The sequence below is a fragment of the Stomoxys calcitrans genome, chromosome 5 (genome assembly GCF_963082655.1).
Source record: "Stomoxys calcitrans chromosome 5, idStoCalc2.1, whole genome shotgun sequence".
NCBI classification, from domain to species: Eukaryota; Metazoa; Arthropoda; class Insecta; order Diptera; family Muscidae; genus Stomoxys; species Stomoxys calcitrans.
Window position 1 is genome coordinate 81,350,718 of NC_081556.1, and position 121,896 is coordinate 81,472,613.

At 38.6% G+C, this 121,896-nt stretch overlaps 6 protein-coding genes across 10 annotated transcripts; 3 read left to right on the top strand and 3 right to left on the bottom strand.

The window, feature by feature from the left end:
- Nucleotides 1-1,309: 1,309 nt before the first annotated feature.
- LOC106083733 (small ribosomal subunit protein mS37) lies at nucleotides 1,310-1,899 on the bottom strand. Its single transcript, XM_013246953.2, has 2 exons — nucleotides 1,790-1,899; nucleotides 1,310-1,720 (listed from the first exon to the last, which is right to left on the bottom strand). The coding sequence occupies exon 2, from the start codon at nucleotides 1,717-1,719 to the stop codon at nucleotides 1,357-1,359; it is 363 nt and encodes a 120-aa protein (XP_013102407.2). The 5' UTR covers nucleotide 1,720; nucleotides 1,790-1,899; the 3' UTR covers nucleotides 1,310-1,356.
- Nucleotides 1,900-3,305: 1,406 nt separating this feature from the next.
- On the top strand, nucleotides 3,306-7,546 carry LOC106083727 (neuralized-like protein 2). The gene is made up of 3 exons (XM_013246946.2): nucleotides 3,306-4,107; nucleotides 6,083-6,379; nucleotides 6,444-7,546. Exons 1-3 carry the CDS (start codon nucleotides 3,585-3,587, stop codon nucleotides 6,557-6,559), a joined length of 936 nt encoding a protein of 311 aa, XP_013102400.1. The 5' UTR covers nucleotides 3,306-3,584; the 3' UTR covers nucleotides 6,560-7,546.
- Nucleotides 7,547-13,817: 6,271 nt separating this feature from the next.
- On the bottom strand, nucleotides 13,818-16,880 carry LOC106083752 (uncharacterized). The gene is made up of 2 exons (XM_013246981.2): nucleotides 16,669-16,880; nucleotides 13,818-16,604 (listed from the first exon to the last, which is right to left on the bottom strand). The coding sequence occupies exons 1-2, from the start codon at nucleotides 16,763-16,765 to the stop codon at nucleotides 13,969-13,971; spliced, it is 2,733 nt and encodes a 910-aa protein (XP_013102435.1). The 5' UTR covers nucleotides 16,766-16,880; the 3' UTR covers nucleotides 13,818-13,968.
- A 2,227-nt stretch (nucleotides 16,881-19,107) lies between these two features.
- On the top strand, nucleotides 19,108-22,275 carry LOC106083749 (diacylglycerol kinase epsilon). Of its 2 annotated transcripts, none has more exons than XM_013246978.2 (7): nucleotides 19,108-19,396; nucleotides 19,679-20,350; nucleotides 20,418-20,531; nucleotides 20,595-20,801; nucleotides 21,007-21,172; nucleotides 21,245-21,399; nucleotides 21,455-22,275. In XM_013246978.2, exons 1-7 carry the CDS (start codon nucleotides 19,235-19,237, stop codon nucleotides 21,569-21,571), a joined length of 1,593 nt encoding a protein of 530 aa, XP_013102432.1. In that variant the 5' UTR covers nucleotides 19,108-19,234; the 3' UTR covers nucleotides 21,572-22,275. The 2 variants fall into 2 exon arrangements, with proteins under 2 accessions (XP_013102432.1, XP_059225262.1); XM_059369279.1 differs by lacking the exon at nucleotides 19,108-19,396 and adding an exon at nucleotides 19,421-19,509.
- A 3,094-nt stretch (nucleotides 22,276-25,369) lies between these two features.
- Nucleotides 25,370-27,043, bottom strand: LOC106083751 (nascent polypeptide-associated complex subunit alpha). 2 transcript variants are annotated; one of them, XM_013246979.2, is made up of 2 exons: nucleotides 26,954-27,043; nucleotides 25,370-26,631 (listed from the first exon to the last, which is right to left on the bottom strand). In XM_013246979.2, exon 2 carries the CDS (start codon nucleotides 26,617-26,619, stop codon nucleotides 25,954-25,956), a length of 666 nt encoding a protein of 221 aa, XP_013102433.1. In that variant the 5' UTR covers nucleotides 26,620-26,631; nucleotides 26,954-27,043; the 3' UTR covers nucleotides 25,370-25,953. The 2 variants fall into 2 exon arrangements, with proteins under 2 accessions (XP_013102433.1, XP_013102434.1); XM_013246980.2 differs by lacking the exon at nucleotides 26,954-27,043 and adding an exon at nucleotides 26,748-26,770.
- Nucleotides 27,044-52,825: 25,782 nt separating this feature from the next.
- On the top strand, nucleotides 52,826-119,010 carry LOC106083726 (uncharacterized). 3 transcript variants are annotated; one of them, XM_013246945.2, is made up of 5 exons: nucleotides 52,826-53,046; nucleotides 110,889-111,031; nucleotides 111,568-111,747; nucleotides 111,823-111,982; nucleotides 117,811-119,010. In XM_013246945.2, the coding sequence occupies exons 2-5, from the start codon at nucleotides 110,905-110,907 to the stop codon at nucleotides 118,064-118,066; spliced, it is 723 nt and encodes a 240-aa protein (XP_013102399.2). In that variant the 5' UTR covers nucleotides 52,826-53,046; nucleotides 110,889-110,904; the 3' UTR covers nucleotides 118,067-119,010. The 3 variants fall into 3 exon arrangements, with proteins under 3 accessions (XP_013102399.2, XP_059225310.1, XP_013102398.2); XM_013246944.2 differs by having other exon boundaries at nucleotides 52,828-52,843; nucleotides 52,903-53,046; nucleotides 111,568-111,982; XM_059369327.1 differs by having other exon boundaries at nucleotides 111,568-111,982.
- Nucleotides 119,011-121,896: the final 2,886 nt, after the last annotated feature.

Sequence of the window (121,896 nt, forward strand, 5' to 3'; positions counted from 1 at the left end):
TTTACAGAATTTTTTTATTTTGTGACTGTCTAAAGATGCATTCATGATCAACATTGAATGAGTTACGTTTTGTTCCATCTTTTTTTTGCGTGAACTTCAATAAAAAGTTTCGTCAAAAAATTTGCTGTAGAGAAATGAGATTGTGGGAGAATTTTAATAACAATTCGTTATAGAGAAGTATTCGTTATAGAGAGGTTAAATTAGTTGAAAATGGTTGAAAAAAATTGTCTTCAAGTTTTATTCGTTATAGGGAAGCTCGACTGTAGTTAAGTATACCCCCACCCTGTAGTGTTGGATTTAAAAAGTGTGAGTCCCACAGACGATATAGGGAGATAAAGAAATATAAGCAGTGTGGAGAGTCAGCGCCTATTGGGTTTACTTGACATCACGTACATGATTTCATCACGTATCTGAGAAGACCTCCTAGAGGTACGCCTGCAAGTTTACGAAAATGAAAAAAACCCGCCCCACCACGGAAAGCCTGTGCCCCAACGTACCCAGACAGCAGTCTGCTTCTCATCAAGTGGAGAGCCAGCGCCTATTGGGTATACTTGACCGCACGTACAGGACTTCATCGCGTGTCCACACGTATCTGAGAAACCCTCCCTAGAGATACGTTTGCAAGTTTACCCAGAATGGAACAAATCCGCCTCCACCACGGAAAGCCTGCGCCCCAGCAGACCCAGACAACAGTCTGCTTCTCATCCACGTCAAGACAGCTTTTTCAATAATCATTATGCGAGATTGTGATATGCCCCGCAATATGACGTATCGCACAGTGTGCGGCTATCTAAACAAAAGCCAGCAGCTCCCTCCTCCACCTTCGGCTGAAATTAGTCCCGAGTGTCTGTCGGTTTATATAGGGTCATGATTTACAGCAGCGGTCTAGAATAAAACTTATCATCACTTGTGTGATAAGTGCCCAAAGCAATGCTTGTCAAGATGAATTTTCCTTTCATTTAATATTAATGATCCTGCTTTATATTTGGGCACGTGACCTAAATAACGCGAATTGAATTTTTGATTTTGAAACTCGCATATATTGTCAAATTCCCACGTTGGCTAGGTCATGTTGTTCGAATGAAAAAGCCGCAGCTAAAAACAAATTTGCATATCAGCTTGATGGTATACGCAACAGAGGAAGGCTAAAGCTCCGATGGAAAAACGATCGAAGCGTTTGAAAATCTACTCGAAGTCCGGCTAGTAGAACAAGCCAACAAAGTAAGTAGCTCGCATCCATTGCGTTAATATAGGTATTTGCTGGCAAAGAATTGTATTATTCGTACGATTTAGAAGACGTGCGACGAGCTCCATACCACTTATCTTTTATTCTTCATTATTGACATTGTAACATTATTATGGATTGGGATACCGTCTCATATATTTATTCAACTGTTTGTAATTTAGTTCTTTGCCAGGAGTGATTATGCCTTTATTAATCGTTTCCTTGGCAGCCGTCTTTCGGTCCATGTATACCTTGTAGCATTTCTTAAACTGCGATATTTCCTTATTACACATTTTTTCTGCAAAATCGTTATCCTTCAAGCAGGCGAATAGAACGGTCATTTCTTGAAGACAAGCTACATCGGACCCGGAGTCAGCCTTGCCACTGACTGTATTCTTTAGACGTAAAGGTAAAATTTCCTGAAAAGGCACACTCGCCTCACTTTGAGGTGTGCGAGCCTTTTTAGCCATATACACAGCTGTGGGGATACGCATTCTGCAAAGGAATTTTGGCGTTATTTAAAATTATACTAATTTTGATAGAAGTTTATTTCATAAGAAGTACCTGAACAATTCTAATTATGAAAATTTAGTGAAATGCTGGAAATGAAAATCTCTTGCGGTTTGTTACGAAAGTCTGAGCACAGCTGATAGTGTTTTGGATTAGTTAACAACTCTGTTAAAGAATGTTGCCAGACTATCGGTTAGTCAGTCGTGGTACAACATGAAGGTATTTCTAGTTCACAACACTGCACGGGATAACTATGAACACCACAGAGCAGTGTAAACGGGGTTTACGGGTTGGTACTCCATTCGGCTTTTTATGTGAACAACTCTCAAACTTCATGTAAAAAATCCGGATTTAATGCTCTAACGAACTGATTTCATGAAAGGAAAACAGCAAGGTGGTTTTAAAAAGTTGGTGTCACACGAACAGCACACGCACACAAATTTCTTTGTGTTTGTTGGCAAAACGTCGATCAGCTTGATGGCAAGATGGCAGATTGCACCACGTGATTTGTGGTTGTTATACAATTGATACCACCTTTAATTGTTTCGCAGATGATCGAGCCATTAAATCCGGATTTAAAGAGCAGCGTAAACGGGGTTTTTAAAACGAGCGCTTAAAAAATGAATCCTAGTGTAATATTTATGTAAGATGGAGTTAACAAACAAAAATGATGTTAGCAATAGTTTCAAGTGTTGCCACTATAAGAGCATTTTGCCATTTCTGCTGCGAATTCTATTCTGCTTTCGGAATAGGTGCAGAAATTTTCAATTGTTTCGCGAGCGAAATTTGACAGCACTCCAATAATTTTGTTTCCATAACACAACACGTTTATTTATCTGCACTTATTGTTTTCCTTATTGTATATACTTTTTCTCACATAGATAAAGAAAAACGAACCACTGAAATCAATAAAACAAACAAAAATGATGCCGCCAATAGTTTTAAGTGTTGCCACTATAATAGTTTTATGCCATATTTCTCGCTATAAGCAGAGTATTACTTTTCCGTCTATTTTTAGCCAACGTTTTGCCGACTTTTTTATGTGGAATTTGACAGCATTCCGCCTAAAAATCCGAACAGAATACTCAGCTTATGGTTGTTATTCTATTCTGCTTTCAGAATAGCCGCTAAAAATTTTTAATTGTTTCGCAAGCAGAATTTGACGGCAATCAAATGTTTTTGTTTCCATACCAAATCACATTTGTTTATCTGGACTTTTTGTTTTCTCCTATTTATATATTTTTTCTCAAATATATAAAGAAAAACGAACCACTGAAAACAATAAAATAAACTAAAATGATGCCGCCAATAGTTTCAAGTGTTGCCACTATTATAGTTTTTGCCATTTTCCTCCTTATAAACAGAGTACTACTTTTCCGTCGATTTTCAGCCAACGTTTCGCCGACGTTTTTTTATATGGAGTTTGACAGCATTCCGCTCGAAATACTGAACAGAATATTCAGCTTATGGCGGTGGATTTAATCCACTGAAAGTTGACTTCGACTTTTGCACAAAAAAAGTATCGATTACATCGCATCGATTGGTCACTTGCAGTTTGTGGAAGAGAGGGGAAGACTGCGGAGTGAAGGGGGTGCCGTGTTTTTTCCCTCCCTTTCACTCCGCAGCAGCTTTCCCCTCTCATCCATAAACTCCAAGAAGAAGAAGAATAATCAAAGAAGAAGAAGACCCACTACCGAGCAGTGTCATCCACATTTGTGTACATCATTTAATCCAATGAAAAAAATAAAATGAAAAAAGAGTCTGTTTTTACACGCATAAATTTGATCCATTCGTGTTATTGTTGTTTAATAGATTTTATTTAATTGTTAAGTGTAAACGTTAATTCACAATGAGCGCCCAAGAATCCAATATTAGTACTTCATCTACCAGCGCTGCAACCCAAAATACTGTGGGAAATAGTCCCACATCAAAACGTCAACTGTCCAGATTTCATCCGTATCATGGGGCAAATATCATTCTTTGTGATGATAATACCGTAGCATTCCGTAAAGCAAGTTTTGCTGATGCAGTTACATTTTCCGAGAAGCCACTACAGATGGGTGAAATATTTTTGGTGGAAATTGAGAAAAATGAACGCGGTTGGTCTGGTCACATGCGTCTTGGGTTGACGCAACTGGTTCCCGATGTCTTGGGATCAATGGAAGACGGTTTGCCACAATTCGCATTGCCGGATTTGGCAAATTTGGGTACCTGTTGGATTTATCCAATTTCGAAATTTGAATCGCATACACTAGCACCAAGATCAAGTGTGGGTGATGTTGGTGGAGGTGGGGGAATTGGAGATGGTGGCGGCATGTCAGATACAACAAACGATGGACAACCATCAACAAGTTCAGCGGGTGCCGTTAAAAGTAAGTATACAAAAACAGACCCTTTGGTTTACTGAAATCAGAATCTTTGTAACAAATTTGCCTTAATATCAGTAAAAGAATAATTTTAGAGCTCACCCGTGATTTAAAAATGCAAAATTGTAGGTATCGAGGTTTATTTTTATACCCTCTACCATAGGATGGGGGTATACTCATTTCGTCATTCTGTTTGTAACTCCTCGAAATATTCGTCTAAGACGTCGTCATGACATTTTATGTCGATCTAGCCGTCTATCCGTCCGTCTATCTGTCGAAAGCACGCTAACTTTCGAAGGAGTAAAGTTACGCGCTTGAAATTTTGCGCCCACACTTCTTATTGGTGTAGGTCGGTTGGAATTGTAAATGGGCTATATCGGTCCATGTTTTGATATAGCTGCCGCATAAACCGATCTTGAATTTTGACTTCTTGACCCACTAGAGACCACAATTCTTATCCGATTTGGCTAAAATCTTGAATGAGGTGTTTTATTATTACTTCATCATTATCACTTCAACATCAACAACTGTGTTGAGTATGTTTGAAATCGGTCCGTAACCTTATATAGCTGTCATATAAACCTATCTGGGGTCTTCTTGAGCGGCTAGAGGGCGCATTTCCCACCCGATTTGGCTGAAATTTTGCACGATGGTTTAAGTTATGACTTCGAACAACTGTGCTAATTATGGTTTATATCGGTCCATAACCTGATATCGCCGCCATGTAAACCGATCTTGAATTTTGACTTCTTGAGCAACTATAGGGCGCAATTCTAATCCGATTAGGTTGAAATTTCGCTTGCTTTTTTTGTTATAACCTTTAACAACTGTGCCAAATATGGTTCAAATCGATCCATAACCTAATATAGCTGTCATATAAATCGATCTGGGATCTTGATCTAAAAAGAGATATCGGGAAAAGGATTCGGCAAATGCGATCTATAGTGGAGGGTATATAAGATTCGGCACGGCCGAACTTAGCACGCTTTTATTGGTTAAATATTGATTCACTCGTTAATGCCTTTTGTTTGATAACCATTGTACGTAGGTTGGGAAGTTCAAAATTTTCAAGACCTCGTGCTTCCCCAGTAATTGCCTTAAGGATTAACCGACATAGTGGCATGGGGCGGATTAATATCTGCACCCTCTTTTGAACCTAACCTAACCGACAATTTCACCAGTTGAAAAACAAATGGTATTTGTTCTGTTCTGTTTATTCCAAATATCTGTATTTTTAATTTAGCCTATGTCTCATTTATGTAACGGCGTTATAAAAAAATCTCTGTTATATTTAAATGAGCCAAAGCTTTTTAAATAGGTTTTATTGTCTTCGGCCACTATGTGCCCCCCTAAACTAAGCTCAAGCCTAACTACTAATTATTTTTGGAAATTTTTTGTTTGTTTCTCTTTCGAGACGAGCCCAATGACCTCCGACCTCTGCAAATGGAAAAGGAAAGCCAAAGATAGCAACACACACCAACCACTATGGGACGCGTTTCGTCCTTGGTTAGAAGACTTTTCAACCACATTAGGTGTGATGGCTTCAAGGGCCGTGCGTTGGTATGTTGTATCTATGATACGAAAACGCATCTATGATACAATTACCACATTAACCAAGCTCGACAACCCTGCTTATTAGCTGTACTTTTCCCAATGCGTGCATTTTTGTGTAATGACAGACATTCTGTCTGTGGTAAATTACACTTCTTCCGTACTACACATGATTTTTGTTCATCTGTTGGAAGTTGTATTGATGGCTTCGAACGCTAAGACAATGGCAATAGCTCTCGTTGCTGTTGCTCCCTGTGCCCAGGTTCGAATCCTTGCCGGGCTCTGCCGAATCTTTAATTTTTTCAAGTTTTTTTTGCCTGTTAGGGCGAGATCAATAAATTTTACAATTTTCATGGAATTTTTTTTTGAAAATTATAATTCTTAGGAAATTTCACTGCCTCTGAAATATGTAAACATTTCTTTGTTTTAGGCAGCATTTTAGGCGAATCCATGTATGTACGCACACCAAGAGGCATGATTCCTAAACGTTTGTTAAGACCTTCAGCTGCCGATGGCATATTGCTGACCGATAAAGGATCACGCATTGGCGTTGTATTCATACCAACCGAAAATGACAAAACAAAAGGGGAAATGCACTTCATTATAAATGGTATTGATCAGGGGCCTTGCACCAAGGATATACCATTGGATAAAGCTCCTCCTTTGCATGTGGTCATAGATGTGTATGGTACAACAAAACAAATACGTATCATACAACTGTATGGCAGTAAGTAAAGAACCAACGTTTGGGAAGAATTTATAATAATGTCCCATATTTTTTGTTCTTTCAGTTGTTTCCCTGCAAAATGCTTGCCGTGATGCTATTCTCCTGAATATGAAGCCGCAAAATATTGACAAATTGCCATTGCCAGAACGTCTAAAGAATTTCCTTAAAGGTCAAGACTAGGTCAGTGTATAAATCTTATGTTTATACTAAACAAAGGAAGAAAAATATTAAACTGATAACACAAAACAATAAAGTTACAAAATGCAAAAAATAGGAAATATAAAAACAGCACACCTTAAAAATGGTATAAAACTAAATTAAAAATTTCCTTATTAGTTCTAAAATAAGTTATGAAACTCCTTTTAATAAAAAAAACAAAGACTTTTTCCTCTTCCTACTACCTATGTTATATAATTAATTATCTATAATTCGCACAAACTAAAAACAATTCATCATTTTAAGTTTAATTCTAGAAATTGTAAACTCAACCAACTACAAAATGTATTATTTACTTATGTTTTTTTTTTTTTAAATAATTTCATAATCGCACTTGCAATAAAAACAAGCACATAGGTTAGCACACAGAGATTGCTAAGTGCATGTTCGGCTTGTTTAAAGCAAAAAGAAAACTTCGTTTTAAAGTTAATGGATACGAATTAACATTTGTTGTTGCTAGGCTATAATAAAAAAAGTAGCATGTTAAACAGGTGTTTAATAACGATAACGTTGAATGGACAAATGAACAATTAATTTTGTTTAAAAACCAAATGTTACAACAAACAAGCAACCAATAAAGAGGATGCCACCATTGTTTTGTTATGCATATATACCATTAATCCATATTACTACATGGCCGTTTAAGCATTTAAGGTGGTAATTGTTTGTTTCTCTTTATTTGAAATGAAGGATGTATGTTACCACAAACAATTATTAAATTGTAAAATTTATGAAAACTAAAATGAGAAATTAGAATGATAGGATTTATCTAAAACTAAGTTTGTATGGCCAATTAAGAATTATGTACTGTATAACTTCTTTAGAATCTCCCTTCTTTACTTTTGTTCATTTTGAACTTTTCCTTTACATAATATTTTAATTGAATAATTTTGTACGTATTTGTAAGACTATTAGAATGTACATTCCATTACAATTATAATTTTATATTCTTACTTTTCCGAGAAAACAAAACAACAAAAATATATACACATATTATTAATATACAAAACATGTTCATTTATTATATCTTCGATAAAAGTCCTCTCACATTGGGATGTTTGTATGCAGATGTCATTTTAAATTTACCTTCGACAATGATTTCGCAACAATGTTTTAAGCCGGTTTTTTGAAGGTGTTTGACTTTTATGCCAGCTGCTTGTGATTACATCATTGGTTCAACGCAGAGTGATTTCAATTTGTAGGCCATTGAACTGATTTGAATTGCATTTTAACATTTCCAAGTTAGGGGCACTAACTCCTAGGTCGTTCAACTCAAACTTTTTGTTTATCCAAACAGGTTTCAAAAGAATAAACTCAAAAATACAAATCTACAAACAGATGTTTAAAACGCAGCCGAAAGATCCTTTCGAACATTTTTATAAAAGGTGATAGTAAATATCAGCAGTCATCGCTAGTTAGCATAGGCTGGTATCTATATACGCTTTCGATCAAAATAACTTGGCTCAAATACCGGCTTGTTCAATCCCATGCCAGCTGGTTGTGCCCACCGGATTGACCCGATGGGACTCCTCATCGGCAAGGGCTGCCGCCTCAGTGTACGTGTTCGTCTTTTTTTGTCATGGGAGAGGCACATTCCGGAAAGCCTTCTCCGCACGCTTCTGGTCCGTGCAGGGATTGAAAAGAACCCCGGACCCTGGTTCTGTTCGGTTTGCCAGAACCGCCTCCACCATCGGTCGGTGTGGGTGAGGTGTAACCGGTGCATGGAGTGGGTACATTTCCGATATTGCTTTGGCCTCACTTCACTACGGGAGCATAGTCATACTGGATATGTTGCAAGGTGCTGTGCGAATATAAACATCAGTGGGTAAGAAGCAGACTATGTGACCCCCAGGCCTCTTCTGTGCGCTAATATACGCAACGGCAGCATGTCAGCCTCAATATTGCCAGGCCAGTGTATCATTTTTGCAACTAAGCTGCAATGGTCTCCGTGGCAAGATCGATGAGATTGTGCATTTTATGAGTCGGAAGAGCGATCTAGGAGACAAAGCTGACCAACACCTGCAGCTTGCACAGTTGTCACGGATACAATGTGCTAATGTGTGTGTAAGGATCGCTCAAGGAATGAAGGTGGGGGATTGGCCTTCGTGATACACCATTCCGTGCAATATGGACCCATCACGCCCACGCCTGACGCTAGTGACCCCTACATGGAATGCATGGAAATAGCAGTCAGGTTCGGTACTGGCGAGATAGAGCTATACAACGTGTATGCACCGCCGGTTGGTAGCTGTGTCCCAATTAATGACCATCTTACAACCCTGACATAAGTGGATTACTATCTGGCCATAATCGTCTGGTTCTAGGAGACTTTAATGCGCATCACACTTCATGGCATTCTCCCCTTGGCAACGACCAGCGTGGCAGAGCAGATGGAAAGTTCAGCAGCTCGCCAGACATTTCCATTGCATCCCCTGATCTCCTGAGTGATGTATCGTGGCAAGCCGTCATTTCTTTGGGGTCAGACCACCTCCCCATAATTCTCACCATCGACCGACCACCCGACTTCATAACCTCTGAGCGCCGGACTTTTATCAATCAGAAGAAGGCCGATTGGGCTGGCTTCAGATAGTATACCAATCGACGCTTCAGTGAACTGTCACCCCCCTCCGATGTGCTAGTGGCCGAGAGAAAATTCGGAAAGATCATTAACCCAACAGCCGCTCGCTTTATACCAGCCGGTCGAATACCCTAAGTACGGCACAATTTCCCGGCCTAAGCAGTGGTACTCGCAGATGAGCGTGATGGGACTCGTTCTATGGACCCCACTAACTCGATAATCAGTGAATTAATCTGGAAACGAACAGGATAGTCAACGAACATAAGCGTAATTTGTGGCTGGAACACTTGAAGCAATGTAACTTAGGCACCGGTTTAGGCAAGCTGTGGTCTACCGTTAAGTCACTCTCAAACCCCGGTAGACGGGATGACAGGACCTCAGTCACTTTTGGCGAAGTAACCGTGACTGATCCGAAGAGATGCGCCCGGTTGTTCAACTGTCAATTTATTGTGCATACCGAGAGTGACAGGGCAAGGAGAAGAGCCATTCGCCGTATCCGTGGTCTCCGAGCCGATGGACAGCCATCACAATTTACCGTGGGCAATCCCTTGGCAGCCGGTTGTACGTACCGGATTGACCCGATATAGTTTTTAATCGGCAAGCCGCCTATACCGCCTCATTGTATAATACACTGCTACAACAACAACCGTGGGCGAAGTTACGAATGTCGTCCCTGGCGCCAAATCATCCAAGGCGTTGGGCACGACGAAATCTCTACATTGATGTTGAATAATCTGGATTTACCTGGAGTTGAGTACCTTACTTCTGTTCTCAACCTGTCTTTGAACACTCTTATAGTTCCCGATGTCTGGAAAATGGGCAGAGTGATCCCGCTACTGAAGCCTGGAAAGGACTCGAGTTTCGGGGAGTCGTACAGACCGATTTTCCTTCTCTCACCAGCAGCAAAGACGCTAGAGGCATTACTCCTCTCGAGTCTCGTAGGAGAATTTCCATTCGCCGAGCATCAACATGGATTTCGAAGACTGCATAGCACAACAACAGCTTTGCACAGCACTCTTTTGCCGTGGCTTCGATCAGCCCAGGCCATGTGATAGGACGGTCCTCGTGGCACTGGACCTATCGAAGGCATTCGACACGGTCAGCCATGCCCATTTTTTTTTGAGGACATCGCCAACACGTCCCTCCAGCCAGGCTTGAAACGCTGGGTCGCGAATTATCTGTGTGGTCGCCAGTCATTTGTGGAATTTAGGGATGAGAAGCCGAAGCACCGTAGAGTGAAACAGGGAGTTCCCCAAGGTGGGGTGATATTTGTGGCACTGTTTAACCTCTACCTATCCTCCATTCCACGCCGTCCAGGCGACATAGAGATCGTATCATATGCGGACGATTGTATAATCATGGCATCAGGCCCCCCACCCATTGTTGACTTCCGCGATAGGTTGAACGTCTACCTTAACGAACTTGCCTCATATTTCTCTGCAATCTGAAGATATATACCACCAAATCTTCAGCCACATTGTTCACTACAAATACGCGTGATGTGAATACTGAGCTGACTGTGATGGTCGATGGAGAAATGATTCCGACTATCAAATGTCCCAAAATACTTGGCGTCACATTTGACAGCTCCTATACATTCTCCCCACATCCCACAGCAATCTGCGATAAAGTCAAGGTCCTCAAGTCACTTGCTGGCAGCACTTGGGGTCCAGACAAAGAAACCTTGTTGACCACGTACAAAGCAATTGGTCGTTCTGTTGTAAGTTATGCAGCGTCAGTGTGGTCTCGTCAGCTATGTGACACGCAGTGGAATGATATTCAGATCTGTCAGAATGCTGCCCTCCGAACTGCGACGGGCTGTCTGCTCCGTTGACATGTGGACCACCTCCATCAGGAGACAAAGATCCTACTAGTGCGAAGATATAGGGTGTTATCGTAGAGACCATCCAAATCATCATCTTGTGGATAGATATCCATTGCCCAGAAGCCTTAAGCTACATGATCTAGAGCGTGAGGTTAATCGCCACAAGAGAGAACCTCTACATCAAAGGCATATCAAGCAGGTCTAGACAACATTTATGCAGACACGGTAGCCGTTGCGGTAAATGGCTACCGGGTGAATGTAGTTCTTGCACCAGAAGAAATTGACTTCCCCCAGCAAGCCAGAGTAGTTCCGGCTCAATAATGTTTCGGCAAATTCAGCCGCCTCAACTCCTACAGAGCAAGGTTTGATGCCGACGTGCAAGATGTATGTCCCGATTGTAAACAGGGACCGCACGATACACGTCACCTGTTTAACTGCCCAGCCAGAATCACTCGACTTGGGTCTGTGGACCCACCCCATCTTAGTCGCAGAGTTTCTGGGTCTTGACACTTAACAGAATCAAGCAGACGAAAGATAGAACACAACAAACTGCGACAACAACAACAACATGAACTCAAAAATTTATGTTCTTATCAAGTAACAACCCCGACCAATTAAACTCATCAACAGAGCTAACCGCATTGTTTTCCAAAAAAAACATTAAGTACAAACACATGATTTCCAAACAACAAGGCTTTAGTATTAAGCGGGTTAATCTAGTCCATCGACTACCTTGGCCCAAACAACGATCAATCCCCATCTCCAATGTATCAGCACAATCACGTTGGCCATTAAAAAGAAGCAGAACATCATCTGCCTGTGGGAAGCCTGGTGCCGCCAGGCTTCTCACTATGACTACACTCGATACCGCCGATTGCAGCTATTATGGAGCATTCCACTATCCCCACTCTGAGGACCCCTCCGTTGGTACTCACCTAAGCTTCTCGTGATGATGACGAACACCAAAAATATGGATTTCAGAGTTCCATCCCGGTAAGACTGTAATTTTTGTGCTGCCCCATACTCCACGATCCGGTACGCGATTCCTGTACATATCACCGAAAAGCTCGCTCATAGAGGGATTTGGCCTCTTGTGGCGTCCTTCCATGATCTCACCCATTGAAGTTCGGTAACTTCTCCCCAAAGAGGTATTACCCTGCGGCACGCTGTTCAAACTCGGCTATAAAACTGAGGCCCTTTATCATTGAACTTAAACTTGAATCGGACAGCACTCAGTGATATGAGATAAGTTTGCCCCTCTACTGCCCCATAACTGACTTGTGACGATTAACTTTTTCCCAAGATTATTTGAGGATAGGAGTTGAGGTGGCCACCGTGCTGCAGAGGTTAACATGTGCGTCTAAGACGCCAAACGCCTGGGTTCAATTCCAGGCGTGAACAGCAACAATATTTTCAGCGGTGGTTTTAAAACTTCTCTATCAAGTGATGTCGCTATCCGGCTCGCCGTTCGGACTCGGCATAAAAAAGAAGGCCCTTATCATTGAGATTAAACTTTAATCGGACTGTACTCATTAATATGAGAGAAGAATCCCCTGTTCCTTAATGGAATGTTCATGGGAAATTTATTTAGGATTCGAGTTTGAAGTTTACTAAAACAGCTCTGTCTTTAAGCATTTTGTACCCATTTGGGTTTAATGCGCTTAGGCCTTTCCTACCAACTATTAATATCATAGATTATAATTGGACGCATGATAGCAGTTTATAGTACAGCCTAAGCCCCTAACTTTTCTTGCGGAGCCTTTTCACGAGTATATGACATTAGACCCCTCTTCGCCATTTCCTCAGACCTGCTTTTCCAGTTTTGCCTCTTCACCCCATTCACATCAGTAGAACAAAATAAAAGATGGAAGGAAAACCAGCGCACAAAAAGAAAACGAAGAATAACGAAAGAGTGTCCTCGAACGAAGTGTTTGCCCATAATCCTATATTTTCTACACGCAATTACGGGGCACCACAGACCACTTTCTCCTTTGTTCAGCCTGTCGTCAGAAATCTGATGTTGTCATATCGGTCTGGACTCTTACTAGCAATTCGAGATCAGAGGTACTTCAACTCCAAGATAGGCGACGCCCTATCCAGTGTAAAACTCGGCCACGGGGCTTGTGCTTACCTGAAACACCTCATTTTCTATTCCTGGCTAGGCCGTCGGCAGCGTTGTTCCCCGCCACTCACTGATGGCTCAGAATTGAGCAGAATCTGATAGCCACATGATCCGAAGAAACTCCATGCACAGTCTCGACCTCACATGGCCCGATTTCAGAGCGGCCTGACTGTCCATGTGTATTGTAATAGTTTGATGCATGACAACGTTTCCAGAGACTTCAGTGCCATGAAGATCTTCGCCTCAATGACGGTACATCTGCCTCAAAACCTTTACGATTAGCCAATTCCAAGAAAATCCATGAAGACTTCAGGCCCGTTGCCGGATCCAATGTAGACATATCCAGCCCGTAAACAAGAAAGGACTGCCTAGTACATAATACATCTTGCCGCATTTAGCATGCCACCACCGGTTTCCGAAGAATGGGTATAGATCGAGTAACGCCAGATTCACACCCAATCGCAATAATTTGAAGGTTCATATCTTTAATTTTTCTATGAACCTCCCGTTACTGTGTTTACACTTTCGATTCGAAACCTGGGTGACACTGCCCCATAAAATACCTCAAACAGACCAAAGAATACAAGTAGTGTGTAAATGATTTCCAACCCTGCCAATGTTAGGGGCATATAAAACTGAATTACACTTAAATAAAATATATAAAAATAAAAAAAATGTTTAATAAAGACTTTTCGGATAGGTACATTTCGCATACCGTTTTCTTATTAGAAGGTATGTACATTTTATTTCTCGATATTTACTTAAAGCTGATAAAAAAAAAATAAAATCTATTTGTTATCTATAACAAAATAATAAAATTTAACTTGTTGTTGAATATAAGAATTATTTTAATTCTTCTTTAGTTTGCCCATTTGCTTAGACTTTTGTTTAAGTTTATTTTGTTTAATAGGTTTGCCTTCCAGCAAAGAGGAAGAGTCGTGGTCGATATCTTTTGAGGTCGAATTTTTATTTTGTGAAGCTAAAAAGTGACCATTTGTTGTTTGGTCTTTTTTTAATTTCTTTTTATTCTGTGGTTTCTGTTCTGATGGTTTGCCGCTTTGTTGATTTTTTTCCTTAGGTGTTTCGACAGGTTGTTTTTTTCCAGACTTTTGTTGTTTATTCTTCTCTGCCAATACTTTCTTCTCATTTGGCAGCTTTTGTTTTTCCTGGTGTTGCTGCTTATTCTCCGTCTGATTTTTATTCTTTAATTGTTTTTCTGACGGCTTTTGTTTATCGCCAACAAGAACCTTTTCTACTGATTTTAATTTCCCTTTTTCCGTTGAAATTGCCTCTGTACTGTTGTCTTTGCCTTTACCGTCTTTCTTTTGTTGCTCCTGTACTGGCGATTCGTTCTTCTTTTTCGGCACTTTAACAGGCGGTTCAAATACCTTGGCTATGTATTTAGTTTTGCTTTGCTCCAATTTCTGTTTCTTTGCGGCTAAATCGTAGTCACTTAGTACAGGTTTGCCCGCCCGTTTGCCGGATTTTTTGTTCTTGCCATCCTCATTTTCCTGATCGTCAGCATTTAGAAGTGTGACATTATCCTCGTTTGCCGTAGCAATGCCATCGTCTAGTTGTTTCTCATCTTCTTCTTGTTGCTCCTTGCTTACTGGTATTGTGTTGGAGAACTTCTTAAGCTTGGCAACAAAGAAACCATCCATATTGTGAGTATGTGGATAGTAACGCCTAGTCAAATTTAAAGATGGATGGAAACGATATTGGCGATATTTGGTGAAGCCTTCGACGCCAAAATCGAGGCCAGTGGGTACCAATTTCACATTACGTTTCTTTAGCACGTAATCAATTACCCACTCATTCTCCTCGGGCAACACGGAACATGTTGAATAAACTATATAACCGCCCGATGATGATTTTGCGTCTGTGCAATCAATGGCGGTGAGCAAAAGTTTTCGCTGCAAATTATAGCATCTCTGTACATCTACGGCACACTTGGTAGTTTTGACACTCGGATCTTTTGACACAACACCTGTACCAGTACAGGGAGCATCCAAAAGTATTCTATCGAACCCTGTCATTATTTGTCTAAATTTGGCACCGTCTTCGCAAGAGACTATGGAATTTACAACGCCCAGTCGATGGAAATTTGCCACAACGGCTTTAATGCGATCTTTGTTGGCGTCGTTGGCAAATAATACACCCGTATTTTTCATAACCGCTGCTATATGGGAGCCCTTACCGCCGGGCGCTGAACACATGTCAAGAATTCTTTCATTTTCTTGTGGGGCCAATGCCATTACTGGCAGCATGGACGAGGCTCCTTGAATCATATAATGACCAGCCAGATATTCGGGTGTAGCGCCCAATGGAACCTGTGAGCTATAAATGACCAAACCTACTTTTGTCCACTTCCCTAGGGGATCCAAGTTGACACCTCGATTAATAAGGGCAGCTGCCAAATCCCTTCTCCTCGTTTTTAGGGTGTTTGTCCTAATAGTAAGGGGTCGAGCAACTTCGGAGGCCTCAAGATATTCCATAAGCTCAGACAAAGGAAACATGTCCATTAATTTTCCCATTAAGAAGTCATTGTAGCTATAGTACATGCATAAATCTTTGCGCAGCAAGTCCATGTAATCGCTTCTAGGTCTATCTGGATGGCGGTATTTATTAAAGTCCGATAAAACTAGAGTCACGTCCTTAATACGTTGTTGCACTTCCTGCAATGTTATCTCCTTTTCTTCATCTTCTTCTGGGAATTGAAAAATTTCCTGTTGGTCAACGGACATTTGCATTTCTTCGGCAGCCAACTTGGCTTCCTTAGCTTCACGTTTCTTTAATTTTTTATTGGCTTTTTCGATTGGTAGCAAATCTTCATCATCATCATCCATTTCGTTGTCGTCACTGTCGTCCTCCTCTTCATTATTTTCATTGTCGGAAACATCAAAGTCATCATCCGAATTTTCTTCTTCATCATCGTCAGATAAATCATCCAATTTTCCTAATTTAACGTGTTGCTCGTCCTCAGATTCATCTCCTTCTATGCCTTCATCATCACTTTCTTCTACTTTTTCATCATCATCCTCACTTTCTTCAACTTCATCATCATTATCCCCACTTTCTTCTTCATCATCATCACTGTCCTCAGGATCATCATCGTCCTCATCTTCCTCTTCTTCAACAATTTTTTGTTTTTTATTCCCCTTTGCTTGCTTGGGTTTTAACCATTCCTGATTTTCATCCGTAAAACCTTTAGCACCTTTGCCATTTTTCTTCGAGCCCTTGGGATGGACTGTTTGCTCTTCTTCAGATTCATCGGTCTCTTCCGCATTGTCATTACCATTCAATATTTGCTGCTCCTGCTCCTCTTCTTCACTGTCGCTGTTGTATTCCTTTTGCTTACGGCTTTGGAGTTTCTTTTCCTTTGACAGCTTCTGTTTTTCCTTTATCAGTTTTTTGGTTTTTTCTCTCTTGGCCAATCGCTGTTTCTGACGATGGGACAACGTTTTTTGCTCTTCCTCCATTGGAGCTTTGGGGGAAAACACACAGTTTTACTTAGAAATGTGAGATGAACACAGGCTTAAATCACTTACCAAATGACTTTTTGGGAAAAGTTGGCGCTCCTTGTTTGCGCGCCTTACGTCCGGGCCCCTTTTTAACCTTCTCACTGTATTCAGCTTTGCGACCCATTTCGGTTCAAATGTATTTTAAAAAATTGCTTTAAATAAATTCTAAATTAAATTAAAATTCTAAAAATTAGCGTTCATCAATGAAAGAAATGCACGTGGAGCAAAGAGAAACTCAAAATAGCAACACCACATCAAATGTCAAAAGAAAATGAGATAAGTCGTCTTTGACATAAGTATCTAAATTCACGCATGCCGTTTAGCGTATGGCGAAAAATGAAGTATTTTCTCGACACACTAGATGTAAGATCAATCATTTACACTAGTTCCCATAGTTATTCTCACCTAGAAAAAAAAAATTTTGAAAAAGTGGTTGACAATAATATACAAATATTTGTGAAACAGATAATTACAACCGATTAATCGTGATTTGCGCATTCACTACCAAAATAAAACAAGGCAAATAATTGCAAAAATGCAATTTTGCCCATTCCATTAAGGAACAGAGGAAAACTTCCCACATATTACTGAGTGCTGTCCGATTCAGGTTTAAGCTCAATGATAAAGGGCCTCCTTTTTATAGGCGAGTCCGAACGGCGTGTCGCAGAGCGACACCCCTTTGAGAGAAAGTTTTTACATGGCAAAGTACCTCACAAATGTCGCCAGGGGATAATTACAGCTGAAATGTTTTTCTCTGATGTTCTCGCCAGGATTCGAACCCAGGTGTTCAGCGTCAAAAGCGGACCTGCTAACCTCTGAGCTACGGTGGCCTCCGGTGGCAAATAATTGCACTGTTTTATTTTCATACTATCGAGTGCAAGTCAGATGTACTATATGAAATTTCAGTTCAATGTTGTTGTAGCCACATACTTACATGTGGTGGAAGGAATCCCTGGCAAGCCCTTTCCAAAGGCCCATGGCAATAACAACCTTTATATTATGCTGTACTATACAAGAGAAATCATGATTTTTCAGTTATCATCATCTATTTAAACATAGTATAGATAGCTGTCCAGCACATCTTTGGACTGAAATTCTATCCAGTACATCTGACTTGCACTCACGGATGCCAACTTAGCGCTTTTCGCACAACATTTATTGATTATTAGATCACGCAAAACACGAAAAAATTACACCTAGTGCCAAACGAAAAAAAGGACGAAGTGAACTCCTTTCGCATTTTTAGTTAGTGCATTTTAGAAATTTTAATTTAACTCTGTGTGTTTTGTAATGGTGCACCTTATAGGAGTTTATTCATTCAACAACAGAACATAATTCTTATAAGGCTAAATGCTCCATAAATGTCGCTAGCATTGGTGAGGGGTAAATCACTGCAGACAATTTTTTGTGTGTTCATTCCCGGATTGATCCCACGAGTTCTGATGGATCTACTAACAGCTGATACTTTACGTTTATTTGTGCGTTGTGACTTTCTTGATTTTTGGATTCCTTCAAAAGCAAATATTTTCTTCCAATATTTTTTGGCTAAAGCCTAGTACTGGCTTCATTCGTAGCGAAATTGCATATTAATATATTTCGAAATCCGAGAGACTCTTTTCCTTGCCAGAACACAAACAAAAGTCAAACAACAACACACAACAAAGACAACAGAGTTTTTTGGTGCGAAAAGCACTAAATTTGTGAGCATTTAATTACATTGGCAATTAATTGAAGCGAAATTTGTATTGGCGCAGTGGCATGTCGGCTCTACTTTGCTTATAGAACTCAGTACCACTTCTACGGAATGTGTTCGCATTTTCTACGTTACCATTTTTTACAATACTTTTTTACATCTGTTCGGACGAGAAATCGAAATGAGTACTAGGCTTAACACCATGGCGAAACAATTAAAGGTGGTCTCATTTGTACAACAACCACAAATCATATGGTGCAATCCGCCATCTTGCCATCAAGCTGATTGTTATTTGCCAACACATCCAAACAATTTTGTGTGCGTGTGTGTATACGTGTGCGTGCAAGAGCGGAGAATATGCGAGAAAGAAGATAACAACAAAGAGAATGCAAACAAAAATCTGACAGCTTAATACTGTCAAACCACCTTTTTGAATCCGCCTTGGCTTAACACTATATATCAATTTAAATAAATTTTCTAGAAATTGAACTTAATGTTGTTTTATTCTTTTTCTACAAATTTAACTCTTTTTTACACTTTTCGCTGGTATCTTATTGACCTCTCTGACCGAACTGGAAGGAACTAAAAAAAAGATTACAAAATAGATTACAGCAGTTTCGAAATAACCCACATTATCAAAAGCTTTTCAAAAATTTCTTCTCATATAATTCTTGAGTCGCCACATGTAAACCGGTACAAATGTATCAGCGATTTTTTTTGACAGTCCTTGTGGCTTGTGTCAAACTTTATGAAGATGCCTTGTAGAACAAGAATCAAAACAAGAGAGTTTGTCAGTTGTCAGTTTTTCTATTGATTTTTGAATGATTTCGTGGTATTATGGATTGATAATCCAATAACTAGCCCCTGTCTAGTCCGTTGGCATTTAGAAGTCAGTTCAATATGGAGCTGATATCATTCGATTTAAGTTTGGAGGCTTTAATTGGATCACTGTTCGCTTTGGGAGCACTTTTTGCATTTTGCCGTAGCTTGTTGTTAGAAGATGTAATATGCATTCCTGGCAAAAGTAAACATGGTTGGAAGTCGATTAAGATCCTAGATAGAGTAGGTATCCCGAATAATTCAATGACGTTAGAGGAAAGCAAAAAATTGCAAAACTGGTGTATGCCAGGATCTGAATGGTTACTGCCCTCGCTTACCACTTAGTATGTACATATGTATGTATGTTCTCAAGGCATATCAAAACAACCCCATCCATAGTTTCTAACTGGTTGCATGTGAACCTATTTAGAACAATGGAAGACGAGGGAGTTAGATTAAAAATTATTTCTTATAACTCCTTATGAAATGAACGACGTTTACAATTATGGTTCGTACCTCTTTCAGGCATCTTACTGCAACGTTTGTGAAATATTATTGACTCCTTCTGCTGGAGTCTTCTGTGATTGCTGTGGCATTTGCTCGCATGCCTCACGTCCATGTACACGTAAAGCTGATAAGCTCTTTAAGTGCAAGGAGAAATGGATACATAATGAGAGTGCCATGCGCCATCTGTGGGTAAAAGGCAATCTGCCTTTAAGTGCTGTATGCGATGAATGTGGTGAGGATGTGGAAGATGTAGGATTAAGCGGTTGGCGTTGCGCCTGGTGCCAACGATGTTATCACACTAACTGTTATAAAAAGATTGATGTTCGTGGCGAATGTGATCTAGGGGAATTTAGTGACATGATTTTTCCACCATATACAATTGTGGCCGCCAGGACACGCGAATCAATGCGCCTCCATTTAGCAGGAATTAAACCACCTTGTATTGAAAATTGGGAACCTTTAATTGTGATTGCCAACACCAAATCTGGAAGCAGCACAGGAGCAGATGTTGTGTCGCTATTAAGAGGTTATTTGCATCCATTGCAAGTTATGGAGCTGGGATCCCGCGGGCCTCAAGATGCTATGCAGTGGGCTGCAAAAGCAAGTCCAAGACCTTGCCGCATTCTGGTTGCAGGGGGAGATGGTACAATTGGTTGGGTGCTAAATACCATGTACACGCTGAACATAAAGGTAAGCTTCAACGAAAAACGGAATTTGCGCAATAACCTAGAATCATTTATTTTCCTTTCCAACTTAGCCTATGCCTTCCATAGCCATAATGCCGTTGGGTACTGGCAATGATTTGTCACGAGTTTTGGGGTGGGGAGCAGAACCGCCATCGACTCTTGATCCTCTAGAAATATTAAGAAATGTAAGTATCTCAATTAGACGGCATTATTTTGATCAAAATATTTTAATGGGCCTCATTTTTCAGATTAAGAAAGCCCGATCTATAAATCTGGATCGTTTTTCGTTGCAAATTGAAAAAGTTCACTACCGTCTACCCATACAAAGGCATCCCATGAAAACTATAAATGTTTACAACTACTTTAGCATGGGAGTTGATGCTTTGGTTACTTATAATTTCCACAAAACTCGTGAATCTAGATTTTATGTTCTAAGTAGTCGAATTTTTAATAAGGTAAGTAGATTGAAATGAAATGCTATTGCTCTGGGAGGACAATTGATCAAATTGTGAGAACATTTTTATAAATAAACATTCTCTGTAATATGTTGAGTCAAAAGAAGTTTACATTCGCCATGTATCTGAGAAACTTAACTTCTTTTGAGCAGATATTTGACGTATTAGCTTGATTAACAATATGTAAATAATTCCCTTTCTGCAGTTAATTTACTTTGGTTTTGGCACCCAACAAATAGTTCAACGTGATTGCGAGGGTTTGGAAAAGAAAATCGAATTATATTTGGATAATCGTTTGGTTCGACTACCAGAGCTACAATCTATTGTTTTTCTCAACATTGATTCCTGGGGAGCCGGCTGTAAATTGTGTGGTGGGTACATTGATGGATGGGTTTATCATTGAGAACAAGATAAGTCACTGTGCTTGTTTTACATTTCTTTAGAGTTAAGCAACAATGATGATGAATCTCCAAAATTGGTTAATTCGATCTCAGATGGTGCAATGGAAATCTTTGGAATTGTCTCTTCATTTCACATAGCCCAGTTGCAGTGCGGCATTAGCAAACCCATAAGAATAGGTCAAGCAAAAAACATAAGGGTAAGTTTCTCAATATATTTTATAAAAAATGAAGTACATTATTTTCCATTTCCAGCTTGTTATTAAAACCACTTGTCCAATGCAAGCTGATGGCGAGCCTTGGATGCAAGCGCCAGCTGAGCTACATATTTCATCGCGAGGACAAGTTCGTATGCTGAAAATGGAATCTTGAAACGATGGTGTTGTTTACAAGCATTTGATACATCCACCCATATAAAAAAATAGATCAAATCGCCTTTACTTTCGATTGTGGTCTCTTTTTTTGATACTATTAGTCATTTCTGCGTTGTCACTCTACTCATTTTATATATTATCGTAATTTTTTCTTTAAAAACGTGGTACAGGTTGTGTGTACTTAAATATTTTTATTTATATTATTTCCAGAAATTGTTAGCATTTATTTGTTTTCTATGTGTCTACTCAAAAAAGACTACTGTTATATAATTTATTGAATCTCTTTTATACATTTACAGACAGACCACTCACTTCATAGTATTAATATAAGATTAAAATACTCATTGAATTAACCTTTAAAAAAGGGACGATCCGAAAGTGTTAAAACAAGACTTGAAAGAATTTCATAGTTATTTTGAATCTCTTTGGCTCATCCCATCGATAGTAATCTCAAATGCATGCATCACAAGTCATTTATTTACTCTATCATTAGTTGAAAATATTTAAATGCGAACTTTTTGAATTTGTAGTTAGGAACGATTATTGATGTATAAACAAATATTAAATGTAAAAAAAACATATCTGTGTGTATGCAAGACAAGTATTTTTGTGTTTTCTTTTAGGTAGAGATAAGGCTCAATGTACAATTTGTTATTCGCATTAAAATAAATTACGTATGGCTAGCCGCAAGTTAAACTACAATTAGGTCTTTAAATTTTCAGGTTTTTACCGCTGAATTCTTATCAAATTGTGGGTTTAATTACGCTTTAATTAAGCGCTAACATTGCCTCGAACATACAACATTTCAAAAATACATTAAAAAAGCTTTTCTCATAAATAGTTTTTTCTATATATCAAAGTAGATCAGCTATTACCATACGGGAATAGTCTGTTACAATTCATAAAATAGCCTACATGTCTATGCATCTGAAAATCTGTTGCTGTAGCTGAAGATTTGCGGAAGGTCCAGGAATGATGTTGTTGTTGTGTAGTAGCAGTGTGTGGTACACATAGACCCTGCAGCGGTGGGCAACCCATAATTTATTTGTTTGGCTTTGTTAATAGTCAGACTAGACTATAAATGAACCACAACTTGCAAGGCTAAAACTATTCTGTGGGATGCTAATCCTACCCCCTACAGGTCTTTCTGCGCTTATGCGCAGAACGCACCTAAATAATTTTTTAGTTATTGGTAATGGAATAAAAGGGAGTCCCGGCCAGCGACGACTCTGAGCACTACATAGGCTGGAACTTTGAGCTGCGATCTGTGAGGTGCTCATCGTTGTCATAAGAAGCTCAGATAAGAGCTACCGGGCGTGTCCACAGGTTGCAGATAGTCGATATGATAAGGCGACTAACTAATGGAGAGTATGCTCACCGGTAGGAGCTTGACGAGGTTCGCTACCTCCACATTTAGACATGTGACTACTACAACAACTAAGCGGCGATCTAAGTTACATTGCTCTAAGTGTTCTAGTCAAAAATTCCGCTTATGTTCGTTGACTACCCTGTTAATTTCCATATTCAACTCGCAGTTTCTGTGGTTAGTGGGGTCCGTGCAAAGAATCCCACTCGTCTTCGAGTAACACTGCCTGCGCCAGGAAATTGGGCTGCACTTGGGGTATTAGACCGGGTGGTATAAAGCGATTTGTTGCTGAGTTAATGATGTCTCGGAATTTCCTCTCGGCAAGTAGTACATTTGAGGGGGGTGTCAGTTTACTGAACCGGTGCCTCCTTTTGATTGATAAACGTTCGGCGCTCAGAGGTTATGAGTTGGGTGGTCGGTCCATGGTGAGGTGACAAATGGATCTGGACTTTCAACGGAATCAAGCAGACAAAAGATAGAACACAACACACTGCTACAACAACAACTCCGGCGCGGGATAGCTTTGAGCATCACACAGGCTGGAACATTAAGGTCCGATCTGTGTGGTGTTCATTGGTGTCACGAGAAGCTTAACTGCGAGATAACGGGCGTGCCCACACGTTGCGGATAGTGGAATGCTCTATACGGAGTAGATGCAAATGCAGTAGCGGACAATCAGCGGTGTTGAGCGGAGAGTCTCAGTGAGAGGCCGAGCGGCATCGGCTCTTGCACAAATACTGAGTGCCTATGATGCTCGATATGATAAGTTATTGGCCACCTTGTTGTCGCGGCAAGCGATCCTTTGCACCGGAACGAGCTTGCTCACATACAGGAGCTTGACGAGGATCGCCAAGTCCACATCAACCGTTGGTGGTTGTCCAACGGGAAAGGCACCTTTGGAGTAAGGGATTCGTCTAGAATTCTGTACAGTGCAAACGTCCATCTTTCAGACTGAAATATATGTGATCCTCAGGGCCTTGCTTGTGAACCTGGGTAGAGAGCGGCAGCTTTGTCATACTGCCACAATATACGTGGAAATTCAAGCGGCGCTGATGGGCCTGGCTGCGGGTAATGCGAGGTCGAGGCTTTTCGGAAGCCGGAAGGAGCGTCTCTGCATTTTGGGAGCAGCTACCAGAATGTAATGGCAACTCGGTCACCAAGGTTTGACGTGCAACGAGGTGACTGACGAACTTGTCAGCTTTGGTTGTTAATGGATTCTATGAGTGTTACAGCGAGTGCTGGCTGCTGGCTATTGCGGCCAACGTGCTGATCTGGCCTGAACCGATGCTGCAGGCTAAGGTCCTCGATGACGAGGAAGTCGATTGTCATGGGCTGAAAAAGCACAAGCTTGGGCTGTTGGTGGGAGTCCTAAATGGTTTAAGATGTGTAGCACTCCGGCACGCCGTTCGGACCCACCTATAAACAGCAGGCCCGTTATCATTGAGCTTAAAGCTTGAATTGGACAGCACTCATCGATATGTGAAAAGTTTGCCCCTGTTCCTTAAGAGAACATTTACGGGCAAATTTGCATTTGCATGTTCTCTACAGACAATCGTTCCTATTGTCATTCTAGACCTCTGTAAAGGCCTGGTGTGGCTGGCGAAGTGGAACAGAGTCAATGAGGTTTAATGGAGGCTGCCTATTGCGGCGAATGCGCCTACATGGCCGAGGCTGACGCGGCGGGCTGCTGGGTGGCGAAGTCCCTGTCGCCGAAGTTTTCGGGGACGTGGACGTCGATTGTCCTTGGGCTGTTGGTCGTTGTCAGGTCGCTGACATCGCGAAGGCTTGAGGTTTGTGGAGATAAGGAGGAGTTAAAGACGGTCGGGCATCTGCTGTGCCAATGATCAGTAAGGTGGGAAGAAGGCGTAGGATTATGGGTGAACACCTATTTTCTTCTCTAAGCTATCTACAGACTTTCGATACTATTGGCATTATAGATTTCTTTTAGGGCCTGTGGTGGCTGGCAAAGCGGTACTAAGTCGATAAGGTTCATTAGTTTCAGTGTCGAGTGCGACGGCGTATCTTTCTTTCATCTCTATTTCATGTGCTTCAAAGTACTTTACCTCTACTTTCGTTTCACTCTCTCTTATTACGTCTCTTTCTAGGACTAACACAATGGATCAAGGGTCTCTGAGTGAAGCGTCTGGCTACTATGGTTGCCATGCGAGTGTCCTTTAGCATTAACTTGCCTACATACTGAAATTGTCAACTTCTACTTGATGTTTGCCTCGGATATTTTGTTATTGTTAAAGCAACATGCCGTCACTGTGCAACCATATGTTGTCATTCATTTTCAAAATCATTAGATATAGATGGTCGGTGACATCACTCTTGACACACCAAATATTCGATTTCCACACTGATGGTTTTCATTCCACAGCTAGCTGTAAAACAAATTCTTCATGTCCCAATAAAATATCGAAACAAGCATTTTCTTGGTATTTTGTATTGTTTTGAATTTACTTTTTATTTTCGAAATAAAAATAACTTAAGATCGATCGTTTGCTTTTTCCTCTCAAGACAAAAGTTGCCTTCTATTTTTTTCATTTTTCCATCTATAACAGATTATAAATAGATCAAAAACAAGCTAAATACCAAATGTATATATGTATGTAGTTTTTTTTTTGGAAACAAACCCACAGAGTTTGTTGTTGCCACTAGTTAAGGGAAAGAAACTTCACTTTCCTTCGCTACGAAGCAGAGGTAAGTCTTCTTCCATATATGTATGATTTGAATTAACGAACAACATTTGATGTTTTCTTAAAATAGAATAATTTTCCGAAAAACATACTAAATTACGAACATTAGAGAAGTCTGTAGGGAATTAATAATAATTGTGAATATTTGTTGTTTTTTTTTTGCGTTTGTATTATTATTAATTAAATGTGATTACGTGTTGTTGTTGTTTTTTGCTGAGGCGGGTACTAAACTTAAAATGCAGGCCATTAAACTCTATCATCAGCGTAGAGAGATAGAGGCTTATGACTGGGTAGGCGCACGCACTAATTTATCGTTTAAAGCATCGTCAGCTCCATAATGGCATTGACAATGTCATTATTATTATTCTTAAGGGCCTTGATTGCCTTGGCGCGGGTAGTATTGGCTTGATTGATAACCAGCTCAATATCCTTCTCATCAACTCCGGTCTCATCGACTTCCTCTTCGTCTTCTTCGGCAATGGGGGCAACGGACGAGGTGGTGCCAATGGTATCGGCGGCACTTGCACCTTCGGGAGCCTTGAATTTCTCGGCAGCAGCTACTTGAGCCTGTTGCGACAAGTCCTCGATCTTGGCCTCACCGAACACAATGTATGTGTCACTGTGGGGGTTCTTGTATACATCGGGATTGTTGATGACAAACAAGATGTTCTTGGATTTGCGAATGGTAACACGGTTGACACCTTGGATCTGCTTCAAGCCCAATTTCAACATGATCTTACGGGCCTTCTTTTCGCCGCGAGACTGCTTGGCCTTGGACACGAGATCGATGGGCAAACCGGTGGCACCGCCTCCCAATTGGGTGGCACCAGCACCAGCATCTTCCAACTCGGGAATGGTATCCTCAGAGTCGCTGTCACTAGCATCATCTTCTACACGAACATCCTGAGTGGGTTTTGCTTCAGCAGCTGGAGCAGTAGAGGTAGTGGGGGCATCAGACTTGATTTCAGTAAGTTCTGGCATTTTGATGTGGTACTAAAATCGTAAAAAAACACAAAAACAGCAATTATTAATAATATAAATCACATAGAAATTTAACCATTTCACTTTCATCACTGGTTCAAGTTTTTAAGACCGGCTCTTGATCGTACCACATTCAATTATATGGTTATTATTTTGCGCAAATACAACAATGGCTGTGGTCGGCTAATATTCTAAAATTATTTTCCTTCATTGTTACGACAATCAAGAAGTAAATATTCATTCACTTTTATTTCTTTGCCTCCGCCTTTTGGATTTTCTTTAACTTTGACACAATTTCTTTATGGATGTTTTAGAAAACCAACGATTAAATTACCTGCAAAAAAATTCACCCTGCGCGAAGAATTCACAAATTTGACAAAAAGAATTTTATTATCGAATGGTTGGCAGACCTGCAAATTTATGACAGTAGTCATTGGGATTTAAAGCCTAAATCGAAGCGTGCAACGTCCAGTGCTGTCAAAAGAGTGTTGCTTCGGCTTTCACAATGAAATTTTTCAGAGCACTGTCTTTTAGCACTATTTGATGTGAAATTTGAGTTTATGGCTATTATCAGTTATTTTACTTGGCAGAAGTTGGCATATAGTCGATCTGATTTAACATAGTTCAATGTATTTAATTTTAGATGATAAATATGCTATTTATGTTTGGAATACCTTCAATCGGAGTTCGGTGTATATGGGGATCATGCTCAAAAATGATCCGAACTAAACCATATTCGGCATGGACTCCTAGCACAGCTCACTGTGTTAAATTTTAGTGAAATCGGATAATTAAAACAGCTTTTATGATCTAAGACCTAAAATCGAGAGATTGGTGTATATGGGGCTATATCAAGCCAAAGACAGATTTGGACCATATTATTATGCTAAATCGGATAATAAATGTCTAGACCTTAAATCAGAAGATCGGTCAACCTGGGGGCTAGGTATAGACCGATACAGTCATCTACGAACTTGACCTGCTTATGGAGAAAAAAAGAATCTTTGCTTCTCATTTCTTAAGCAGAGTTTATATGGCACGTCATGATCGTACTCATCGTGTGTACGTGTTGATTACAGCCTTTGCCCAAAACGGTACATCGATTTTTTCTTTTCTTTGATTTTATTTAATTTTTCATACTTTACTTCTCATTTCTCAACCTTATTTGTCACACAACGCGTTTTTCAATATGTGTCAATTAATGATTACACATTTCTTTCTAAACGGTAATCGATAAACGTCATTCAACGAAAAAAATCAAATAATTTTGATTTTTCAGCCATGACAGATTTGTCATGTTTCAAATAAGGTGTGCTATGGTTCGCGGTTGATCGACATAAACCAGAGATGTCAAAAAACCTATAAAAATAATTCGCGCGGTCTCAAATCTGAAGACCGTGTCGGAGAGATCTGAGAGAGATTGCCTGACTACCACACTCTTTCCATATATTCTGGAGTTCTGATGGCCCTTTGAAGTCCATTTCTGGGCTTAGCCACACTTCCACTCCCGAAACGAGTTAACCCAGTACAAATTGGAATAACGGTCAGGAAGAAGTCTGTGAGGAGGAATATTAAAGCGAGTGGCGAAAGCACGTTGCATAGCAACAAGTGGGCGGCCGTTAGAAAAGAAGCTCTGAACGGCGTCTTTTTAGTAGTTATATCTAAAAAAAAATTCTGAACCATATACTATTAAGTTGCCCAAAAAGTAATTGCGGATTTTTTAAAGAAAGTAAATGCATTTTTAATAAAACTTAGAATGAACTTTAATCAACTCTTTTTACACTTTTTTTCTAAAGCAAGCTAAAAGTAACAGCTGATAACTGACAGAAGAAAGAATGCAATTACAGAGTCACAAGCCGTTGAAAAAATTTGTCAACGCCGACTATATGAAAAATCTGCAATTACTTTTTGGGCAACCCAATAATGATTGAAAAAACATTTTTTTGCTTCTCATATTGTGCATCGCTGATTTAAATCAAGAAAACACGTACACGCAAAAAAAATAATTCGTTTCATATAAGAAAAAATTTCGCCAAGTAAACTTCTTTTCTTAAAAACGGTGATTTTGTTTACAAAAAAAAAAATAAATTCGTGAAAGAATTTGTGGCAAATATAAAGTATTTTTAAACTAGGTATTGTTCATTCTTGATATATAAAATGTTATTCGGGGTTTCCTTTTGTTTTTCGTACGGTTAGTTTAGTTTAAAAAGACATAAAGAGGGTGCGCATATTAATCCGCCCCATACAGTAATCGGCTTGTTGTGCGCTCTTTATTTATAAATTAATTTAACGTCATTCTTAATTGAGTATTGAGTTTTCTTTTTTATTTTAAAATGATTTTGCATATTGAAAATGCTACTAACTTCAATTTAATGTTTTAATACAATTCTAATTCAAATTTTTACCAATTATAAGCAGATCTGAGTTGGCAATACAAACTTTTGCAGAGTATATTTGGATTTATTTCGGTGTTATATTAAAAGCCTTAAATATTGCTCTGATGTTTTTTTTTGTCATTTGACGTACCTAGGGCGAAACTTTAAACATTTTCGATTTCCGAGTTTACTATCCGCCTATCACTAACCAACTAGTGCTTAATTTCTAACTATATTTTGTGATAATTATCACTTTTATTTCGGAGGCCACCGTAGCGCAGAGGTTAGCAAGTCCGCCTATGACGCTGAACGCCTGGGTTCGAATCCTGACACGAACATCAGAAAAATTTTTTTCAGCAGTGGTTTTCCCCTCCTAATGCTGGCAACATTTGTGAGTTACTATGCCACTTAAAAACTTCTCTCCAAAGAGGTGTCGCACTGCGGAACGTATATGTGCAAAATTTGCACCACTTAAATTTCATTAAAATTTTGTCATTTAAAAATATGTGGGGCTTCGACTTCCTGTGTGTCAATACTTCGAGATGTTATGCGCGAAATGCTGAGGTTGGTTTCCATTACAATTTATTTTATTTAATATATAAATATTTGTTTCCTTATATACTTTACAGACACGACAATTGTGTGAGGTCACATCTTTGGTTTGAAGCCACATTTTCAGGAAAGTTATTGGACGCAGTAAAACAAAATGCATCACGTTTGAAAAAATTGATATGGATTTTCCGTCATCTATAGACAGTGCCCACGCAACAATATATAAAGGGCGATTTTTTAGGAGCTATAGGAAAGTATAAAAAAAGACATAAAATTCAGAAAATGCATAAAATCTTTATTTGAATCGATAGTACTGTCCATATAATGTTTGAAGTTTATTTCATGCAAATGTTGACCGTGACTGCGCCTCAAATGGCCCATCCGCTATGTCCGATACTCGTTCCAACATTTCGGCCTGTATCTCACGAATTAATGCTTCAATGTTGTCTTCCAATGATTTAATTGAAGCGGGCTTGTCTGTATAGATGATATATACTCTGCATGTGTCAACATGTGCATACCTGCGGGATGGATAGTTACAAAGGTCATTTTCATTCCGAAAGCAGGAAAACTGTACCACACGGAGGCGAACGAAGAGAGAATGAACCATTTGTTGAAAGTGCAAAATTACTGGGTGTTTTGCTGGACGGGAAATTGGACTTCAAATCAAATTCTTAAAGGCCAAGAAAGGCAACTCTAGCCCTATACACCTCAACCTAAAAAATGGGGGGTTTAAACAGCGTGTCATGCATTGTGTGTATATTGCATATATTGGTTTGCCCAAAAAGTAATTGCGGATTTTTTAAAAGAAAGTAAATGCATTTTTAATAAAACTTAGAATGAACTTTAATCAAATATACTTGTTTTACACTTTTTTTCTAAAGCAAGCTAAAAGTAACAGCTGATAACTGACAGAATTACAGAGTCGCAAGCTGTGAAAAAATTTGTCAACGCCGACTATATGAAAAATCCGCAATTACTTTTTGGGCAACCCAATATATTGTCAGCCATGTAATGCTATATAATATTGTAGGCTGGTGGACTGCGCTTTAACCTACTGTACAATTCTCAGCCGAACCCAATGCGATCTGGATGATTCAACGCTAGGAACTAGAAGGAATCTTACTTTTCCTCTTCCTGTGCTATTACAAATTGCAAATTTCCACTAAGGAACAGGGGCAAACTTCTCACATATCAATGAGTGCAGTCCGGTTCAAGTTTAAGCTCAATGATAAGGGGCCTTCTTTTTATAGCTGAGTCCGAACGGCGTGCCGCAGTGCGACATCTCTTTGAAGTACCTCAAAAATGTTGACAGCATTAGGAGGGGAAAACCACCGCTGAAAATTTTTTCTGATGGTCTCGCCAGGATTCCAAGGCGTTCAGCGTCATAAGCGGATATGCTAACCTCTGTGCTACGGTGGTCCCCTGGTCTGTGGTATTACACTGGAAGAAAACGTCAAAATGAGTCTGATAGCAGACTGCGACTTAAAACCAACCTAACCAACTAGTGCTTAATTTCTAACTATATTTTGTGATAATTATCACTTTTATTTCGGAGGCCACCGTAGCGCAGAGGTTAGCAAGTCCGCCTATGACGCTGAACGCCTGGGTTCGAATCCTGACACGAACATCAGAAAAATTTTTTTCAGCAGTGGTTTTCCCCTCCTAATGCTGGCAACATTTGTGAGTTAATATGCCATGTAAAAACTTCTCTCCAAAGAGGTGTCGCACTGCGGAACGTGTATGTGCAAAATTTGCACCACTTAAATTTCATTAAAATTTTGTCATTTAAAAATATGTGGGGCTTCGACTTTAAGGTTGGTACAATATTCGCTTTTATCGAAATTTTTCGTGATAACTTTTTTTGATTTCATTCAGTGGGGAACTCCCCATAAATTAGGAAAAAGAAATTCATTATGGACGAATTTGACATATTTTGGGCAAAAATGATAACTAATCTAAAAACGTAACTAATCTGAACGTACTAATAAAAGCAATACATAAAAAACTCTTTTAAGAAAAGTTATATCAAAAAGATTTCTTAAAAAATTTGATCGATTCAGGACAAGAAATTTTGATAGTTGTTAAAAGAAATAGAAATAAAAGGTTGACATAATTAAAAAAAATTTTAGATATAAGCATACCTGTGTTCAGTGCCTAAGAAAAACACATCTATAGCACGTTGGCTTCACAAACAATTGGGTACAATGTATCTGTCGGATTGCAGTTGTTTTATAACTACCTTGATTTGCGTTAACCACATAAGGTACTATGGCAGGTGGATAGACTTCAAGAATGTCATGAACGCAGTTGCTGCTAAATGCTTGTTGTACCGCATCATTGTGAATGCTTTTTATACTTGTCTGCTTTGTACCACTCTCTAGAACATGAAGATCCAACCGCCTATGTATTAGTTGGGAATTTAGTTGGCTGCTGCAAAAAAAAAAAAAAATATATATATACATATATATATATATATATATATATATATATATATATATATATATATATATATATATATATATATATATATATATATATATATATATATATATATATATATATATATATATATATATGTATATATATATATATATATATATAAGATATACATATATATATATATATATATATATACACATATATATCACAGCATGCGCATTTATTGGCCAATATTGCCAAAATTTGCCACAACGCTTTTTTCGATGACTTCGATGGAATTTTGTAGAATGGATTTTCTTAAAAATCGTTTCAGATTTAGATACAGCTGTCACATATGTATATGGCCCGATTTTCACTCCAAGAGCAACTGCAAGAGCATTTATTGGGCAATCTTGCCAAAATTTTGTACTACGCTTTCCTCGACGCAATACCACAATATCTGAGAAGTTTGCTCCAAATAGGTTCAGATTGAGATATATCTCCCATATATAAGTTAACCACCACCGCGATATCATTTGCAAATACCGAATGATGAGTTTCAGTTTCACACTGGCTTACCAGAATTGCAGAGTGACTGTCGGCCAATGCTTGAACAGAGCTTCCAAGAAATAATGGGTGCTCAATTATCCATATATAAATTATATTGACCGACAGAAACACAACTTCCTGAATACTTCGAGATATTATACACGAAATGCGCCAACATTTTATCCATATCAACAAACTTGGAGACCATCTACCATAGATTTAATTTTATCCAACTCTTCTCTCGATTTTGCGACAAGAGTTCTTGATCTTGAAATACCTTCGGATCATCGACCTGTCATATGCTCCATCGATCAGGCCCAGATAGGAACAATAGATACTACCTTTTTTAACTACAAACTCGCCGATTGGGATACTTTCAAATCATTTCTGGACAACAGAATCGAAATTCGTACCGAAATACTGCATAACAAAGCTGCTGTAGATAAAGAGATTGATAGTATTACTTCTTTAATTTTGGAGGCCAGGAATATTTCGATCCCTAAGGTTAACCGCTCTCATAACTACAAAATGTCTGAGGACATAATTCGGTTTATCAGGGCAAGAAGATCGTACAAAGAGCCAACGCACCAATGATGTAACTGAACAAATTCATTATGAGCAGTGAGTGAAATTGCTTGGCAAAATTATTGACAAAAAAATAAATATTGAACGGAACAGAGAATGGTCGAATCTGCTCTTGAACATGAAACCAGGGGATAAATCATTTTGGAAGACCAGCAGAAGCCTCCGTGGTAAAGGAAAAAATGTCCTCCCGTCTCTTATTCATGGCAGCAGCAAAACAGATTCTGGAAAAGCGGATCTATTAGCTGATGTTTTCTCCAAATCTAATTATATAACCGTGGGATATAAACACTCCATAGATGCTTCGATCAACTCAGAAATCGCCCGATTTAAACTCGGAAGCCCGTTTGCAGAATTGATTCTACCCATTTCTATTTCAGAAATTTCTGGCTTAATTGCGAATTTAAAGTCTTCGAAATCCCCGGGTTTTGATGAAATCTCAAATCTCAAGCGTCTTCCTGAGAAGGCTTTGAAGGTGATAGTAACTATATTTAACAGTTGTCTCCGTTTTAACTACTTCCCTCAAAGCTTTAAAGTAGCCAAAGTAATTGCGATTCCAAAACCTAATAAACCTTCTTCTGATCCTTCCAGTTATAGGCCAATCAGCCTACTTAGTAATATATCTAAGTTATTTGAAAAAATCATTCACTCTAGGCTGTACGAATTTGCCACAGAAAACTCCTTAATCTCTCCTGCGCAGTTTGGGTTCAGAAAGGAACATAGTGCAGTCCACCAAGTTCACAGAATTAAGAAAATAATCGAAAATAACAAACAAATGAGACGTTCTACGGGCCTTGTTTTACTGGACATAGAGAAGGCTTTTGACACAATTTGGCATAATGGTCTAATCCACAAGTTGCTAAAAAATGATGTGCCTAAATACTTATGCAAAATTATTTTGGACTTCTTGGAATCAAGATCTTTTATTGTAACCGTAAACCAATCCCGATCTTCCCCAAAATTGTTGAATACAGGCTTACCCCAAGGATCAGTGCTATCTCCATCTACACTGCTGACTTTAAAGCGCCTTCTTTCGTGAAAACAGCATACTACGCAGATGATACGGCGTTAATAACTAAAAGCAAGTTAACAACTGCACTTCTTAAAAAAATGGAAACCGGGTTGCTGGCTTGTAATAAATACTTTTCAAAATGGAAAATTAAGATTAACCCGAATAAAACCCAGGCCATTATTTTTCCTTTTAACAAGTCTCCTAAAAGATTGCCTATCAGAAAACTTAACTTCGGTACTGAAAGAATTGATATTGCTGACAGCGTTAAATATTTGGGAGTTACGCTCGATAAAAAACTTAACTTTGGAAAGCACATCGATGAAGTCTGCAAAAAAACACTAAGAACGATTCGTTCACTATGGCCTTTAATCCACAACAAGTCCACACTCAACTATGCTAACAAAAATCTTTAATTCAAGAGTGTAATAAGGCCCTCTCTTACTTACGGATGTCCTGTTTGGTATAGGACTGCAAAATCACACTGGAAAAAACTAAAAATTTTGCAAAACAAATGTTTAAAAATCATAAATAGGAGGCACTGGAGGTACTCTACGGCGCTACTTCATGACGAAACAGGCTACGAAAAACTGGATACATTTGTCGATAGACTTAATGATAATTATTTCAACAAAGTAAAATATTCGACTTATCAATTGATAAGGTCATGCAACGAATTAACATAAATTTACGGTCTTTTCTTTTTTCTCCCTTTTAATCATCACATGGAAATCGTATGCTTACCTTGAGTATTTTTATTATATTTTTGAGTATGTATATATTTTCTTCCAATTGTGTAAATTTCATAGAAAGGCTTTTCTCCTTTATTTTTCCTTTAAACTCATTATCTTAACTGTGCTATTGTAATTTAATATCTTTGATCCTAAGTCTTATATGCAGTAATATCCAAAAGATAAGATCTCATAACTCTGCTTTGTAAATATGAACATAATAATGAACCAATAAAGATGAAATTGAAAATTGAAAAAAAAAAATACACGAAATGTTAAGGTGGTATTCATTTGTGAATTTCTTTCAGAAAAAAATAATTTCTTCTTTGAAAATTTTACAGAGATGGCAATAGCGATGAAAATTCTAAGAGATGTAAAGTAAATACACTACACACTCCAGAGATACTGGAATCTGCCTCCAGCGACATGTAAGCTACGTTTTCAGGACCAGGCCCGAAGGACAACGAATGATAGATGCTGTGAGGACATCGAAGAAATAGAGACTATAGAACACCTTCTGTGGTGTGTCCCGCACTAGCAGTCAGAAAGAGTTCCACTTTAGGCTCTCATTTCTTTGAGAACCTGTCTGATTTAGCGGATGTGAACATTCGCAAGTTGTTGGGCATTTTAAAGCGATTTGGATGGTTCAATGGTAGGAACTAGAAGGTATCTTCCTTCTTCTGTTCCTGTGGTATCACTTAAACTTAACCTAAGGTAAATACCCAATTGAACGACGTACATTCTAAGCCCTTTGCTAATATTCCACCTACCTGTTAATATTCCTTCTTTGGTTTGAACCTTATTGACAGCAGTAAGAAATGAAATCACGGTTGAAAAAGTTAACTTGGATTCTTTCGTGAGAGTGACGTAGTGCCGACGTAACAATGTAGAAACTAAAAGATTTTATTAACCAATGAAATCAACAATCATTAAGACCTTCTCCGCTTGTAATACTATTGTAATTAATTTTTTGTTTTCAATAAAAAGACAAAATATTTTGATGCAGTACATTTAATTTTGTTTCCACAATTAATCGACTGGAGTAAAAAATGATTTATTTATGAGGAAAATATCAATTATTTATTTTAATTAGATCAATTAAACGTATTTTTGAAAGAATAAACAATTTTCCAATAAATTAGTTTACGGAGTTTAATTAAATTATTTAAATTGAGATTGAGATTTAATTGAATTATTCAGATTGTCATTAATGCAAGTTGCAAAATCGTTTGTCAATAATAAACATTTTTTTATAGGAGCGATTTCCGAAAAATTTTTAATTGAATTTACAAGATTTTTAATTGAATCAAGATTTTTATTTTTTCTGTGTGGACAAAATTCGGAAGACTACTCGGAAGAAGACATTTACGACAATGTCAACAGGATTACGACTGCAATAGTGGGGTCTTTTGAAGATAGTTGTCCTCCTCGAGAAAAGAACTCAACTCGAGTAAAACCCTGGATGAACGGAAGTATTGGCAATATTGGGAAATAGGTGCGCAAACTTTATAACCGTGCACGTCCTAAAAAGCGGAAGTTTATTACACATGGCTTAAGGAATACAATAAGATTATCAGAGCACCAAAACGTACCTCCTGGAAACTTTTCTGAGAACCGGTCGAAAGCGTTAAGAACGCTTCCAAGATGAAAAAGTTTCTCTCTAAAACCCATGTCCAAACTGAAACATTAGTAGATGACTTAGTAGTGAGAGCAGAGAAAACGGAGGACATATTGAGGCATTTGATAAAAAAAAGGATTTTCCAAAGGATACGAAGGGGCTCATAGAGATACCGGAATCTTGGAATAATGCCAGAAACTTGGAATAAGGACGTTGAGAGTTATCATAAAAGTATTTATGGTAAAGCAAGCCTTGAGGAGCTTCAAACCATTTAAGTCACCCTGATTGAATTTCCAGCATTACTACAGAAAGAGATCGACTATCTGGCGCCCCATCACAGCGTGTTCAGAGCTTTCATGAACTCCTAAAGCTTGGCTGGAGGCACGGGTGGTTTTTATACCGAAGCCCAGTAAGGAAAGTTATGTGACACTGAAGGCCGACCGACATATAAGCCTAACGTTCTTTCTACTCAAAACTATGGAACGTATTGTGGATACCATGATACAAATACAAACAGCATGCCTATGTCATGGAAAGGTCAATGGAGACTTCTCAATACCGGGTGGATCGGGTCCTAAACCATATGTTAAGCAACAGGTGGATAAATTGTGGGTCCCATGACATAAATATAGGGGAGAAAGAGGCACAGGACACGCCAGAGGGATTACGGATGCTGATTAAGTTGGGATTTGAACTTGTCCGCTACTATAGTATAGCACTTCTAAGGGGTAAGGATTCGAATCAACTATGTAGAAGTGCCTAAAGGGGATTCCATACGTCTGGGCTAGACCAAGGGATCTCAATGTTAATCCAGAAGACTGAAATCAGTCTGTTCACGAGAAAGATGAAGGTGGGCTAATTTGACGCACTACGTTTCCTCGAATACTTAGGAGTGATCTTGGACGGAGGGATAGGCAGAAAGAGACTATTCTAGATTTCCGACCCATAGCCATCCAGATTAAGGGTGAGGCAGCCACTGCGGCTATGAGACTTAAGGCGATGGGAGAATGGATAGAGGATAATCGAGGCGATGAAAGGAAACCTGGAAGGAATGGAAGAGGTTTGCGATCGGATAAGTGTGATGACAATTCAGGTCCAGTGCGAGGCACTGCTGCCAGCGGCACAGTCTTGGATTAACGAAACTTTGTTACTGCCATCTCGAAGATCAAGCTACACAGATGGATCGACTTTCCGGGAGATCATGGAATGCGTTAGGTGGTATGGTGTTAACTCTAGGACGTCTAGTGTGAACATCTTTACGGACAGTAGACTGGCTATCAGAGCAATAACAGCCAAGATGGTAGGTTCACGAACAGTCTTGGAGTGTAAGAAGGAAATTAGCGCCTTCTTTATCACGATCCGCATCGTTTGAGTGCTAGGCTATAATGGAGTAAGGGGTAATGAAAGAGCAGACGATCTGGCAGTGAAAGCCAGAGGAACTGAACACTGCGTGTATAATTTTAGCCAAATCGTATAGAAATTGAGGCTTCTAGAGGCTTAAGATGTGAGTGACATCGGGAGATCGGTTTATATGGGTTTTATATAGATTTGAACGGTACTTAGCACGGTTGTTGGAAGTCGTAACATAACACTATGTGCAAAATTTTATCCCAATTCGTTAATAATTGCGGCTTGTAGCTGCTCAAGAAGTCAAGTCGAAGCACAACTTTACATGGAAGCAATAGTCAACTCTGAACCGACATGGCTCATTTGCAATTCCTAATAACCTACGCGTGATGATCGTGATTTAGACAGATGGAGGGACATGGTTTGATTGACTCAGCATGTCGAGATTGCGAGGTGTTTCAAACGGAATGACTAGATTACTATACCCCCCATCCTATAGTGGTGGGTATAAAAATGAACGACTGACATTATTGTGGCCTTGGAACGCACAATTTTGTCTTCCAAAATACCTTTACCACATATGATTACTTAAAAACTAATAAGTACAAAGTGCGAGCTAAATATATCTAATTTTAAACCCTCGGCGCATATTTACAGATGAGTTATTAAACAATTCTTATAAAATTTCGAGCGAAAATGTTAAAACTGTAATAACTACTGTTGACACACGATAACATTATTGCAAATTACCCAAAATCTGGTAAACATATATATGGGAGCTATATCTCGATCTGAACCGAATTCGGCCAAACTTTTTCGTATTGTGGTAGTCGTCGAGGAAAGCGTGCAAAATTTGGCAGCTACATATAAATCTGGACCAATTTCTATAAAATTCAACAGTATTAGTAGGAGTCATAAGAAAATTCTTTCTGCCAAATTTCGAGAGAATCAGTTAAGAAATGAGCACTTTATAGAAATATTTCTCAAATCGGGAGCTATATCTAAATCAGAACCGATTTCGAGCAAACTTCTTAGATATTGTGGTATTCCTTGAAGAAAGCGTTGTACCAAATTTTGGGAAGATTGGGCAATACATGCGCTTGCAGTAGCTCTAAAAGTGAAAATCGGGATATATATATATATATATATATATATATATATATGTATATATATATATATATATATATATATATATATATATATATATATATATATATATATATATATATATATATATATATATATATATATATATATATATATATATATATATATATATATATATATATATATACAGATATATATATATATATATATATATATATATATGAAAAAATTTCTCAACGCCGACTATATGAAAAATCCGCAATTACTTTTTGGGCAACCCAATATATATATGGGAGCTATATCTAAATCTGAACCTAAATCTGTAATATCGAGAGTAATAAGAAAATAATCCTGTCAAATTTTGATAGAATCGGTTAACAAATGGGCAGAATATATATGGGAGCTATATCCAAACCTGAACCGATTTTTTTCCAAATTCAATAGACTCTACGCCAAAAAAAGCGACCCATAGTTTGTACACCAATTAACATGGACTGCCGGACAAAGCTAAATCGAATCAGAAAGTGATTCTAAGTCGATCCGTATACTTATCAATAGGTTTATCTCTCTTCCTTTTGGATGTTACAAACAAATGCACTAAGTTATAATACCCTGTACCATAGTAATGGTGTAAGTATAATTACCAACGGAAAACGCTGCTTACCACTCTATTTCTCATATTACAACTGTTACAATAACCTATTTCACCAAAACGTTGAACAAATAAAAAAACATTTTTCATTTGTTGACATTAGGATTGGGCAGTATGTACTTGTGAAAAAAAAAACAAGTAAGAGCGCATTAAGTTTGGTCGAGCCGAATCTTATATACCTTCACTTTGAATTGCATATGACAAGTCCTTTGAATGACTTTTTAAAATATGTATGAGCTATATTAAGTCATAGACCGGTAAGGTCACGAACAGCCTTGCAGTGTAAGAAGGAGATTAACCCCTACTCTGAGGATGGCAAAATCCGCATCGCTTGGGTATGGCCCGGCACCCACGGAGTAAGGGGAAATGAAAGGGCAGACGATTTGGCGGTGAAGGCCAGAGGACTGCCGTCAATAAACTTGGTTATCGCGAAGCCTTTCGAGTCGACGCATACCGCGTTAAGGGAGTGGGCGACGAATGCGCAAGCAACATTGTGGAACAACGAAACGGTCGGTAGGACGGCCGGGGGGGATCCAGATCGTGAAAAGAAGAGGCTATTACTGAAAGGAAGTAAGAAGGAGGTCAGTATAGCTATTGGTATCATAACGGGACACATAGGACTACAAGCTCACTTATGTAAAATCGGTGCGGCAAGTGTTAGCATGTGTAGGACATGCGGGGAAAATGATGAGACGTTGGTGCATTTCCTTTGTCATTGTCCGGCTTTCGCGTCTAACAGATACCGGTACTTAGGTGGAGACACAATATCAGACATGAACCAACTTAGGGGAGTGGTATTGAAAACAATTAATGATTTTGTAAGTAGCACGGAATTCCATACTTAAAATTTTCTTGTTAGACGTTATTTTATAGTTTTTAGAGCGCATAACAAGCCGATTACTGGCTTAGGTGTATGTCCATAGTGGCATGGGGCGGATTAATTGGACTCTCTAGAAACTCATGACGTATAATCGGGAGATCGGTTTATATCAGGAAGCTATATCAGGCTATGAACAGATTTGAACCATACTTATTACAATTGTTGGAAGTCATACCAAAACACCACGTGCAAAATTTCAATCAAATCGGGAGGTAATTGCTCTTTTTAGAGGCTCAAGAAGTCAATTCTGAAGATCGGTTTATATGGCAGCTATATCAGGTTATACGCCGTTTTTACCATACCTGCCACAGTTGTTGGAAGTCATTACAGAATGCAACGAGCAAAACTTCAAATAGGATAATAATTGCGCCCTCTTGAAGCTCAAGTCGGTTGGCCCAATTTGGCCCATTTATAATCCCAACCAACCTACATCACTAAGAAGTATTTGTGCAAGTGCGTAACTTTACCCCTACGAAAGTTACTGTGCTTTCGACAGTCAGAAAGATGGACGGACGGACATGACTAGACCGAATTAAAATGTAATGACGATTAAGAATATATATTGTTGTTTAGACGTATGTTTCGAGGTGTTACAAATAAGATGACGAAATTAGAAAAAACTCATCCTATGGTGGAGGGTATGAAAAACAGTCAAATTTACCCAATTGTGCTCTCATAAAGTAACTTCATAGACTGTGGCGATTATCTTATCATCTGCAAAGGTGTAATCTGTAGCCAACATCAATTAACGCCATAAACAACCTGTGACCGTTATTGAATAGTGTTGATAATTTGGGGAAATTTTATTAATATTCCGATAATAATGATTGCTTCAAAAAGTGGTTATCTACCTACGATGTGTTTAATCAAAACTCCCAATAAGTGATGAACATGGATTTTGCATTTATCCATGACACGGTTAATAAATTTGGATAACGCCCGTCAAACCGAGGTTTTCCAGGAAACGGTAGTAGTTGGCATTATTACTTAATAGCTGCAATGATTTTTTTTTATTTATCAAATACGTATACTCGTATTTCATGCTGTATTGGAAGCTTTTGTACTTTACAATTTTACCCTGGAAGGAGGCTAAAATAAATAAATTTAAATCATTTGTATGTACATCCTAGTTACATGAATTTGCTTATTGAAAGATTAGATTAACAATCATAATTGAAATATTAAAGATATATTCAAAGTTCGTACTAGCAGTTAGTTACTTATTATTCTCAGTAATTAGCGTCATGTAATCGGTAATAGTAGTAGTGTAGTTATGTTTAATGATTCTGTACACATGGCAAGAATGCTGGCCCACATACTTTGAAACAGTTCCTAAGATTCTTTAAAACTCAGATGTCGACACCTTTCTTAACCTCCAATATACTGTGGTATCACAATGGACTAATTTGGGAGTCCTAATCTAACCTGAGAGCAGAGACAACGGAGGGCATGTTGAGGCTTTTGAAAACCCATTTCCACAGCATACGACGGAACTCACGGAGTCACCGGAATCTTGGAATAATGACGTTGATCGAAGGTTTATAATTACGGAATTTATGGTGAAGGAATCCTTGAGGAGCTTCAAACCATTTAAGTCACCCGGACCTGATGGAATATTACCGGCATTACTACAGAAAGAGGCAGACTATCTGGCGCCTCATCTGGCTAATATTTTCACAGCGTGCCTAGAACTTTCATAGCCTGGCAGGAGGCAAGGGTGGTGTTTATACCCAAGCCCGGCAAGGCAAGTTATGCGACACCAAAGGCCTACAGACCCATAAGCCTTACGTCCTTTCTACTTAAAACCATTGTGGACAATATGATGAAGAGTAGGACATCCAGCGAACTGCTCAAATACAAACAGCATGCCTATGTCAAGGGAAGGTCGGTGGTGACTGCCCTGCACGAGGATGTGCATAAAATAGAAGAATCCTTCGATGCCAAAACGTTTACACTGGCGGCATGCATTGACATCGAATCCATAGACCAGTAATGGGTGGACCCGGTCCTTAGAGACTGGATAAACCATATGCAAAGGAACAGGTGGATAAATTGTGTGTCCCATGGCATAAATATAAAGGAAAAGGGGCATAAGGCACGCCACAGGGGGGATTATATAGCCACTCCTATGGGTGACCACCATAAATGACTTATTACGGATACTGACTGAGGAGGGAATTGAACCCGTCTGCTACGCAGACGATGTTATAATACTTCATAGGGGTAAGGATCTGAACCAGGTAAGCAGAATGGCAGAAAGGGTCTTGCATATGGCATATGACTGGGCTAGACCCAGAGGTCTCAATGTTAACCCAGAGAAGATTGAAATATACCTGTTCACGAGGAAGACGAAGATGGGCCAATTTAACGCACCACGTTTCCTCAATAAGACGATTTCGATATCTGACAAGGTCAAATACTTAGGTGTGATCTTGGACATGAAAATGAAATGGAAGTGTCACATTCAGGAGCGTACTGAGAAGGCTCACAGATGTTGGGCACTATGTAGACGGGCCGTAGGCTCGAAATGGTGCCTGAATCCCAAGATAGTCCACTGGCTCTACAGGAGCGTGATTAGACCATTACTTATTAACGCATCAGTAGTTTGGTGGACTGCTATGGAGAAAAAGCGCAACATAAGGACCATACAACAGGTTCAGAGAACATGTAGGCGGAGCATTGAGGACCACTCCCACTACGACATTGGACATTATTCTAGATATCCGACCCATTGACATACAGATTAAGTGTGAGACAGCCACTGCGGCTATGAGACTTAAGGCGATTGGAGAATATATTGATGATGGGAGCAGCTCTTACCATTGCGGTATAATTGAGGTGACGATAGGAAACCTGGAAGGAAGAGAAGAGGTTTTCCATCGGATACCTGAGATGAACATTGAAGTCCAGTGCGAAGCACTGCTGCCATCGGCACAGTCTTGAATTGACGGAACCCTAGTAATGTCATCTGGAAGATCATGTTACACGCATGGAGCAAAGCTATAGGACAGAGTGGGCCTGGGGTCTACATTAAGAAACTAGGGACTGAGATCTGTTTTAGACTGCCTGACCATAATACGGTCCTGCAGTCGGAGATCCGGGCGATTACGAAATGCATGAATTGGTGTGGTGCTAACACGAGGACGATGAGTGTAAACATCTTTACCGACAGTAAAATTGCCATAAGGGCAATAACGACCAGGACGGTAAGGTCACGAACAGTCTTGCAGAGTAAGAAGGAGATTAACTCCATCTCTGAGGATGAAAAAATCCGCATCGTTTGTGGGGCCATAACGGAGTAAGGGGAAATGAAAGGGCAGACGATTTGCATCCTATTTTCAATCTAACCTAACCTGTATTCTTAACACATTTTCTTAATTAAAAACAAGTAAAAGCGGCAAAGTTTGGCCGGACCGAATCGTGGGAAACCACGACCATGGATTCTGCTAAAAATTTATACAAAATAAATTTAGTTGAAGTGCATAATTTTATTCTACATACCTATGTAACTTCTGTCAAACCAGTCAAAATTAAAGCTTCTAGTAACCGAACAAGGATGATCGAGAGATAGGTTTATATGAGAGTTGCATCAGGTTATATACCGATTTTGACCGTACTTGGAACAGTTGTTGTAAGTCATAACAAAACTCTACATGCTCAATTTTATCGGACAAAAATTGCGGCTTGTAAGGGCTCAAGAAGTCAAAACGGGAGATCGGTTTATATGGGAGCTATATCAAGTTATAGACCGATTTGGACCGTACATGGCACTGATGTTGGAAGTCATAACAGAACACGGCATGCAAAACTTCAGGCAAATCAGCCAAAATCGGCAGACTGGTTTATATGAGAGCTATATCTAAATCTGAACCGATGTGGCCCATTTTCAATCTCCAAAGACCTACATCAGTATCTGTGCAAAATTTCAAGCGGCTAGCTTTACGCGTTCAACCGCTTTCATGATTTCGACAGACGGACGGAATAGATCAACTCAGAACGTCGAGACGATCAAGAATTTATATACCTTATGAGTTTTAAGACGAATATTTTGAGATGTTACAAACGGAATGACTAGATTAGTATACTTACTATTTCTTTGTTTTTCATAGTAGTTCTGTTTTCCAGCGCCCCAACTGCATGGGTTTTGTGGGATTGCATGTATCCCTCGTTGTGGCGAGCCGCTTGCTCTAAGATTCGACGCTCGCCGCCAGCCGCTCTAACCTGGGTCAAGACGCTGATGTTGGCCATTGGTTATTTGAAGGCGCCAATAACTCGCCTTGTCATCTCGAGTAACATTGGCACTCAGTATTTAATTAAGAGCCAGTGCCACCTGATTCCTCACTGAGACTCTCCTCTCGAAAATCGCTGACTACCCGCGGCCGCATTTGCTGCTACTCCGCATAAAAACGGAGCTTTCCACCATCCGCAACCTGTGGATGCGCCCGGTAGCTTTCAGCTAAGCTTCCCGTGATAACGATGGGCACCACGCAAGTCGGAGCACGAAGTTGCAGCCTGTGTGGTGCTCATAGTCATCCCTTATAGGCCGGGAGATAAGTATACATGCATGCAAAACTTCAGGCAAATCGGACAAAATCAGGAGATCAGTTTATATGGGAGCTGTATCTAAATCAGATTCCATATGGCGCATTTGGAATCACCAAAGACCTACATCAGTATTAAGTATCTGTGCATAATTTCAAGCGGCTAGCTTTACGGACTGACGGACATGGCTAGATCAACTCAGAACGTCCAGAAGATCAAGAATATATTTACTCTATAGGGTCTTAGACGAATATTTCGAGGTGTTACAAACGGAATGACTAGATTAGTATACCCCCATCCTTTAGAGGTGGTTATAATAAAGTTGAATACTAGCCTCAGATTAGTTTGTTATAGCCTTGAATAATTGCTGAATAACGACTAATGTAAAGAATGTTGGAGTATTGTGTGACAATTGACTCATTATCCTTCACCATGAGTCAATATTGTTTGCAGCACTTTTGATTTGAAATCTTGACTGATTAAATCTTCCAAGAATATCAACTGTTTACTTGGTCATATATCCTCATTTCTATTTGAACGTCTTGACGTTATTTTAGTGAGAAACAATTAAAAACTCATAAAAAATAATATCCATCATTTATAATAGAGTCAACTATGCAATTATTGTCGTTGAAGATTTGCAAAGGATGACACGACACCGACATACTTACATTCACTTTTGATGGTACTGATTTCGTGCGTGAGTGACACAAAGACAGGCCAGGACCAGGACAAACTTTTTCTTTGCTCATATGTCAAATGGGTGCGTGTGGGCTATGCCTAGGTTTGTTGTGATAATTATGTGGGCCTTCATCATTGTCCTTATTTATTTTATCACATACACTACACACAACATGGCAATAGGTGTATCCTTACTCATGCAAACACACATACATATAGAATGGGAGTGTATGGGTAATGTGTATTTAATTAGATGAACTAAATGAAATGTTTGAAAACAATTATTGTTCTTTGGCTCTTTTCCCGCCATCTTTCTGTACGAATGCTGACAATTGACGTAAATGAATAGTGAGAGGAAGAGGTTTGTTTTTATTACAAGATTTTTTAGTCCTCGACAAGAAATACTATAATTTTTCTAAGAAGAGCCTACAAACCGCAAGAGCTTATGAACTTACCGTATGCGTATGTGTAATGTAATTCCTACACAACTAAAATATTTCGCATAATAGTGACTTATTCAATAAAATGACTTTTTCGGTATATCACTATTCAAGATTCAGGTTTATCTTTTCACCATAGAATTGAAATGGTTAAGTGGCTTTGAAACAAAGTAAGCAAAAACGCCATTAGTGCGGCTGGGCCGAACTTTAGATACCCACCACCATGGATGTACAGTGCACTTGCACCTGAACCAATTAAAACGTAGCCGGTGCACTTTTGCAAAATTGTGAATATTTGCAGATATCACCTAATATCCGTTAAGGTTTTACAGAGAATACGAAATCATCAAAAATTTTTTGGAAAATGATTTCATTACCAAAATATTTGAAAATTTATAAATACCCAAAATAGGTATTTATTGGGTATTGACCCGATGAAGCATCATATTTAAAACATGTTTCAAACATTTCTATAACACATTTGCATTTACACTTCTCCATGCAGATTCTAAAATTGTTATAAATTCTTTTAGTGAAGTTTGCTTCATAGACACAAGGAAAACACCCTATTTTGCAACAACTAACACGACACGGGGATAAAAAAAGATATGAAAATTCATACCGAGTCCCTCCCCCAAGATTCCTATTTTTCGAATATTATTGCGTTTACGTAATTTTCATTGTTTTCTAGTTGTAATATAAGTCCGCCACAAAGTAAAATCCTGGCTAAAGCTATGCACTACACGTTCTGTTGTTGATTTATGAACAGTTGTGGTTGACCAGATAACATCTGTGTGTTGATACTTTTATGAACCAATGTACAGTTGGGTATTTGGCGTTCAAAATGGAGATCAATTCAGGGAAGCGTCCATTCTTAATAAAAAATTAACAAACGTGTTTTTTATGGCCTAGGAATGAAAAATTTTATGACCTTTTTCGGCTGTAGTAGCCACAATTTTAGTCCGAGCATTACCAAATGTGGTAAAAGATTTACTATTTGATGTCTCTATACGTCTGCCAAGTTCCATCAAAATCGGTTTTGAATTCGATATAGCTACCATATATTCCACAATTTTGTTCACATTATATCAAGTTTTAAATGAGATTTATGATTTAATGTCTAAACATGTGTGTGTAAATATAGAATTTATTGTCCAAATCGGTTAACATTTAGTATAGCTCCCTTATATATCTTTCTCCCAATGTACATTTGTATACCCTCCACCATAGGATGGGGAATACTACCTTTGTCATTAAGTTTGTATTAATACTAAACAAAATTTCCCATGAACATTCCATTAAGGAACAGAGGATACTTCTCTCTTATCAATGAGTCCGATTAAAGTTAAGCTCAATGATAAGAGGTCTCCTTTTATATGCCGGGTCTGAATGGCGTACCGCATAGCGACACCACTTGGTAGAGAAGATTTAACATGGCAGGATACCTTACAAATGTATGCACCACTGAAAATTTTGTTGGTGTTCAAGCCGGGATTTGAACCCAGGCGTTTAGCGTCACAGGCGGACATGCTAACCTCTGCGCCACGGTGGCCTTCCGATTGTAACACCTTGAAATATTCGTCTAAGACCTCATAAAGTGTATACATTCTTGATCGATATGGCATTTTGAGTCGATCTAGTTGGAATTGTAAATGGGTGATATCGGTCCATGTTTTGATATAGCTGCCATATAAACCGATATTGTATCTTGACTTCTAGAGCCACTAAAGGGCGCAAATCTTATCCGATTTGGCTGAAATTTTGCATAAGGTGTTTTGTTATGACTTTTAAAAACAACTGTGCTAAGTATGGTTCAAATTGGTCCATATAGCTGCCACATAAACCGATCTGGGATCTTGACTTCTAGAACCACTAAAGGGCGCAATGAGGCTGAAATTTTGAACAACGGCTTCTCCCATGACCTTCATCATACGTGTTAAATCGGTGTGTAGCCTGATAAAGCTCCCACATAAACCGATCTCCCGAATTTACTTCTTGAGACCCTAAAGGGAGCAATTCTTATCCGAGTTGGCTGAAATTTTACGCAATGACTTATGATGTGTCAAACCAATGTGCGATCCAAAAAGAGATACCGGAAAAGAGCTTGACAAATGCGATCCATGGTGGAGGGTATATAAGATTCGACCGGGCCGAACTTTGCACACTTTTTACTTGTTATGGCTGAAATCGACGTAATTTGGTACGATCTTCATAAAATTTAGCATGAGGCATTAGAGGTATTATCATGTGTACTGAACAACATTAGATCAGATTTAGATATAGCTCTCAAATACATATTTTATCTCATAAGCAATTTAATGGCTGTATATGTATGGTATTTATATGGCGAGCAAAGATAAATCATGTGGCAAACATTATTTTTACTATGCAAACTTTGGAAAAAAAAAAAACAATAAAAACTAAAAGGGTAGCAATTCGTAGCACTTATCACGAACATAGTGAGTTAGTTCACGGCTAGAACTACTTATATTTAAAATATCTTAGAGGGTCTTTTGCGGATTCCATTTTTTTTTAATTGTTCAATTTGTGGGCAAATTTGATCAATTTTGGACCAATTTTTAAAAAATAAAAAAAAGATTCTTAAAATAAATGTAGAGTAAACTAATTTAAATTGAACACCTAAAGCTCAAGGCTCCATAATAAAAAATTAATTCTTTGACATAAACTGTTTTTCTTTTATACCCACTACCATAGGATAGGGGGTATATTCATTTAGTCATACCATTTGCAACACATCGAAATATCTATTTTCGACCCTACAAAGTATATATATTTCGGATTGTCGTATAATTTTAAGACGATTTGACGATGTCCGTGTGTGTATGTCCAAACATGGTTCAGATCAGGCTTTATTTAGATATAGCTGCCATATAGACCCATCTGCCGATTAAGGGTGTGGAACGCATAAAAGCTTTATTTATTATCCGATTTCGCTGAAATTTGAAACTGTGAGTTGTTTTAAGCCTCCCGTCGCCCGACCTGAATTTGGTTCAAATCGGACTATATTTAGATATAACTGCCATATAGAGCGATCTGACGGTTAAGGGTCTGAGCCCATAAAATCTGCATTTGTTACCTGATTTCCCTAAAATTTAAAACAGTGAGTTATTTTATGTCTACCGACATCCGGCCTGAATATGGTGCAGATCGGACTATATGTAGATATAGGTGTCATATAGGCTAATATGCCGATTAAGGGTCTGACGTTCATAAAAGCTTTAATTATTACCCGATTTCAATGAAATGTGAATCAGTGAGTTGTTTTAAGCCTCCCGCCATCTGACCCGGATATCGTAAAGATCGGACGATATTTAGATATGGCTGTCATATAGACTGATATGTCGATTAAAGGTCTGAAGCCCATAAAAGATTTATTTATTACCAGATTTCGTTGAAATTTTAAATAATGAGTTATTTTAAGTCTCCCGACATCCGACCCAAATATGATTCAGATATGACTGTACAAATATAGCTGTCATATTTGGATATAACTATGGATATAGTAGTGGAGTTATAATAAAATAAGATGATTATTATATGCTTGGTTTTGGGTATCCAAAGTTCGGCACGGCCGTTTTTATTGCTTAGTTTTGTTTATGAAATTTAACGTCTTGTTTACTTTTCAAAGAAAATTTGAAAAATATTCATTCTGGAGCTGGCTTTGAGATCGAAGTTATCTATAAATATTGCTGTATTCTCTGTATCGGAAATTTAAGATATTAATTAAGCACAATTTTTGGGACAAAATACCCCACTGTGCAATGTGGTCAATTTGTCAACACCGTGCTTAGTTGTTTCTATGGGTGATTTTTGATTCAGTTTATTTAGTGTTTTAGAGCTCCTATCTTCTATCGTTGTCATACAGATGGCTCATATTGCTCGTAGTCCACATATTTTAAGAAAGTTCTTTCTTTTAAACACTCGAAGTACTCATTTTTAAGTTGCTGACTATCTCTCATGTAGGCCACCGTAGCGCAGAGATTACCATGTCCGCTCAAGATGCTGAAGGCATGGGTTCGAATCCCGGCGAGACAATTATAAAATTTTCAACTGTGGTTATCCTCTCCTAATGTGAGGTAATTTGTGAGGTACTATTTTTTAGATTTTATCTAAAAAAATTTCTTCTGAAAAGTGGTGGTGCAATGCAGCAAGCCGTTCGGACTCGGCTATAAAAAGGAGGCCCCTTATCATTGAGCGTAAACTTGAATCGGACTGCACTCATTGATATGTGAGAAGTTTATCTATTTTCTTTATTTGCTCAAGTGTACAGGACTTTATGGGAGTTGATGCCAACCACTTGGTCTTATCTCCATTTACTGTCAGACCCACTTTCGTTGATTCTCTTTCGATACTTTCAAAGGCTGCGATTGCTTTTTCCGGAGACCGACCAATAATATCGATGTCGTCGAAAAAAATTTGAATAGGACTGTACTCATTGATATGAGAGAAGTATCCCCTTTTCCTAAGTGGAATGTCCATGGGAAAATATGCATGTATGGTGGATTTCGGTCGACTATAGACGTTAATCTTTCAAACAATAAGCTCGATAGTATTTTGTATGCCATGGGGGGAAGAGGCTTATTCCTCTGTAGTTGGCACCTACTATCTTCTTCCCTTTCTTGTGTACGGGATATAGTATGATGAGGGTATGCGTTCTTCTAGCCAGATTGAGCAGACGAACTGATGCATATGCCTCATTAGCGTGTTGCCTCCGATCACATTTTATATCATTATCAGTTACTGGTTATGTGGTATACTCATTGGCACTATCATCGGAAACCAGCAGCTGGGAAAAAATTTTTTTCCATATCCTCAGTATCTGTATATGTTGCCAGATTTCTTTCTTTGTCTCTGCAGGAAGATGTGCTTGTACCAAAGCCATCAGTATTATGTTTATTTCTTTGATATAATTTGCGGAATTCATTCTGGCTTCTGAACATCTCGATTCGCTCACACTTATGTGCTTCCATTTCATTCTTCTTTTCTTTCCTTTCCATCTTTCGTCTCGATACCCCTTCTTCTCCTCACGCATATCTACCGACTGTAAAGGTGGCCTGTAAGCCTCATCCTTGCCTTCAGTAGCTTTTCGACACTCTGGACGTACCATGGCACAGCGGTTCCACTTGAATGCAAAGGGTGACAAAAATAGTAAACATTGACATTTCCGCCTGAAATTTTATGTATGAGTTCGTGCCAGGAATAGAATTAAAAAAATACAAAATCTTGTTTATCCTCTCACTATAACTCGCGAAAATCAAACCAGATTTAGATATAGCTTCCATATATAGTTTTGTCTGATATGAACACAGTGCAGACATTAATCAGCCCATGCCACTATGGACATACACCTTAAACAAAAAGCGGTTTGTTGTGCGCTCTAAATACAAAAAAAAAACATGTAAAAGCGTGCTAAGTTCGGCCGGGCCGAATCTTATATACCCTCCACCATGGATCGCATTTGTCGAGTTCTTTTCCCGGCATCTCTTCCTAGGCAAAAAAAAAGGATAAAAGAAAAGATTTTCTCTGCTATTAGAGCGATATCAAAATATGGTCCGGTTCGGACCACAATTAAATTATATGTTGGAGACCAGTATAAGATGTCAGCCAATTTGAATAAGAATTGCGCCTTCTGGGGGCTCAAGAAGTAAATAGAGCGATCGATTTATATGGGAGCTGTATCAGGCTATAGACCGATTCACACCATAATAAACAGATATGTTGATGGTCATGAGAGGATCCGTCGTACAAAATGTCAGGCAATTCGGATTATAATTGCGACCTCTAGAGGCTCAAGAAGTCGAGATCCCAGGTCGGTTTATATGGCAGCTATATCAGGTTATTGACCTATTTAAACCATACATGGCACAGTTGTTGGAAGTCATAGCAAAACACGTCGTGCAAAATTTTAGTCGAATCGGTTAAACCGTGTTTTATTTGCATTCAAATTTATCTAAATATTAACTTCTTTATATGAATGATGTTTGTTTGTAAAAACATTAAAACAAAGTATATTTTCACATATAACAACTGTATGAAGAGATAAATTTAACTTTGAAACAGGATACCAGAGCGTATGAGCAACAATGCCACACACATTTAGGTTGCTTATACGTCACAATAAAACTGCTGGCAAATCTAACAAATCCCACACATACTCATCACATTTTAGATTTTTTATGCAAAAAACTATGAATATCAAGCGGAAATCACAAATCAAAATTAAAAAAGAAAACTCTGCAATAACATAATATATTCATTCATATGACGAATTCTATCAACATGTTGCTGAAACAATTCACCACAAGCCAACAGCTTTGCCTACTCATAATTCAGGTTTCGGGTTCGCCTTCGTTGTAATTGTATCTTTGTTTTTAACATAAACCTCATAGCACCCACATACACACGCAACGTTGTTGCATTGAGTTTTTATAGACAAACCTGTTGTGGATCAGATGGGCTGCGTATAAACGAGAGAGTGTGTGTGTGTGAAAAGTTTCACGTGTTGCGCTCAACATTTGTAACAATCAACACACAATCAACGTTGCTCTTGTCATTTTTAATGGCCGTTTTATTCAATGCGTGTGTTTGTATAAGTGTTGAATGGCACAACACGGGCAGCAGCAGCAACAACACCTTTGAATTTGATGATATAAAAGGGAAGACCACAAACAGGATATTCTTCATTCAAGTTTGTTTCATTCGTTCAAACGTTCAAAAGTGAGTGAGAGGAGCTGTCCACAGTTAATCAGTTAAAAATCCGCATATTTCCGTTACAGAAAAATATAAAAAAAAAACACACGCACAACAAAAAACAACCCGATATTAGAGAGCTCGGCATTGCAATCCGAAGAGCTACAGGTGTAACCAAGTAATTATCATACGGATTGCTTCAACTTCATTCTAGTGTTTCTAGTGACAAAGTGAGTGCCGTTACAATTTTAATTTTGAAAGAAAAAAATATAAGATGACAAGAAAAACAAATGGACACAAACTAAAGAGCAATTTTTGTGGTTGGTCTGTGTGTAATTATGGTGTAAAAAATTCTAGAAGCCTTTGAAAAAGGACCATGATAAAAATATGACAAGCAGTAATTTAAGGAACATTTATTCCAGCATAGCCAATGTGGGGCAGTGTTTTTTTTTTAATTTATGTATTTTTGACCCAGAGAAAATGGAAAACTAAATTTTTTAAGATCTGGATAATTTTATTAAGGCTAAAATTCATTAGAGTTTAGATAAATATATATTTTTTAACACGTTTCCTGCCTAACTTAAAAAATAGTCTTTTTTTTTGATTTCCTATTTGTGATAGAAACAGAGAACCCTACGCTCTGTAGTCGGACAATATCCGATTGTTTGAAATATTTTTTTAAGTGTAGAATAAAATTTTCATTCAGATTGTGGTTTATTCTCAAAAATAAAGTGGCAATTTAGAAAAGTGGTTTTGAACGTTTTGAAAATTGACACTTTTGTTGCCTAGAATTTTGCGTTACTATTTTGATAAGAATTTTAACAAAAAAAAAAAAAAGTAAATAACTAATAGTTGTTTTAAATATTTCTGAACAAGTCGTTTGGCTCCTGGGTTTACATTTTTGCGAGCATTTAAAACAAATTTAGACAAAAATCCCCATAAATGTAGATGAATGAAAAAAAAAATTGGGTAATTTCAATAACTAGTTAAAAATGTGGAGGTATTTCTTATTCTTAATATTGTGTTTTATGGGCCGGTATTATCATAAGACATTTGTGAATGCCAAAACTGGATCCCTTGTATGATTCATTTGAGTCATTGTACATTTGTTTGCAACGATAAGAAGATAAGCAAAATCCGAATTGCTGAAAGGTCAAGCTCTTACATAAAAATGCCCATAGAAATAGTATCGGGTATTGGGAAAACTCTGGAACTTTTGTGTTATTTCTAAAACCGAATACTGAACATTCCATTAAGAAACAGGAGCAAACTATTCAATAAGTGATGTCCGATTCAAGTTTTAAGCTCAGTGATAAGGTGCCTCCTTTATAAAAGTCCGGGCGGCGCGTCGCAGTGTGACAACTCTTTGGAGAAAAGTTTTAACATGGCAAGTACCTCACAAATGTTGCCAGCATTAGGAGGAGAAAACCACCGCTGAAATATGTTTTTCTGATATTCTCCCCAGGAATCGAACACAAGCGTTCAGCGTCATAGGCGGGAATGCTAACCTTTGTGCTATGGTGCTTTTGATGGATATGAATATAAATTTGATGAATACTTACTACCGGGGCGCCTTGTTAGCCGAGTTGGTAGCGTTCTTGGATTACCAGTGCAGGGGTCGTGGGTTCGATTCCCGCCATAAGCCTTGGTCTGTCCGTCCTGTGGTATCACAATGGACTTATAATTGTCTAATTGTCTGTAAAGGACTGCCACTCATACCTAACCTAACCTAAACTAAGTACTTTTAAGCTCAAGAATTCTTATTTCAGATTTTTAATGTTGGATATTAAGTACAGTACAATAAGGTAACAAGTAGTCCATTTATGAGCTCATGTAGCTTTATCTGAAGATTGTTCTATATGATATTAATATGAAAATATTTTTCGATTTAGAAAATATATGAGACACAATTTTATAAGGTTCAAATGTAGTATTAGCGCAGAAATATATACCTTTTTAAAGATCATCAAGTACAAACACTAGATAATTTCTTGTAAATTTCTGTTAATTTTCTTAACAACTCGCCTTTACGCGTTATCATGTATAGCATTTGTCAAGTTCTTTGCACTGTTTCTATTTATACATTTATAGGAAAAGGAGTATGGGAGGGCATAACAAGAAAACCCCATGAATTCTTTATGATTGTATAAGAAATGGTTTCTGTTAACACTCAAGATGTCAAATCGGGAGATTTATATACGAGCTACATCAGGTTATGGACCGATTAAGATTATACATTGTTTTTATATAAGAGATCATTGCTTAAGTTATTTTGTTACATTTCAGTCAAATCGGATCAGAATTGCGCCCTCTAGAGGCTCAAGAAGTAAAATCGGAAGATCGATTTATGTGGGAGAGATATCAGGTTACAGACCGATTCGAACTGTACTTACGATAACTGTTGTAGGTTATATGAGAAATCATTGTGCAAAATTATAACCGAATCGGATAAGAATTGCGCCCTCTAGAGGCTCAAGAAGTCTATTCGAGAGATAGGTTTAAATTGGAGTTATGTTATGTTGGAGTTAAAAGCAAAAATCATCGAAAATTCATCCAAATAGGATAAGAAATGTTCTCTCTAGAGGCTCAAGAATTAAAATCGGGGAAACGGTTTATAGGGGAGCTTTATCTAAACATGAACCAAATTGGCCCATTTGCAATCCCAATCAATCTACATGCATAAGAAGTGTTTACGCAGGAGTTTAGCTTAATTGCTTCAAAAGTTTGCGTGATTTCGATAGACGGACGGACGGATATAGGTAAATTGACTTAAAATGACATGATGATCATAGGGACGAATATTTCGAGGTGTTTAAAAAGGAATGACGAAAAAAGTATACATCCATTCTATAGTGGAGGGTATAAAAGATAAAACTGTGTTGTTGTAAAAAGTTCGGCCAGATCAAATCTGATGCAAATACATTTACCAACAACCTGCATCAATAAGAAATATCTGTACAAAATTTCAAGCGGATATCTTTACACGTTCGGCCGATATCGTAATTTCGATAGACGGACGCACAAGGCTATAAATACTTTATGGAGTGGCATATCAATATTTCGAGGTTTTACAAACGGACTGACTAGATTATGATGGTGGCTATAAAAATACAATTTGGCCCTATGAAAAAAAAAAAACAAATCAGTCCCAAAATAATGTGTTCACACACGTCAGACTGACATATGGACTTTTTATAGTTAATTGACTTGGACCATACTTGCTATGGTTTATGAAAGCCATAGTAGAACTATGAGTGCAAAATATCCAAATCGGGAGCTATATCAGCATATGCACCGATTTGAACCATACTTGGCAAGTATGGTGAAAGTCATAGAAGTCGTTGTACAAAATTTCAGCCAAATCGGATATAAATTGCTCCCCATGGGGGCTCAAAAATATAAACAGGAGATCGGTTCATATGGGACCATGCTTATATTTAGACCACAGTTAATGGAAGTCAAAACAAACCATTTTGTGCAAAATTTCAGATAAATCGGATAAGAATTGCGTCCTCTAGGTGTTCAAGAAATCAAGATCCGGGATCGGTTTATATGACAGCTATATCAAGAAATGGACCGATATTGCCCATAAAAACAATCCCAACCGATTTACACTAATAGGAAGTATTCATGCAAAATATCAAGCGCCGAGCTTTATTCGAAAGTTACCGTGCTTTCCACAGGCGAACGGACAGGGCTAAAACGGATAGGCTAAAATTGTCAACACTAAGTATTGCCAGGTGCAATCTGACATTTACATTGAAAAGTTTGACGTTTTCTAGCATAATCTTACTGAGAATGTTTTCACATACCATCATTTGTGTTGTTTGCAGTGACTTTGATAAAAAAATTATGTAAACTCTAAACATTTTTGTGCGACCATTTTGCACAACCTTCGACGTGTATTATCAAAAAAGTGCATCGGTGAACTTAAATCTTTGTATGGCGATTAAGCACCATCCTATAGCACCTTGAAAAACATATAACATAACATATATAATGAATTCAGCCGAGCCGACGCCCGTTCAAAGTCGATGTCCGTAAAGGTCATCCAAAAACGGCCGTTATAAGGGGAAGAAAATGAAAAAAAAACTAGTAAAAAATATATCGTGTGAGAACGGGTAAAGATATCTCTTTGAAGTTGAAGAATGGTTCGAGCTAAAGTGTTAACGAAATCGGCCAAAAATTTCAAGGCCGTAGGTTGTCCGGGCGCTTTTCGGCAGGCCCCCAAAGTTGGTTACCTCGGTATTTCGAAAAATAGTTCGGGCTGCCAAATCTTTATTTTTTTTACTGGATAGTGCTCAAAAATTCGGACACCTTAGTTCTAAACTTTTGAAATTTCAAAGTGATATCTTCACCCGTTCTCAAACTGCATATATTTTACTAGTTTTTTTTTTCGATTTTCTCCCACTGTGTGTTATACCAGAGAGCTTTGATGCCATACGTGAACTTATAATGCATGATCGTCATGTGACATACCTGAGATAAAGGCATCCTTGAACATTTCTTCTACCAGCAAATATTCGACATTGCATGAACACTTTGCCGTAAAAAAGGTTTCATCTAGTTCTATTCCGCACAATCTGACAATTGCTTAAAAAAAAGGCTCGTGTCGATTAGTAATACTAAATTTTGACAAAACACTATCGCGGTGTTTTAAAAAACATTTATAGGAACGCCATAGGCAGTGAATTGTGGATCTATGCGTATGAACCCAAAACAATAATCGACCATGTAGATCTTTGAAAGTTGTTCGTTTAAAAAACACTTCGAAGTAAATGATCGCCTGTTTGTTCTGCAATACTGGTCGCTTGAGCAACGGAGGACGTTTAATTCTGAGTGGTTCAAAAGAATTTGAGTCTTGGGAGAAATTCGAAAAACAAATGAGAGAAGGCGAATCGTTGTTCAACATGTTAATGTGAGCTCAGACACATTGGCACAAACCAGCGCCTTTTCAGCCGACCAAAATGTCCAATTGATGGGTCAACCGCTGTACAGTCCTGAGTTGGCACGCTCATTAGGATAAAAATGCGTGGTCAATGATTTTTGTCACCAGAAAATGCTGTTGAAGCGTTCAATATCTTCTCAAAAACAGCAGATCTCTGAAAGAGATAGCTAAACAATTCAAAATTCATCTGTTCTAGTTGCCGGGCATCAGAGATATCCCATAGAATTGAAGGGCAGATGAGTCTGGGAGGCTAGAATCTTCCTTACACAGAATCTTCCTTACACATTCCGGGGGAACTGGAATCTGTGGTTATACCTCTAGCGAGAAAGAGGGGAACATCTGCTGTGTGTGTGTCTCGTTCTGGCAAGCAGAAATAGTTTCATTTTAGGTCCTCATTTCGACCACTTAAACCTAACCCTGGAGTGGGAAAAATCGGACCATGTACAACTACCTAATGACATAAATTATTGAGACACTGAGAGAAAACAACTTTAATCGTATTTAGGTGAAATAAAGTGCCCAGTTGGAGGCCACCGTAGCGCAGAGATTAGCATGTCCGCCTATGACGTTGAACGCCTGGGTTCGAATCCCGGCGAGACCATCAGAAAAAATTTTCAGCGGTGGTTTCCCCTCCTAATGCTGGCAACATTTGTGAGGTACTATGCCATGTAAAATTTCTTTCCAAAGAGGTGTCGCATTGCAGCAAGCCAATCGGACTCTGTTATACAAAGGTGGCCCATTATCATTCAGCTTAATCAAGTTTTATCGGACTGCACTCATTGATATGTGAGAAGTTTGCCCCTGTTCCTTACTGGAATATTCATGAGCAACGTTTGCATTTACAAAGCGCCTAGTTAGCAAAGTTGATTTTGAGCTCGGCTCACCAGTACAAAACTGGAAAAATATTTACATTGAAAACATTTTTGTTCTAATTTTAAAGATTTAATCAAAAATTTAAAGAATATCAATTTTTCAACTGTTTCAGGTAACATTCCCTTAGGCGAAAAATATTTTCCTACATATTAAGGATTTTTTATTTTAAATGTTTGCGTCAAAACAAAAATCTAAAATGAAGGTCAATATATCTTTGAATGTTAAGAAATTTACATTGGGACAAGACAACAGTGAATCATAGTTAAAGACACAAAATAGGGTTATAAATAGGAGCGTCTATATATATATAATTTCCTAAGGGTAAGATGCTAATTTATAAAAGAAATTTTAAAAAATAATAATTGGACAGTGATCGATGAAGAAAAATAAGAATCAATCAGCGATCAATATTTGAAACGGATGGTTATATCCGTTAGTAACTAGGAAATTAAATTTAAAGATATCATCTTTCTTTTAAGGCTTTGGTTCTTTGGTTCGTCTCATGACTAAAATCCTACGAATAAGGAAAAATCTTAATTTTTTAGTCAACTTTTTTTCAGTGTACAAAACAACTGTAGTTTACATTGCTCGTTCTGACACACAGGAGGTTAACATTTTTATATTGGCTTGGGTAAATGGGTGCATGTGAATTTCTTAAAACGGGTTTGAATATCGGACGCCAAATGCCTAATGGCTGTGCCCATGGGAATCCCACATAATTCCCCTAAGCCTCTCCTCTGATGCAGGGGCAGAAGAAAAGACTCTCAAACTTAGAAGGTGGTTCTGTTTCGATCCGGCTGAACTGGCAAGCGTATCTCTGAGGAGTATTTTTAAGTAAATGTACAAGAAGGGGTGGTCCTGATTGGGGATATCAAAAATCTTCAATGAGGCCATTAATGGTTGGATGCGCAGGGTAAATGGTTGGCACACTAATTTCACAATTCGCCTAAATTTGGGTGTATGTTATAGGAATTTGCACCCTAACCACTTTTTCTCATTCTGTTTTTTGTCTCTAGGAATAATCTAGGGCCTCACAGCTCTTTACTTTTCACATACACTCTTACAAGGGCATCGGCAATTATGGGGGCTGAGTGAGCTAACCTTTATGTAGGCTTCTCATTTAACGCAAACCTTCCAAAACTAATGTAAATTCTAATAGTCAGTAAATGTAAAATAAATTTTAGAACATACAAAAATTAAAAAAGAATTTAGCAAAAAATACTTCATTGGAAACAAATCTCTGGCTCTAAACCAAATGTAAATGCAAATTTCCAAATTTTGCCCATGTACATTCCACTAAGGAAAAGAAGCAAACTTCTCACATATCAATGAGTGCAGTCCGATTTAAGTTTTAAGCTCAATGATAAGGGACCTCCTTTTTATAGTACCTCACAAATGTTGCCAGCATTAGGAGGGGAAAACCACCGCTGAAAATTTTTCTGATGGTCTCGCCAGGATTCGAACCCAGGCGTTCAACGTCATCACATCACATCACATGGGAGTATGTAAAACAATCATCACCCTGTTAAAGAGGCATTTCATCGATTCCCTCTTATTAATGGCCATGTTTCATAAATAAATAATTTCGATGAGAGAAGAAATAGCATACAACCCCTTTTTACCATGCACACATACAAGCACACATATGTAAATTTAAATTTGCTATTGTTCGTTTATTTCTTTTTTTCTACGAAACTGATTTTTGATTTATTGTTGCTTTTTATGTATTTTTAATATTAAAAAGGAAATTATAAAAATCTTGTAGAGAAAAGGATTTCCGATGTGCATTTAACTTCACATGCAAAATGGACAAAAGCACCCTAACCGTAGCTTTAAAAAACACCCATGAAGTATATAAACCGCTCAAACTATAATGGGCTATTAAAAGGTTTTGCTAGGGATTAAAACTAACTGCAAATATGAAACAAAGGACTATGGTTATTTTGAAAAGTCAACATCAGTTCTCAGTGAATTTCTGTGAAGTGGCTATTCCTGTAGAAGACAACCTACACAGCAAAAAGTTACTATCAAATGCCTGGCATACATTTTTAATATATTTACCTTAACTCTAAAATTTTTTGGGACCATCTCTTGAAATGTCTACAACTAGGCCTTAGCGGAAAAATAAAACAAAATAGTAGCTGATTCTAAAAGTCATTTCCATAGACATTTTCTGTCTGTCATGTGCAAATATAAAATGTGATGTATGTACATATGTCCTGACAAAGAAGCACAGTGTTCAATTTTTTACGTTAACATGTCTGAAAGCAAAATACATCTAACAAACAAACTCAACTTAGTATAAAAACATAACAAAATGCTTAGCATAGGTACCTAGCCCCAGAATACCAAACTTCAACTTTTATATATTGTAGAACAGAACATGTATCAGCATCTTAAGTTGAGAAAAAAATGGCAAAATGGCAGCTATACCCAAACGTCGGAGCGTTTGGCGCTTTCGAAAACTTTACCTATGTATGAGCAAAATACACTGAAATAAAGTAAAAGCGTGATAATTTCGGTCGGGCAGAATCTTATATAACTTCCACCATTGTCGAGTTCTTTCCTCGGTGCCTCGTTTAAGGCACACAAAGGATAATGGATAAGAATTGCTATGCTATTGGAGATATATCTTGTTATGCTTATAGTAGAAGTCATTGTGTAGAATTTCAGACAATTCGAATAAGAATTGCGCCCTTTAGAGACTCAAAAAGTAAAATAAAAAAATAGACCTATTTAGATCATATTTGAAGGTCATGAGAGAAGCCGTAGTACAGCCAAATTGGATAATAATTGCAAGGCTTAAGCAGTATAATCGGGAGATCGGTTTATATGGGAGCTATATCAGGTTATGAACTGATTTAGACTATACTTGACATAGTTGTTGCGAGACAAAACAAAATACTTAATGCAGAATTTCAGCGGATAATAATTGCGCCCCCTAGAGCCTCAAGAAGCCAAGATCATAGATCGGTTCATATGGCAGCTATACCAAAACAAAGAAAACCCTACCACACGAAGGCGAAAGATTTTCGTCCAATTAGTTTGTTATCCTTTATGCTGAAGACTCTTGAGAGGTTGATGGAAACATATCTTAGGGCAAAGATCCCTGGAGATCGTCTGTCGCGGCGACAGCATGCATATATTAAAGGCAAACCCACTGAAACAGCCCTTCACGACCTAGTCGGCTACATAGAGGGTTCTCTCGCTGTCATGAAATATAAAATGGTAGCATTTCTTGACATTGAAGGTGCTTTCAATAATGTAAAACCGACGTCAATCATGAAGGAGTTGGAGTTTCTAGGCATCAACTCTACGTAAGAAAAATTATTAATAACTTACTTACCAGAAACTGGATAAACCATATGCTAAGGAACAGGTGGATAAATTGTGTGTCCAATGGCATAAATATAAGGGAGAAAGTGGCACAGGGCACGCCACAGGGGGGCATTTTATTGCCACTCCTATGGGTGACCACCATAAATGACCTATTACGGATGCTGACCGAGGAGGAATTTGAACCCGTCTGCTACGCAGACGATGTTATAATACTTCTAAGAGGTAAGGATCCCAACGAGCTATGCAGAAGGGCCGAAAGGGTCTTGCATATGGCATATGACTGGGCTAGATCCAGAGGTCTCAATGTTAACCCAGAGAAGACTGAAATATGCCTGTTCACGAGGAAGGCGAAGGTGGGCCAATTAAACGCACCACGTTTCCTCAATAAGACGATTTCGATATTTGACAAGGTCAAATACCTAGGTGTGATCTTGGACAGGAAACTGAATTAGAAGTGTCACATTCAGGAGCGTACTGAGAAGGCTCACAGATGTTGGGCACTACGTAGACGGGCCGTTGACTCGAAATGGGGCCTGAATCCGAGAATAATCCACTGGCTCTGCAGGAGCATGATTAGACCAATACTTACGTATGCCTCAGTAGTTTGGTTGACTGTTATGGAGAAAAAGAGCAACATAAGGACCTTACAACAGGTTCAGAGAACATGTTGTCTTGGCATAGGCGGAGCGATGAGGACCACGCTCACTAGGGTACTGGCGACTATTCTAGATATCCGACCCATTGACATACAGAATAAGTGTGAGGCAGCCACTGCGGTTATGATATGAGACTTAAGGCGATGGGAGAATGGATTGAGGATGGGAGCAGCTCATACCATCGCGGTATAATCGAGGCAACGGTAGGAAACCTGGAAGGATGGGAAGTGGTTTCCGATCGGATACCTGAGATGATCCTTGAAGTCGAGTGCGAGGCGCTGCTGCCATCGGTACAGTCTTGGATTGACGGAACCCTAGTATTGCCATCTGGAAGATCATTTTACACGGATGGATCAAAGCTAGAGGACAGAGTGGTCCTGGGGGTCCACATTGAGAACCCAGGGACTGAGATCTATTTTAGACTGCTTGACCATAACACGGTCCTGCAGGCGGTGATTCGGGCGATCACGGAATGCGTGAAGTGGTGTGGTGCTAACGCGAGAACGTCGAGTGTGAACATCTTTACCGACAGTAAAATTGCCATAAGGGCAACAACAACCAGGACGGTAAGGCCACGAACAGTCTTGCAGTGTGAGGATGGCAAAATCCGCATCGTTTGGGTGCCGGGCCATAACGGAGTAAGGGGAAATGAAAGATTAGGCGTTGAAGGCCAGAGGACTGCCGTCAATAAACTCCGTTAACCCGAAGACTTTCGGGTCGACTCAGACCGAGTTAAGGGAGTTGGCGACAAATGAGCATGCAACATTGTGTTACAGCGAAACGGTCGGTAGGATGCCAAAAATCCTATGGGGGGATCCAGATCGTGAAAAGACGAGGCTATTACTAAAAGGAAGCAAGAAGGAGGTCAGTATAGCTATTGGTATCATAACGCGACATATAGGACTACGAGCTCACTTAATTAAAATCGGTGCGGATAGTGATAGCATGTGTAGGGCATGCAGGGAACATGATGAGACGCTGGGGCATTTCCTTTGTCATTGTCCGGCTTTCGCGTCCAACAGATACCGGTACTTAGGTGGAGACACAATATCAGACATGACCCAACTTATGGGAGTGGTATTGAAAAAAATAAGGATTACAAAATCCTTAATTGTTTTCAATACCACTTGGAATTCCTAACTTAATTTCTTTTTAGAGGTTACTTTGTAGTTTTTAGAGTGGAAAACAAGCCGATTACTGGCTTAGGTGTATGTCCATAGTGGAATGGGCGGATTAATATCTGCACCCTCTTTTCAACCTAACCTAAACCGTACTTGACACAGATGTAGGAACTCATAACAAAACACTATGTGCAAAATTTCAGACAAATCGGACAAAACTCGCGGCTTCCAGGGGCTTAAGAAGTCAAATCGGGAGATCGATTTATATGAGAGCTATATCTAAATATCACCCGATATGACCCTTTAGCAATCCTCAACGACCTACATCAATATTAAGTATCTGTACAAAATTTCATGCGGTTAGCTTTACGCGTTCGACCGCTATCGTGATTTCGACAGACGGACGGACGGGCATGACTAGTTCGATTCAGAATGTCGAGACGATCAAGAATTTATACACTTTATGGGGTCTTAGATGCATATTTTGAGGTGTTACAAACGGAATGACTAGATTAGTATACCCCCATCCTATGGTGGGCGGTATAAGAAGATGAAATTAAGAGCCGTCTTTTAAGTAAGAATCCGTCAGCGATCGAAATTGGATCGGACGGTGGTGTCAGTAGCGACATAAATTTAAAGATAACATCGTTATTTTGAAGATTCCTTTCATAACTTAGATCAAGGGAAATATCTTGTTTGTGTGTAAGGATCAATACAAAATTTTGATTTAAATTTTAAACAATTTTTATTTTAAAGGCTGTAGCTGATTATAACTATAAACTCACGGGCAGCAGGATACCGCTTAGTCGTTGTACAGTGGTGTCAGATAAAAAACGGGTAAGAAATGTGGCGTAAGAAAAGAAATAACCATAATTCTAAGCAATTGTGAATAGCTTTGCAAATTTCTTACCTTGTCCTTTTGGAAATCGACCAGTTTTTTACCTATAACGCTAGGATTGGATGAAAATTGCAAATTTTGCCAATGAACATTCCATTAAGGAACAGGGGCAAACTTCTCACATATCAATAAGTGCAGTCCGATTAAGTTTTAAGCTCAATGATAAGGGGCCTCCTTTTTATAGCCGAGTCCGAACGGTGTGCCACAGTGCGACACCTCTTTGGAGAGAAGTTTTACATGGCATAGTACCTCGAAAATGTCGCCAGCATTAGGAGGGGAAAACCACCGCTGAAAATTTTTTCTGATGGTCTCGCCAGAATTCGAACCCAGGCGTTCAGCGTCATAGGCGGACATGCTAACCTCTGCGCTACGGTGGATGAAAATATCTGACCCTAAAAAGTGTTGAAGTAGTAACTTCCTATTTGATGTTCCAACAGTCATCTATAAAATTTAGAAAAAGAACCATTTGCTGCCAATATACTGTCTTTATTTGATACAAGCGGTCAAGACCAGATGGGTATTGCAGGAGAATTTACTATGGTTAAAGCGAATCTTCCGATTTTTCGAAAAAGTTTGTTAGATATTGTTAGTGAAACGGCAAGGGTACGTTTAAATGGTAGAAAAATAACATCCAGCAACATGAAAAAGCAATCAGAAATGGTGCAACAAAAATACCTAGGTTGGGGGGGGGTGTCAAAGAGGGATTACAAAACAGTTCGCCAGGTATAGAAATAATCTTCCTATGATTCGAATAAATAAAATTACAAAAGCAAAGTACGAATCTTAATTTTCATATTAAAAAACAAAAAACATTCATATGGAAAAAGCTCTGTATACTCCTAAAGTGAAAAATTACACACTGTGCAACAATGACTTTTAAAAGATGTACTTCTACCGCCCTTAGGTCTATGCCCATGTCATTGCTTGTGGAATTGGCTATTAGTTGTGAATCGCACAAACGTAACTACATTTAATGTTATTATGAACTTTTTAATATGATTAAAAGTGCAACAAACAATATTGTTTGTTAATGTACTCTCATGTGGTTATTTTCCACTACTTCCAATTAACCATGGCCCTTTAAGGATTGAGTGATGGGACAGGTAATACAATCAACATATCTATATTCAATGGCTTGGGAGACGTCTTTGTGGGTATATGTTAGCAGAAAACCAGTGAAGGAAGGCTTCTATGACAGATTATGCGGTATTGATTTATTCTTCAGTAAACTTTGTATAAAATGGTTATAAATTTTGATAAAAATCCGATTTCTTAAAATTGGATGGTAAAGACATTTGTAGAGAAAGATTGTTGACTACATATTAGTTTTTTCATCTTTTTTGCATTTAATTACTCTAATATCTAGCTTGAAAATATTAAGTTAAAAGCTTCTATTCCAAGCATAACATAGCATATGAAAGTACTTTTAAATGGTTAGCCAAGAATGTGCTAATATAAGTTTGGGTTAGAACTAGGGTAGTGAGTTATAACGGGTGATTTTTTTAAAGCTTTAGGAAAGCTTTTCAAAATTAATAAATAAAATTCAGAAAGATTACATCTTTCTGAATTGATAGTACGGTCCATATAATTTATTGTTTGAATATTATTTCAAACGTAGACCGTGAATGCGCTTCAAATGGTTCCGCTTAGTTCAACTTTGGCATACACTTTCCAAAATTTCGGCCGGTATCTTACGAATATATGCTTCAATGTTGTCTTCCAATGCGATTGTAATTATAGCGGGCTTGCCTGTATAGACATGAGTTTTAACATAGCCCCACAAAAACTAGTCTAGGCGGCCAACTGACCGGTCCCGAACGTGAAATAAAATGTTCACCGACCTTGAATGTGAAATCAAATGTTCACCGATCTCGCCTCTCAATAAGTCCATTGTTACGCGTGCTGTGTGGCATGTGGCACCGTCGTTTTGAAACCACATGTCATGCAAGTCAATCTCTTGCATTTTGGGCAAAAAAAGTTTGATATCATCTCACGATAGGGCTCACCATTCACAGCTTCTGTAGTTGTCAGACCTACACTGATAATTTGTCCTGATTTTAAAGTATCGAGCCAAAGATAGGCAAACTTTATTAAAAGAAGGAGGCCACCGTAGCGCAGAGGTTAGCATGTCCGCCTATGACGCTGAACGCCTAGGTTCGAATCCTGGCGATATCATCAGAAAAAATTTTCAGCGGTGGTTTTCCCCTCCTACTACTGGCAACATTTGTGAGGTACTATGCCATGTAAAACTTTTCTCCAAAGTGGTGTCGCACTGCGGCACGCCGTTCGGACTCGGCTTTAAAAGGGAGGCCTCTTACCTTGAGCTTAAACTTGAATGGGATTGCACTCATTGATACGTGCAAAATTTGCAAATTTGCAATTTAAAGATTATCAATTTTCCAACTTTTTAAGGAAACATTTCCTGTGGTGAAAGATACTTTCGTTCATATTAAGGATTTGTAATTTTAAGTGGAAGATTCATAGGTCCTAACTTTGCGCCTTGCTATTAAAGACATTTCAATGAAGGTCAAATTTAAAATAAAGGTAAAACTATCGTTGAAATTAAGAAATTAACTTTGGGACAAGACAACAGTGTACCTTTGCTAAAGAAGCAAGGTTAGGTTAGGTTTAAGTGACAATCTTCCATCAGACTCACTTAGACGTTTTCGTCCATTGTGATACCAAAGGAACAGAAGAAGGAAGATGCCTTCCAGTCCATATCGCTTTAAAAAACCCAATAACTAGCGAATGTTCACATCCGCTAAATCAGATAGGTTTTCAAAGAAATGGGATCTAAAGTGGAACTCCTCCTGACTGCTAGTGCGGGGCTCACACACGGAAGGTGTTCTATAGTCTCTTCTTCTTTGATGTCTTCACAGCTTCTGCAAAAGACGTTGCTGGCAACCTTCCGGTTAGACAGTGTCATGACGGACACAAGGATTGAGACGTCTGCTCTAGCCAATGACAGCAAAGCGGTAGATCTCTTCTAGTCTTTCGAGAAAGATTTCTCGAAAAACACAGTCCTAGGGTTTTACACCACACCCGAAAGACCTCATTTTCATCTAGTCTTGAAATACATCATAGGTATTGCATGTTGTTTGGTGTTGGCCATGTGTTTTTTAAAGCTTATTAACACCTTTGAAGTGATTTATTTGCGCGAAAATGGTTCATCACTGTCATTGCTATAGACCACCATTCATATACGTTATCAAATTAGTGTTGCAATTTCAATATGCACAAATGTTGGTTAGGTTAACCGGTTGCTAGTCTTCAGTATTCAGAGCAGTTTACACAATATTTGAAAACAAACAAATAAAAGCGAATGCCTAAAACTCGAGTCTTAGTAAAAGACAAATGAAAAATAAGTAAAACGACCGGGCCTAACACGGTCTATATGCCAGCTATATTCAAATCTCGACTGATCTGGACCAAATTGAAGAATTATGTCGAAGGGCCTAACACAACTCACTGTGCACAATTTCGGCTATATCGGACAATAAATGCGCCTTTTATGGGCCCAAAACCTTAAATAGAGTGATCGGTCTATATGACAGCTATATCCAAATCTGGCCCGATCTGTGCCATATTGCAGAAATATATCGATTTTCAAATTTCGGCGACATCGGATAATAAATGTGCCTCCTATGGGCCCAAAAACTTATATCGAGAGATCGGTCTATATGACAGCTATATCGAAATCTGGACGGATCTGGGCCAAATTGCAGAAAGATGTCAAGGAGCCCAACACAACTCACTGTCCCAAATTTCAACAAAATCGGATAATAAATGTGGCTTTTATTGGCCGTGGACCCTTAATCGGCGGATCGGTCTATATATCAAGATATAGTGCGATATAGCCCATATTCGAACTTAACCTGCTTATAGACAAATAAGAATCTGTTCAAAGTTTTAGCTCAATATTTCTAGTAGTATCGGTGATATATCTTTTTATACCCTCCACCATGGGATGGGGTATACTAATTTCGTCATTCTGTTTGTAACACGTCGAAATATGCGTTAAAGACTCCATAAAGTATATATATTCTTGATCATAATGTCATTTTAAGTCGATCTAGCCATGTCCGTCCATCCGTCCGTCTGTCTGTCGAAAGCACGGTAACTTCCGAAGGAGTAAAGCTAGCCGCTTGAAACTTTGCACAAATACTTTGTAGTAGTTTAGGTCGGTTGGTATTGCAAATGGGCCAAATCGGTCCATGTTTCGATATAGCTGCCATATAAACCGATCTTGGGTCTTGACATCTTGAGCCTCTAGAGGGCGCAATTCTTATCCGATTTGGCTGGAATTTTGCATGAGGTGTTTTGGTATCACTTCCAACAACTGTGCTAAGTATGGTTCAAATCGGTTTATAATCTGGTATAGCTGTCATATAAACTGATCTTCTCATCCGATTCGGCTGAAATTTTGTACAACGGCTTCTCTCATGACCTTCAACATACGTGTCTAATATGGTTTGTATCGATCAATAGCTTGATACAGCTCCCATAGAAACCTATCTCCCGATTTTGCTTCTTGAGCACCTACAAGGCTCAATTCTTATCCGAATGAATTGAAATATTTCACAATGACTTCTACAATATTCTGCATTTATTTATGGTCCGAATAGGACTATAACTTGATATAGCTCCAATAGCATAACAGTTCTTATTCAATATTCTTTGTTTGTCTAAAAAGAGTTACCGCGCTTAGAACTCGACAAATGCGATCAATGGTGGAGGGTATATAAGATTCGGTCCGGCCGAACTTAGCACGCTCTTCCTTGTTATTTTTAAGAAGACGAAATTCATCGATTTTATTTTCCAGAAACCGCAAATGTTTTCGAAATGCCCTAAAACCAGTAGCTATAAAATTTGTTACAAATGTGCATTAGACTTTTCACAAGTTTTTCACATGTTACTTTCTCGGCTCAAAAATGAACGGTACTGATATTTATGTAAGCTGCCACCAATATGTGTTTCAAACTTCATCAAGATATGGTCAGATTTTCTTATTTCTTTAACTCACGAAAGTCAAATTGCAAGTGAGCGTATTTGACACTTGTCTTCTTATAATTGACGTCAATACACTCATAGTGAAACTCGATGACAAAGCAAAGTGCTTATGTTTTCTTTCGCATTGCCACTCACCCAACAAGTCGTTTTTCTGCTTCTTATTGAAACGAAAATCAGCTGTTTGTCCGATAGCGTGCGAGTGAATGGAAGCAATTAGCTTAGTGAAACAGGCTGTAAATGTCGTTTTTTCTTCAGAATAACTTAATAGGAAGACATTGAAATATGGAATGCATAGTCCTTTGATATTTTATCCATTTGACTATATTCGGTTCCCTTCGCCGCTAAAAATAACATCACTAACCCAACGTAGGCAAGGAGTAACTGATGCCAAGCATGCAATCTGCTATCGAACGTGAAAGAAGAAACTTCGATTGGATGATAATGGAAAACCTTCTTGCATAACCTGTGGCTTTAAGAAAATCTACATTTAGAGCAAAAGTTGTGTGACAACAATAATAACAAACAAGACGCCAACAAAAAGAGAAATTGACAAAAAGTAGAGGAGAACTATAAAGGAATAAAGCCATGATATAAGACCAGGAACCAGCTAAAATGATAACAGAGGACACATTAAAAACTAACGCAAGGAATGAACTTTCAATGGAAATTCGTTCCCCTGGGACAAAAGGCAAAAGAAATTGAAAATATAAAGCTAAGCCAAGTCTTAGAGATTCGGATCCAAGGATTATTTGTGTATGGGGGTTTTATCCGTTTAACCTTTCCCATGAGATAGTTATAAACTTAAGGAAGCTTTTGGTTAGCTAATAATTGGATGACATATTTGAATGCAATAGTGGTTATAATGTATAAAATTTTATTGCTTGCTGTAGGCTATGAAAGAAACATGCAGTCTGATATAAAGTAAGATTTTGCAAAAGTCTTTTGAGTTTTTTAGTGCATCTAGAGTTTGTTTCATAAACTTCAAAAGGATTTGTCTATAGGCCAAAAAAAAACCTATGCCAAAGTTGAACATGATCGGATGCAAATTGCGACCTTTACTTTGTACTTTGGACGAACAGACAGACGGACGTACAGGTGGACATAGGTAAATCGACCCAGGAAGTGATTTTGAGTCGCTCGTTAGACTGATTATTGGATCTATCCCTCTTCATTTTTGGTGTTCAAACTATTGCGCCATTTTATTATATCCTTTACAACAGTTCTATACTTCAAAATCATATCACAAACATCCACCCATACTTCCTATGTCAAACCAATTTGGAGGGTAAAATTTGTACCCTACTATCAAGGACCATCTATTGGGTTGCCCAAAAAGTAATTGCTGATTTTTTAAAAGAAAGTAAATGCATTTTTAATAAAACTGAGAATGAACTTTAATCAAATATACTTTTTTTACACTTTTTTTCTAAAGCAAGCTAAAAGTAACAGCTGATAACTGAGAGAAGAAAGAATGCAATTACAGAGTCACAAGCTGTGAAAAAATTTGTCAATGCCGACTATATGAAAAATCCGCAATTACTTTTTGGGCAACCCAATATAACAGTCCTATTTTGTCTCGAACGGCTTACATGTTCAGTTGTGGGTTGTTTTTTGTTTGTCCCGGTCGTCCTCTGTTTTTTCTTTTTTTGGGCTGTAGCCAGAATTTTGTCCTTAATTTGGATGTCAAACTCTATTCTCACAGATCTTTCATTTAAGTACCATAGTTCCGGTGATCCAACAGGTACGTTTGCGGCCAGTCGCGATATACATGCCGTGATGAAGGGCTTGGTCCCTAATATTATTATCAGTTTCATACCCTACTGCTAAACCCCTTTCATTCAAGTCCCATATTATCCCGTAGTTTTCTCCCTTACTTACTATTATTCCGACACTTGGGGGCAATTTTTATATCAACTTATATCTTAAACACCTTTCATTTGATAGATAGATCAACATGTCAGTTTGGGTGGGTTGTGGGATGGGGTGTCCCCACAGATTATTTGACCCCGAAATAGTATACCAACTTTGTGTTTTTGGGTTGCCATCAGGGGTATACAAAATCATATCTCTGAGATTTGGTTTTTTCAAAATTTTGGTCAAGTGGATGGTTCGCTCCCAAACATAGCACAACACTTTAATTTTTATGTAATAGACTAGATTTACCCGGCCCGCTCTGCTGCGCCTTCGTCAGCACCAAGCGAAAAATTAGTTTCTTGAACCTCATTTTGAAATCCATATTCGTAAAGTACCTTTTATTTGATAACCATATATTCGATAACCATATTCGTACTCTACTCCCAAAAACCTTTAATTTGAGTCTCCTATTGTCCTGAACGGTCCATTTTGATTTTGGGCGGAACTTTTGGGGTAGTTTTAAACTTTGGATGGCGCCAGAGATACTTGAATCCATTTTTAATATCATATTCATACTCTAATACCGAGTACCTTTCATTGGAGTCCTATATTATCCCGATCGGACCACATTTTTTATTTTGGGCAGTACTCTTGGGGAGGTTTTGGGCTTGTGGCGACTCCCTAATTGCTTGGACCTAATTTTAAATGTCATTTTCATACTCTATTCCCAAATGCCTTTCATTTAAGTCCCATATTGTCCCGATCGGTAAATATGTCCGTTCAAGTGTGTTTTGGGATGGGGCGTCCCCCAAGTTTTTTGACCCTAAAATAGTCTACCATTTTTGTGTTTTGGGTTGGCATAAGGGGTATACAAAATTCGAAGCACCCATATCCGAGATCTGGAAAATCGATTGAAAATCGTGGTCAGGTGGAAGGTTCGCCTCACCCTTTGGATATAAAAAGTTTAAGTACCCTATTTTAATTGAGGGGCCAAACTCACCACCTGTAAAAATTTCCTGAAAATCGGTTCAGGCGTTTTTGCCTCTATACCGAACAAACAAAGGGAAACACTTTCATTTTTATGTAATAGACTAGCTGTACCCGGCCTGCTCTGTTGCGTCTTCATTAACACCTCCCCACTACAATTTATGTTTGGTAGTAAATACCTTTTATTGAACCCCATATAGCCATGATTTACAAATATTCTCATTTTGGGAGGTGTTTTATATTCCATATATTTGAGTCCCATATTATCAAGATTGCCCACTGACGGTTTTGGGGCGGTCCCATGTAGTCCCGATCACTCCACTTTGGCGGTTTTGGGCGGTTTTTGGTCTTTGGACGGCTCTCTAGATACTTGGATCCAATTTTTAATATCACATTCATACTCTATACTCTACTCTCGAATACCTTTCTTTGGAGTTTTATATTGCCCCGATCGGTCCACTTTTTATTTTGGACGGTACTCTTGGGGCGACTCCCCCGTTGGTTGAATTTGAATTTTGGGTCGATTTTGGGCATAAGACTCCCTAGCTACTTGGACCTAATTTTAAATATCAGACACCAAGGAATAAGTTTGTATGTCACATTTGTATATGAAAGGTATTTACATTTGATACCCACATTGTCTAAAGCGCTAAAAGTGTCCTGTTGGGTGGCGTTTTTTGGGGTGAGGACCCCCCTCACACGTAGAGTGACATTTTTAGGCCAAGATCGTACTCTACTCTTAAATACCTTTCGTTTGATACCCATATTGTCCCAATCGGTAAACATGTCCGTCCGGGTGGGTTTTGGGATGGGGCGTCCCTCCCCCATGTTATTTGACTTAACAATTTTATACTAATTTCGTGTTTTTGAAATACCATAGATGGCATACAAAATTTCGGTGTACCCATCTGCGAGATCTGACGTTTATGAAAATTGTGGATAGGGGGAGCGTCCGCCCCCCTCGCGGTTATCAAAAAATGTAGTATCCTACCATCTGTGAACATTTCATGAAAATCGGCTTAGCCGTTTTGTAGTCTATACGGAACAGACAAACAAAAAAAGCATTATTATAGATTACAAATTTTAATATTTTTTCTTATTTTAAAATTAAATATTTCCCATATGGTTATGAAATCTTAAGGATTTTGTTTGTTTGAGTCTTAGTGCTTAACCCTCTCCCACCTGGCATTAAATTTTTGGTCTTTGCACTTCTCCACATACCAATCATAAATAAAATTATTGATTCTCTAGCAAATATTGTACGTGATCAAAAAACTTTCCTTGTATGGCAAATTAACGTTAACTTTCTAACCTCTTGTGATGATAATAAATTTATCTTTTTGGAACATTCGTTTGGAATTTTTGCATACTATTATGGAAGCCACGCTACCAATAACTGCACCTGCTCCCGAATTAGTAATAATCAACCACGTGTAGTAGAGAGACAAGTATAAGCGTGCTAAGTTCGGCAGGGCCGAATCTTATATACTCTCCACCATGGATTACATTGGTTTGATTGTTGGAAACCTGAGTAGAAGTCAATGTGAAAAATTTCAGCCACATCGGCTAAGAATTGCGCACTATAGGGGCTAAAGAATTTAAATAGGGACGTAGGTTTATATGGGAGCTATATCAAGTTATGAACCGATTTGGACCATACTTGGTAAAGTTGTTGGAAATGAAAACAAAACTTCTTGCAAAATTTTAGCTGAATCGGATAAGAATTGCGCCCTCTAGAGGCTCAAGAAGTCAAAATCAGAGATCGATTTAAATGGCAGCTATATATATCAGTTTATAAATCGATTATAACCATACGTAGCACATTTGTTGGAAATCATAAAACAAATCATACAATCATATCAAAATCATACATACATCATTTTCAGCAAAACCGGATACGAATTGCATACAAATCATACAAAATCATACATACATCATTTTCAGCAAAACCGGATACAAATTGCGTCGTCTAGAAGCTCAAGACGTCAAGATTGAAGATTGGTTCATATGGTAGCTATATCAAAAGATGGACCAATACGGCTCATTTACAATCCCAACTAACCTATAATAATTGGAAGTATTGGTTCAAAATTTCAATCGCCTAGCTTTACTTCATGAAAAGTTAGCTAGCTTTCGACAGACGGGCATGGCTTAATTGACATGGACTGTCTAGACGATCAAGAACATATATACTTTGTTTGGTCTCAGAACAATATTTTGATGTGTTACATACCGAATGACGTAATTAGTATACCCCCATCCTATGGCGGAGAGTATAAAAAGAAGAAAAGAATTTGCCAAAAGTTGGGATTTCCTCAGCAAAAGAAAAAAAGGAACATTTATAACAATTATGTCGTGGAACTACACAAATCACATGTTAAACATGAAAATAACTTCTTGCAAAGTTTGTGAGGGGTTCGAAGTTTCTACACTTTATTTTGTATTATCTAAGTGGAAATTACATTTAGATACATCAGCAAAAATATTTGTTTATTATGAAGTTAATTAATGATAAGTGGATTGCTAGATTGGTTATGGACAATGGTGAAGAACTTGGCAGAAAATAAATTCATAAGTATTGTTTAGTTTGCTGGTGGCAAGAGTCAATAAAATAAGTTTCTAGGTATTTCCTTTAAGAAAAATCCAAAGAAACTAGGAGCACTTTATCCAGCCCGTGGTTGATGCAATAGCACTAAAGCTTGTCGAAGAAATCTTCAAATGTTTTCTTAACTATGATTGTTTTATAAGCATAATTGAATAGTTAGGCGGCTTTCAGCCTCCTAATATTCGTCTTGTTGTATGCTCTAAATGATGAAAAGTAACCTCGATCATTTGAGGTCGAGACTGATTAGAAGATGAAAAGAGTTTCTAGGAAGGCAATAAGTCTTTGCTAGGCCGAAGCCATCAAGGACCGGAGGGGAACGAAGTGGCCGACGAACTGACCAGGAGTGGATCGATAATGAGTGTCGTTCGTTCTACTGATTCAATGAATCCTTCCCTTAGCGAGGAGGTGGATTTATGAAAGGTTAAAGACAGTTGATACCATTTTGTTTCATTGCGAGGAAAAGGCACACAATTATAGGTGAGCAATTCTTTCCATACCTAGATTCCTCCTATGCACCTAACCCGCTCATGGAATACCGCCGAAACTTGAAGTGGCTGAAAGCCACGCTCCCGCCTATGGTAGCTTCAGTCTGGTTCACTTTGTTCCTTTCAATTTTTTCTTGTGCGTGGTTTCAACTTCTCTTCTTTTCACCCTACGCCACTACTGTGGCACGGGGTACTTTCACTGAGTGCATTTGTTTGTAACATTCAGAAGGAAATTAGTTATGCCCGTTGAAAAGAAAATTTAAGTCCGTTTTTCTTCTAAAATTTCGCACAGTGTCTCCTTTAATTACCACTGCACTATGTGCATGAAATTTGATCAAAATCGTTTCAGATTTAGATATAGCTTCCATTAAGAGGCACAAAGAAGAATTCGTCTTTTTTCGGAAATGGTATTTACCAAAAATGTTAACTTTCGACATTTAACAGAAAATAATAGGTTAGGTTAGTTTAGATTGAAAAGAGGGTGCAGATATTAATCCCCCCAGTAATCGGCTTGTTTTGCGCTCTAAAAACTATAAGTAACCCCTAAAAAGAAAATTTTAAGTTAGGAATTTCGTGCTACTTACAAAATCCTTGATTGTTTTCAATACCACTCCTCTAAGTTGGTTCATGTCTGGTATTGTGTCTCTACCTAAGTGCCGGTATCTGTTAAACGCGAAAGTCGGGCAATGACAAAGGAAATGCTCCAACGTCTCATCATTTTCCCCGCACGCCCTACACATGCTATCACTTGCAGCACCGATTTTACATAAGTGAGCTCATAGTCCTATGTGTCCCGTTGTGATACCAATAGCTATACTGACCTTCTTACTTCCTTTCAGTAATAGCCTGGTCTTCTCACGATCTGGACCCCCCCACAGGATTTTCGTCGTCCTACCGACCGTTTCACTATTCCACAATGTTGCATGCGCATTGATCGCCCACTCCCTTAACTCGGACTGCGTCGACCCGAAAGGCTTCGGGTTAACCAAGTTTATTGGCGGCAATCCTCTGGTCTTCACCGCCAAATCGTCTGCCCTTTCATTTCTCCTTACTCCGTTATGGCCCGGCACCCAAACGATGCGGAATTTGCCATCCTCAGAGAAGGCGTTAATCTCCTTCTTACAATGCAAGACTGTTCGTGACCTTACCGTCCTGGTTGTTATTGCCCTTAAGGCAATTTTATTATCAGTAAAGAAGTTCACACTCGATGTTCTCGCGTTAGCACCACACTATTTCACGAATTCCGTGATCGCCCGAATCTGCGTCTGGATTCTCAATGTAAACCCCAGGCCCACTCTGTCCTCTAGCTTTGATCCATCCGTGTAACATGATCTTCAAGATGGCAATACTAGGGTTCCGTCAATCCAAGAGTGTGCCGATGGCAGCAATGCCTCGTACTCGACTTAAAGGTTCATCTCAGGTATCCGATCGGAAACCTCTTTACTTCCTATAATATGAGGTTCCTTATAATTGAGCTTAAACTTGAATCGGACTGCACTCATTGATATGTGAGAAGTTTGCCTCGGTTCCTTAATGGAATGTCCATGGGCAAATATATATATATTCTTGATCAGTGTAAAAATCTAAGACGATCTAGCCCACTCCGCCCGTCTCTCCGTCTGTATGTTGAAATCATGCTACAGTCTTTAAAAACAGAGATATTGAGCTGAAATTTTGCACAGATTCTTTTTTTGTCCATAAGCAGGTAAAGTTCGAAGATGGGCTATATAGGACTTTATTTTGATATATCCCCTATATTGACCGATCCCCTCTATTTAAGGTCTTAGGCCCATAAAAGCCACATTTATTATCCGATTTTGCTGAAATTTTTAGACAGTGAATTTTGTAACGTCCTTCAACATTCTTTTTCAATTTAGCTCAGATCGCTCTAGATTTGGATATAGCTGCCATATAGACCGATTACCCGATTTAAGGTTCTTCTTCAATTTAGCTCAGATCGCTCCAGATTTCGATATAGCTGCCATATAGACCGATTACCCGATTAAAGGCCTTGGGCCCATAAAAGGCGTATTTATTGTCCGATTTTGCCAAAATTTGAGACAGTGAGTTGTCTTAGGCCCTTCGACATCCTTCTTCAATTTGGCCCAGCTCGGTAGAGATTTGGATATAGCTGCCATATAGACCGATCTCCCGATTTAAGGTCCTGGGCCCATAAAAGGCGCATTTATTATCCGATTGTGCCAAAATTTGAGACAGTGTGTTGTGTTAGGTCCTTCGACATCCTTCTTCAGTTTGGCCCAGATCGGTTCAGATTTGGATATAACTGTCATATAGATCGGTCTGTCGATTTAAAGTCTTATCCCTATAAAAGGTACATTTATAATCTGATTTCGCTGAAATTTGACACAGTGCCCTGTGTTAGGCTTTTCGACATCCGTGTCGTATATGGTTCAGATCGGTCTATATTTGGATATGGCTACCAAAAAGACCAATATTTTGTTCTAAAAATTTGAACAGCGACTTTTAGTTAAACTTATTAGACTTCTCAATGTCCGTGTCGAATTTGGTCCAAATCGGATCATATCCCGATATAGCTGCTATGGGGCACAAATCATGCATTTTTTACCGGATTACGATGACGAAAGGTGGTTTACATATATTCCCGAAGGTGGTGGGTATCCAAGCTTAATGCCTTTTTACTAGCTACTATTTTTTTGGTTTCTATCCCACTGAGCAATGGTATGACCTCCTTCAATCCACTCTGCCATCACCTTAAGTTTAATTGCCACAGTGACAGTCTTAGACTTGACCAGTACGTCTATTTGTCGGACATCTAGAATAGTCTAACGTGCCCCAGTAGGCACGATACATATCGCTCTGCCTACGCCAAGACGACACTTTCTCTGAACCTGTGTTGATGCTCTTCTTGTCCATAGCTGGACCATCTTCGGATACGATCCTCATTTGTGGTCTGCTTCTGTGAATCTTTTAACTATGCTGCTGAATAAGAAACTTTCTATCCAAGATCACTCCTAAATACTTGGCCTTGTCGCACATAAAAATCTTTCTGTAAAGGAAAAGAGGCGCCTCAAATTGGCCAATCTTTGATTTTCTCATAAAAAGGGCAGATTACAGTCTTCTTCGGATAAATGTTTAGACCCCAAGGGCCAAACGTATGCTATCTCCAAGACCCTATCGGCCTTTCGGCTCAGCTGATTGGGATTCCTGCCCCATTTATGTGTTACAAAATCGTCTGCATTCAAACCCTTCTTTAGTTACGATCCTTAGTTGGCTATTTATAGTTGTCCCCAAGGGAGTGGTGAAAAATGCCGCTGGGACGTATTTTGTGTCACTCTAACCCTCATTTATATTCCCCAAGTCATCCACCTGTTCTCTCTTATATGGTTAATGAAGTATCAAATAACCCGATTTTTCGGACCATTTATGCCATATGTGATGTTTAGCTCTCTCTTCTCTTTTGGTTTTGGATGTTACAAACAAATTCATGAAGTTAAGAAATTACATAGCGCAGTAAAGGTTTAGTGTATAATCTAAATAAGTATTAAATGTGATTTTTCGAACATCTTCCAGCTCGAAATCTGTTTCAAAACAAAAGCGTGCTCTGCACCGTACCCCATAGTGTTTGGGTAGTGTAGGGCATCTTAATCAATTTGACTAAGGTGTTGGCGTATCAGAAATCATGATCCACCGAGCCAATCAAAGTGTTTTAATAATAACACCCACTTGCTCAACTTTTATAAGTTCTTGGAATAGAAAGCATTGAATATGATCTCGAGCTGGAAGAAGTTCGAAAAATCACGAAAAGATTTTAGAGATACAGCGCAAACTGACTAATTATCAAATATTTGAGGATTTTGTTAACAGAATCTCCAAATCAGTGTTGGGCACACTAACACATGTACACACTATTTCCAAGCTCATGCGGATATGTACTTGCGCACGTACAAAATAATGTGCAATTGTATGTGTGTATTTGCCCACCACTTTCTCCAAACAAATAACACCTCCTCCCAAATCAAGCTCTTGTATTTAACAAGCTAACGGATTCTCATTCACATACATATGTACTTAACATTCTCTCCCCACCTCTTGGCTTAAATCTGAACGTAAATAAATGAATAAAATTTTGTAAATATCCTGAATGCATTTCTAAGTAAACGTAGCAGTGAATTAACATCTAAATATAACAAATTTGTATTAGTTCCGACTAACTATGACGGCTATGTTGTACATATTTTAAGGATGACCTACACTAAAATTTGTAGACGTGTCCCTAAATGTTGGCGATGGGTTTTTCTTCAAACAAAATATGTTAGTAATGTAGCTATCTTGCAAATGCAAATTTTGCCCATGAACATTCCACTAAGGAACAGGGGCAAACTTCTCACATATCAATGAGTGCAGTCCGATTCAAGTTTAAGCTCAATGATATAGCCGAGTCCGAACGGCGTGCTGCTGTGCGACTCATCTTTGGAGAGATGATGACATGACATAGTACCTCACAAATGTTGCCAGCATTAGGAGCGGAAAATCACCGCTGAAAAATTTTTTTTCTGATGGTCTCGCCAGGATTCGAACCAAGGCGTTCAGCGTCATAGACGGACATGCTAACCTCTGCGCTACGGTTGCCTCAAAAGTTGCTATCTTGCCAACTAAAATAAGCTTATTGTCTGTCCACAATATTGAAGGGTACATAAATCCCAAATAAATTGGGTTTTGATATGCCAGTAGCACAAAACACAAATTTATCACAGCTGTTAATAAATTTCGATTAACTTCTGATAAGATGGCATAAATATATGATTAGCTTTCAACTTGTGGCCGATTAGCAGAGCAAAATGCGTAAAAGTAATAATTCATTAAATTATCCAAAAGAAACAATTTCACCAAACGCATGCCTATCAACCAACAAAAAGCATTTGAGAAAACCCATTGAGGTGTACAAATAGGAAAACGTGACTAATTTAGCAAAGACGATGTCAGACATAAAACTTGTGAGATTACCAAAGAAAAAATCTGTTAAAAATCTGTGTTTATGATTTATTTGTTTTCATTTTTTTTTTGGTAAAACAAGACAGGAGAAAAACACACAAAAATTTGTTAAAAATCAATGTTAGGGCAATTTATTTTGACTTTTGCACACCACAAAATGATTCAACCACATGCCAGCCTACAGTGTATTTGTTGAGACACAAATGTTAACAGAAAATGGGTTTGTTTATAAATGGCCCATGTACAAATGCTTTGGATTGTCAACATTTTATTGTTTCCTTTCAAGGGAGGCAAACTAAGCACTGCCCACACTCACACTCACTCGCTCTCGCTCTATCTCTTTTGCTCTGTTTTACAAAATAACATGTGTATAGATATCTCAAATGACCATTTTGGCGGTTATATTTGTCAATATGACATTTTCATTTGATCTCACCTATGTTGACTTGTTACACTGGTATGCACTGATATGTATAAGTGTGTGCCTACTAAGCTTTTGTAACAGAGGTCAACATGTTAACCTATGCACGATTGTTGGCATTGTTACGGCAAACAAATCGTTTTTGCCAAACATTTAACAAATTACTGTAAGGATATGTGGCCACCCACAGAATCTGAGCAACATATTCACAAACACAAGCACACATAACGGTTCGACTATCGCCTGTGCTTTTTGCTTGGGTATGCGAAGGTGTGCTCACGGGGTGTACGAGAGAAGAGCCAACAGCATTGACGTTTTACGATTCATCAAGTTATGTTTTTAATTCTGCCTCGAATCGAATTTCTCAATATATCTCTTCTATTGTCTCCTAATAATCTCTTCTCTACAAAAGAAAGTATATCAAGAATTTAAAAATAGAGATATTGAGCTGAAATTATGCACAGATTCTTTTTTTGTTCATAAGTAGGTTAAGTTTGAAGACGGGCTATATCGGATTATATCTTGATATCCTTTCAGATCCGCCTATCTAGGGTCTTAGGCTTATAAAAGCCACATTTATTATTCGATTTTGCTGAAATGTGGGACAGTGAATTGTGTTAGACCCTTCGATATCTTTCGTTAATTTGGCCCAGATCGGTCCAGATTTGGTTATAGCTGCCATATAGACCGATCCGCCGATTTAGGGTCTTGGGCCTATAAAAGCCACATTTATTATCCGATTTTGCTGAAATTAAGGACAGTGAGTTGTATTAGGCCCTTTGACATCCTTCGTCAATTTGGCCCAGATCGGTTCGGATTTGGTTATAGCTGCCATATAGACCGATACGCCGATTTAGGGTCTTAGGCCTATAAAAGCCACAATTATTATCTAATTTTGCTGAAATTTGGGACAGTGAGTTGTGTTAAGCCCTTCGACATCCTTTATCATTTTAGCCCAGATCGGTATAGATTTGGATATAGCTGCCATATAGACCGATCTCCCAATTTAGGGTTTTGGGCCCATAAAAGGCGAATTTTTTGTCTGATATCGCCGAAATTTGGGACATTGAGTTAGGTTAGGCCCCTTGATATACTACTGAAATATTGCACAGATCGGTCCAGATTTGGATATAGCTTCAATATAGACTGATCTCTCGGTTTTAGACTTTGGGGCCATAAAAGGCGCATTTATTCTCCGATGTCGCTATAATTTGAATCAGTGAGTTGTGTTAGGCTCTTCGACGTCCTTCTTCAATTTGGCCCAGATCGGTTCAGATTTGAATATAGCTTCCATGTAGACCGATCTCTCGATTTAAGGTTTTGGGCCCATAAAAGGCGCATTTATTGTCCGATTTCTCCGAAATATGGGACACTGAGATGCGTTAGGCTCTTCGACATTTTTCTGCAACTTAGTCCAAATCAGCTTAGATTTGAATATATCTGCCATGTAGACCGATATCTCGGTTTAAAGTCTTGGTCCCATAAAGGGCGCATTAATAATCCGATTTCACTGAAATTTGACACAGTGACTTATGTTAGGCTTCTCGACATCCGTGCCGTATATGGTTCAGATCGGTTTATTTTTAGATATAGCTACTAACAAGACCAATATTTTTTTATACACAATTGAACAATGACTTGTTCTTATTAGTATTTGGTCCAAATCGGAACATATTTCGATATAATTGCTATGGGATATTAGCTATGCAATTAACACTGGATTTTGATGAAAGGTGGTTTACATATATTCCCGAAGTGGTGGGTATCTAAAGTTCGGCCTGGCTGAACTTAACGCTTTTTTACTTATTTTAAATTCGGTTTAGAATTATACACTTAAAGTGCTTTAAATCTATATCAGGCAATAGACCTATTTCGATCGTACATGGGTGTTAAAAATCACCATGGAATAATAGATAAAAATTTCAGCAAAATCAGATAACAAATGCTCCCTCTATTTTATAAATAAGTTAAATCGGGAGATTTATTTATATGGGAGCTATATCATGACCCATTTACAATCCCTACCCGATAACATGGAATTTATGTCGTGCATACATGAAAATTTAAACGCACCTTTAAAGTAAAAAGATTATCCCAGTCACAATGTAATAAAGGTTGACACGGTAACCGAGTTGGTAGCGCCAAACTCGGCTATCTGCTCTGTCACTCTCTGTTATCACAATGGGCTAATGTAGTCTCAATGAGTCTGTTTAGAAAACGACCGCCACACTTACCTAACCTTACTTTACCACATCGTTATGTAGTAAATGTAGAAAACTGTTGTAACAATCCTCATATTCACACTCTATTGTTTGTACGTGGGAATGGTATTTCATTACACATTTTTTGTCTATTCTTCGTCTTAGAAATTACCACACAAAAGTCAAAAATTGTAAACCCTTTAATTTCCTCACAACTCACTGGGTTGTTAGTTAATGTAACAAAATAAAGTTTAATGGGAGTGTATGCATGTGGATGACGCATAGGGGCTGTTTCCAATATCATTTCTTATAGTGGAAACTTTAAAATTTTTCAAAACAAAAAAAATCTCATAAAATCTAAATACTTTCATATGTACATACATAAGAGTACATTGGACAGTTAAACATTTGATTTAATACCCACGACCATGCCCCCATTGGGTATACTAATCTAGTCATTCGATTTGTAACACCATGAAATAATGATATGCGGACCTATAAAGTATATATTCTAAATCTTCTTGATATTCAGTCGATCTAGCCATGCCAGTCCATCAGTCCTTCTGCCCGTCTGCAAAAAATCACGATTGCGGTCGTGAGCCTGAAAGCAGACTGCTACTTGGGTTTAAATAGCAGTCTGCTTTCATTTGGACGTTTTCAGCCATTGTGGTACCACAGGAATAGGAGAACAGTTGAACATCCAGATCGCATTAAAAAATCCAACAACTTGTGTATATTCACATCCGCTAATCCAGACAAGTATATGAAGAAATAAAGGTGGAGTTATATACATCGCGTAGCACTTATGCGTACTTACAACTACATAACAAACGGAGGTACGCATCTAACGGAAAAAGTTAACCAACTCTTAAGGTGAAATACATACTATGCGCGGGCATTAAAAATGCAACTCTGCAAACAAATCCCATAAATCGCAAAATTTAAAGAATTTTTAACTTTCCCGCTGTGTTTCGTAGTTTAAACGATGTGGATCGTGCCATCCTCAGAGAAGGCGTTGGCCTCCTTTTTACACTCCAAGACAGTTCGTGCTCTTGGTTGTTGTTGTCCTGATGGCTCGTTTACTGTACGTAAAGATATTCACACCCGACGTCCTCGCGTTAACACTACACCACCTCACGCATCCCGTGTTTGCTCGGATCTCTGCCTACTGAGCCGTATTATAGTTAGGCAGTCAAAAACATATCTCAGCCACTTGGTTCAAGGTAGATCCCCCTCTGTCCTCCAGCTTTGATCCATCCGTGTAGCATGATCATCCAGATGGCAATAACAGGGTTCCGTCAATCCAAGACTGTGCCGCATCCGACCTAAAGTGTCGTCTCAGGTATCTCATCACATCTCATCCATTTAATCCTGGTTTCCTATCTGGTCAGGCAGATTTCAGTCTTCTCTGGGTTAGAGACCCCTTGGTCTAGCCATGTCGTATGCCATGTGCACAGATGGTTCACATCCTTACCCCTTTAGAAGTAGTATAAGATCGTCTGCCTAGCAGACGGGTTCGGGTTATTTATGGTGGTCACCTAGTGTTGCTTAGCATATGGTTCATCCAGTCTCTATGGACCAGATCCGCCCGGTAATGGTCGGTCCGCACATTGTTAAAAGCCTTCACGATGCCAATGCATACCGCCAAAATGTAAGTCTTCGAAGGATATTTCTATTTTATGCATAACCTTGTGCAGGGAAGTCTCCATCGACCTTCCCTTGACATGGGCATGCTGTTCGTATTTGAGCAGTTCGCTGCATATCCTACTCTTTATCATGGTATCCACTATATGTTCCATGGTTTTGAGTAGAAAGGGCGTAAGGCGTATAGGTATGTAGAAATTTAGTGTCGTATAACTTGCCTTGCCGGGCTTGGGTATAAATACCACCCTTGCCTACCGCCAGGCTTTCTAAATATATGCTAGTTCTAGGCAAGCTGTGAAAATAGTGGCTGTAGTAACGCCGGTATTATTGCATCAGGTCCCGGTGGCTTAAATGGTTGGAAACTCCTCAAGGCTTTCTTTACCATAATTTTCGTAATGATAAGCCTTCGATCAACGTCATTATTCCAAGATTCCGGTGTCTCCGTCGTATCCTGTGGAAAATGGGTTTTATCAAAAGTCTAAACATGTCAAACGTTGTCTCTGCTCTCGCTCTCATGTCGTCTACTAAAGTTTCAGTTTAAACATGTGTTTTTGATAGAAACTTTTTCATCTTGGCGGCGTCATTAACGCTATCGACCTGTTTGCAGAAAAGCTTCCAGGAGGCATATTTTGATAATAATAATTTGATGATAATCTAATTGTATTCCTTGAGCCGTGTGTAAAACACATCACAATAAATTTCCAGCTTTTTTACAAAGTGCTCTGTTATAAAGTCTGCGAACATCTATCTCAATATTTCCAGGGGTTTTCTTTGGCTGATTTTCTTTTTCGAGGAGGACAACTATTTTCGAAAGACCCCACTAGTGCAGTCGTAATCCTGTTGACATTGTCGTCAATGTCTTCTATGCTTGGACAATCTAAATTATCTTGCCCCAGTCTTCTTCTGATTAGTCTTCCAAATTTTGTCCAGTTGGTTTTCAAGTTATTCCGGAAGCTTATCGGATTCGGCACTTGCCGTGCGATTGTTAACTAAAAGTAGCGATGATCAGAGAAGGAGTGCACCATGGAAACCCTCCACTCCTGAACCTCATCAGATTTTCGGAACATATTGCCACATTTAAAACCTCCTCCCTAATCCTATTAACGTAGATAGCGGTAGTGTTTCATAGAAATCGGTTCAGATTTAGATATAGCTACCATATATGTATATTGCCAGATTTTCACTATTAGAGCCCCTGCAAAGCGCATTTATTAACCAATCTTGCCAAAATTTTGCACAACTCCTTAGACGACTACCACAGTATCGAAGAATTTTGGTAGAAATCGGTTCAGATTTAGATATGTTCGTCAGATTACTTTGGTACGGATTGTTTAATAACCCATCTCAAAACATACGCATTGGAAATAGCACTCACTTTGTACTTAAAGGGTAGGTGTAGGGTATTATTCAGTCGGAACCGCCCGATTTTTGCCTTTCCTTACTATTTTGAATATCATTTTTTATGCCCAGTACCATCTATGACAGCAAGATACTAGTTGTATCATTTCGTTTGGAATTCATCAATTTAACTATGTCCGTCCGTCTATTTGTCCTTCTCTCTATCCGTTCGTCAGTCTGGTACGGTACGGTCTTAAGACCATTAAAGGTTAATTTTCGTTCGGTTGCAACGAAAAATGATGATTGCAAACAAAAAACATTAATCGGGAACAGAAAGTTATTTTGGTCCCCTCGAAATGCATGTCAAATGAGTTCCTAATTGAACGATATTTGGATATAGCTGGTATACAGACCTATCTGTCAATAAAATGTCTTGGGCTCGTAAAATGCGGATTGATTAAGCGATATCGACGAGATTTGTAGCAGTTCGATGTTTTGGACCCTTAGTAATAACTTGCATAGCTAAATGCATCTCAACTTGCTTTTAAATATTTTGAAGTTGGGAATAAATGTTATCCACATTATATTCATTGAATATTGAGAGGCGTTCTATATCGCTCCATACCATCTTTGCATATATCCACGAAATAGAGTGCCTGCCACTAATGCCTGATTTCAAACCCAAAGTCAAGGGATGAGCAATGTAGGAATCAGGCTCTGATTTCCATCCACTCTTTACTAGGAACTCTATTTATAAAATCAAAGTTGAAATCTTTAGCTTACACCAAATATATGCTTCTAATTCGGGTCAATTAATTTGGGACCACAAAACAAAGTTCAAATGTTGCAGATTGCTTCTAATTTTCCAGCTAATCTAAGCTGAAAGGACTATTTCAAATAGTAGATGTACAGGGTGGCTGATGAAAGCCGCTACCAAAAAAAAATGTAATAACTTTTTTTCTATTTAATAATAATAATTTAATAATTAATTTAATTAATTAATTAATTAATTTAATTAATAATAATTTAATAATTAATTTAATAATTTAATTTAACATGAATAAAAGAAAAATGTATTCCATACACCGAAAAAAAAATGTAGCAATATTCATCATTGTAGCAATATTCATCAGCCACCCTGTATATACATTTGGGTAATGTTTAGAAATTCTATCGCTCTGTACATCTTATCACAAAATCTGTCAACTCATCTTACTTTTGGGTGGGCGTCTTATACATGTGTGTGTATGGCAATTTTATTTAAATTGCCACAAATTGTTGTTTTGTGGACTAAATAATGGCAATAATTTGTCAAAAAGTGTTAACAAGACTGAGAGTCCTTTAAACCGACAAAAAAGAAAGGTAAGACCATTTGGTGTTTGTCCTTTACAAATACTAAGAAGAGTAAAAGCTTGCACTTGTCCTCCTGCCCCTTTGCCCCTGTTGTCGTTGGGATTTATATACTTTATCTGTTGTATTGACATTTAGTCAGCAGCATTGTTTGAGCCTTCTTCTTTTTTGATGTTGCCGTTCTTCAACATCAGTTAATTATTATGTTAATATCCTTTCGTGAAAAGTTCTCAAACATTTTTAATTGATTTTTGTTTCTTTTGTCTCAAACAATGGCAACAATTGACTTAGTATTTGACATTTTATGTTGGTGGTTAAAAGTCCTAAAAACTGATGACTTTTGCTGCTGGGATTTTGAAAAAGGATTTCATTATTTGCAGACCACCTGACATTGGAATTTATTTTTTTTGTCTAGAAGCTTCGATTGACAAAAGAAATTAATGATTCAGGTAGCAATCAATCGTTTGCAGAGAGTTTAAAATTTTAGTTCAAGTTGTCATATTAATGAGAAGGTCCTAATGCTAAAGAAAATAAAATTCAATTCATGTTAATAGAATTGAATTAAAGATTTAATATTCTCTTGCAATATTGATGGCTTAATTTGTCATTAAGAACGCTTTTAAAAGTTTTTAGAGAGCTTGAAAAGTGGTCTGTATACAATTTTCTGTGTAGAAAATTTCTGTGTAGGTTAGATTCGGATAGAAGGGAATGACGTCATGAACTCTTTTGTCTAACGTTCGGTGTAAGCTAACAGATATTTCATGTCTTTTTCGTTTCTTAGCCTGTTTTTGATTGGTTTTGAGGACTTGAAGTTTCCAAAAGTAGAATTGCTTTTGGATAAAGCAGGGCATTGGAAATTCCCAATAAATATTGGGTATTTACCATATAAATACCTTTTAATAACCACCACAAGAGGATGTCGGTATATTCATTTTGTCATTCCGTTTGCAACACATTGAAATATCCATTTCCGACTCTATAAAGTATATATATTCTTCATCGTCGTAAAAATCTAAAACGATCTTGCCATTTCATTACGTCCGTCTGCCAGTTGTAATCACGCTACAGCCTTAAAAAAAAGATGTTAAGCTGAAACTTTGCACAGATTCTTTTTTTATCTATAGGCAGGTTAAGTTCGAAGATGGGCTACATCGGATTTGGGTATAGCTGCCAAATAGACAGATCTTTCGATTCAAAGGGTCCAAAAAGACGCATTGATTGTCCTATTCCGGGACAGTGAGTTGTGTTAGGCTCCTCAACATCCATGTTCTATACGGCCCAGATCGGTCCAGATTTGGATGTAGCTGTCATATAAACCGATCTCCTAATTTAAGGAATTAGGACCATAAAAGTGACTTAACCGATTTTGCTCAAATTAGGCACAATAAGCTACGTTAAGCCGCTTGACATTCGTACCGAGTAATGTCAAGATCGGTCTTTATTTGTTTATAACTGCCATATAGGCCTAACTCAGTTCCTCAGTTTACAATGTAGATCTCCGGACCCACTCTGTCCTCTAGTTTTGATCCATCTGTGTAGCATGATCATCAAAAAGGCAATACCAGAGGTCCGTCATTCCAAGACTCTTCTGCTGACAGCAGTTCCTCGCACTCGACATCAAGTATTGTATCAGGTATCCAATCGGAAAACACTTCCATTCCTTCTAGGTTTTCTCTCGTCGCCTCGATTATAATGCGATGGTATAACCTTCTCCTACCCTCTATCTCTTGTCCCATCGCCTTAAGTCTCACAGCCGCAGTGGCTACCTCACACTTAATCTGTATTTATGTGAGTCGGATAGTCTCTAGTGCCTTAACGGTCCTCATCGCTCCGCCTATTCCAAGACAACATGTTCTCTGAACCTGTTTTATTTTCTTTATGTTGTACTTTTTATCCATTGCAGTGCATCAAATTACTGAGGCGTAAGTAAGTATCTGTGTAATCAAGCTCCTGTAGACCAAGGGGACTATCCTCGGATTCAGGCACCATTTCGAGCCTACGGCTCATCTACATAGTGCCCACCATCTGTAAGCCTTCTCGGTACGCTCCTGAATATGACACTTCAAATTCAGTTTCCTGTCCAAGATTATTTCTAAGTATTTGAACTTGTCAGATATCGAAATTGTTCCATTGAAAAACAGGGTGCGTCAAATTGGCCACCCTTCATTACGCCTCCTCAGTCAGCATCCATAAAAGGGTGGTCACCTTTCCTTTTTTTGACTTATGCATGCTGTTTGTATTTGTGCGGGTCGTTGAATAACCTACTCTTTATCACATTATCCACAATACTTTCCATGGGTTTGAAAAGACGTAAGGCTTATAGGTCTTTAAGCCTGTTGTCTGGCATAACTTTCCTTTTTGGACTTGGGAATAAATACCACCCTTGCTTCCAGCCCGGGTTTTTTGGTGTATATTGAGCTGTGAAAATAGTGTCCCGATGGGGCGCCAGGTAGTCTGCCTGCTTCTGTAGTAACGCCTGAAATATGCCATCAGATCCGGGTGGCTTAAATAGTTGGAAGGTCTTCAAGGCTTCTTTTACCAATAATTCTGTAATGATAAGCCTTCGATCAACCTGAATATTCCAAGATTCCCGTGTCTCCTTGAGTCCGTGAGCAAATGCGTTTTCATCAAAAGTCTCAACATACCCTCCGTTGCCCCTGTTCTCACTCCCTTGTCGCTCCAAATGTTCCAGTTTGGATATGGGTTTTTGACAGAACACTTTTCATCTTGGCGGCGTCCTTAACGCAAAAAAGCTCCCAGGAGGCACGTTTTGCCACTCTGATAATCTTATTGCATTCCTTGAGCCGTGTGTAATACACATCCCAATCATCTCCGCTTTTTTACTGAGTGTTCTGCTATAAAGTCCGCGGACCTCTTTCCCAATGTTGCGAATCTCCTCGGTCATCCAGGGTTTTTCTTGTGCTGATTTCCTTTCCGTAGAGGATAACAAAAGATCTCACCATTGCAGTAATTCTGTTGTCATTGTCATCAATGTTTTCAATGCTTGGACAATTCAAAGTATCATGCCCAAGTCTTCCTCTGAGTAGTCTTCCGAATTTTGCCCAATTGGTTTTTACTTTATTCCTGAAGCTCGGGGCTACTTTTTTGTATTTAGAGCGCACAACAAGCCGTTTACTGGCTTAGGTGTATGTCCATGTTGGCATGTTGGCCGATTAATATCTGCACTCTCTTTTAAACCTAACCTAACCTAACCGTTCCCGAAGCTTATCGAGCTCGGCGCTGACCGTGCTATTCTAAGCTTAATGTAGTGATGGTCCGAGAAACTCTCTAGTCTTGAACCTCATCGATTAGATTTTTGGAACATATTTTCACATCTATAACCTCCTCCCTAATCCTTTTACCAAGGTAGCGGTGTTATCGACATTAAGTGCTATTAGGTCGTTATTCAAGAATTCTGCCAGGTCTTGCTGCTTCTATTAATGTTGGTACTACTCCACGAAATGCAGTGGGAGTTTGTATCGCACCCTATTAGTACCTCATTTCCAATTGTTTAGCTCGTCGTGGGTGGCGGTTTCGGAGTGTCGAAAGGTAGATAAAGTATGTTCTGGCCATCCCATCCCAACACGTTTACACCTGACATTGACTACTCTGGAGAAAATATATAATTTACATTTTCATGACAAAAAACTCAAGTTGCTATAGTTCAGTTCAGAAACTTTGTTCCGGATCGTCTATATGAATCTTGCCATTGCTGAAGTTCTCCATCAGAACGTGTATAGCTGTTTCGCTTCGGTGGATGCTTATCTGGATGACCTCAATCATTGGTCCTCGAGTAAATGGGCTTCTTGGTAGTAGGTGATGGTCTCATCGTCGACTCCCACTGGGCTAGGCTGCAATGAGTTTCCTGTCAATGTACAGCATGATAATTCAATATTATGGCCTTTGCTCTTAGTCTTCCTAATATTGAGAAAGTCGGCGATGGTTCCATTATCGTGTTTCTCTTCGTAAGGCTATGCTGCTGAGTATATCAAGGCAATAATTCTTTCTATTTACCCCATATATAAAGGAGAACCCCAACTTATTTATTAATGATTAAATCGTCCGCGTACGCTTAAACCGTAACATCGTCTCTTACTTAGATCAGCAGCGGAAGAACACATCCCGGAGATGAATTTCTAGTGACATTAACCTGAACCGTCTTGAGACCAATACTGACGACGATCTCTCTACTTTGCAGCATGTTCATTATCCAAATAATTATTTCCCCACTATTATTCAAACCTGCATCCCTTAGTACCGTTCCTATGGAAGTACCGTACCTATGGATGAAGAATTTCCATAGGTCTTAGTATTTGTGTCAGTTTTGGATTGAAAATCTCAATGGTTTGGGTGTTATAGGCCAAAATATCCGAAAAAACGTGATAAAAGTCAGAAAAAAATCAAATCCTGCAGGCCCGATTTTCAGCGTAGGTGTATGGTCTAGAGGACTTTTTTGCTCAGTACATTTCCAAGAATCAGAAACGCGAAGGGCCTATTAACATTTTTTTGCCTTCCATACTAATCGCCGCACCCTAATGTATATACATGAATACATAATGTACATACTATAATATAACCAGTAAGGAAAGGCAAAAGTCGGGCAGAGCCGACTATATAATACCCTACACCTACCCTACAAATATAAATTTGGGCAATTTATAAATATATATGTATATGAGAGCTTTATCTAAGTCTGAACCGACATTCAAACAGATCGGTTGAAAATTTTTGTTACTACGGCCATATAAGTGCAAATTCGGCTATACATATGTATGGGTGCTACATCCAAATTTGAGCCAATTTTGATCTCGCAGATTTGGTAAGGTCAGTAACAAAACAATCCGTGCCAAATTTTGTGCAGATCGATCGAAATTTTTTGTTAATACTCTCATATAAGTGCAAATCAGGCGATACAAATATTGGGTTGCCCAAAAAGTAATTGCGGATTTTTTAAAAGAAAGTAAATGCATTTTTAATAAAACTTAGAATGAATTTTAATCAAATATACTTTTTTTACACTTTTTTTCTTAAGCAAGCTAAAAGTAACAGCTGATAACTGACAGAAGAAAGAATGCAATTACAGAGTCACAAGCTGTGAAAAAATTTGTCAACGCCGACTATATGAAAAATCCGCAATTACTTTTTGGGCAACCCAATATATATGCCCAAATCTTAACCGATTTTGATGAAATCTTGCACATATGTTAAGATCAGTAGCAAAATAATCCATGTCACATTTTGAGCAGTTAATGAAAATTGTAGCTACTACGGCCATTTAAGTGTAAATCGGGCGATACATATATATGGGAGCTATATCTAAATCTAAAACAATTTTGATGAAATTTCGCAGATATGTTAAGAGCATTAACTGAACAATCCATGCCAAACTTTGTGTAGATCGGTTGTACATTGCAGCTACTACGGCCATATAAGTGCAAATCGGGCGATACATATATATGGGAGCTATATCTAAATCTAAAACAATTTTGATGAAATATCGCAGATATGTTTAGATCATTAACAGAACAATCCATGCCAAATTTTGTGTAGATCGGTTGAATATTGTAGCTATTACGGCCATTTAAGTGCAAATCGGGTGATACATATATATGTGGGAGCTATATCTAAATCTGAACCGATTTTTACCAAAATCACTAGCTTCCGTCCTTGGACCAAAAAGTGATATGTGCACAATTTCGTGATGATTGGACAAGAAATGCGACCTGCACTTTGATTACAAGAATACATGGACTCACAGACGGACATGGCTAAATCGAATCACAGAGTAATTCTGAGTCGATCGGTATACTTATCAATGAGTCTAGCTCCTCTCCTTCTTGGCGTTGTAAACAAATGCACAAATCTATAATGCCCTGTACTACAGTGGTGGTGTAGGATATAAAAATGTTTAACAACATATTAAAATACCTATAATTGTACCCATGGCGTATAACGTTTAAGCTTTGAGGGATAACGTATACGCACTGAAGGCGAATTGTCATCAAATCAATAGAAATTAGCAGACAATCGCACACTCGCATTTTTTGTTAAACATTTTTATTTAAATTGAAAAAGCGAGAACCAAAAATGCATGTACAGTTTAATGATCAATGGTTATAAATCCAGTAACAAATGTTTGGTAGTTCACATTTTCTTCAAATATGTTTCTTAATTTCCTTGGCAATCAGTTTTCCAATTTGAAGAAATAATCACTAACCATGATTTAATCACCCAACACCTGCATCTACCAACTTCGAGATTTTAATTTCTTTCCAATAACAGAAAATTAGGCAAACAACCATTAAAATTGAGAAAAGAAAAAACAAACCAAGGGGACATGTGTATGTCTTTATTTTGGGCTAATGGAAATTTATACCTTTCCTTTAGCCAAGAAATAACAAAGAAACATTAACGCACATCCTAAAACAATTAAAGAGTCTATCTGTTGGCAATTTGGCTGTTTAATTTCTGTGAAGATGATGATGATGATGCAGGCTTACATTTAAATTTATTTCGCAATTAAGGTTACTTGGAAAAAACTGTCCCACATACCTACGCACACACATGACCCTTATATGCCAACCAAAGGTGGAGGTGGAAATAGGCCAAAGAAAATCCCTTAATTGATTTCTTTTTTTTGCCGCCTGGTTTGCTGGCCCTTTGGTGAAGTTTTATCTATTTTTTTATTTCGTGTTAAACATTTAAACGGTTGTTAAGCTCCACTACTCAGAGACACTCCTTAACAATGGGATATGTACAAAATATGCGATTAACTAGAAGTAGTCTTCGTCTTTGTAGCGGTTAAGCCGGCAACAAGCTGCTCCATTGTGTTTGAAATATTCCCACGGCAAATATTTCACACCACTGACATACAAGTACACATGGAAAAGGACAGTGGGTATAAAAAGTGTAGATAAAATTTGAAAATTTTGTTAGCTATGAGAAAATTGAACTTTTTACACTATGTGGGATGGTAGGTGTCATACAAGCAAACAAATACAGTGGGAATTCGAGGAATTACAACCAATTCCTTTTATTTTCTGTTGACATAATCATATTTTTATTATCAATAAAAATATTCGAAGATATAACTTCGTCATATCTTCGAAACGCCTCGAAAAGTTGATATAACACCATAAAGTGTGTATATGGAATTTCTTGAAATATTGATCATGACTGTCTAAGTAGACCTAGCCATGTCCGTCCGTCTGTCGAAATGGGACTACCTTTGGAACAAGCAAGGCTAACCCCAAAAAATTTTGCACAAATGATTCTTATTGTTGTAGGTCGATTGGGATAGTAAATAAGCTAAATAGATCTCCCGATTTAACTTTTTGAGCCTCCAAAAGGCTCATTTCTTATATGAATTGGTTGAAACTTTACACCATAACTTCTGCCATGACCACCAGCGTCCATACCAAGAATGTTTGAAATCGGTCCATAACAAGATATAGCTCCTCTACAAACGGATTTCACTATTTGACTGCTTGAGCCTCTTGCGTGCTAAGTTCGGGTGGGCCGAATCCTGAGTCGCATTTCTCAAGTTCTTTGCCCGGATTCTTTTTATATGCAAACAAAGGCTAATGGATAAAAATTGCCATGGTATTGAAGATATATCTAGTTAAGGACCGATTCGGATCATACTTGGGATGGACGTTGAAAACCATAATAGAAGTCATTGTGCAAAATTTCTGCCAAATCGGATAAGAATTGCGTTTTATAGGGGCCAAAGAAGTAAAATCGGGAGATCGATTTATACGGGAGCTATAACCGATTATGTACCTACCATATTTGGCACCTAAATTAAATTTCGTAAGAAAAGTCGTTGTGCACAATTTTAGCCAAATCGGATTAGAATTGCGCCCTCTAGAGGCTCAAAAAGTATATTTGGCTGATCTGTTTCTATGAGAGCTATATCAGGTTATGAATAGAGGTGGCAAACTATCGATAATTGCAACATGTTATATTTTCGATATTTCTAAAAATAAAAATCGATAGTATAGATACTGTCGTTATTTTCCCACCACCTATATTTCAAACCATTTACAAAATCATTTACAAAATTTTGGCCCAATCGGATGAGAATTGCGCCCTCTTTAGGCGCAATGTATTTTATAGGACACATTTAGTGTCGGATCGCTTTTTTTTTGTATCAATAGGAGAAATATCAATCGATATTTAGACAAAAAATAAAATGCCAATGGTATCGATAGTGCTATTAATATTTTGCCAGCTCTAGTTATGAACCGATTTAGACCATACTTGACATATTTGTTGAAAATCATAACAAATCATGCAAATTTTCAGCCAAATCGCAAAATAATGGCGCACTCTAGAGGCTCAAGAAATCAAGATCCACGATCGGTTTAAATTTCAAGCTCATAGCTTTATTGCTTTCGAAAGTTAGCGTGCTTTCGACCGACGGACAGGTGGATATGGCTACATCAAGAATGTCAAGACGACCAAGAATTCATATACCTTTTTGAGTCTCAGATCAGTATTTCGATGTGTTGCAAACAGAATAACGAAATTAGTATATCCCCATCCTATAGGGGAGGGTATAATAAATGCTCAACTTCTGATCTATTGGTCTGATCTGTTCATCTCTCAGACTTAAAATGTAAAGTTGCTGGGGAAAGCAGCTTCTGCAGGGGAAACGAACCTCATTGTGAATAGTAATCTAAAGTCTTAACAAAAGAGCAAACAGCGACCGCTGGTGGTCCACAGATTTTGCAAAAGACTCTTCAAAGAGGCGAAAGCCACAAGGGCACTACACGATTGATCCAAGCCTCTAGGCTATGGAAGATACTAGCCTCCACATGTTCACATCTATTACGAAAGGGTACATTTAGATATCAGAGAATGTAAAGACAATGTCTGGCGAAGAAACCCTAGAACTACCTTTGGATAAACATTTCTCCGAAACTCTACAACGTGAAATAGGAATAAACCGATTTGCATTAATCGGGGATTGTTGAATTAATTGTGTCTAAATCAATAATTATTTGGGCATTCGAAAGTTTCGACTCCGGTGTTTGATAGACTGGCTCTCTGGCTTAGGAGGATATACTCTGTATATATGTCTCTGTGGCTTGGAGCGACACAAGGGACATCTTCATTCCAAAAGCGACAAAACCATTCCAAACAAGCTGAAAGCTATTTTCGTCCTTTTAGTCCACCATCCTATATGTTAACTACTCTACAGAGGTTGATGGATACATATCTAAAGAGAAAGTCCCCAGAAATCGCCTGTCTCAGCGGTAGCAAGGTTTTAGCAAAGAGAAGTTCTCTAGAACATATATTCAATACCTAGTCGGCTATATTTTTGTGAAGTCTCTCTCGTTGTTAAGGAATACAAAATGATAGCATTATAGAGATTGAGGTTGTCTTCTATAATGTTAAACCGACGTCAATCATAAAGAAGCTGGAAAGTTTCCTGGCACACTTAAAGACAAGCTGTCTTAGAGCCAAACCAAGGGGCAAACAACGTCCGCCATGGAGGACCCCAGATCTGGTTAGTCTAAGGAAGCGTTGCAGAAACCTCTTCAACAGGGCGAACAAGAACACCGCAGGATTTGGACATCTATAAGGCTTACCTAAGAAAATATAAGGGCGAGCTGTAAAAGGCTTAGAACAAATCAAGGTTGGAAACCATGACAGAAATTTCTCGGGAAACTCTCCAACGGTCAACAGAGCGCCTGAAAAGGTTGTTACTGATATGCATTCGTCGTAGGTTGTTGGAAAAATTTTGACTTGGCTTTTGCGGTTAGGGGAAAGTTTCCCTGCACTTTTGGAGATATATTTCTGGAAACTCTACGTTCGACAGCGACCTACCTACTGTAAAGGGTCTAGGCGTAAATCCGTCTTAGACAGAGGTAGTTCTTTTCAGCAGGAGATACAAGGACTTCAGACAACAGAACCATATAATGCTATATGGTGTTGTGCTCTGGTGGATGGCACTTTAAAAGTCCACCTACTGCTCTACCATATAATGCACTGAATTTAGTGCAATACCTTATGCCTCTTGACATTGTGGGTAGACAAATTGCTGTGATCACTGCTGTGTGGCTAAGGAAGCTTCTGTTTGGTCATGTGTTGGCGACGGATACTGTGGTACCCTGATACAATGCCCGATGTTCCAGGCAGTGTGGAATTCACATTGTCTGAGCCGCTTTTTTAAAGCGGAGATCCTTGCCAATAAAGAAGTGGTGGAATGGCTAAGATGTTATCTCATAACGACGATTGGCATTGATATTTTCTGTGATATCCTGGCAACCATTTAATCCTTGGAGAACGTATTTCTGAATTCAAAGACCACCCTTATGTGTCGCTCTCTCAACGAGAATGGTTGAACAGTTCAAAATTCACCTGTTCTGGATGCCGGGCAACAGAGATATCCCTGAGAATTGTAAAGCAGACGAGATTCCGAGACTAAGAACTATCTAACACATACCAGGGAAACTTTAATATGTGGGTACGTCTCTGCAATTGCAAATTAGCCCATGAACTTTCCATTAGGCAACAGGTGCAAACTTCTCACAGATCAATGTGTGCTGTCCGATTCAAGTTTGAGCTCAATGATAAGGGCCTCCTTTTTATAGCCGAGTCCGAACGGCGTGCCGCAGTGCGAAGACTCTTTGGGGAAAAGTTTTTACATGGCAAAGTACCTGACAAAAGTCGCAACATTAGGAGAGAATAACCACCGCTGAAAATTCTTTTCTGATGTTCACGCCAGGATTCGAACTCAGGCGATCAGCGCCATAGACGGGCATGCTAACCTCTGCTCTACTATGTCCACCTATGCCTCTAGCGACATGCAAGCTTAGTCTTCAAGATCAGGCCCTCGAAAGTTATGTGGCTCAATCTAGACTTGAAGAGATCTATCGCTTTGCTGTGGCTTGCAAGAACACATTTCTTAGCTATTGTGTGCTCCACGACAGGTCACTGCGTGATCGGTAAACATGCTGACGGACTGAAGGTTGCAAGTAACGACTTCTGCAGAAGCAGAGACGACGTCGAAGAAGGACATACTATGGAACATCTGTGTTCCGCCCTGGCAGTCAGAATGAGTTCCACTTTAGGTTCTCATTTCTTTGAAAACTTGTTTGATTTAGCTAATGTGAACATTCGCAAGTTTTTGGTCTTTTTTAAGCGATCTGGAAGTTTCAACGATAGGAACTAGAAGGCATCTTCCTTATCTTCAAGCTCCAGAGGTGAGAAAGATCCTTCCGGTCCATGGGATCAATTGCTGCCGAAACGTTTTGGCCATTGGTTATTCAAAAGAGCCTTGTAATATCGAGTATTACAGACCCTTAGAGTTTCAGAAAGGGCCGTGCTACCTTCCATTCACTGAGACTCTACCGGTAGCTCTCAGATGAGCTTCTCATGATAATGATGAACACCACTCAGAGTTCCAGGCAGTGTGGTTCTTCCCTTTGATGTCGTTGGTCTGAACTGATGTCTCTCTCATTGTGTTTGTGGCAAGCATGCCAATAAAACAGTGACCTGAATTATTGTCGAGGAAGACGATATGCGTGTGTCGCACTGGAGTTCCAGAAGAAATGTCACTTTAGGTTCTTAATACTTTAAAAACTTGTCTGAATTAGAGGATGTGAATGTTAGCAACATTCGATTTTTTAAAGCGATATTTGTGGCCCGTGCAGTGTACCTATTAGAGTTTCCTCTACTGTATATCAGTATTGGTCAAAATATTTTGATATGGGGACTGTTGTAAGGTGCAATAAGTTTTTTATATTTGTGTTTGGCTGTGTAATTAGCCACTATGCAAATATTTACACTTACTCGTATATGAATGAAATTTGTCATTTTCATCTCTGTACGGGGCCAATGCTAGTGCAAAAAATAGGGGTGAGAAACAGCGAATGTGTGCGTGGCATTTGCCTATGCTAAGGTTGCTGTGTTATTTTAAAAGTCATGTCAGGTGTCGACAATGTCAACTTCTCTCAGGTGAATTGTATACACGAACTTGGGGCTAAAATTTATTTCATTCGCTTCACTATCTGAACAGACGTATGTGTGTATGTGTTAGAGTGCGTAAGCGCGCTGTATTCACATGTGTGTAATTAATTAAATATGAAATACACGCTCACACTGGCACACACACACACACTCCTCCTCACACGTAAATGATTTCCAGTTAAATTCGGCCACCCAAAGTAAATAAAATTATCAAGAATTAGCTAAAGTTTGCAGAGAAATTATAAATTAATACAATGACAAATTTTGTACTTTGAACTAAAAGGAACTGGATTTCTCAAATGTGCCAAAGTTTATGTGTGTGTGAGAGAGTGTGTGCTTGTGCAAGCCTTAATGGATTCCAAAAATAGTTCCCTAATTCAATTATGGATCATTTTGTCAGTTACTAAATTTAACGTATAGACGGCGATTTGAACCACCACCCATTATCACACTCCAAAAGCTTGTAATTAAAGTTAATGCAATTGATATGAATTGGCGGCTAATCTTATTAGGCTAATAGACATTCGTTTTATAAGACTATGAGCTGTATATGAATATGAGCTTGCATTGATTAGAAGAATAAAAGTACCTTTAAGACGATGTTTTTAACTACATTTCTGTAGTGCTTTGACTTTGTACCATTATCCGTTTTTTTTTAGCAAGCGAAAACAGGAAATTGATTGGATATATAGTACCCCTTGCCTATTAGGGATAGGCTAGAATTAAGTGGCAGCCTGATATCAAACTCACTTATTGACTCCAGACCACCAGACTCACTTAGAGGTTTTAGTTCATTGTGATGTCAGAGCAGCATGAGAAGCAAAATGTCTTTTAGTTCCTACAATTAAACCAAAAAGATCGTCTTAAAAATCATAGAAACTTGCGTATGTTCACATCCGCCGAATCATACAAGTCGTTAAAGAAATACCATGTAAGAAAGTTAGGTCGGGTAGAAGCTTTGCAATCCACCACCGTGAATTCTGCTGAAAATGACCCCAAACGAAAATAGTTTTAGTGCATTTGTGTATATATGTATAATTGAAGCTTCTGGGGCTGTATACGGCTAGTAGGTAGGTTGGTTTTTAGGGGGGCTTTATTACATTATAAACCGATTTGGATATGGTTGAATGTCATAACACAACAGTAATCGTCAAGGGGCTCCGGTTGTCAAATAAGGAAATCGGTTTTAATTGAGAACTGTATCAGGTTATAGACCGTTTGGACCGTACTAGGTGTGCTTACTGAAAGTCAAAACAGAACACTACGCGCAAAGTTTTAAACAAATCGGACAACGATTCTTACACAGCAAGACTGTCCGTGACCTTACTGTTATGAATTTTATTGCCCTTATGGCAATTTTACTTCCGGTAAAGATGTTCATACTCACGTTAGCACCACACCACTTCACCCATTCCGTGATCGACCGAATCTCCGCCTGCAGGACCGTATTATGGTCAGACAATCTAAAACAGATCTCAGTCCCTGAGTTCTCAATGGAGACCCCCAGGTCATCTTTATCCTCTAGCTTTGATCTATCCGTGTAACAAGATCTTCCAGATGGCAATCCTCGGGTTCCGTCAATCCAGACTACGCAGACGATGTTATAATACTTTTAAGGGGTAAGGATCCGTACGAGCTATGCAGAAGGGCCGAAATGGTCTTGCATATGGCATATGAGTGGGCTAGACCCAGAGGTCTCAATGTTAACACAGAGAAGACTGAAATATTCCTGTTCACGAGGAAGACGGAGGTGGGCCAATTTAACTGTTATGAATTTTATTGCCCTTATGGCAATTTTACTTCCGGTAAAGATGTTCATACTCACGTTAGCACCACACCACTTCACCCATTCCGTGATCGACCGAATCTCCGCCTGCAGGACCGTATTATGGTCAGACAATCTAAAACAGATCTCAGTCCCTGAGTTCTCAATGTAGACCCCCAGGTCATCTTTATCCTCTAGCTTTGATCTATCCGTGTAACAAGATCTTCCAGATGGCAATCCTCGGGTTCCGTCAATCCAAGACTGTGCCGATGGCAGCAGTGCCTCGCACTCGACTTCAAGGTTCATCTCTGGTATCTGATCGAGAACCTCTTCCCTTCCTTCCAGGTTTCCTATCGTCGCCTCGATTATACAGCGATGGTATGAACTGCTCCCATCCTCAATACATTCTCCCATCGCCTTAGGTCTCATAGCCGCAGTGGCTGCCTCACACTAGTCTCCAGTGCCCTAGTGGACGTGGTCCTCATCGCTCCGCCTATGTCAAGACAACATGTTCTCCGAACCTGTTGTATGGTCTTTATGTTGCACTTTTTCTCCATAGCAGTCCACCAAACTACTGAGGCGTAAGTAAGTATTGGTCTAATCACGCTCCTGAAGAACTAGTGGACTATCCTCGGATTCAGGCCCCATTTCGAGCCTACGGCCCGTCTACATAGTTCCCAACATATGTGAGCCTTCCAATTCAGTTTCCTGTCCAAGATCACACCAAAGTATTTGATCTTGTCAAATATCGTAATCGTCTTATTGAGGAAACGTGGTGCGTTAAATTGGCCCACCTCCGTCTTCCTCGTGAACAGGAATATTTCAGTCTTCTCTGTGTTAACATTGAGACCTCTGGGTCTAGCCCACTCATATGCCATATGCAAGACCATTTCGGCCCTTCTGCATAGCTCGTACGGATCCTTACCCCTTAAAAGTATTATAACATCGTCTGCGTAGTCTGGATTGACGTTATATAAATATGTTCTTTATTTACTAATGGAGTACATATACGACATAAATTGACGTTGGTTTTACATTATCGGAAGCAGCTTCATTGTCAAGAAATTGTAGACGGAGGAGTCTCGCGCCTTCCAGGTCATGAAGAGCTATTTCAGTGGATTTGTCATTACTATATGCATGCAGTTGCGTAGACAGGCGATCTCCAGGAATCTTTGCCCTAAGATATGTTTCTATCAACCTCACTAGAACCTTTAGAAAATGACCTTTGTGTCTCTTCATCCCACTGGTATATATGACATGCTGATACCAGCAGAGTATATCTCTCTAAATCAAAACTCACTCTATCGGTTACAGCTTGTAATTCAACCGGTGATACAAAATTGTTATCGTCTTAAGGATTTTTGACTCAGGGAAAATTTCCCCAACAACCTCGGACGAGTGCCACATAGCTTCCCGGGAAATGTGTATCCAGGTGTAGTTCTAGAGCTTCTTCATTAAACATACATTTTCTGACATCTAAATTTATTTTACCGTAATAGGTTTGGATGCTGGTATCTTCCATAGCCTAGGGGTTTTTGATGTATTCTCTACTGAGCTGCAGAACTCCACCTAGGATTTGTTGTGAGCCTTTTTTAGCTCTCGCTTATATTTTCTTAGCTCAAACTTTGCCCTTTGTCCTGTTAAAGAGTTTTCTGTTTCCCTTCCTCAGACCAACCAGTTCTGGTGTCCACCATAGCGGTCGCTGTTTGCCCTTTGTTTGGGCTCTAGGTCAGACTTAAGCAAGTCGTACAGGACATCGTGATTCGCTTGACCATTATATCAATGTCTTCCGCAGTCTGCAGTTCCTTTTAAAGTCAGACGGAATAGCCTTGCAGAATATATGCTGAAATTTATACCAATGCGCCTGTGGCATTTGGAGCATTCTGTGCAGCAAATCGTCGATCCCATTAAAGGGAGCCTCTCTCCTTATCAGTGAGAGTTTCAGGGCCACTCTTATTGTGGTGAATTCATACAAATAGTTACCATTTTTATTTTTTGGTTTGCTTTAAAAGATTTTCATTGATGTTAAGCTTTATGAAATGTTAACACCTATAATTTCCAATACTGCATTATTCTTAAGAAGTTCAAGTGTCAATAAGATTACCACATCTCGCACCACAGTCCTTTTATTTCATTGCTTCCTTAAAAATATGAGCAGGAATTCCGAAATTGCTATACTTTGCCTGATACATTATTTACCAACCAATACACTTTCATAATTAATGCTTTTATCATATCGGCGAGGAAACACGGACAACGAAAAGTGAAGAGCGAAAATTTGTTAATGCTTCGATAGACCATCATCACCACCGTTATGTGATGCAAGTGGATCGAGACTATCCATTAAATATTACATCTCCACGCCACCAAGCAAATAATGAATAAAAAATTTTATTTTCTGGTGAATTTAATTGAGCCACTGGCAAATGTGGACAAAACGAAATGAAAATTCAGGTTTCTGGTAAAAAACCAAATGATGTGGTCTGGTGGGACCACAATACATGTCAACCACTAACTGTTTGGTGGACACCCATACCACCACGAGTGGCCAATTGCTGCTACAACGGAAGTATGATAATGTGAACTAAGTAGAGAAGAAAAAGAACACTCAAACGGATATTGAACGGTAATGCAATTATCGTCTGTAATTATGCGTCAAAGTTCATTGATGCAATGATACATTTGAGGCAACAAAGAAGGTAATGACATTTACCTACATTGTCGCCAGCAGGTGGACAGCGAACATTGTTGACTTAATTTGTTTGAATTACTTTTTCATGAAGTGTTTATAGAAATGATTTGTTGATATGGTGCGGAAGTTATTAGAGAATTAAACAATCTGTTGTGTTTGAAAACAGTCCAACGAAATTCAATGTCTGTCGTATTTAAACAACATAACAACAAAAAATTTCAAACCGTTCCTGCATATAATGTACAATAGATCGTCTCACGCCATAAAACAGACATTTTTTTTGCAAACAAGGAAACGTTTTTATACCCTCCACCATAGGATGGGGGGTATACTAATTTCGTCATTCTATTTGTAACTACTCGAAATATTCGTCTGAGACCCCATAAAGTATTGGGTTGCCCAAAAAGTAATTGCGGATTTTTTAAAAGAAAGTAAATGCATTTTTAATAAAACTTAGGATGAACTTTAATCAAATATACTTTTTTTACACTTTTTTTCTAAAGCAAGCTAAAAGTAACAGCTGATAAATGACAGAAGAAAGAATGCAATTACAGAGTCACAAGCTATGAAAAAATTTGTCAACGCCGACTATATGAAAAATCCGCAATTACTTTTTGGGCAACCCAATATATATATATTCTTGATTGTCGCGAAATTTTATGTTGATCTAGTCATGTCCGTCCGTCTGTCTGTCGAAAGCACGCTAACTTCCGAAGGAGTAAAGCTAGCCGCTTAAAATTCACAAATACTTCTTATTAGTGCAGGTCGGTTGGTATTGTAAATGGGCCATATCGGTCCATGTTTTGATAGAGCTGCCATATAAACTGATCTTGGGTATTGACTTCTTGAGCCTCTAGAGTGCGCAATTCTTATCCGATTGGAATGAAATTTTGCACGACGTGTTTTGTTATGATATCCAACAACTGTGCCAAGTATGGTTCAAATCGGCCATAACCTGATATAGCTGTCATATAAACCGATCTTTGGTCTTGACTTCTTGAGCCTCTAGAGTGCGCAATTCCTTTCCGATTGGAATTAACTTTTGCACGACGTGTTTTGTTATGATATCCAACAACTGTGCCGAGTATGGTTCAAATCGGTGCATAACCTGATATAGCTGTCATATAAACCGATCTTGGGTCTTGACTTCTTGAGCCTCTAGAGGGCGCAATTCTTATATGATTTGAATGAATTTTTGCACGAAGTATTTTGTTACGATATCCAACAACTGTGCCAAGTATTGTTCAAATCGGTTCATAACCTGATATAGCTGTCATACAAACAGATCTGGGTACTTGACTTCTTGAGCTTCTAGAGGGCGCGATTCCTATCTGATTTGGCTGAAATTTTGCATGACGTATTTTATTCTTAATTTCAACAACTGTGTCAAATAAGGTTCAAATTGGTTCATAACCTGATATAGCTGCAATATAAACCGATCTGCGATATTGACTTCTTGAGCCTCTAGAGGTCGCAATTATTATCCGATTTGCCTGAAATTTTGTACGACGGATCCTCTCATGACCATCAACATACGTTTTTATTATTGTTTAAATCGCCTATAGCCCGATACAGCTCCCATATAAATCGATCTCTCTATTTTACTTCTTGAGCCCCCAAAGGGCGCAATTCTTATTCGAATTGGCTGACATTTTACACAGGTCTCCAACATATAATTTAATTGTGGTCTAAACCGGACTATATCTTGATATTGCGCTAATAGCAAAGCAAATATTTTCTTATATCCTTTTTTTTGCCTAAGAAGAGATGCCGGGAAAAGAACTCGACAAATGCTATCCATGGTGGAGGGTATATAAGATTCGGCCCGGGCGAACTTAGCACGCTTTTACTTGTTTCCTTTTGATCCCAATAAGCAAAACGCGAAATATTATGGCAATTGCAAATTGCAAATGCAAATTTTGCCCATGAAAATTCCACTAAGGAACAGGGGCAAACTTCTCACATATCAATGAGTGCTGTCCAATTTAAGTTTTTAAGCTCAATGATAAGGAGCCTCCTTTGGAGAGAAGTTTTACATGGCATAGTACCTCATAGAAGAGGAAAACCACGGCTGAAAATTTTTTCTGATAGTCTCGCCAGGATTCGAACCCAGACTTTCAGCGTCATAGGCGGACATGCTAACCTCTGCGCTACTGTGGTCTCCGTATTGGATAACGATAACCCTCGCCGACACTACAGTTGTATATAGTACTTTCAAGGTATACACTCGATTAATCGATTATTCGCGGCCTTTTAAATGATCGAACAATTGAAAAATGACACATTCTCCAATAAACGACAAAAATATTTGTAGGTTACTTACTTTAATTGGCTATGACAGAACATTTTTTTAACCAGTTCAACGTAGAATAGCTTTCAAAGCTCCTCGATCTTCTGCGCTCATTCTAAAATCTCTGACACCAAGTTTCGAGGTGTCTTCCACCTCTTAATCCTTCCAACAGGCTTTTGGTCGTCCCGGTTTGCGTGTACCACCGTGTTTGCCTTTAAAAGGCTTCTTCGCTGGAGCTTCTTTATCCATTCTGGCAAACATGACCTAGCCAAGGCAGCCGTTGTATTTTGATACGTGTAACTATGCTATAGTCGCCATACAGCTTGTGGTTCATACGTCGCCTATATTCACCATTAACGCAAACTGGTCCATATATTTAACGAAGAATCTTTCTCTCAAATACTCCAAGCACTGCCTCATCTGCTTTCACAAGTACACATGCTTCAAAACCATATAACAACACGGGTAGTATCAATGTCTTGTATAGTGTAATCTTCGTCTGTCGAGAGATGGCCTTGTTTCTAAAGTGCTTATCTGCTCGGTTGTGCAAGGCTTTTTGGGAGTTGAAACCATTAATTTCGTCTTATCTCCATTTATTGCCAGACCCATTTTCCCTGACTCTCTTTCGATTATTTTAAAGACTGTGGTTACTACTTCCGGTGACCGACCTGTGATATCGATGTCGTCGGCATAGGCGAGTAGTTTGTGTTCTCTTGTGATTAGTGCGCCATATCTATTCACATCTGCCTCTCGTATAATCTTCTCCAGCAGGATATTAAAGAGATTACACGATAGGCTGTCTCCTTGTCTGAAACCGCGTTCGGTATTGAGTGGTCCGGACAGATTCTTTCCTATTCTTACTGAGGAACGCGTATCAGCAAGTGTCATACTGCAGAGTCTTATTTATTAATTTTGCAAGGATACCAAACTCAGACATGGCTTGAAATACCTTTGAACGTAAAGGAGTATCGATAGTGGCTTTATAGTCAACAAAGAGATGGTAGGTGTTGATTTTATCTTCTCGGGTCTTTTCCAGGATTTGGCGCAGTGTGAATATCTGGTCCAGGGTGGATTTACCAGGTCTAAAGTCGCATTGATAGGGCCCAATTATCTCATTGACTTTAGGTATTAATCTTTCACACAGCACGCTCGAGAGTATCTTGTATGCGATGGGGAGGAGACTTATTCCTCTGTAGTTGGCACATTCCGTCTTGTCTCCTTTCTTGTGTACGGGACATAGTATGATGAGGTTTCAATCATCGGGTATGCGTTCTTCTAGCCAAATTGCGCTGATAAGCTGATGCAGACGCCTTATCAGCGTGTCGCCTCCGGCCTTAAATAGTTCAGCGGGTAACCCGTCGGTTCCTGCTGCCTTGTTGTTCTTCAATTGGGTCACTGCTACTTAGACCTCATTCTGACGAGGAGGTAAACATTCTATACCATCATCTGCTGTATCCTCTTCTCCGCCAACGTCGGACACTAGCAGATGGGTAAAATGTTCTTTCCATATCCTCAGCATGTTATCTGTGTCAGTTACCAGATTACTTGCTTTGTTTCTGCAGGAGGATATGCCTGCAAAGACATCGGTTTGATATTTAATTTCCGGACTTTCATTCCGGATATCGGACGAAAATATATATGGGATCTTTCTAAATCTGAACCGATTTCTTTTAAATTTAATAGCAATACCGGGAGCCATAAGGGAATCTTTGTGCCAATTTTCGTGTGAATCGGTTAACCAATGACCAAATTAATGCAATACTAGTCAAAATCGGACGAACATTTATATGGGAGCTATAGCTAAATCTGAGGAGGCCACCGTAGCACAGAGGCTAGAATGTCCGCCTATGACGCTGAACGCCTGGGTTCGAATCCTGGCGAGACCATCAGAAAAAATTTTCAGCGGTGGCTTTTCCCCTGCACTGCGGCACGCCGCTCGGACTCTGCCATAAAAAGGAGACCATTTATCATTGAGCTTAAACTTGAATCGGACTGCACTCATTGATATGTGAGAAGTTTGCCCCTGATCCTTAGTGGAATGTTCATGGACAAAATTTGCATTTGCATATCTAAATCTGAACCGATTTCTATATATGGAAGCTATATCCAAATCTATCGAGACTTATGAGGGAATCCTTCGTGCAAAATTACGTGAGAATCGGAATGCTTCTGCCAAATTTTAAGACTAACGGATGAAAATTGCGACCTGTACTTTGTACACAAATTAACATGGACAGACCGACAGACTCAGATCGAATCGACTCAGAAAGTGATTCTGAGTCAATCGGTATACTTATCAATGGGTCTATCTCTCTTCCTTTTGAATATTACAAACAAATTCACTAAGTTATAATACCCTGTACCACAGTAGTGGTGTAGGGTATAAAAAGCGACAGACGGATACACAGTCCTGAAAGGACACTAATACAGACGGCATTGTAAAGCAGAATAAGGTAGAAGTTTTGAGTCAAACCGTACATTTTTATCACAGCCACAGTAGTTTCGCAGGGTAAAGTTGAAATTTACAAATACTCATATGTTAGGTTAGTTCAGGTTGAAAAGAGGGTGCAGATATTAATCCGCCCCATACCACTATGGACATACACTTAGGCCAGTAATCGGCTTGTTGTGCGCTCTAAAAACTAAAAAGTAACCTCTAAAAAGAGAATTTTAAGTAAGGAATTCCGTGCTACATACAAAATCCTTAATTGTTTTCAATAACACTCCCCTAAGTTGGTTCATGTCTGATATGGTGTCTCCACCTAAGTGCCGGTATCTGTTAGACGCGAAAGCCGGGCAATGACAAAGGAAATGCTCCAACGTCTCATCATCTTCCCCGCATGCCCTATACATGCTATAACTTGCCGCACCGATTTTACATAAGTGAGCTCGTAGTCCTATGTGTCCCGTTATGATACCAATAGCTAAACTGATCTCCTTCTTGCTTTCTTTCAGTAATAGCCTCGTCTTTTTACGATCTGAATCCCCCATATGATTTTCGCCGTCCAACCGACCGTTTCGCTATACTACAATGTTGTATGCGCATTCGTCGCCCATTCCCTTAACTCGGACTGCGTCGACCCGAAAGGCTCCGGGTTGACCAAGTTTATTGACGGCAGTTCTCTGGCCTTCACTGATAAATCGTCTGCCCTTTCATTTCTCCTTACTCCGTTATGGCTCAGCACCCAAACGATGCGGATTTTGCCATTCTCAGAGAAGGCGTTAATCTCCTTCTTACACTGCAAGACTGTTCGTGATCTTACCTTCCTGGTTGTTATTGCCCTTATGGTAATTTTACTGTCGGTAAAGATGTTCACACGCGACGTCCTCGCGTTATCACCACACCACTTCACGCATTCCCCGATCGCCCGGATCTCCGCCTGCAGGCAGTGTAAAACATATCTCAGTCTCTGGGTTCTCAATGTAAACCCCAGGCCCACTCTGCCCTCTAGCTTTGATCCTTCCGTGTAACATGATCTTCCAGATGGCAATACTAGGTTTGCGTCAATCCGAGACTGTGCCAATGGCTGCACTGCGTCGCACTCTACTTCTAGGTTCATCTCAGGTATCCGATCGGAAACCTCTTCCCTTCCTTCCAGGTTTCCTATCGTCGCCTCGATTGTACAGCGATGGTATGAGCTGCTCCCATCCTCAATATATTCTCCAATCGCCTTAAGTGTCATAGCCGCAGTAGCTGTCTCACACTTAATCTGTATGTCAATGGGTCGGATATCTAGAATAGTCTCCAGTGCCCTAGTGGACGTGGTCCTCATCGTTCCGCCTATGCCAAGACAACATGTTCTCTGAACCTGTTGTATGGTCCAAATGTTGCACTTTTTCCCCATAGCAGTCCACCAAACTAATGAGGCGTAAGTAAGTATTGGTCTAATCACGCTCCTGAAGAACCAGTGGACTATGCTAAGATTCAGGTCCCATTTCGAGCCTACGGCCCGTCTACATAGTTCCCAACATCTGTGAGCCTTCTCAGTACGCTCCTGAATGTGACACTTCCAATTCAGTTTTCTGTCCAAGATCACACCTAAGTATTTGACCTTGTCAAATATCGAAATCGTCTTATTAGGGAAACTTGGTGTGTTAAATTGGCCCACCTGAATTTTAAAATTCCCAGCTGGTTTCCTTCAAAGAAGAAGTGCTACATCCAAACTTTGGACATTATGTCGACACGGGTAATCGTTATGCGATCGCCATAATATTTCGTATTTTATTTATTGGGATCAAAAGAAAAATAAATGATGGGTATGCATTTCAAAAAAAAAAAATTTTTTTAGAACACCCTTATATACAGACAAGCATGTTCAAGAGGTTTTCTAAATTGCTTACTACCATTTGTCTTAGTTACTATCTATATGAACATCCACCCTTTATTTCTAAGTTTCAAACACCAATTCTTAAAAATATCTCTATTTCGTTCTACCAGACGCAACATAAAATATATCAAAAATTGCTCTTTGGCAATTTTATGGCATTTATGGCATTTTTTGTTGAATATTTTTTATGATGGCGTATCACAACCGTTATTAACCCATACATTGTAAAATCACAACAGGTGTTTGCCTTTTGCTCACAATCCTTAAACACTTTTTATTTATTTTGGGGATTTTGTTTTATTTTCTCTCCGCAGCATTCACACACACAAAATGGTCGACAACAAATCCTTGTGGTACTTAACAATTTTATTGCTGACATTCTGTTTTATGCTGGTGCATTGTACATCGCTTGAGCCTTCAGATCAATTTCTAGATAATCCCACAGATGGAAAATCGGGTAAGTACCGAAAAAAATAAAAAAAACAAAACAAGGAAAAAATTTTAAATGGTAGCAAGCAGGCCATTGAACGTATGATTGTTATAAATTTTATATGACTTCATGTTCCACATACGCAATGAAGGCCTGTGGAATTTAAATTGAAGCAGTGGTATGCTATTTCAATGTCTTTTACATATTCAAGAACCAAGTATGTGATATTCCCTAAGAATTCTCTGCTCAATTAACTACCAGCCAAAAATGTATTTCTGCTGTCCCTTCTCCTATATATTAAAACCGATTAAGCTACTGGTTACCACAGCAATTAAAGTCCCCTTTCAATATTTAAAATTTTGAATAATATGCCCTGCATGTAGCTAAAAACAAAAGTAATAAGTGCAGCAAAACTAAACCGAAGCATTCTTTTCTTCTTCGTTTGTACTTTAAAAGAAAATACAACGGTATTCAATAACATTAACCAATAATTTAAAATTGTTTTCTTTCTATTTATGGCTGCCTGGACTTGCATCTCTTGTTATGACCTGTAATATGAGAAGATCTTCTTACAATGCAAAAGCGTCCTTCCTTCTTTGTGGGCAGCCGCTATGGCCGATCATCGGGTGGTGCTGCTTCATCATCGGGTGGCAGTGCTTATGCTCCCTCAAAAACTCGTCGTCTCAATGTTGTGCCCCGCAACGATAGATTCTTTTTAGGTTCACGCTATGGCAAGCGAGCGGGTACGCAAAATGCAAAGCAACAACCTCTCTTGGATTCTGTGTTAGCAACACCCTATGAACAAGCTTTGTTTTCAGAAATCTCCACAGGCACCCAATTGAGTAACAAACCTGGACCTCAGATGTTTGCCAATGACAACTTCAGTGGCGATACCAGTGAAAGTGGAGTCGCCTCTTCGCCATTCTACATGTCCTGCGTGTATACAGGTTTGCAGAATTTCTATCGCTGCGACAGTATGTAAGTTAAAAGGTAGATAAAGCGAAAACAAATTGCATTCGGAAATATATATATAAAGCAAAGCTGCATATTAGGGTGTAATGGAAAATAATGATAAACGCTATTTGGATTTTAAAATTTTTAGTACCAAGATTAATTACCAAATTTAATTTAAAGAAATTGCAAAGATTTAAGTTTAACAAGTAAAAAGCGGTCAAGTTTGGTCGGCCCAAACTTTGGATACCCACAACCTCGGGTATATATGTGAAACACCTTTAATAACCGGTGAAAATTGCATACCTCATGTCCCATAGCAGTTTTGTCGAAATATATTCGGATTTGGACTAAATACTAATAAGTACAAGTCATTGTTCAATTGTGTACAACAAAATATTGGTCTTTTTAGTAGCTATATCTAAAAATAAACCGATCTGAACCATATACAACATGGATTTCGAAAAGCCTAACATAAGTCACTGTGTCAAATTTCAGTGAAATCTGATTATAAATGCGCCTTTTAAGGGGCCAAGGCTTTAAATCGAGATATCGGTCTACATGTCAGCTATATCCAATTGAAGAAGGATGTCGAAGAGCCTAACACAACTCACTGACCCAAATTTCAGCAAAATCGGGTAATAAATGTGGCTTTTATGGGCCTAAGACCCTAAATCGGAGAGTCGGTCTATATGGCAGCTATATCCAAATCCAGACCGATATAGACCAAATTGATGAAGGATATCAAAGGGGTTAACACAACTCACTGTCCCAAATTTCAGCAAAATCGGATTATAAATGTGGCTTTTATGGGCCTAAGACCCCAAATCGGTGGATCGGTCTATATAGGGGCTATATCAAGAACTTAACCTGCTTATGGACAAAGAAAAGAATCTGTTCAAAGTTTCAGCTCAATATCTCTATTTTTAAAGACTGTAGCGTGATTTCAACAGACAGACGGACAGACGGACGGACATGTCCAGATGGTCTTAGATTTTTAGGCTGATCAAAAATATATATACTTTATAGGATCAGAAATATATATTCCGATGTGTTGCAAACGGAATGACAAAATGAATATACCCCCTTGATAGCTCCCATATGAAGATACTACCCAGATTTCAATTATTGGGCTGTAGTGACGGCAGGTTGAAAACTGTGGAGAAGCTAATTGTATTGTAGTAAAACTTCATTCAGGTGGAAATAGGGAGTTAAAGAGTGTCCCAAAAAACAAAAAAAATGTTTTGAATCACATGCCCTCCATTTTTTTCTCTTTTGATCCCGATAAGCAAAATACCAAATAATATGGTGATCGTTTAAAGATAACCCGTGCCGACACGACGTCCAAGTTGAGGATTTTAGGCCCTAGAATGAAATACGTATACAAAGTACACATTTATATGGCATTTACTGTACCCTGAGCCCCTACTGTGGCTGTGATAAAATGTACGGTACAACTCAGAATTTCTTCCTGGTTCGATTTGGCTATGTCCGTCTGTCCGCAAATCCGTTCTGTACTGATTTTTACAAATGCGATCTTCATCTTGATTACAAAAAGACAACATACGAACAAACGGCAGATGGAAGATACAGGGACAGACACGGCTGAAGCTGGAAAAATTTCTGAGTCGAATTGTACATTTTATCATAGCCACAGTAGTGGCTCAATGTACAGTTCCATTTTTGTAACCATGAATGTCATATGAATGTCTACTTTGTTTACAAATTTCACACTAGGATCTAAAATTTTCAACTGGATCTCCTAAAAAGTACTACATCCAACTTTTGACGTCATGTCGTCACGGGTTAACGTTAACCAGTCACCCTGATATTTCCTAGTTTTCTGATAGGAATCTAAAAGGAAGGGTAGACACCTCCCTATTAGCGAAAAAGTTATATGTCCGACATAAGTCGGCTATAATCGTTTGGTTCTTGGTTTCTGTTGCTACACATTTACATTGACGGATGTTCAAAGTTGAGGCAGAGAACGGCTATTGAACGTAACGGTAAGGACGGGACGGTAAACTCAAAGACCGTTCTGGAATGCAAAAGGACAATTTACACTATGGTACATAACAGAGATGGTATCGAGCGGATAGTCTCAGTGAGAGAACGGACGACGTCGGCTCTTGCTTAAACACTGAGCGCCTATGATGTTAGATATGACCAAGCGAGTTATTGGCGTCTTCAACTAACCAATGGCCATCTTGTTCACTCGGCAATCGGTCCTGTGGACAGGAACAAGTTTGCTCACCTACAGGAGCTTGACGAGGATCGCCATTTCTACATGAAAATGTGGATACAACAACAGCAACAGAGATGGGCAACAACTCACAACCGCACATAAATTCCTATGTCCTCATATACGTAGGGCCACCCAGTGGGGTATATTGTAATGAAGGGGTGGACAACTTGTTGCTAGTGACCAGAGGTTTACCGACAATGCATTCGGAAAATGCAAAACTCTTGGTGGCAATGTGATCTGAGCTAATGACATTGGCGATAAATAAGCATGTGACATGATGGAGCAGAGAGGCTATATAAAGGATATCAAAAAGCGTATAGCGCGGATCCAGACCGGCACAAGACAAGGCGGATATAGAGGGAAAGTAGGAAGGAGGTCAGTACAGCCTTCGGCGTCTACATGGGTCACACAGGATTATAAGCGCACCTCCAGAAGAAAGTTGCGGTTGGTGCAGCTGTGTATAGGTGGATGTGGAGAGGACAACGAGACTTTGGATCATTTCTAAGGGCATTGCCTAGCTTTTCTAAGATCCCAACGTTTAGGATAACATGTAATATGGGAATTGAGTCAACTTAGTATCATAGAATGGAATAGGCTAAGAAAACATGTAAAAAGTACAGAATTCTTGAATTTTTTTGGTATCATAGTCCCCTGCAAGCCGATTCCTGGGTTGGATGGGTGGGACCTAGCCTATAAAATTCTTTCCTCCTATATTTAATTGGGACCAGACCTCCTAATAATTCACTGCATTGATCGACCATCTGACTTTAAAACTTAAAAATGCCTATATCAATCAGAAAGCCTATTGGAAACAATATCGTTGCACATACCGAATAAAACCAAATTTATTGAAGTCAGTTGAAAGTCATGAGAGAACACTTTGTACGAAACATTAGCCCAATAGGATGAAAATTGCGCCCTCTATAAGCGCAATGTATACTATTTATTTATTTGATAATTATACTTATAACTTAATTATAACTATAATTGTGTAAATCCATGACTGCAGAGGTCCTACGCTTAACGCAATGTCTCTTATATTCAATGTCGGATCGATGTATCTTCACTCGCCAGTAGCTAAGAAGCTTGAGCCACTTCTTTTCCCGAGCCTTGTTGGAGTATTTCCATGTACTGACCATAGGCAAGGATTTTATTAATTGCATAGCACTATCACTACATTGAACGCCTGCACACTGCCAAGCCATGCCATAACATGGTCCACTAAGCTTTGAGATAAAAAAATCGATGACCGGAAGAGAAACCTCTGACTAGCAAGCCCTCCAGACGACATCGAGATCGTATCATATGCTAATACGATAAAGGTTTTAAGGGCCCACGTTGATGACATATGCGATAGATTAATCCTCGTCCTTATTGACCTTGCTGATTATTTTGCAGCAAGAATTTTGAAGATAGTAGTGTATGGGCTCAAATCTTCAGCCACATTGTTTTACAACTATCCCAAAATACACGTGTAAAGACGATGCAATGAAGCAGTAGGAACATATAAAAGTTCTGCCGGGTCGAATCTTGGGTACCCAACACCATGGATTCTGCTTAAAAAGCTATCTCATTTACTCAGTTTGTATTTGAACAATGAGATCAGGTATGGATTGACGCCTCTATGGTCTCAAGAAGTAATAAAGGGTGATTTTTTAGCAATTATCTTTTTGGCAAAACTGATTTAAATAGCAAACGCACGTTTCGTGTTTTGTTTCACTGTCAAACATCTTCATTTTGGTCTATAACTTACAAACGAACAACGCTTGCAAATTATTGAATTTTATTATCAAAATGCATGCTATGTTTGGAAAGTTCATGACGCACTCAGTTTTGCTAATTTTTGGCTCTATGGGTACGTAAAAAAGCATAATTGTCGATTTTGGAGTGAAGTTCAGCCATAAGCATTGTAAGAACTATCAATGCATCCAGAAAAAGTCACAGTTTCTTGCGGTTTATGGTCTGATGCCATCATTGGACCATTGGACCTTCAAAGATGATGCGGATCGTAATGTAACTGTGAATGGTTAGCTCTACCATGAGATGATATCCAACTTTTTTTTGACCAAAATGCAAGAGCTTGACTTACATTACATGTGGTTTCAACTAAACGGTGCCACATGCCATACAGCACAGCGTAACAATGGACCTATTGAGAAGCGAGTACGGTGAACATTTTATTTCACCTACGGGACCGGTCATTTGGCCGCCTAGATCGTGTGTTTTAACGCCTTTAGACAAATTTTTTGTGGCACTACGTTAAAGTTCATGTCTATACAGACAATTCCGCTTCAAATAATGCATTGGAAGACAACATTGAAGCATTTATTCGTGAGACACCGGCCGAAATGTTGGAAAGAGAATGCCAAATTGGACCAAGCGGATGGACCATTTGAGACTCAGTCGTGGTCAACATTTGCATGAAATAATATTCAAACATTAAATTATATGGATCGTACCATCGATTTAATGCATTTTTCTGAATTGTATGTTTTTTTTTTAAACTTTGAAATTTTTTTGAAAGTTTTTGAAAGATGTTGGAAGTCATAACACAAATCATTGTGCCAAATTTCAGCCAATTCGGAGGAAAATTAAAGCGTTTAGGAGCTTAATAAATCAAATCCGGGGATATGTCCGTTTATATCAGTTCATAGACCGATTCGGATCATGCTAGACACTATCGTTGGAAATCGTAACAGAGCACTATGCGCAAAGTATCAACTCAATCGGATAATAATTGCAGCTTCAAGGGGTTCAATAATTCAATTCGAGGGACCAAGAATGTCAAGACTATGAACTATATATATATATATATATATATATATATATATATATGTATACTTTATGGGATCGCAGATCGAAATTTCCAGGTGTTACAACGGAATGACTAGATAGGTACATTTCCATCTTTTGGTGGTGGCTATAATCTGGTGGCTGCTTTATCTGGATATTAAACAGGTCGCGGTTAACGTAAATCAACATTTCCTAAGCGATTCCCATGAAACAGGTTTTTGTTCAAAATACAAAAACTTTGAAACGAACTTCACTGCCACATTCCCAGAATATACGAAGACTGTATGGCCTGAGCCAACCGATATGTCGACAATGTTTGTAGCTTCTCCAACAAAGATTCGATTCATCATTAAAATTTTCTGTGAATGAAGTTGTTCTCGTTTTTACCGGCAACATTTTGTAGGCGTTTTTACCAGCAACATTTTGTGGATCTGTATCTCTAGCTTTCTTGGCTTTCAATTTGTACTCTCCTGGCACATCAAGATCTGGATAACACTACTTGCTTAACTCTTAACTCAGCTTCCTATTGAGTTTCATTATGTTTACAACTATCATTGCAATATATCATAAAGATCCCACGTTTCTAGTTCTTGGGCATACTGACTTCGTCTGACTTTCCCAGCATTTTGTTATAGTCCTCATACAAACCAATCCAACAATCCTAATAATTAATTTTTTCCCAGTTTATTCATATTAGAGAATTTTGCTAAATAATTTATTTTCATGACACCCTAATATACACATAAGGATGGTTAAATATCTTGTTTAAATTCTGTTTAATTGCAATATTTTCTATGGATTTATGACAATTTTCTAGTGATGATAACATGTTTTATGTTAAAAATACAGTTAAGAATGATGCCGGCTATGAGAATGATGATGAGGACACTGACGTTGACACTGGCAATGATAATAATGACTTCGATGAAAATGGAAATGGCGAAAGTGATGATACTAACGATGAAGTACCCTCGGCTGGTACAAATGTGGCAGGTGTTGGGGCTAACGCTTTGACTGCTCTTGTTAATGAGGCTGGCATACATAACGAGCAGGCTGGCAATGCAAAAAATTAAAGTGTTGCTTTTAAATGTTCTTTAAAAGCCATACTTCAATGACCAGCACAAAGATCAACTTTTGGCTGCCCCGCATGAGACCCTCCTCAAAGCAGAAACTATACTATTAATATTTATTTATATATATATATATACTATATATGTGCATATTCCTTAAACTTATGCCTCCCTACATACAACTAGAGATTAAATTGTAAAATCAAAACAAAAAATGCGGAAAAGTGAACTCTTACAAATGTCCTCAGACCTAACACCGGCATATATACACACACACAAAAACATATATATATATTTATTGGCTAGAATTAATTATTTATAAAAGGGCTGGATAAAGTTTAATTCTAGTACAAAATAACTCCATGAATTGTAAATAAATGCTTCACTAGAATATTGCCCCTTATCCATTGATTAGAATTTATTTTACATGAATATATATATGAATGAATGACTATACACATATATAGATGTGCATCTTAAGAAATGTCTTTAAACAAATATGTTATGTATAAAAATGATTTGAACCCCGAATCGTAAGAATTTATAGTGTCTTTATTGAAGTTTCATGTCAAATAAAACAAAAAAAAAAAATCACAAACATTTTTCTTTTTAAAAAATTTATTTATTTTTCTATGTTATATGCTCCATACAAAAAATAATTGTTATTTATTTGTATATGAAAACTTATAAAAAGCTTAAAACAATTATCAATTTATATATATATGATTAACATAAATGTATTATTAAGTTGGATGGATTAGGAATGATGATATACATACACGTACTTTATTATAAAGACATTCGGAAAAAAAGTAAATCAAGTTAAATACCAAATCAAAAGTATATATACAAAAATAATTTAAAGAGAAGAACCATACATTATATGAAATACAAAATATATGAAAATAAATGCACAAATATGCCAAATGAGCAACTCGAAAAGCTGATCACTGCCACGTTATTTTCATTTGGAAATGAAAAAAATCTAGGGTGAGTACTTACGCACAGGAATACGATTACTAATCGTATCATATTTTTCTTGATCGAGGATATTTGGTAATAATTTCCTGTCATTCCCCCCCTATTCCTATTGTAGAAGGCATAGTAGAATTTCGACGATTTCGGGTGGCTGATGAATATTGCTACATTAAGAAACTCAAATAATTTTTTTTCGGTGTATGGAATACATATTTCTTTTATTCATGTTAAAGCTCGTTCAATTTTATTAAATATAGTTTAATTTGTTTTAAAAATAATGGAATTTAAATGCCCCCCCTGCTCGTTGATGCATGTGCGGCATCTTAGCAAAAAGTTATTCATTACTGCTTGGAGAGTTGAGACAGGAATAGCCGCAATTGTTGCTCGAATGGATTGCTTTAGTTCATTCAAATTTGTTGGTTTTGCTTTGTAAACTTCCTGTTTGCAATGACCCCACAAGAAAAAGTCAGGTGCAGTAAGGTCAGGCGACCTGGGTGGCCAACGGAATGTGGAGTTTCTGGATATCAGTTTATTGGGAAATTTTCGTCGCAATTCTGTCATAACAGGTTGGGCTATGTGAGGACCTGCACCATCTTGCTGAAACCACACAGAGTTAAAAGAAATTCTCTTTCGGCGTAATTCTGGATAGAAAAACTCTCTCAACATGTTCAAGTAGCGGTCTCCAGTAACCGTAACGGGGTGACCGTTTTCTTCGAAGAAGTAGGGCCCGACAATGAAACGTGATGAAACTGCACACCACACTGTGACACGAAGTGGATGCAATTCCGTCTCATGGAGTGTCTGTGGGTTGGAAGCACTCCATATTCGACAATTTTGTTTGTTTATGTTGCCGTTCAAATCGAAATGGGCCTCGTCAGACATGAAAAGACAGTTCAACATGTTTCCATCCTCTTCCACCATTTGAAGCATCTTCTGGCAAAATTCCAAGCGAATCGGCAAGTCTGCAGCGTTCAGTTTGTTGGCCATTTGAATTTTATATGGGAATAAGTCCAAATCTTTGTGCATAATTGACTGTAATGACTGTCTGCTTATACCCATTTGAGCAGATAAGCTTCTTGTCGAAACTCTTGGATTGTGTTGTATCGCAGCAGCTACAGCAGCGATTGTTTCCTCCGTTCGAACTGAAGGGTTTCGATGGTAAGGTCTTCTGTTGACTGTCCCATGCTCGGCAAAATTGTTTACAAGTCTCATTATGGTCCATCTGCTCGGAGGATTGCCGCCAAACGTGCGTCTATACTCTCTTTGAACCGAAACTACAGACTCCAGTGCGTGATAGCGGCGGACAATCCAAATTCTTGTTTCGGTGTCCCAGTTATCCATTTTTGTCAAATCTAAGAATCAATCTGCAAAATAAAAAAAAAATCGACCACATTCATTAAATAGAAAAAAAGTTATTACATTTTTTTTTGGTAGCGGCTTTCATCAGCCACCCTGTATAACACTTTTGGTATCACGTAAGTCGATCTCGACTATCAAATTTGACAAAAACGATCAATATATAAGTCAATTGCCCTCTAAGAACATCACACGTATTTGTAAAGGGTGGTCTTTTAAGAGCAATAGGAAAGTTTTCAAAATCAATTAAAAGCGTGCTAATTTCGACCGGGCTGAATCTTATGTACCCTCCACCTTAGATCACATTTGTCGAGTTCTTTTCCCGATATCTCTTAATAGGCAAAAGAAAGGACAAAAGAAAAAATTGTTACAATATTGAAGCTATATGAAGTTATGGTCTGATTCGGACCATAATTGATTGTTGAAGACCATAGTAGAAGACATTGTGTAAAATGTCAGCCAATTCGAGTAAGAATTGGGCCCTTAAGGGGCTCAAGAAGTAAAATAGAGATATGTATATGTATATGGGAGATGTATCAGGCTATAGACCGATTGGACCATATATGACAGGAAGGTTGAAGGTTTTGGGAAAAGCCGTTGTACAAAATTTCAACCAAATCGGATAATAATAACGTCCTCTATAGGCTCAAGAAGTTAAGATCCCAGATGGGTTTATAAGGTTATGAATGGATTTAAACCATTTTTGGCACAGTTATTAGAAGTTCAAACAAAACACGTCACGCCAAATCGGATAAAAGTTGCGCCCTCTAGTGGCTCAAGAAATCATACTAAACACAGTTGTTGGAAACCATAACTTAACACGTCGTGCAAAATTTCTACTAAATTGGGTAGAAATTGCGCTCTCTAGTGGCTCAAGAAATCAAGACCCAAGATCGGTTTATATGGCAGCTATATCAGGTCATGGGCCGATTTAGACCATACTAAACACAGTTATTGGAAACCATAACTTAACACGTCGTGCAAAATTTCTACTAAATTGGGTAGGAATTGCGCCCTCTAGAGGCTCAAGAAATCAAGACCCAAGATCGGTTTATATGGCAGCTATATCAGGTTATGAACCGATTTAAACCATACTCAGCACAGTTGTTGGAAGTCATAACAAAACACTTCATTCACAATTTCTGCCAAATCGGATATGTATTGCGCCCTCTAGTGGCTCAAGAAATCAAGATTCAAGATCGATTTATATGGCAGCTATATCAGGTTATGAACCGATTTAAACCATACTCAGCACAGTTTTTGGAAGTCATAACAAAACACTTCATGCTAAACTTCAGCCAAATCGGAAAAGTATTGTGCCCTCTAGTGGCTCAAGAAGTCAAGATCCAAGATCGGTTTATATGGCAGCTATATCAAAACATGAACCGATATAGACCATTTACGATCCCAATCGACCTACACTAATAAGAAGTATTTGTGCAAAATTTCAAGCGACTAGCTTTGAAAATGCAAATTTTGCCCATGAACATTCCATTAAG

Coding starts and splice junctions, on each gene's coding strand:
- LOC106083727 (XM_013246946.2), top strand. CDS start 3,585: ATGAGCGCCCAAGAATCCAATATTAGTACTTCATCTACCAGCGCTGCA. Junction 4,108..6,082: donor TTCAGCGGGTGCCGTTAAAA/GTAAGTATACAA, acceptor TCTTTGTTTTAG/GCAGCATTTTAGGCGAATCC. Junction 6,380..6,443: donor TATCATACAACTGTATGGCA/GTAAGTAAAGAA, acceptor TTGTTCTTTCAG/TTGTTTCCCTGCAAAATGCT.
- LOC106083726 (XM_059369327.1), top strand. CDS start 110,905: ATGGTCGACAACAAATCCTTGTGGTACTTAACAATTTTATTGCTGACA. Junction 111,032..111,567: donor TCCCACAGATGGAAAATCGG/GTAAGTACCGAA, acceptor TAATATGAGAAG/ATCTTCTTACAATGCAAAAG. Junction 111,983..117,810: donor TTCTATCGCTGCGACAGTAT/GTAAGTTAAAAG, acceptor ACAATTTTCTAG/TGATGATAACATGTTTTATG.
- LOC106083749 (XM_013246978.2), top strand. CDS start 19,235: ATGGAGCTGATATCATTCGATTTAAGTTTGGAGGCTTTAATTGGATCA. Junction 21,173..21,244: donor AGCCGGCTGTAAATTGTGTG/GTGGGTACATTG, acceptor ACATTTCTTTAG/AGTTAAGCAACAATGATGAT. Junction 21,400..21,454: donor GTCAAGCAAAAAACATAAGG/GTAAGTTTCTCA, acceptor TTCCATTTCCAG/CTTGTTATTAAAACCACTTG.
- LOC106083751 (XM_013246979.2), bottom strand. CDS start 26,619: ATGCCAGAACTTACTGAAATCAAGTCTGATGCCCCCACTACCTCTACT.
- LOC106083733 (XM_013246953.2), bottom strand. CDS start 1,719: ATGCGTATCCCCACAGCTGTGTATATGGCTAAAAAGGCTCGCACACCT.
- LOC106083752 (XM_013246981.2), bottom strand. CDS start 16,765: ATGGGTCGCAAAGCTGAATACAGTGAGAAGGTTAAAAAGGGGCCCGGA. Junction 16,605..16,668: donor TTTTCCCAAAAAGTCATTTG/GTAAGTGATTTA, acceptor TTTCCCCCAAAG/CTCCAATGGAGGAAGAGCAA.